General features: G+C 42.7%; 3 protein-coding genes across 7 annotated transcripts in view; 2 read left to right on the top strand and 1 right to left on the bottom strand.

The window, feature by feature from the left end:
• MNAT1 (MNAT1 component of CDK activating kinase) overlaps positions 1–3,933 on the top strand; it is a 214,394-nt gene extending 210,461 nt beyond the window's left edge. Inside the window, exon 8 of the mRNA XM_032789203.2 lies at positions 3,434–3,933. Coding sequence (XP_032645094.1) covers positions 3,434–3,554 — 121 coding nt within the window. The 3' untranslated portion in view covers positions 3,555–3,933. The remainder of the gene's footprint in view (positions 1–3,433) is intronic.
• Positions 3,934–15,526: 11,593 nt separating this feature from the next.
• Positions 15,527–29,893, bottom strand: TRMT5 (tRNA methyltransferase 5). Of its 2 annotated transcripts, XM_032789200.2 has the most exons (6): positions 29,820–29,893; positions 23,186–23,375; positions 22,301–22,956; positions 21,383–21,507; positions 16,401–17,055; positions 15,527–15,844 (listed from the first exon to the last, which is right to left on the bottom strand). In XM_032789200.2, exons 2-6 carry the CDS (start codon positions 23,194–23,196, stop codon positions 15,762–15,764), a joined length of 1,530 nt encoding a protein of 509 aa, XP_032645091.1. In that variant the 5' UTR covers positions 23,197–23,375; positions 29,820–29,893; the 3' UTR covers positions 15,527–15,761. The 2 variants fall into 2 exon arrangements, with proteins under 2 accessions (XP_032645091.1, XP_032645092.1); XM_032789201.2 differs by lacking the exon at positions 23,186–23,375.
• A 53-nt stretch (positions 29,894–29,946) lies between these two features.
• SLC38A6 (solute carrier family 38 member 6) lies at positions 29,947–97,362 on the top strand. Of its 4 annotated transcripts, XM_032789195.2 has the most exons (16): positions 29,947–30,175; positions 33,468–33,598; positions 34,444–34,517; positions 39,275–39,327; positions 43,934–43,973; positions 62,702–62,780; positions 67,949–68,031; positions 68,502–68,560; positions 71,868–71,933; positions 72,196–72,249; positions 73,144–73,223; positions 74,204–74,304; positions 94,297–94,421; positions 95,310–95,454; positions 95,612–95,706; positions 97,064–97,362. In XM_032789195.2, the coding sequence occupies exons 1-16, from the start codon at positions 30,056–30,058 to the stop codon at positions 97,142–97,144; spliced, it is 1,386 nt and encodes a 461-aa protein (XP_032645086.1). In that variant the 5' UTR covers positions 29,947–30,055; the 3' UTR covers positions 97,145–97,362. The 4 variants fall into 4 exon arrangements, with proteins under 4 accessions (XP_032645086.1, XP_032645087.1, XP_032645088.1 ...); XM_032789196.2 differs by lacking the exon at positions 34,444–34,517; XM_032789197.2 differs by lacking the exons at positions 95,612–95,706; positions 97,064–97,362 and having other exon boundaries at positions 94,297–94,333; positions 95,310–95,415.
• The last annotated feature ends 32,176 nt before the right edge of the window (positions 97,363–129,538 follow it).

Raw genomic sequence — 129,538 nt, 5'->3', positions numbered from 1 at the left:
GGAAAAACTTTTTCACTCAGAGAGTGGTGAAGCACTGGAATGGGTTACCTAGGGAGGTGGTGGAATCTCCTTCCTTAGAGATTTTTAAGGTCAAGCTGGACATAGCCCTGGCTGGGATGATTTAGTTGGGGATTGGTCCTGCTTTGAGCAGGGAGTTGGACTAGATACCTCCTGAGGTCCCTTCCAACCCTGATATTCCATGATTTACTATGATTTTTATTAAGACTGTGTAAAACTCACTGGTATTACGGGTGATGGGGGTGTTTTTAATTCAGGAGGAAAGCTCTCAGATATCCTCCAGTAAAATCAGGAAACATAAGACTTTGTTCCTAATGTTTTAAAGGATAAGCGCAAAAAAAAAAAATTGTCCTTTTACAAAACAAAACCAGGAACTCTCAGGCTTTCTTTCATACTTCATAAAGAAGTTAAAAATAGCACAAACTTCCAATGCCACCCTAGCGCGCCCGCCTCACCCCCATTTGTAGGTTACCACTGATGTTGAAGGGGAGGTTTTTTGTACTGTGTAATGTCCGTGTTGTTGAGAGCTTGTCTTCAGCACCATGAAGCCTTCTCTGCACTGGTCAGTATAAAGCACTGGAGCATACCTGAATTTGGCAATAAAGGACAAACTTAATGTTAACTTAGCATCTTACTAACAATAACTCAGTTAGAAATATCGCCCATGTGGGTGCATTACAGTTATTAGGTGTGAGAAATACAGTTTTCAAACTCTAATTAATCATTTTTGAATAAACTTCTTTACACATGGTATCAGTGGCTATGATCGTTTTGTGTTTTACCTATAAAAGCTGACCTGTTTTATGTACCCTTTATGGAAAAAGCACAGTCATAAATTAAAAGATGCAACTCTTCTGAATATTTTACTGGTGGTCCTGTATTTTCCTGCCAGAAGTGCAGCTGTTTTGGGTTTCTTGGGATAACATATGAACAGGTTGTGTGTGCATTGCAAGTTTATGCTTGAATTGCCAAGCCAGAGGTGGAATGACTCAACCTTCCTGGGAGCAACGTGTACCAAGATGTGATGAATCAAAACAGCTAGTTGAAGCTTAGTGGCTTTCATTACAACTGTGAAAACCAATTCTTATTTGTGGTACCGTATCTGGCTTTTAAAGGTTGAGGCAGCCACTCTGTTGGTGATGTTAAGCTGTAATCCTGGGGATTTTATGTGCTTAATTGGATTCTATGGACCAGCTCCTTAGCTGGTATAAATGGGTATAGCTGCACCAAAGTAATTTACTGGATGTAGGATCTGGCCCTACATCTTTATTATGCAGAAGGCAGGGATTATGAGTTTATGGCACTAAATGAAACATTCAAGGCCCATTCTTCTTCATCCAACGCTGCCACTTTACTGGTAGTTCTTAGTGGGCAAAATAACCTCAGTGTTGGGCTCCCAAAAAGGGCTGGGGACAGCAGAGAGCTTGAGGACACACGATGAGCATGGCCTCTTCCAGCTTCAGGTCATTGGTTCAGATTTGGTCTGGATATTTCCAGCTCTGTGTGACGTGAGTTGCTGGTTTCTATCCACTTGCTAATAAGGATTCTGGGGACACCTGTCTCTGATGCAATTTCCCTGTCTGTAAAATGGGGAATATACTTAATTCACAGAGGTGCCGTGACGATTCGTTCACTAATGGGTCTGGTTTCGCAATCACCTTGCACCAGTGTAACTGCTCTAGATGTACCTTCTGGGAGCAGAATGTGAAGTGTTGGTGTCACCAGCCCAGCCAGCACCACGCCATTCTGCTGGCAGTGTAGCACTAACTGGACATGGACCTACTCAAAGACCCCTTCAGAGCAATGTAGGGAAGCTTGTATTGCCACTGTCCTTCCATGCTTGTCCTGTGAGTTACTAGAGGACTTTAGACTCAGGTGGTTCCATAGACTTCTATAGAATCTGATATCTTTCATGTTCTTGACTAAGTGCTTGAATTTATTCACCACAAATAGCCACATTTTCAAGAGCGGTAATGAAAGCAACTGGGGGAAAAAATGCATAGATACCCACTGCACCCAGAAAACCTGAAATTTGTGAGCACGCCTCGGGATGCATTTGCACACATGCTGGCCTGTATTATACACCTGTTTCTACCAACCGGTGTGCCAGCAGGCCTGAACACGGGTGCTGATGGGTTTTTTTTTTTTTTTTTTTGAAAAACTACACAATAATCAAAAAACCTTCCCTTGTAGTGTCGGAGGTGGATTGCAGTTTGTACTTTTGCTGTCCAGGACCAGGCCCCCTTGCAAATATTATGCATGCATCACATTCCATTCCCCAAAGTGAGGTTAAGATAGCAAATTTGAGTCCTGTGGAGTGGGAGCAGAGGAGGAAAAAGGAAGGGGGACGGCTGCCTTCTGATTGGCTGTGTGCCTCACTACCCTGCCTCCTCCAGGGGCAGAGTAACCAATCAGACCTCAATCTCCCTCTTCTTCCCCACCCCCGCCTGCAGCCACCACCGGGGGGCGGTGGGGAAAAGAGCCTCCTGGAGCCACCCCTCCCTAGCCTGGAAGGGAGCAGGGACTCTGCTACAGCCCCCCAGGATTGGGAGGGGAGAACCACCCCAGGAGAAGCAGAGGTAAGATGGGGAGGTGGAACTGGGGGATGAGTGTGAGGTGAGGGAGTTGGGAGGGGTAGAACTGGTGTGGCTGCGGGGCAGAATTGGGGTGAGGTGGGGGCTGGATTGATGGAGGGTGAGGATGCAACTGATGGTGGCTATGTGGCAGAACTGATTCGGAGACTGGGGCACAGGATTGATTTGGAGGTTGGAGGACAGAATTCATTGCTGGGCTTGGGGTGGGCAGATGTAGGGGTGAGAAATTCTGCTGCAGGGGCCAAAATCCTCCTACGCAATACATTTGGGAGCCTTGTTTGGGATTGGCTCCTGAATATTCATGAGTTCATTTGGAGACAATGTGTTGTGTCTCAAAATAACGAAAGGTATATCAAGGTGTGCCGTGGCAGAGAAAAGGTTGGGAACCACTGTTCTATGCACATGGGCAGTTTCTTCAAGCACATCAGGTGCATGGCCTCTGAAATGTGTCGGAGGTCTCTGAACCCTTGTTTTCTGAACTTTACAAGCCATATTGCACATTATCTTGTATTATTTAATCAGTAAAACTTTCAGAAAGCTAGCTTTTATGAGACTGTACAAAATACAGGCATATATTTATATGTGGTCTGACTCTAATAATCTGTGCTTTAAGTATGTTAGAAATCATTCAGGATAGTTTGCTTATTGAACAATTATGGGAGAAGCTAAATATATTTGATCATTATAGTTTCTAGTTGGAAAAGTTTTCAGTGGTGGGAACTTAAAAAAAAAAAAAAAAAAAAAAAACAACTCCTTGGGGTTCCCACAGTATATATGATGATTTGGTTTTGGCCTAAAACAGTGTTTCTCTTTGTTTTTAGATATCTAAACCATGTCCGAGCTACCTCTCCACAGGATCTTGCGGGGGGCTACACTTCCTCCCTTGCTTGTCACCGAGCCCTGCAGGATGCTTTCAGTGGGCTTTTCTGGCATCCCAGCTAGCCTGCATACACCAGCCTGTGAGCAGTGGGCATTGGACTGGAGCAAGGAGCAACTCAAGCAAACCTCCAGTGAAACTGCTGCCATCTGCACTATCCTTAACCTGCTGTCACCTTTTTCATATATATGTAAAATACTTAGGCACAGCTGGCTTTACTAAAGTTGTTGTTTTTTTGTTTTTTTAAGTCTGCACAAGAGCTTTGTAAAGTGGTGGATACATTTTTGTGGAAAGGGAACTCTTTAGTCATGTGGCACTTTGCTGAGAGGGGCTGAAGGAATAAGCCACATCTAATGGAAGATGTGAATAATTCAGCTATGGATGTTTGAGGTTTAAAAAAGAGACTTGTAAATTTTTTAAAATAAAACCAGACTTTTTATTAAATTTTGTGGTTTTACTCTTATTGCAGGGTTTTATTTGCACAAGCATTTAAATGCCATTTTGATTATAACATTGAGTCAATATTCAAACTTATGTTTTTTTTCCCATAAAACTATTTTCTCCAGCCTAGACGAGTGGGTTTGTTTCCTAATGCCCGTGGCGGGAGACAAGAAAAGGTAGAGCTGTGCTGACATCACTCCTATATTAGGCATGTTTGATGTCACTCCTCATGTTACCTTTGTCCAGAAAGTGGCAGTAAAGTCCCTGACTAAGTATCAGAGGGGTAGCCGTGTTAGTCTGGATCTGTAAAAACAGAAAAGAGCCTGTGGCACCTTATAGACTAACAGATGTATTGGAGCATGAGCTTTCGTGGGTGAATACCCACTTCGTCGGATGCATGATTAAGAATCCTTCACCTCCGTTCCTGGAGAATAAGCTTAAGTGGAGCATCATTACTAGTTCAAGTGGTTCTAACTGGAGAAGGCTAAAGGAGGCCAAATGATATAGAAAAGAATACAACAAACCTTTTTGCTTCAACATTTTGTGTCTCCCCCCCAACACAGCTCCTTTATTAAGCACAAAAGTTTTCTGTGACGGTTTAGAACAGTGGTCCCCAAACTGTGGGGCGCACTGCACAGCGGAGCACAGAGGAACATCCGAGGAGCACAGCAGGGCCCAGGAAAGAGTGCCACCTAATCCTGCTGTGCCCCCAGCTCTGCCCTGGCCCTTGGGGGGAGAGGGTGAGGAAGGGTGCAGACACGTTCCATTACAGGTAAGAGGGAGGGGGGGGGCACGAGAGGAAAAGTTTGAGCACCACCAGCTTAGAAGTTTCTCAAGGCAGGCACATCCACCTCCAGTCTCCTACTGCTTTCTCTCATTCCCATAGGCCTGACTGTCTGGATACTACTTGCCCCACAGCTTGCTGCTTCCACAAATTTTAAGCTAAGGCTACACACCAGCTTAAATTGATGTAATTTATGTCGCTCAGGGGTATGAAATAGCTATCCTCCTGAGTAACACCACTTATGCTGACTTAGTGCTGTCCACACTGGCACTTCTGTCGGCGGTAGTACTTCTCCCCTTGCAGGTGCTGGAGCAGGGGTGGGCAATAATTTTTGCAGGGGGCCACTCCATGGATTTTGGTAAGTCATCACAGGCTGCACATTTCTATTGTATTAATGGAAAGGATGTGGGGTCTAGGAGGGAGGTCCGGGCTGGTGCAGTGTTGGGGTGCAGGAAAGAGGTGTGGGCTCTGGGAGGGAGTTTGGTGCAGGAGGGGGCTCCGGGCTGGGGCAGGGGATGGGGGGTGCAGGGTCTGGGAAGGAGTTTGGGTGCAGGAGAGGTTCTGACTTGGCGCTAGGGTGCAGGAGGGGGTGTGAGGTGCAGGCTCTGGCTGGGAAGCACTTACCATAGGTGGCTCCCGGCCAGTGGCACAGCAGGCGCTCAGGCAGGCTGCCTTCCTGCCATGGCCCCATGCTGCTCCTGGAAGCTGCGGGACTTCTAGCAGCCCGGATCGTGAGGGAGCAGCCACAGATCCTGGCGGGCCAGACAAAAATGTTAGATGTATTTTGCCCACCCCTGGGCTGGAGCCATTAAGCCCAGGAGAGAGCTCTCTCCCATCGGCTTAGAGCTGCTCCACTAGCTGCTGCAAGCTCACTAATGGAGCCATAGCCTTAGGCCTTGTCTACACTTGCAAGTTGCAGCGCTGGTGAGGGGGTTACAGCGCTGCAACTTAGCAGGTGTCTACACTTAAAAGCTCAGCCAGCGCTGCAACTCCCTGTTTGCAGCGCTGGCTGTACACCTGGGTCTGCTTCCGGTGTAGCGAGACCAGCGCTGGTGATGCAGCGCTGGTCATCAGGTGTGGACACTCACAGCGTTTTTATTGGCCTCCAGGGTTTAGGCCTTATCCAGCATTCCTCTTCAGCGTCTCCTGGTTCATCACTTCGCCGCTCCACTGGCCCTGGGCTCAGAGCCTGGAGAGGAGGGGAGGTTGTAGAGGAACGCCGAGAGGGAGGCATGAGGTGTTTGAGACTCCCCGAGGAGTCATGCAGCAGGACTATTTTCAGCTAGGAAGAGCTAAGCCAGTCGCAGAGTGCTGGGACTTGGTATTTGAGAACCAGCAGAGGACTTTCCTCGGGTAAGAATCTTTTTTATTAGAAGTATGCAAATGTTATTGGAACAGGGGGGCTATGCTGTCCTGAAGCATGCTAGATGTGGAATAACCATTGATTTTTCCCTGTAGCTGCTCTTGCTTTCACAAGCCACAGAAACCCCATGGCTTCCAGAGTGAAGCACCCCCACCCCACCCCTTCCCAGGTGAGCTGCGTGTGCAAATGGCTCTGAGCGTATTCTGTCGGCAGATGTGGACGTGTAGGGTTCGTGTTATTTCCTGTAGCTGCCTCCCTTTTTGGGGCTTTTTTCTCCCCAACAAGTCACAGAAACCCCATGGCTTCCAGAGTGAAGAGCCCCCACCTTCCCAGGTGAGCTGTGTGTGCAAGATGGCTTGAGAGTAGTTGCTGTGCAGATGTGGTGTGGGTTCAGACGTTATTACCTGTTGCTGCTCTTTGCTTTCCACAAGCCACAGAAACGCCATGGCTGTTCCAGAGTGAAGGAAACCCCCACCCCCTTCCACGGTTACCACGGAGCAGCCCCCCCTTCCACGTGAGCCGCGTTGTGGGGAAACTCCGCCATCTTGTCTGCAGCTGGGCCTCTCTGTGCTTGCTCAGAAGTGTGTAAATGATGCTACAAAAAACTCTTTTAAACAATGCAGGCTCTGTATTAACAGTTTATCTCTGTGTTTTTTTTTAAAGTGGACCTTGCAAACTGCTCCTCAGTGCGAGACTTCGTGAAAGATCAGCAAAGCTAACGAAAAAACCAGGAAGACTAAGAAGAGATGGTGAAGCCAGTTGGAATCTGATTCCACAGAAGAATAAAAGTTGCAAGACTGGAGGGATAAGGAACCATGAAAAAGAACAGGCTGCCAAGATAAGGAGAAGCTGCCAAGAGAAAGACAATTGACTACAGAGAAGCAAATCGGGGATGACTTAAAAAAAGTGTGGGAAAAGCCTTCATTTCTTTCATGTATTATTTTACTTTCCATAATATATGAATAATAAAATTCTATACATTATGCTCATATATGCTGTTTGATTCCTGGTTAATTAATATGCTGTTTACATGTGTGGGTCCCCGCCATCCACTGGGTGGTGTTGCATCATGTGTTGTTCCAGTGCTCCTTGCCAGGTATGCCCTGGAAACTTCAGGCAGCAGTGGAATGGGGCTGGCTGTAAGGCAGGGCGGGGGCTGGACTGGGTAGGGTCTGGCTGCAGCAGGCAATGTGATGTGGGGCTGGTTGGAGACAAGGGTGGGGTGCGGGCTAGGTTCAGGCTAGTGGGGTGGCGCAGGCGTTTTGACTGAACAGGCAGGGTTGGGTGGGCCAGAGTGATGCAAGCTCGTTGCGGGCAGCAGTGTGTGGGGCTGGTGCTTTAGGCAGTGTGCCTTGTGTCGCAGGGGTTGGTGGGAACAGGACAGTGGTGTTTGGCAGACGGTGGCTTGGGTCAGCGCGGTGCTGCAGAGCTGGCTGCAGGCAGAGGGGGCCTTGACTGGTGTGGGCAGTCATGGGGGTGCAGCAGGCAGGCAACTGGAACCCCAGCCCTTTAAGTAGCCCCCAAATCGCCTTCTAATCTCGTGACTCTTTTATATAGCCGCGGTGATGCCTGGGAATGCAAAGAGGAGGCGGGCTCCAGCGGTATTGAAGGACGGAGTGGCGGGCTGCTGGAGCCCCAGGATCGCTCTCTTACTGTGCTGGGCCTCTCTAGTCGCCTTGCTCTCTGGCTGTTCAAATTCAGCCTCCAGGCGTTGAACCTCGGAGGTCCATTCGTCAATGAAGGTTTCACCCTTCCCTTCACAATATTATGGAGGATACAGCACGCGGTTTTTAATCGCTGAGATGCTGCTTTCCCCCACATCTAGCTTTCCGTACAGACTTCTCCATCTCCCCTTTAAACAGCCAAAAGCACACTCCACGGTCATTCTGCACCGGCTCAGCCTGGTAGTTGAACCGGTCCTTGCTCATGTCAAGCTTCCCTGTGTACGGTTTTCATGAGCCAAGCATTAACGGGTAATCGGGGTCTCCAAGGATCACAATGGGCATTTCGACGTCCACACTGTGATCTTCTGATCTGGAAAAAAGTCCCTGCTTGCAGCTTCCTGAACAGGCCACTGTTCTGAAAGATGCGTGCATCATGCACCTTTCCTGGCCATCCTGTGTAAATGTCAGTGAAACGCCCACGGTGATCCACAAGCGCCTGGAGAACCATTGAGAAATACCCCCTTCCGATTAATGTACTCGGATGCCAGGTGGGTTGATGCCAGAATAGGAATATGCATTCCATCTATTGCCCCCTCCACAGTTAGGGAAACCCATTTGGGCAAAGCCATTCACAATGTCCTGCACATTCCCCAGACTCACGGTTCTTCTGAACAGGATGCGATTAATGGCCCTGCAAAATTGCATCAGCAGTATTCCAACGGGTCGACTTTCCCACTCCCAAACTGGTTTGCGACCGATCGGGGTAGCTGTCTGGAGTAGCCAGCTTCCAGACTGCAATAGCCACCCGCTTCTCCACTGACAGGGCAGCTCTCAGTCCTCGTGTCCTTGCGCTGCGCAGGCTGGGGCGAGCTCAGCACACAGTCCCCATGAAAGTGGCTTTTCTCATCCTAAAAGTTGTGCAGCCACTGCTCGTCATCCCAAGACTTGCAGGACGATGTGATCCCACCACTCAGTGCTTGTTTCCCGAAGACCCAAAAGCGGCGTTCCGGCGCTGCAGAGCACGTCTGTTACTGCCATCAAGCAATTTACTGTCATGGTGCGTCAAGCCGCATCTATTTCATCATCTGAGCTCTCACTGTCACTTTTGGAGCATAAGGGAATAGCTCCACTGCCAACGTGATGTTGCTGGCAACATTTCGCATCAGCAATGTCCTCAGCAGCTCGGGCTCCATTTCTCTCTGAAAATCACGCGACAGACTCACAATGCGCACCAAACGGCTGAAAAGGGAAGCGATGCTACGCACGGGTTGGTTTGAAACAGGAAAGTGGAAATGACCGCACCTTCCGTCCCCTTCCCAGCAACCCACAGCGACAAAACTGCGAATGAGGTGCTCTGTGGGATAGCTGCCCACAATGCTACCACTCAGTACAAGCGCTGCATTACTCAGTGCAATTGTGGACACACTGCCAGCGGCTCTGTCGCTGTCAGTGTGACACACTGCAGGAGCTTGGCCGTACAACAGCTGTGTACGAGCACAGCTGTAACGCCAGCTGCTGCAAAACAACTGTAAAGTGTTAGACAAAGCCTATTTTTGGAAGTGCCTTGTCTCTGAGACTATTCTGGACATGTCATTGTTAGCGCATTGGGATTGTTTTACCTAGTCCCACATAGCAATGAGGAGTGGGGAGGAACATGGCAGTGATTACACTGTTCAGAAGGGTAGGTGATTTTCTCATACTTGTTTAACGCTGAAGCCTCTGACATACTATCCTCCAATTCTTTTAAAAAACAGTCTGGCTAACTTTGAATAAGGAATGATTTGCTGTTGAGGCTTTGTCTAACACTTCACAGTTTTGCAGAAAGCTGGCATGTTACAGCTGTGGTCATCAGCTGTGTACGGCCAGCGCTGCAGTGTGTCCACACTGACAGCGACCAAGCGCTGCAGCTGTGTCCACACTTGCACCAGTTGCAGCGCTGTTGTGAGTGGTGCATTGTGGGCAGCTATCCACAGAGCACCTGGGCGTCCCATTTTGTCGCTGTTGGGTTGTGGGAAGGGGACGGAAAGGGTGTGGGTCATTCCGCTTCCGTTCCAACGACCCGTGCTGCCGGGGAATCGGACCCCACGCCTAAGAGGGCCCCGCACCTTAGGCACCTTTTAATTTTTTTTTTTTTTTTTTTTAAACTTACCCCATCCCCAGCTGTGTCTGCTCCGATGGTCCTGCTCCTTTGAGTGAAGCGCCGGCGGGAGCGCGGCATGGCCCCGCTCTCCCAGCTAGAGCGTCCAGCTGGGCTACGGGGCTTGCGGCGCTCCGGCCAGGGCTCCAGCCAGGAGAGCGGGGCGGCGGGGCTTTGTCTGCGCTCCGGCCAGGAGAGCGGGGCGGCGGGGCTTTGTTAACGCGCTCCCCGGCCAGGAGAGCGCAAGCCCGCTCTCCCGGCCAGAGCTCCGGGCCCTTTAAAATAGCCCCCTGAGCCCTGGGAGCAGTGAGGGGGGTATTAAAAAGTCCTGGAAGAGAGCGATCCTGGGCTCCAGCGCCGCCACCCGTCCTTCAATACCGCTGGAGCCCGCCTCCTCTTTGCATCCCAGGCTCACCGCGGCTATTAAAAGGTCCGAGATAGAAGGGAGTTTGGGGGCTACTTAAGGCTGGGGTTCCAGTTGCCTCCTGCTGCACCCCATGACCTGCCACACCAGTCCAGCCCCCTCTGCTGCAGCCAGCTCTGCACCCGCCTGCCCAAGCCCCTCTGCCAAACACCCTGTCCTGTCTCCAGCCAACCCCTGCACACACCACGCCTAAAGCCAGCCAGCCCCACACACTGCTGCCCGCAACAGCTCTGCACACTCTGGCCCAGCCGCACCCTGCCTGTTCCAGTCAACCCTGCTGCACCCCACTGCCTGAAGCCAGCCCGCCCCACACCCTTGTCTCCAACCAGCCCCACATCCTTGCCTGCTCGCAGCCAGACCCTACCTCAGTCAGCCCCCTGCCCTGCCTTACAGCCAGCCCCATGTCCACTGCTGCCCTGACAGTTTCCAGGCATTACCTGCAGGAGCACTGGAACCAACACATGTGCACACCACCCAGGATGGCGGGGACCACACATGTGAAACAGCATATTATTAACCAGAATCAACAGCATATATGAGCATAATGTATAGAATTTTATTATTCATATATTATGGAAAGTAAAATAATACATGAAAGAAATGAAGGCTTTTCCCACACTTTTTTTAAGTCATCCCCGATTTGCTTCTCTGTAGTCAATTGTCTTTCTCTTGGCAGCTTCTCCTTATCTTGGCAGCCTGTTCTTTTTCATGGTTCCTTATCCCTCCAGTCTTGCAACTTTTATTCTTCTGTGGAATCAGATTCCAACTGGCTTCACCATCTCTTCTTAGTCTTCCTGGTTTTTTCGTTAGCTTTGCTGATCTTTCACGAAGTCTCGCACTGAGGAGCAGTTTGCAAGGTCCACTTTAAAAAAAAACACAGAGATAAACTGTTAATACAGAGCCTGCATTGTTTAAAAGAGTTTTTTGTAGCATCATTTACACACTTCTGAGCAAGCACAGAGAGGCCCAGCTGCAGACAAGATGGCGGAGTTTCCCCACAACGCGGCTCACGTGGAAGGGGGGGCTGCTCCGTGGTAACCGTGGAAGGGGGTGGGGGTTTCCTTCACTCTGGAACAGCCATGGCGTTTCTGTGGCTTGTGGAAAGCAAAGAGCAGCAACAGGTAATAACGTCTGAACCCACACCACATCTGCACAGCAACTACTCTCAAGCCATCTTGCACACACAGCTCACCTGGGAAGGTGGGGGCTCTTCACTCTGGAAGCCATGGGGTTTCTGTGACTTGTTGGGGAGAAAAAAGCCCCAAAAAGGGAGGCAGCTACAGGAAATAACACGAACCCTACACGTCCACATCTGCCGACAGAATACGCTCAGAGCCATTTGCACACGCAGCTCACCTGGGAAGGGGTGGGGTGGGGGTGCTTCACTCTGGAAGCCATGGGGTTTCTGTGGCTTGTGAAAGCAAGAGCAGCTACAGGGAAAAATCAATGGTTATTCCACATCTAGCATGCTTCAGGACAGCATAGCCCCCCTGTTCCAATAACATTTGCATACTTCTAATAAAAAAGATTCTTACCCGAGGAAAGTCCTCTGCTGGTTCTCAAATACCAAGTCCCAGCACTCTGCGACTGGCTTAGCTCTTCCTAGCTGAAAATAGTCCTGCTGCATGACTCCTCGGGGAGTCTCAAACACCTCATGCCTCCCTCTCGGCGTTCCTCTACAACCTCCCCTCCTCTCCAGGCTCTGAGCCCAGGGCCAGTGGAGCGGCGAAGTGATGAACCAGGAGACGCTGAAGAGGAATGCTGGATAAGGCCTAAACCCTGGAGGCCAATAAAAACGCTGCCACACTGCAGCGCTGGTAGCTGTGAGTGTGGCCACACTGCAGCACTGTTCCTACACAGCTGTACGACCACAGCTGTAACTCCCAGCCCTGCACATTTCCAAGTGTAGCCAAGCCCTAAAAAAGGTAAGTGTCACAGTAGCATAAGTAGTTAACACACATTCGAAGGGACCATACAAGGTGAAGTTGCCCATTAAGACCCCTGAAGTCTGAACAAAAAAAAAAGTGTGTGTGGGGGGGGGGGAATTAGTGATTTACGTCACTCCAGTGTGTCGTTTCAATCTATGATTTTTAGTGTCTAGGCTCATCTTTTGAAAGCATTGTGTAGGTTTCCTTTGAGGATGAGGACTGAAAGGTGAGATGTAGTGAGCGCTTTGTGAGAAGTGTTCACCCACAGGCGATGGAGTTTCTTCTAAAGTTTTCCTGTGTGACTTCATTCAAGACTGTAGTGATAGTCTGATTTCATCAGCGTAGTTGTTGGGGCATTTAGTGCACTGGATGAGGGACACCACGTGTTGTGATAGGCATGTGTAGGATCCATGGATCTTGAAAGATGTGTGTGTGTGTGGGGCGGGGAGTGTTGATCGTTGTAGATGTCTCTGCAGGTTTTGCATCTTCTGTTCTGGCAGGGTCTGGTGCTGCTTTGAGTTGGTGTGTCCTGGTCTGTGGGGAGCTTGCTTCTTATGATGAGCTTTAAGAGGCTGGAGGAGGGTCTGAAGGCCAAAAGAGAGGATTCAGGAAAGGTTTCTTTCAGGATAGGTCCCTACTGAGTATGAGTTGTAGTTGTTTGTTGATATGGGGTGGTATGTGACAAATAGGGGTATGCAGTCAGCAGAGGTTTTACTTCTGTATTGAATTAGGTAAGTGTACTGACTACACAGAAAAGGAACTGGCCAAGGACAAGATGAGCTGTCTCTATTTTGCTATAGACGTGTTTAGGCAACTTTTTTTATTTAGGGGAGAGCTAGAGTTAAAACATAATGGTGTATCACTTTAATGAGTACTTTTGTATCATGACTAAACTTGTCTATTTGTAATAAATTGAGATAAATGAACTTCAGTTCCAAACTTTCCTCTATTAATGCAACCCTTATTTTGGCAGGGGGGACAGAGAAGGCTAATGCCCTTCAAAGCCCCAGTTCTTTATATGCATTATAGAGTTTAAAGTAACAGATTAAATTGGAGACTGGGGATGAGAACAAAGCCACAGAGTGAGGAATATCAGCCTCTGCCAATAGATGGCAGAAGCTAGTCAGCAAGCTTAACTAGCAGCAAAGGTTAGCTAGGTCTTGGGTAGTTTGAGACGGTTAGCCGGACTGCGGAGAAGTGACATGGACCAGCATTTGAAGGGGAGCGTAGGATGTGAAAGCAGTTTTGACTGGGGAATAGAACCAGAGTTCCTAGCATAGGTTACACATGAAGTACAGTTTTCAATTGTATCTTAAAAAGCTGTTAAAAACCAGCTGGTCTGCTTTTTCGAGAGGGAGAGGAAAGGAGGGTTTGTATCACAAGAAAGCGACAGCCTTGCTACAGGTAGTGTATAAGGGAGGCACATGAAGCAAGAGAGAACTGGTTGTAGGAGAACACAACATTAAACAGAAGTGGTAGAAAGGCAGCTGGGCAAGTTCCATACGTTTGCACTGTATTATAGATTGGTTGTACTGTGTACAAGCATAGTGATGTGAATGTATACTTGTTTGAATTCACACAGGATGACATTAGAGAAGCACTTGCTTTGGTTTCCCAGGTAATTCCTTCCGCTTGTTGAGTTGTATCATTTTAGCCGTCTAGTCATAAATGTGAATGCAGCCATGCTAAGAACGTGCAAATGATTAGATACTTAACTGGCTATTTTTATGTCCAGTTCCTAAATATGGGTGCAGAGACAGTAATTTCAGGTATAGTTTTGTACTCAGTATTCAGAAAATCTAGCCTTGGATGTACCTAAATTCAAGTACTTCATTTATATGTAAATATTTGTGAACAAAATGAGGCAACGACTGAAACATGAACTGGGAAGATAAGAGCAATACTCAAATAAGTGCTAAAGATTCTAAAGTGTGCTGGGTCACTTAACGTATACAATGTAAACAAGAGGGATTAAATGACTTGCCCAAGATCACCTAGAAAGTGAACTTAAGTCTCTGGGGTACAGGGTCTGGAATTTGAAGCCAGACAAATCCAAACTGGAAATAAGGCATACCTTTAACAGAGAGAATAATTAACTGCTGGAACAATTCACTAAGGGTTGGGGTGGATTCTCCATCACTGGCAATTTTTAAATCTTGATTGAGAAATTGATTTGTTTGTAAAGATATGCTCTAGTTTCAAAAGGAATTATTTTGGAGGTATTCTATGGCCTGTTATACAGGAGGTCAGACTAAATGATCACAATGGTCCCTTCTGGCCCTGGAATTTACGAATCCCAGTTCAGTGCCCTAGCCACAAGCTTGCACTGAAGCAAAACTAAATCACTTGTGTTGGGTACTAATGGCCACTTAGTAGGTAGCAGAGTCTTTCAAGCTTTAGTAAGTACAGAGTTCTCTAAAACATCGCTAAATCAGTTTGGTGGTGATACCATTTATCATTACAGTGGCATAGGTACATGTACCTTAGGTCAAATTTTCAAAGAGCTGTCTTACTTACACAAAAGCTGTTTGTGAGTTCATGCACGCAAATCCAGTACATGTAAGCATCAAAACTGTCTGCACGTTAAAGAGCCCAGTTCTGCTTGCACAAACTGCTGGCTAAGCAGCAGTTCTGCAGAAAAGGACCTGGGGATTACAGTGGATGAGAAGCTGGATATGAGTCAGCAGTGTGCCCTTGTTGCCAAGAAGGCCAATGACATATTGGACTGCATTAGCAGGAGCACTGCCAGCAGATCGAGGGAAGTGATTATTCCCCTCTATTTGGCATTGGTGAGGCCATACCTGGAGTACTGTGTCCAGTTTTGGTCCCCCCACTACAGAAGGGATGTGGACAAATTGGAGAGAGTCCAGTGGTAGGCAACAAAAATGATTAGGGGGCTGGGGCACATGATTTATGAGGAGAGGCTGAGGGAACCGGGGTTATTTGACAAATCCCTCGCTGGGATGATTAAGTAAGTTGATGTTGGTCCTGCTTTGAGCAGGTGATTAGACTAGATGATCTCCTGAGGTCTCTTCCAACCGTAATAGTCTATGATTATGATTCTAAATACAGATGGCCTTCCCTAACATAACTACAATTCTCCTTAGAAAAGTTCTACAAAAATAGAATGCGCCATGTTGTCCAATCTAACACATTTACAATAAAAATGTCTTGCCCTAAACTGCAAATGCCCAAATAAAGGTACACCTGGAAATATTCACAATCTTTGTGCTATCACACCCTCCCTGGCCATTCCTCCCTCCCAACAACATACGTATGATAGAGCTACCACAACATGAGAAAATAAAAAGTTTAATATTCTCTGGAATAAAAGAAATGATACAGTCTAGTTACTGATCCTGGAATTTAAAAAAAAAATGCACAGGAGCAAGGTGCTCACAAAACAAAAAAAACTTTCATGCATTATGACTATTTTCTTGGCATATGGGGGCACATCCATTCTGCTTTCAGTGACTTGAGGGCAGCTTTCCAACCTAGCTCTCTTGCACAAAATAACCAAAATTGTATTAACTAGTCTTTTAAACTAGTCGATTTTTCTTCAGGAGAGTCTTCATTTGGGCGCAGACGTTTAGAGGCTGGTTCCATAGGACTCTCTGAAACAAAGTTCATAAAGTAATACATTAACATTTAATACACTTCTACACAAGACAGAGTCTCTACACTATAACACACACACACACACAACTTGTGGCACTTCAGTGAACAGGGCAAAGAGTCCAGTGTCAAAGCTGTCAGAGGAGGAGGGCGTAAAACATAATCGGCAGGGAGGGTGGAAGGTAAGCAGGTGATGAGTCAACACCATTAACCTTACTGGGACTAAAACCTGACTCTACTGAAATCAATTGAAGTTCATAGAAACTCCTAGTTTTCCAATTAAAACTTATAGAACCTGATCCTGCCAGTTTAGAGGCTCTGATTCTACAACTGACTTCACAAGGATCTGCCTGTGTGTTCCTTAGTGCAGGAGGGGATCTAAATTAGGACTAATAAATTGGAATTACACCACTAAATGAGACTAGAATCAGCCCCATAGCTCAGAGAGAATTCTAGTTTTAAATCCATCAAATGGTCTTTTTTTCTCAAGTATAATTTGAGACAAAGTATACAGTTGAAAAACCTTAAAGTTTCCAGCATTGGACTTCAATTTACCTTCCTGAGTACACTGCTTCTTGAACAACACTTCAGCTGGGATCTGGAAACTGATGCACATCATTTCCTTATTTGGTGCAACATTTCTCACCAGATGAGTAGAGCAGCGTCCCTCTAAAGACGTTCCCAGAAAAGCTTCAGCCCGTTCTTGAACGTCTTTGGCCGGATTATCATGTTTTGAGAAGCTGTAACAGTGCACTGTGGGAAGGAGGTCAGTGCTGCACGGCTTTCCATCTAAGAAATGTTTGAAAACATCTAGAAATTCGATAGCCAAAGCTGGTAAATTCATGACTATGTGCAGAGTGTTTTTCCTTTCTTTCGTCAGAAGTGACAGTTCCTTGGTTAGCTCTTCTTTAACTGGCCCCCGAAGAAAATCCCGACCGTCCATATTGAAATTTTTTATCTTTTTGTCCACTTTATTTAATTTACAGTTGTGTAGAAGCCATTTGTAGGATTCAGGGTTGAGATCATTTGCAAATACGCTGCACTTTTTCTTTGCAGCTGGAATGGCAAAAGGCCCAACCCCGGCAAAGACATCAAATAGAACATCACCTGGCTTTAAAAATTCAATGATACGGCCATGTTCTGTGCTTAGACGGGAATTCCAATAGACTTTAGAAAAGTCAAATTCATAGGTGATGTAGTTTTCTCTAGTCTGAAAAAAATTCAAGACATTTGTTTAAACCTGTATTTAGATTCCAGACATACACGTATGTTTAAACAATCAATTTATTAAACATTTTACTAAAATGTAAGGGGAATATTGATATTCATGCCACTGATAAGACAAGTGAATCTTGATCTTATATAATAAGCACTCTTTTATTCTGAAAACATCTTCAAAGCCAATTGGCTTTCCCAGCCCAACTCTTTCTATAAAAGGGCCATTAAATGGTCCTCTGTGGCCAAATAAGGAATATTTCAGTCAGTCAATTCAGGTAGCTGGCATATGTAAAGCACCAGGCGGGGAAAAAAGCAACAGCTTAAAATGACCATTTAAAAAAATTAGTCCCTTCAAGGACTTTGTGACTGGCTGATAATTGCTTTATTAGTAGCTGGTTTCAGAAAGATTCCTCAAATCCTCCTCATTCTAGAATCCACAGTAAGTAACAGGATGAAAATGCAAATATGGCAGTGGTGGATCAAATTCAGCTACTGGTAGCCAGTTCTACAAACTCGGAAACTGTATTGCACTTGGCCTTCACAGGTAGCATAGTCCTGGTTACTGACTCCCATCAAACAAGAAGTTTAAGATGCCTGAAGTCCTTGGAGTGTACCAATGATTACTGAAGTGAGGTAGTGATATAAAACCTCCTTTACTTCTGTGACACAAGGACCCCTTGATGCCAACTGGCATAGGGCACAAAGGGTACACAGGGTTTTACAGGCATCCCCAAGGTTGGATATACGTGTAATAGTTTACCAACGGCTGAAATGGGAGATTTCTACCTTGAGCCAGTAACCCTGTGGTCACCATAATTATTGCTAAATGTCTGAATGGATAATATTTGAGTTATGTATCTCTACTGAAAATTATTTTCCTATGGTCCTGAAGTTAAGGCAGGCCCCAGGAAATGACAAACCTCAAAAATATTCATTTTAGGCAGGAGGTAACAGACACTTATCTCCCTCTCTGGCCATTTGGGTATTCTATGCCCCATGCAGTATGCCTATTTGCATACTAAGCCGATTGCAAAATCTACAAGAAAGGAAACTTACAAAATTAAACAAACAGCTGGGGTGAGGAGAAGAAGGGGAGGGAGTCATGTTTATGAATAAAAAGACGAAGGATTGGGCTGGTATACTGGAGGGGTAGGGGGACACAATGAATCCTTCATCTGGGAGGCAAACTGACAGCATACTTCTCTCATGAAAGAAGGGTCACAACCAGCCTGGCTGTGACAGTGCTGCAAGGATTTTGGGTGAGCAATATTCTACGAGGCCTGAGAGTATCTTGTTAATTAAGACTAGGCTCTGGGATACGTTATTTTATATGTAATCATTTGTTTCCAATACTACTTATTGCTATTACTATGCTTTGTTAAATAAACATATTTGATTGCACTATCAACATATCTAAGTGCTGTGTGCTAAACAGAGTGGTGATCTGAAATGGTAAGCTGGGGTGCACTGCTCCTTTGGAAGCAGTGAATCTGTCAATACTGCAAGTGTACAGTGGACCAGGCGCTGGAAAGTCCAGGGAGACAGTCTGAGGGCTAGAGGATTGGAGTGTGCCTATTGCTAACCTTCAGAGTAAAAGTGGGGCCTGCAAGGCCTAGAGGGGAGTGCTTATGTTGCAGGTGGAGTTGAGGAGCTGATCTCCAGGCAGGCACAGACAAGCATTCCTCACAATATGGGTAGGTGGTAGCAAGGTGCCTTACAACACTGGGTACCTCCAGGAAGCCTCACACCTTCCCCTCTCTGATCTGAAATCTTTTTTTTTGTGCTAGCTTGACAAGTAATTTATGATGATTAATCAAAGAATCACTACCATTTCTGTTGCCAGTAGACATAATACAAAACTATTTTACACTCTCATACCCACAGTGCAAGAACTCCTATAGCAGAGAAACATAGCTCAAATATGCTTAATTATGAGCTAATGTCACCTTGCAATCTTGAATGAAATCAGATTGTTGATCTGATTAAAATGCTTTCTATCTGTGTATTCTGCCAGCTCTACATGCCCAAACTATTCCATTATGTTTCTGAGGAAACCTATTTAAAGCTAACAAAATAAAAAAATATTAAAGAAAGGAATTGCCAAATTAGTAATTGTTGCCTTAACTCCTATCTAAGCCTCAACAACCCAATCAGATTAATAGTACTTTCTATGTATAGACAAATAGTGCTTTTCACTCAAGGGTCATAAAACATCTACCAAAGTGTTACAGAAGGGGAAAACTGAGGCACAGAATCTCTTTCCTAGGTCAGTCAGTCAGTGCTAGACACAAGAACAGCATCTAAGTCCCAGCCTTTGCTCCAGGCACTACACTACACAAAGTGAATCCAAAGCACTTACCTTATTTTCTTGCACCAAATGTATTTAACAACGTAAAAATACTTGGGGGTTTTTTGGAAGGGGAAGGGAATCTAAGTTCTAAATTAGTAACTTTTAGAGCTGTCAGGTGATTAAAAAAATTAATCACGATTAAGCAACTATACCATTTATTTAAAATATTTTTGGATCTTTCTACATTTTCAATTATATTGATTTCAATTACACCACAGAATAAGTGTACAGTGCTCACTTTATATTTTTTGATTAAATATTTTCACTGTAAAAAACAAGATAGTATTTTTCAATTCACCTCAAAGAGATTGAACTACAGTACTTGCATCATGAAAGCTGAACTTACAAATGTAGAATTATGTACATCAATAACTGCATTCAAAAATAAAACGTAAAACTTTAGATGCTACAAGTCCAGTCAGTCCTATTTCTTGGTCAGGCAATTGCTCAGACAAATAAGTTTGTTTACATTAGAAGGAGATAATGCTGCCTGCTTCTTGTTCACGTCACCAGAAAGTGAGAACAGACGTTCGCGTGGCACTGTTGCATCCGGCGTCATATGGTATTTATTTACATGCCAGATGCGCTAAAGATTTGTATGTCCTTCATGCTTCATCTACCATTCCAGAGGACATGCGTCCATGCTGATGACAGGTTCTGCTTGCTAACAATCCAAACCAGTGCGGACCAACGCATGTTCACTTTCATAATCTGAGTCAGATGCCACCAACAGAAGACTGATTTTCTTTTTTGGTGGTTCAGGTTATGTAGTTTCCACATCGGAGTCTTGCTCTTTTAAGACTTCTGAAAGCATATTCCACACCTCATCCCTCTGATTCTGGAAGGCACTTCTGATTCTTAAACCTTGGGTTGAGTGCAGTAGCTATCTTGAGAAATCTCACACTAGTACCTTCTTTGCATTTTGTCAAATTTGCAGCGAAAGTGTTCTTAAAATGAACATGTGCTGAGTCATCATCCGAGACTACAACATGAAACATATGGCAGAATGCGTGTAAAACAGAACTGGAGACATACAAGGCATTCAGTCACAAACTGAATTAACTTTTTTTTTTTTAAATAAACATTATTAGTATGGAAGCATGTCCTCTTGAATGGCTGCCGAAGCATGAAGGGACATACGGATGTTTAGCATATCTGGCACGTAAATACCTTGCAATGCCGGCTACAAAAGTGCCATGCGAATTCCTGTTCTCACTTTCAGGTGACAAACAAAAAGCGGGCAGCATTATCTCCTGTAAATGTAAATAAACTTGTTTGTCTTAGGGACTGGCTGAACAAGAAGTAGGACTGAATCAACTTGTCGGCTCTAAATTTTTGCATTGTTTTGTTTTTGAGTGCAGTTACGTAACAAAATCTGCATCTGTAAGTTGCATTTTCACAATAGAGATTGTACTACAGCACTTGTTTGAGATGAACTGAAAAATACTCGTTTATCATTTTTACAATGCAAATATTTGTAATAAAAATAAAGTGAGCAGTCTACACTTTGTATTTTGTGCTGTAATTTAAATCAATATTTGAAAATGCAGAAAAAAATTAATTGGTATTGTTTACAGCGTGATTAAAACTGTGATGAATCACTATTTGAGTTAATCATATGAGCTAACTGCGATTAATTGCCAACCCTAGTAACTTTATAAGACTCCATTACTTTACCTGACTTTGAATACAGTTTATCTGACTCTCAATGAAACCTAGGCTATACAAGTTCAAATAATGCTTAGGAATATCCTTATAAAGATCTTGTAAACATGGCTGTGATTTCATTCATGGTAGACTGGGGCACATAGAACACATACAGGACTGCTAAGTACTGAGATACTGGGCCAGAGGTGGGATTGGGACACAATTTAAGTTTTATGATATCTTTCCATCACATCTACTCTTCCACTTCAACTGCATTGTGTGTGTCTGACTACTGTGCCAGGAGAAAATAGGAAAAATGTACCTTTGTTATCATATTGGCCTCTCCTGCTAGCACTTCCATTTGAAAATTTCGATAAGTGTTGTCAATAATATTGATTTTGTTTACTGAACAGGTGATTCCTGGATTCTTGTCAATTATAACCTGACCTGCAAGAAAGGGATAAAAATATTCAGCTACTAAGTGTTGCTAAATCTTTAAATTCTGTAAGAGAGATAAGAGAGCAATTCTGAGTTGTATTTTAAAAAAGAAACTACTTATAGAATGACTTATGTGAAATCATTCAGTGTGCTATAAATTATTTCCACTAGTGCCACTGTGTCGCAGGGAACTCCTAGTGCAAATATTTTACACTGAAAAGAGGGTTAGATTCCCAGTGAAGGCTCTTGTGCTTCAGGGAGAGAGTACTGTCTACTGCAGAGATTCCCAATCTGTAATGTGCGGGCTTGATGTTCCACCCAGTCACTTCACCATTTATTATCTAGAGGGCCGATTCAACTCCCATATCAATGTGATTCTACTGGTACCCAGATCAGCTAGTAACATTAGTTCAAAGCTGGACTAGAGCAGTAAGCTATGGCTGCTGTATAAATAAAATGTTACAGTTTTGATCTTGGTCTCCCCTGCCATAAAGGAGTTGAGCTTAAATGGCCTAACCTGAAATTTGCTAGATGCAAAGGGCCTGACCCAATGTCCAGTGAGGTCAATAGACTACTATTAACTTCGAGTTCGCTATACATAAAAAAGCCTGATCCAGTGCCCTTTAACCTAAGCATTCACTTTTAATAAGTCTGTTTAAGGTAAGAAAAAATTAAAACATTGAGGGTTCCCAAAAGGTTCCCTGTGCAAAATAATCATCTCTAGCTCAAGCACTTGTTAAAATGACTTTTATCCAGTTATACGCTTCTCCCAAAGCTATTTGAGTGTGAATGTTGTACATACCAATCAGATGTTTGTAGGGTAGCTGATGATCTCTAAGATTCAAGTGAGCTATATGGCCAATCCTAGTAAATCCAGAGGTGACATCTTGACCTTCAGGAAGCACCGCTCGTAAGACTTCCTCAGTCTTGAAATTGTCATAAGTCAGTTCTAAGTTATACTTGGACACCTGAGGGTCAATACTAAACTGCTTTAATATTTCTTGTTCAGATTCTCCCAGTGAATATTCTGCTGATATTTTATGAGGATCCAACAAAACAAGTCTACTGTCTTCATCTTTTGGATCATCAATCACTCGCTTCAGACCTGGGCGCTGCAGTGTTGTATGTTTGAGGGATTTTAACAATTTGTTTATTACTTCTTTTTTCACTTTTAGAATTGGAACAACAATTGTCCTTTTGAAAGCTGCTCTGTCAAGTGTTGTCATTCCACGTACTTCAGGATGAGGTGAATACAGTTCAATATCAGCTTTATTTTCTAGAATTTCAGACATTGTAAAGAAACTGTTTCTCTGAACTACCCAAAAAAATCCAGGTACTCTTTCAAAATACTGTACCAGCAGTAACCAAACTTCTGGAAATGATATATTTGATGCAGCTGTTCTAAAAAGTTTAGTTTTCAGTAGTCTAGCAGAGTATCCATATAATCTCCATAAAATCCTAGAAGGGAAATTATTCTTTTTATAGACATTATGTAATCATTCCATTAAAAAAAATACTGCAAGTCACATGGATTTGCAATTCTCACAAAATAAAATTTGTTTGTATCAAGTAATGCACAACATGAACATTTATCGTTCATAAAGAGAGAATTAGACTACAAATTTATATCCTTGTACACGGCCAAAAAACATATCTCAACCAATTTTAAGTAATGGTGGATAATCACCTCATACCCATACACAAAGGTGAAGTGTACTTGTGATTGATGGGTCTGATGATGCTCCCATTAAGACAAATGTGTTTAGATCTGTTTGCTGTCTCTTATAAAGCTGATCAGCGAGCACTGGTAGCCAGACTGCAGTTGCTGGTGGGTGGAACCACACTGCAGGGACTTCATTCATTTATGAGAAGGTAACCTGAAATGGAACAGGAATCTTTTTTTTGTCTTTGAGTGTTTCCCCTAAGGGCTGCTGCTTTCTGTCTGCTCTACCTCCCCATTCAATATATACAAAAGGAGGCTATTACTGGTTTTACAAGAGGAAGAGGTAGAGCTATCCCCTGACACTAGTTCTATCTAGGTTTTCATAGTGCACTCATTACTGTAGTATAGTATCTGAGTGCTGAGTCTCATTGTGTAAGTCTTCCCATGATGGCAGTCAGTTGTTTGGATGCAAATCTTATTTGCATTGCTCCTAAGTCAAACAGCTGATTTTTTGGTGGTGATAAAAAGCCATCCACACCCTGTGCACCCTCATTTCCTGCTCTGCCCACATGCAGTTGCTACCACCTTTCGTGTTTCTATCCTCTTCCTGTGTATCTTTTGCCTTAATTTTTTGCCCCCCTTTTCATTCACTAACGACTCCCCAGTGTTCAGACTGGACAGGCATTGGTGAGTGTATGTGCTCTCACAGCTTAAGCTGAGTGTAAAAAAAAAAATTATATATATATAACCCTAGTCCAGTAGACTTTGGTGCCTTTGCCTCTGGGGCTAGATACATCAACTGCTAGGAAGGCCAGCTGTACAAAGGGTTACCATATGGTGGTGGAAGTAGAGGTCTTTCCAAGTATCACCCACATCCATAGAATCGGAAACAGATGTGGGATCATACCAGTTTCTTTGTTTCACTCCTCACTTTGCCCCATTCCACTAGACTGCCCCTTTGTAGGAAACCTGAGTTAAGTAATGCTCCTGGAAAGCCCACTGAAGGTGGCTTATGCTCTCTAGTTACTCAGTTAATGTGGCTACCGCTCCTCATTGGACGAGTTCAGAATTTCAGTGTCTGGATGCTGTTTCCATTTGGAACTCTATTTGGCAACATTATTCTGGAAAGACTATCTTTCCTCTCTATTGGAGTCCTGAATACAATCACTCATGCTTTCTTTAGCCCCCTTCACATGACAAGTAATTCACTCCCAAAAGGCTTGCCTTGAAATTAATCTGAAAGCTGCAAAAGTTGAATGTTTTGTGTTTGTCTTCCTTCTCTACCAAGGAACAATCAGTAATTCCTTAGCTCCATAATCTGCATTTGTTGCCACTATGAAAATGGATTCAGTTCAATGTTCTTCTGATGGCATACTAAGGCCTTTATTTTGCTAAATTCGAAGTAACTGAAGAATTTTCTGTTGCTAGTCTCCCTCCAAAACAATTGATGTCAGAAAGACTGTTCTATCTTGAGGTTGCACTTGAACTGGGTCAGAAGCAGGCTGGTCTTGCTTCAAAGACCCAATCTGCAGAATTAATTCCCTGATTATGTTGTAGGGCATGTTTATACAACAGCCACTGTAGTGCGGACGCTTCCTTCATCAATGTAAGATGGTTTTCTTTCAATATAGTTAATTCATCCCTCCAAGAGGCAGTAATCAGGACAACAGAACCATTTTTCCAGTGCCCTACCTCTGTCTGCACCAGCAGTTAGGTCAAACCTACCTATAGCCCTCGGGGCACATACATTTTCCATAGCCCTGAGCATCAGTAGCTAGTTCAATTTAATTTAAGTGGACTGTGCCTTACACTGAACCTTAAAGAGAGACTGTGACTACATTAGCCTCCTCTTTTTGAATTTGTTTGACAGGCAGGTTTTCTGGACCAGTGAGTCCAGTTTAATTTTAGAGGAGCAAGAGCAGATCAACTTGGGCCCAAAGGACTAACAAATGGATCCCTGAACTTGATTCAAATTGTGACAGTCAGCAGCACCCCCCAAACAGCTAATAGCTTTATAATAGCTGGCAACCATTAAGGAAAATTGGACACCTCACGGACACAGTAGCCTAAACTTTTAAACTGTCTTCCCTTATTGGTCTTAAGGCAGTTAAAGCTGGTCCTAAGCCTGTTTTTGCTAAGCAAATTGCAAAAGTGCAGGGTTTGCTAACTACCAATCAAATGCTAACACAACCAAAGCCTGTGTGTGAGTGTGTATAAAAGATTCTTGGTTTTTATATGGAGTAGAGTCTTTGTACCAAGATACAAAACTCTTTTCTTCTGCAGAATAAAGCAACCTTTCCTTATCCCTGTCTCGCTGTCATTGGCTCTCAGCTAGGCAAACCCGACATTTCGGTAACAGTTTCTGGCGACCCCAGATGGAACCCTCCTAGCTCGGACATCGGATGGCTGCGGCAAACTAGGAGCGGCACCACCGGGGTGCTTAGTCCCTCTTCCTTACTTCACCGCGGCCCTTGGGGTTTGTGCTCTGATAAAGTGAACCCTAATAGGATAAGGAAACACTTCCTGGGTTCTGGTTATATTCTGGTTACCTAGTTACTGTATTTCTGTCTTATACCTTTGGGTGTTAGCTGTGTGGGAGGAACTGAGCTTCTTGTTTGTAATTCCTCAGGGTGGAAGCCATAACGTGCAAGGAAGCCCTGAAGTCGTATTAAGATCCTTCTGTTCCGTCCCCTGTAGCAGTCAGGATAAACTGAGATTGCTTGCTTGGATTTTTTGGATTAGACCATTATTCCCTCCTTCTTTCTGTTTAATTCTCTATTTGAGTGCCAGAAAAGGAGATGGGTGGGTCTCAGTGGAAACCCTCTAAGGATAGCCCTTTGGATTACATGTTAAATACCCATATAGGCAACCATTTGATTGTTCTGTGTTGCAGGAGGCTACTGTGGAAATTTCTGGTGTCTCCGCCTCCCATGTCTTTTTGCTAGCTCTGGATTCCCCAGTTAACCTCTTGGGCAGAGACCTGTTGTGTAAATTGCATGCTCAGATCTTCTTTTCAGATGACAGGATTGTCCTCCAGTTACCTCAAAACCAACTTCCCCAGCTGTGTACTGTTCTGACCCAGGCTTCAGAGGACTCGATCCTGCCTGCGAACTGATCTTACCCGAGCGACTCAGACAGGAGGTAAAAGCCTCCCTACGGGGCACTTTAAAAACAGACTTGGGCACTCTCCGGACAGAACCAGTGCGTATAACCTTAAAGCCAGGCATTGTAATTCCTCGAATTCGTCAGTACCCCATCCCCCAAGAAGCTCTGTTAGGCCTCTGGAACCTTATCACCACATTCCTGCAGCCGGGAGTGCTAGTTTGCACCAAGTCTCCTTTCAACACCCCCATTCTGCCAGCCAGAAAACCGAACACGGATCCAGAGAGAAAATCGGTATACCGATTTGTCCAGGACTTGCATGCAGTGAATAAAGTCGTTCAGGCTAGACACAACGTGATACCTAACCCTCACACTATCCTAACTGCCATTCTAGCAGGTACTGCTTGCTACTTGGTAATAAGACTTGTGTAATGCCTTTTTCAGTATTCCCCTAAATCAAGACAGTTGGAATATCTTTGTATTTACATGGACGGATCCAGAGACCGGGAGGGCAGAACAGCTGACCTAAACTCGGCTACCACAAGGATATGTTGAATCGCCATTTTCTCCTCTACCCTGACACGCAATTTAGCTGATATTAAGCGACCTGGTGGGTCCACTTATTTCTTGTATGTGAATGACGTCCTGGTTTGTTCTCCTGATCAGGTATGCAGCCCAATTTCAGTCCTCACCCGCTGATGTATCTGCTCACCGGATCCAGCCAGGGGATTGGGTCTATTTAAAAGAGTGAAAAATCGAGCCCTTCCAACCCCAGTGCGCTGGCCCTTTTCAAGTCCTTCTTACCTCCCACACTCCCTCCTACAAGCGGTGCGGAAAGCTGAGTGGTGGTGAAAAGGAGAATACCATCCAATAAGTATGGGAAAACATCTGAGGTTTGGTATCATAGTTGGGAGGCCCAAGGGGTCCCCCTCTTCGATATCTTTGGGTTTGGGTATAAGCTGGCCCTATATTTTAAGGCTGTTGATGGGACCGGGACGGAACTGGGTTACAGCCGCTTAAAAGCCTGCAATCACACCCTTAGGTTTAGTGTTAGAAATGAAACCTTTTACCCCTTAAAAATTCATGTAGACACTCAGAGACCTCCCTGCCAGTTTCAAAAGGCCTATATTGTAAAATTAACAGGTGAACGTTATCAAGGGGAGTGGTTTCCTTCATTCCTTCCCTTGGGTCTCATAAATGAGACCCATGCATATTATATGGATGTCTTCCTCTGGCATTTTATAACCTCTCTTATCCCTTGTAAAAATTTCTAAATGCCAGGGGGCGCTAGTAAGTCTTACATCACACTTGTTTGCTGTTACATACTGTGGGGGTATCTTAAACAACACCCACACCATGGGACATTTAAATGCATCCCATTGGCAGTGCCAGGGCCGGGTATTTGGCAACTCCAAACATCAAGATGTTTTGGTAGATTGGCGCCACCAAGTAGCAAAAAGTTCCCTCACCCTTTATTTACAAAGCCCCAGTCTGTATTTTATTTGTGGCCATAATGCTTATAAAGCTCTCCCGCGGGGTTGACATGGCCAGTGTGGTGTGGCCGGAGTATTACCAGATGTTCAAGTAAACACCACGCTGGACTCACGCCAAATTCTCAACCTGGGAACTTATTTTCACAAGCTCTTCACACCCGTAAAAGGGGCTTGGGTTAAACGTGCTGAAAACCCCCTAGTAATCAGGCAAACGGAATTTCATTCCTTTATATGTGAACTTATTCCTGAACTGGGGGTAGTGGAGCTGAAAAGGGCAGTGGTAAACATTTTTGCAAAACTGAAAAAAGCAGTTAATGCCTCCTTAAATGCTTTCCAAAAGTTACGAGAAATCGATAACATAGGAAAAGTAACACTGCAAAATAGGCGTGTGCTAAATACCATAAATGCTAAAGGGGGGAGGGGCTGTGCTAGCATTGAAAAAAGATGCTGTTTTTATATTAATCGCCCTGGTTTAATTAAGAAGAATTTGCAGGCCATCAAGAATGCAGCTGTTGTTTTCCATACTGTATCTCTTGATCATACCCTTAATTTTGAAAACCTCCTCCCAGACCGTGGGTCATGCTTTACTGGGCTTTTCTGTAAAATTGTCAAATTATTTTCTCTTTTTTCTATGTGTCATTTAGGTAATGTTGCAATGTGCAAGATATTTGTGTAGTACTGTTACTAAGGGCTCTACTGTCCATAAAAAAACACAATCTCTCTCCCTCCAGCTTAATCGCAAATTGTGTATCGGGCCTGAAAATTTGGATGATCAGGCCCAATGGGAAAACTGTAACAGTCAGCAGCAACCCCCAAACAGCTAATAGCTTTATAATAGCTGGCAACCATTAGGAAAAATTGGACACCTCACAAACACAGTCGCCTAAATTTTTTAACTATCTTCCCTTATCAGTCTTAAGGCAGTTAAAGCTGGTCCTAAGCCGGTTTTTGCTAAGAGCAGATCAACTTGGGCCCAAAGGACTAAGAAATGGATCCCTGAACATGATTCAAATTGTGACAGTCAGCAGCAACCCCCAAATAGCCTTATAATAGCAACCTTTCCTTATCCCTGTCTCGCTGTCATTGGCTCTCAGCTAGGCAAACCCGACATTTCAGTAACAAAATGGAAACTTTTTGAGACCACTAAACCTTCCTGGCCACACTATAGCAGACCTTAAGGTGGCCATCCTGCAGCAAAAAAACTTCAGGACCAGACTGCAAAGAGAAACTGCTGAGCTTCAGTTCATCTGCAAATTTGACACCATCAGCTCTGGACTAAACAAAGACTGTGAATGGCTTGCCAATTACAGAACCAGTTTCTCCTCCTTGGTTTTCATACCTCTACTGCTAGAACAGGGCCTCACCTCCCTGACTGAACTAACGCTCTATCTCTAGCTGCTGCTAGCATATTATATACCTGCGCCCTGGAAATTTCCACTACCTGCGTCTGACGAAGTGGGTATTCACCCACGAAAGCTCACGCTCCAAAACCTCTGTTAGTCTATAAAGTGCCACAGGATTCTCTGCTGCTTTCACAGATCCAGACTAACACGGCTACCCCTCTGATACCTTCCCCTCTGAGTTTGCAGTAGGCGCTGCAGCCTTGTTCTTGTGCGTATGAACCTGCCCTGACCTGGGACTAAAACCACAAAGAGAAGAACCGCCCTAGTGCGCTTCCAGGGGCCGGGCGGGGCGGGGAGCGAACAACCCCCTTGCACAATGAAAAGCGAACGAGGGCTTCAGGGCGCTAACTCTCCAGGTGGCGAACAACAGCGGCGGGGCAGCTGAGCTATAAAGACCGTGAACTTCCACCTCGGCGTCTCTGTGCAACCCTGGCCGGGCACCGGCCAGAACGGGTAGCCCCCGGGTCGGGCTCTCCTCAGCCAGCGGGACAGGTGCGCCGATTTCACGGCACCGCAGCCTCCTGCTCCGAGTGGGGCGTGGCTGCCCCTTTCCCTCAGTCAAATACCCAGGGCCCGGCCCTCCCCCCACAGGGGCTCCGTAGCCTCCTCAGTAACCGACCCCCCAGCCAGGCTGCGAGCCTTCCCCGCCCCGCCCCTCACCTCATGCTGGGCTCCTGCAGCCCGCGTGCCTATGTCTCTGCTCTCTCCTCAGGCGCGTTGATACGTCATGGAGGGTGTGTGACGACATCAGGCGGCGCCGCCGCCGCCGCCGCCACCACCTCCCCCGGCCGGCGCAAGGGGGAGGCTCCAGTCCAGCCTGAGGCACCGCCCAACTCCCGCCCCTCGAGAGTGGGCTGGGGACGGAGCGGCTGGCTGGGGTCGGCGCACAGGGCACCATGCAGCAGCCGGGTCCCGCCGGGAGTATCAACCGCGAGCCGGGCTGGTACCTGTCTGCCCGCGAGCAGGAAGGGGAGCAGGAGTCCGCCCCGTTGCTGCCTCCAGCGCCGCTGGGCAATGTGTGTGAGGGGGCCGGGGGCTGGGCGTGGGGGGCTCCCGGGGGTGGGTGTCTGTGGCAGGAGCTGAGCTGGGTCGGAGCTGGAGCCGAGGAGGAGGGAGGTGTCAGGAGAGGAGGTGAAGGCTTTTTATCCCCCGGACAGGTCCCGTCTAGCCAGGCTTCCCCACTAGTGCTTTGAGGGGCGACTGGGGTGGGAGGTAGGGTGACCAGATGTCCTGTTTTTATAGGTTTCAGAGTAGCAGCCCTGTTAGTCTATATCCGCAAAAAGAAGAGGAGTACTTGTGGCACCTTAGAGACTAACACATTTATTTCAGCATGAGTTTTTGTGAGCTACAGCTCACTTCTTCAGATGCACAGAATGGAACACGCAGAGAGATATTTATACATACAGAGAACATGAAAAGGTGGAAGTATGCATACCAACAGGAAGAGTCTAATCAATTGAGATGAGCTTTCATCAGCAGGAGAAAAAACTTTTGAAGGTGAAATAAGAATGTCCCATCTGAGAAGGTGTGAGGAGAACTTAATTACAGAAATAGATTCAATATTGTAATGACCCAACCATCAGTTTTCTGTTTAGGCCTGAGTTAATTGTATCTAATTTGCATATTAATTCGAGTTTCAGACATCTTCTTTGGAAGTTCTGGTTTTAGCAGACTCCAAAGAGACTGCTGAACGTGGAATTAATATGCAAATAGATACAGTTAACTCAGCCTAAACAGAGAACTGGAATGGTTTGGTTATTAACACTAATTGAATCTAATTTCCATGTTAGTTCCAAACACCTTCTATGGGTCATCTTAATTATACTTCAAAGGTTTTTTTTTTTTCCTCCTGCTGATGATAGCTCATCTCAATTGATTGGACTCTAACAGTTGATATGGGTGCTTCCACCTTTTCATGTTCTCTGTATGTATAAATATCTTCTGTCTGTGTGTTCCACTCTATGCATCCGAAGAAGTGGGCTGTAGCCCACGAAAGCTTATGCTGAAATAAATTTGTTAGTCTCTAAAGTGCCACAAGTACTCCTGTTTTTATAGGGACAGTCCTGATTTTGGGGTCTTTTTCTTAAATAGGCTCCTATTACCCCCCACCCTGTCCCCATTTTTCATATTTGCTGTCTGGTCACCCTACTGGGAGGATAGATCATTGTCCATTGGCAATTCAAGCCTTGGCTTCTTTGCTTGACCCTGCCACCTGAGAGAGTAGATTAGGGCCATTGGTGATGGTGTGGGTTGTTCGTGAAGTGAAACAATAGTTCACTTGACTGAGATCACCAAACTCGTTTTGGACATCTATTAGATGGTAATGACTATTGGGGTTGGGTTTTACTGGTCTGGGCTGAATTTAAACCATCAGGGACATGGAGCCCTGATGAGAATGTGGGGAGGTTGGGTGGGAATTACTGTCTAGGCATTTTTTGGTGCTGCTTGTATTTTATTAGCATTGGTGTGCTTGGTGCCCTAGAAGTAAATGAGGACAGTCTCCACCCCAGGAAGCTGATAGGCTAGTTCAGACAAATAATATGTAATGTGGCCGTTGAGTAAGAATATTGGAGCATTTGTTTTTGAAAGACTTCATGAAGACTTCATCAGTGATTTAGATAATGGGATAGAGAGTACACTTATAAAGTTTGTGGACAATACCAAGCTGGGAAAGGTTGCAAGTGCTTTGGAGGATAGAATTAAAATTCAAAATGAACTGGACAAGCGGTCTAAAGTAAATAGGATGAGATTCAATAAGGACAAATGCAAAGTACTCCACTCAGGAAAGAACAATCAGTTGCACATATACAAAATGGGAAATGACTGCGGAAAGGAATCTGGGGGTCATAGTAGATCACAAGCTAAATATGAGTCAACAGTGTAACACCGTTGCAAAAAAAGCAATCATTCTGGGAGATACTAGCGAGAGTATTGTAAGCAAGACTCGAGAAATAATTCTTCCGCTATACTCCGTGCTAATTAGGCCTCAGCTGGAGTACTGTGTCCAGTTCTGGGTGACACATTTCAGGATAAATGTGGACAAATTGGAGATGATCTACAGAAGAGCAGCAAAAAAAATTAAAGGTCTAGAAAACATGACCTGTGAGGGAAGATCGAAAAAACTGGGTTTGTTTAGTTTGGAGAAGAAAACTGTTATGCCCCCTCTCAGTCTTCTCAAGTATACCTCTACCCTGATATAACGCTGTCCACAGGAGCCAAAAAATCTTACTGCGTTATAGGTGAAACCGTGTTATATCGAACTTGCTTTGCTCCACCGGAGTGCTCGGCATCCCCCCCCACCCCCGAGTGCTGCTTTACCGCATTATATCCAAATTCGTGTTATATCGGGTTATGTTATATTGGAGGAGAGGTGTATATAAAAGGTTGTTACAGGGAGGAGGGAGAAAAATTGTTCTTCTTAAGATCTGAGGATAGGACAAGAAGCAATGGGCTTAAATTGCAGCAAAGGCGGTTTAGGTTGGACATTAGAGAAAAACTTCCTAACTGTCAGAGTAGTTAAGAACTGGAATAAATTGCCTAGGGAGGTTGTGGAATCTCCATCATTAGGGATTTTTAAGAGCAGGTTGGACAAACACCTGTCAGGGATGGTCTAGATAATACTTAGTCCTGCCTTGAGTGCAGGGGACTGGACTAGATGACCTCTTGAGATCAACTTCCAGTTCTGTGATTCTATGAAGTGTATTTTGAGGAGATATTTTAAGGAGAGGAGAAGGTGTTTAGCACATGAAAAAAAGACTCTCTTATGCTCAAAGGACAGTGTGAACTAATAAAATAATACCTAGAAGGTGGCAGAAAGGTGACAAGGATACAAAGTGGGGCTGATAGCAGGGAGATTTGGCCCTACAGAGTGGAGCAAGAAGAAATGAGCATTGATGCAGGCACACAATGTAGTACAGGTCTTTAAAGTGAGAACTGTTTTTCTGAGATGTTTGATCATTTATTTAACTAAGGCTTGGAAGCATTCAACTCCCCCAAGTGCTGCCATTTCCTTATCTTTCTCCTTCTTCTCCCCCACTTCAATGGCTATCAAAGTCATCTTTAAAAACAAAGCTAACCACATTCTAATATAAACCACTCTAGTTTGCAGTAGAAAACTACTGTGTTTGGGGATCATTACTATGCTGTACCATTTATTTTTTGAGTCTGGGTTCTAGAGTTTTATAAGGGTCTACTGATGGAGAGAGGGAGAAGTTATGTGGCTGAAATTTCTTCAGTCTCTCCAAAACAAACAAACAAACAAAAACACAAAACGTTCATACTAATTGTATTTGTTTATCCTATTTACAGAGCGCTCTTAATCATGCATCTTCAGGTGTTTCCTTTGGTTTCTCAGTATTTAATTTAATGAATGCAATCATGGGAAGTGGAATACTTGGTTTATCTTACGCCATGGCCAACACAGGGGTCATTGGATTTAGGTAAGTTTTTAGTTTCACATACATATCCATTCTAAAATGACCTTTACATGTTCCTGAAATACTGTACATAACTTTTTTTTTTTTTTTTTTTTTTTTTTTTTTAAGTGGGGAGCAAGATCTGAGCTGAGATTTTTGTATGGAAAAATATTACATCCTACAAGGACTGGTTGGCTTGTATTTTTGGCATTTAAGGCTATGGACCCATTTCACTCCTAGGTTATTCATTCAAATCTGGCCTGTGGGGGTAATGACCTGAAGTCTCATTAAATTACCATTAAATTGGTGGCAATTTGGTAGTCAACCCAGTTCCTATGGATAGATGTTTATATCACAAAATCATTATCCTATTTAGTTTTAGAATTGGACTGTCCAGGATAGGGCTGATGCACTTCTGCTGAGCAGTGTGGGGAAGCTTGTATGTCTACTCTTTATGCAGTACCTATTCTGTGAATAAGCAGAGGACTAACTACCACTGTATTTAGTCTGACTCCTTCTGTAAGGACTAAGTTCACTTTAATATATATACAGACACACATGCAGTAGAGTTGCAGTTCCTGGTGGTTATGTTCCAGTTGTGGTTATGAAATGGTTCACGTGCAGTACTTTTGTCCTACATAAATCTGTGATGACTTATAGTCTAGCACATAAAAACGTGAAGTGTAGTGGAACATAGCAAACAGCAGATAAGTCAGTGACCATATGAACTTTGGTCAGCAGATGTGAGCCATAAAATGAGGAAGTCTTGTCTCATAACTTCTTCCTTGTGCAATCATAAACCAGTTTTGAAAAGAGAATATGTTCTTTACTTTAAGAAATGCCTTACTCTTCAGTATTTTATATTTTAGCATCTTGCTGCTGATTGTTGCCAGCCTTGCTTCTTACTCAGTATTTCTGCTGCTTAGTATGTGCATTCAGACTGGTAAGTGAAGAGAGAATATATAGAGCAATAGTCTATTGTTTGTCTCATCTACAAAGATGTGACCCTGTAAAATTATTTGAATTAATGATATATAAATATGATACTGTGTATCTCACTGTTGATGTAATATTTTGAAAATTAAGATTTGTCATTATTTTGTTAAAACTCATCCATAAGTGTGATTTTTGAAACATTGTCATACTTCTGAAACTTTTACTGAAATTTTTTTTTGCAGTAGGTATGATTTTTGAGCTCCCCGATATTCTGCAAAGATGCATGAAAAAGGCAAATATCTGAGATAGCTTAGTAAGGATGGTTTTAACACCTTCTGGATTCAATCTTTTTTTTAAACACACACACATACACACAGAGCTGCTGTCTTTGAACTCATAAGAGCAGCAGCAAGCCCTAAATTAGCATCATTGTGGACACATGTTCACTTCAATGGATACCTTATCAGGCTTAGTAATCTTATTTGACTGTTATCCATCCCCTTGCTCTTCGCATACCTCTTCTGTCTTAGAGATCATCTGACACTACTTGATTCTGGTGTGTCTTCTGATTCTAGACCCTTAGTATTAACTTATCATAGTGCATGAATATTTGCTTTGGAGTCTCAACTCTCTACAATAGCTATTCAGCTGCCACCTAATGATTTAACTTATGTTTTTTTTAAACTGTTATTGAAACCTTAAAATGCCAGTTCCTTAAATTCTACTACATGGAGATTTTCTAGTATAACCTGGTCTCTGTCTCCATCATCCATCTTGTCATTACCACCCTATCTGTTTTCCTCACTTCAAGGATGGTTTTCATGGTAGGAGAAAGCTTTCTTTCTTTCTTTATTGCTTTTGTTTTCCATAGCTAGCTTTGGTCACTCAGCTGACTATTTCCTGATTCTGCTCGGAGACTGCTGTTCCTGTCTTCATCAGTTGAGTGATCTCCTTTACGCACACTAAAAAAAAAAAAAAAGTTCAGTAGCGGTTAGGGATACTTTAGTGATAGATGGCCATAGCTGCTTGGTGCTTTTGGACTAGTTTGTGGCTACCTTTTTCTCTCCAGCCAGTTAGGATTCCAAGATTAGACAGGTATCATTACCTGATAGTGCAAAAGTTTGAAAACTCTTAATCTGTCTATTGTAGGTTCTTTTATGGCCCCCACTACCACAATCTTCTAATGTACAGTATTTATCATTTCTCATAGGAGGTATCCATGCAGTGGATAAGGCACTGGACTGGAAGTCAGGAGACATGGGTTCTAGTCCCAGTTACGTGACAGACATGCTTTCTGACTTTGGGCAAGATATTTAATCTGTTTTCCCATCTGTAAAATGAGGATAACAAACTTTTGAGTATTCAAAACTATGGATGAAAAGCACTGTATCATATACATCCTAAATGGTGGTGATATTATGTTGATTTTATTTATCATCTTCATTGACAACCTAGTGCAAAGGAAATTACAGGGGCAGGGAAAAGGGGAGAAATGGAAGAAAAACTGTTTTACAATAAAGGAACTTTCCACTTGATGAAATTTGAGGCTTTAAACCATCTTTATATTCTAGGTCCTTAAGTCATTATCCATAGGAAATATTGCTCTTCTGGGAAGCATTTTTTGTTGTTTGTATTAACAACAACAACAAGTATAAGGAGTCAATGTCAGTAAAGTGATTAGATGAATTATTTCACATGCTTTAGAAGAACACCTTTCCAGTTAATAATTGCTACCAATTAACTCATTGCCAGGCTAAGCTAGGACCAGAAATATGCCTCAGTACTTCATTGAATAAAAAATGTATTGAAATTCCTGAATTTAAACTTGCAGACTTTCATTGATTTTTATATGGTTGCAGTCAGGTTATATTTAATATAGTTTTGGTCAGTGATTCCTGTAAAAACAATCAGATAATTCCAGGTTACAGAACATAGCTGGTCTCTTAGTGGAAACCTGTAAGGGCTGAAAGGCCACAAGCTTGACCTACTATGTCTCTATCTCAGTGAAATGTACATTGTTCTTTATATGTGGGGTACTCTTCAAAACAGATCATTATCTATTCTTTAAAAAAAATGCATCAGACCAGCATTTGTGAACAAACCTGCAATTATGGGCTAATGTGAGACTGGGGTTGGGAAGGAAGGAATTGCGGTGGTTAATTCTAGAGAATGAGTTGGGGATATATTTTTATGGTATGAAAAGTACCTTGATAATGTTTATAAACTGTTCATTGTGGTGATACTAAGTCATCATGAAAAATGAGTGTAAAAAGAAATGGCATGCAGCTACCTGCAGAGGAAGCTTCTATATTAATTCCATTTTAAAGGGAGATAGATATATTAAGCACAAACATTTTAGGCATAATGTCTTTTGGAGAAGTGCTTCTAATTTTTTAATGACGCAAATACTCTGGATTTGTAACAGTGACCGAATCTAATTACTAGTAGCGATCAAATGGCTTAGCAGATAAACATTGCTGTTTACTCCCAGGTTGTGTGTTGAGGTTTGTTCAGTCTTCAGTTATAGCAAGATTGAACTAATAGCTGGAATTATTTTGCAGGGGTAGAGGGTTAATGTTATTGATGGGATTATTGTGAGCTGCCGCTGCTACATTTTTGCATGTGAAGTATGCAGCCATCAGTGTTGCTGGTATCGTAATTGTCAATTTCACCTCAGGGGATACAACTGGATTTCCCTTGTGTTGAAGTATGTTTCAGAAGTCATATTTTTGCTGAACTATCTTGTCTTTAAACTGGTGGAGTTTATTTTGCTTTTTAAAATCAAATTGTTGTACTTTTAAAAAATTGAGAATAAATGCCACTCTATTCACAGGACTGAATTTCTAGCATAAATGCAGTTACTCCAGGTTTACACCGGTGTAACAGAGCAGATTCTGGCCCATTTTGTTTTTGTACAACATACTGATGATGGTACTAGAGAGGAGTGTGAAACACTGAGCTTGCAAAAGGCCTACAAGATGATTAAGATCTCTGTTATTTATCGTGCTACAGTAATTTATTACTGTGTGTAACTTTACAGACAAATAACAGTTTCTCTGTCTTGAGTTTAGTCTGAGGCCCTGTGGCAGGGTGACCACTCACCAGCATGGCCCCGCCTGCTGTTGTCCTGGGAATTAGCTTTTTTGCAGCCTTGGAGTGCCTCTGCAGGCTGCTGTCTGGCTCGCCGGAGGCCCCCCATGTCCCTCCCAGACCCTGGTGCACCTTCTCTCTGGGATTTGCCCCTGCAGTCTCTCAGGGTCTCCCCTCCCCAGGGAACCCCCTATCTCCACCTCACCTCAGTCTTAGAATACTGCCAGTCACCATCTAGCCCCCACTCACTGGGACGGACTGCAGTGTAATTGCTATTCATTATCGGCCAGGAGGGTTTGGACCTGCTGCCTCTGCCTACCCTTGGGCTGTTCCGTTGCAGCCCCAGTACATTTTCAGCCTTTAACAAGGCCTGCAGCCTGGGGGTTTCCAGGCTGGAGCTCCCCAGTCCTCCTTCACTTAGACACCCTGTTCAGCTCCCAAGTAGTCAGGCCCGTCTCTCTCTACAGCTAGAGAGAGAGACTCTGTCCTTGTGCTGGCCCACAGCCCTCTTGCAAGGGCCAGCTGGGCCCTGATTAAGCTGGCCACAGCTGTGGCTGCTTTCTTAAACAGCCCAGCTTTTCCAGTTGCAGCCCTCTCCAAGGCTGCTTTTAATCCCTGTTTACTGGGGTGGGCAGCTGCCACACCACAGGCCCCAATCTTGCAACTTGATTGACGCAGGTTGATGCATTCTCCCATGTGATATTCCATTGACTTCCGCGGGACTTAGCTCGGGGGGGTTTCCTGGCAGGTCAGCTTGCAGGGCTGGGGCCAAAATAACTTGTGGCATGGGAAGAGATGGTAAAGCACATCGCAAGGGGGCTGAGAGGAAAGAGTATAAGAGTTATAAAAATAAAAACGTATTTAAGACTGGTTTGCCTTCTAAAATACTTACAGCAGTTTGAATCTCAGCCATGTCTTGCATTAATATAGACTAGAAGAAAGGGGGTAGCATTTTTGAGAATAATTTACATCTTTTTGATACTCCTTGATTTTCTAGAAACAAAATGTGGACTGACCAACATTTTGAGATTAATTCTTCCATTCAGAATGATCCCTTTTCAAATTACCAGCACATACATTGGAAATCTTGGATTACTTTAATATGGTTGCATAGATCAGGGGATTACTTTTGAAGGTGGGCCTCAGTGCAGCTTACACTGTATGTAAGGATCTGTAGTGATTGTGCTTAGGGGCTAACCCTGCAAAGTACAGTGCACCTTCAGCACTCCCTGAAATTAGTAGGAGTTGGGGGTGCTCAAAATCCTGCAGAACTGAGCGCTGAGGCTTACATTTCTTGAAAGATTTGTCCACTATAATATAAAGCTGCCCCTTTTATTCTTTATGAAAATGAAGTAAAATAATTTGTTTAAAAATATTGTTCAGAATGGTTTAACCCATGGTATAATCTACAAGAATTCTTGAAGAGAAGGTGATGTGGTATCCATATATTTGTAATCATGTTTAACGTAAAACTACTGTAATATAAATTTCTACTGCGCATACGGATCATTATGTATGTTGAAGAAAGTGTTTCTATTCTGAAGCTGTATTATAAATGAGAATCATAAAATACTGCTTTAGTTTTGTCAGTGTAAAAAAATTAATAAAACACAATCAACTATTCATAACTAAAGTGAATATGAAGTTGGAAATACTTCGTTTTTCTTTTAACAGCTGTCACTTCTTATGAAGATCTTGGTCTCTTTGCATTTGGATCACCTGGGAAGGTAACTTCTGTTTACAGTACCCATGTCTCTTTTATTCTGTACTTTAGTTCTGATAAATATTTTGTTGACTGTAGTTACATCGTTCCTGTTTAAGAAATAGCTATGTAGTATAATTAGCAAAACGCTAACATTTTTTGTAAATAAATTCCTATTACTCCCCCAAAACAATGAGGAGTCCTTGTGGCACCTTCAATTTCTAGACTATGCAGGCCAAAAGTTTAGTCAGCCCTGAAATAAGTAGCTTTAATTTATGGTGGCATATTCTGTTTACACACAAAGACATCTTGAAAATGTTGTTACTTTCCAATCCATATTCAAATTCTGCACAATATTACCACATAATCTGTTTACAGATGTCTCTGAATGAGTCGTCATGGTGCTTCAACTCTTAGAGAGCTTAGGGGATGTCTATACAGCAAACCCCTTTGCAGCTGTGAGTCTCGGAGCCCAGGTCAGCTGACTCAGGCTTGCAGGTCCTGCTATGCAGGGCTAAAAATAGTAGTGTAGATCTTCAGGCTTGGGCTAGAGCCCAGGTTCCAAGACCGTCTTTGGGTTTCAGAGCCTGAGCCCAAACATCTGTACTTAGGTCCCTACCAAATTCATGGTCCATTTTGATCAATTTCACGGCCAGAGGATTTTAAAATTGGTCAATGTCATGTTTTCATCTATTTGCATCTGAAATCTGATGTTGTAACCTTGGGGATCTGATTTTCCGCCTCTCCTCTCCCCGTCATGCAAAGGAAGGACAAATCTTGTTCCTCCCCGGCCCAGCAGGGACTTACAGCTAGGAGCCCCCTAGCTGGGGCGCTTCCAGCAGCAGGAGGATATCAGACCCAACCCCACAAGCCGCCTCCAGCTGCAGGAACCTCTGGGGCTGGAGCTTCCTGCAGCGGCGGAGGCATTTGGAGGTGGGTCTGGTCTCCCCCTGAGAGCGAGAGCAGCTGTGCAGGGGAAGGACAAGCCCACCCGGGACTTGCACCTAGGAGCCCCCAGTAGCAAGGGGAAGATCAGATTTTACAGGGAAGGGCTTATTTCATGTTCTGTGACACATTTTTCACAGCCATGAATTTGGTAGGGCCCTATCTATACTGCCATTTTTAGCTCCTCAGCATGAGCTCAAGTAAGTTGACCCAGGCTCTGAGCCTCTCTGTGGTGGGTGTTTGTTTGCTGTGAAGATGTATCTTAGATGCTACATGAAAGGTGAATACTGTAAGTAAATCAGACAAAGTTTAAGGAGTGTTATAAATTTATTGATCACTTCAGATGAACAATTCTTATTCTCAGACGTCCTTATAAAGGCTTCTGGGGGTTAAGAATAAATTGATGTGGCTTCCATGTTGATTAGCAGATGGTCTACTGCAAGCACTTTTCTTAAACAGATTTATCCAGTATTAGGTATAGCATGTGCAGGTGTAACGGGGTTCACTCACTGTTGGGACACCTCTTTATGGTGACAACTAGATATTAGCTCCTTTCAGGTCTGAGGCTCCCTGTCTGACAGTTGCTTCTACCACATCTCCCCCTCACTCTCCTGGTTTTGCAGTACTCCCTCTTTGTGACTTAGCCCTCCAGCCAGCTCACTGTAGTCCTCCTCTTCCAAGATATTAGCATTCCACTGGATCTACTGTCCACATGCTGTTCCAGGCAGTCTTTCAGTTCAAGGCCAGGTCTTGTGTAACTTTCCCAGCTGCTGACAGGGAAACTTGGGTCCACTAGGTTCCAGCCCAGGGACCATGTGTCTAGCAACTACAGTCTTCTTGCTCTCAGACCCTGTCGCTGTTTCCTTGGGCTCTTTCCTACATCCCCTTTTTAGTCCCTCGGTCCAAATACCCTCCTCCCAGGGAGTGACTGTAGACTTCTTCCTCCCTTTGACTTGTCAAGACTCTGTAGCCTTAAAGAAACCTCCCTTCCCTTAGGGAGGGACTGCCAACTACTTCCTCTGAAGCAGCCCCGTTCTGTTCTCAGCTTCATTCCTTTAGACAGGCCCAATCTGCTCATTTCCAGCTGAGCTACTTCTTCCATTAGGCTTTATTGAGCTCTGGCTCTCCTCTAGGTGCAGCACATAAGGTTAATTGACCTACTGTAACCCACTGTGCCTTGGGTGGGGTGAATACCCTGTCAAAACAGGAAAAACACTGGTAGTGGATCTCCTTTTTGAGAGAGAAGTATACTAAACATTACCCATTCTCCATTATTATTGTTATAATCTGTGTTTCAGAGTGGTAGCTGTGTTAGTCTGTCAGCAAAAAGAACAAGGAGTACTTGAGGAGTACTTCAGGTTGTGTGTGAACTGCCAAAACAAAGTTAATAAAAGGCTGCCTTTTTAAACAACTTCCTGAAGACAAAAAAAGCACAAGTCTTTTTTTCTGCTTCACTGGCCAGATTCTGATCTCAGATTTATTGACCAAAGCTAAGATTAGATCAAGTTATCTCAACTAGTAATAAATCTCAATATTTAACAAAATATTAAATCTGTTTTTATCATATCCATTCTAAATGTGTTAACCACAAGCAATCAGAACCAAAAATGTGTGGTTTCTACTGTTGAAAAGCTGGTAATTTTAGCTCTCTGGTAGTGTTAGACATTTCTTTCCAGCCTTGGCAAATGACAAGGTCTCATACTTCTTAAAAACATGTCATACTTATCTTGCTTTTTTTCTCAGCTTCAATTCTGGCATGATTTTAATAACTACTATTTTGTAACACATTACAACTAGAAATTAATTCTATAAACTACCTGAAAGATTGGAATCTGAACTTTGAAATGTACATAGAAGTTGATCCAGGTTTTCAGTCACCTTTTTCTTCTTTTTATTCCTCTTTCTTAGCTTTTTCCATTGCACCCAACACTGTGATATTCAAATGCTGATTATTTATTTACTATCTTTGTGCCCACAAAATAAGTACCTACTACTTTGGTCCATGGTTATATGCTGGAATTGAACTAGAAAGACAGCAAGATAGTAATCACAGAAACATAATTTGTTAACCTGATTTTATAGGGCTGATTTATTATAGGCTTGCCAGTGATCTGACCAGAAGATGCTTAGATTCTTATCCCAAAATCAGGCTACAGAATTAGAGAATGTACAGAGTTCAATACTTTGTCTGGACTCTTGAGGTGTGCAGCAAGGACATTCACACTGTGCACAAAGTCAAAATTTTAAGATCTTTATTAAAATAAACAAGAGTAATCAAAGCTACAAACCACAGAGCCACAAAAAAAAGGTACAGTTATGTAGTTCCTGGTGGTAACATCCCTTTTACAAAAGCTATATAAACCAGCATACTCACTCTTTGGTAGTGCTACACAGAGGACCACCCTCGTCTCTGGCATGTCCAGTGAGTTTGTTGGTCCAGGTTCCTCAATCCCAAAATGGTTGAGATTAGGTTCGAGAGTTGAGTAGCTAAGCTATATTGCAGAAGTTAAGCTGATAGTTATCTTTCTTTAAATTTTCTTTTGTTAAACTAAGAGAAGGATTCCTCAGCCTCGGGGGTTGCCCTCTTATAGGGTCCTGGCACTGTCCTGAATTTTCATATCAGTGCCCAACCTTCCATGCCCAAATCTTATTTTCTCATCCAGATAAATCTTAGAGTGCCCTTAATCTACAGACTAATATATTCTTACATATTAATAACATATTCATACATATTAATACTGATTCTCATTCTCAAAACCATTAACTTTGGCTTGAACTGTTACTTCCATGTTCTTGCGGTATACCTTGTGGTTACTGATGTGTTCCAGAACTTAGTTCTCCATTCAGTTCCCCAAAGTCGGAAGGATAACTGGTAGGTAATTTATCTATGCCAAAGGTTATGCTAACACTTATGCTAACTTATGCTTATGCTAACTTGCTCTAGCTGATCATACAGGATACAGTCCTGTAGGTTCCTTGCATTACCGCCAAATATAATAAAATAATATCTACTGCAATATAAATCAAAATATAATCAAACAGATTATATAACATAGCAAGCTGGCAGGCTAGCCCCATTGGCTACAAATTTTAAGGTCTTCTCTCATGACTATAAAGGCTAGATATACTTTGGATCAATTCAGTGCTTTCTGGATGGATAAACTTCTTTCCCAGCACTGGTCCTACAAACAATCAAATTTAAATTTAAAAAAATCCCTGATCTAAGAGTAAATTTTTAATATTCTAAAGAGAAAATGAGGTTTAAAAATATTCATAGTCTCTGATGAGGCTGACACACAGAAGAGATTTGCATGAACTATCTGATTGTCTCTTCAGAGCTGAATGACAGATGCAGTGAAGTTCTAAGAAAATTATTAGAATACATTCATATGCCCTCTGAATGATACAAAAATGAGCAGTCTATGGAGCAGACTTCATTTATAACTACTTTTGTTCTGTCATCTCAAAATGAAAATACAGTATTCTGGTGAAGATTTTTGCTGTTCTATTACATTTGTTTCCATATTTTATGAACTAGTCATTAAACAGAAGACACCCTTCCTTTCATTGCTAATTATTAGTTCTACATTTGGTTTAAGATCATCAGTATGCAATTTGACTGTTAAAGAGTGAAGTTTTGTTTTTAGTTTTCCTTACCCTTTCTAAAGAAATCAATTGTTTTACAGGTTATTGTGGGAAGTACGATAATTATTCAGAATATTGGAGGTAAGAAATTTCATAGTGGGATATGTGTGCTTTGGGATGTTTACAAACACAAGTCTATATTTAGGTAAAATTATACTTGTGAGAGAGGCTGACAGAGGAAATTTAAGGCAAAGTTTGAGATCTTGTTATGCCAAAGTGCTACAGTAGGTACACTTTGTCACATCACATGTTCTCTACCCTACAATTCCTACGCGTGACATGTTGAATGCAAGCATAAAAGATTGGCCTTTGAATGTAGTTGTTTTAGTGGCTTCTATTTACTGAATCACAGAATGTTGTATATGCTAGCTTAATGGTAGTTTTCCTCCGGTTTTGGTTAATTCGAGATTTTGTGCTGACTATACATTCTCCTTCATAATGTGGTCTGTTTTTCACACTAATCAGTTTTGTCATCTGCTGTGTAGTCTAGCTATATAGTTCTTTTTTGCCCTTCTTAGTACATTTCCTAATGAAATAACTGTCTTGAAATAAAAATAATCAGTTACATAATTATAAACATGTAAATCCCAATTAGCAACCAGCATATGAATAAAGTAGGAGTAGTCACAGAAATATTAAGAGTAGAGTCCAAAAGAAGGTAGGTTTAAAAGGTAGAGTTAGAAGAGACTGACTGACTATTGTGGAATGCTCAGGTTTAAACTGGATTCTTTCTCCTGGGTGAAAGCAGGAAATGGGCTGAAAACAAAATAAAAAGATTAGGAAAGAGGACGCAGACACTCATTTATAATGACTAAGACAAACAGTGTTCCAATGTTTGTCTATAAAGAACAAGCAATGATTAGCAGAGTACCTGGACTCATTGCAAAAGGGACCTAGAAGTAGAGCAAATGACTGATTTTATGATTGCCCTGCCTTTACTAAAATTGCTAGTAATGGAAACTACTTAATTTAAATGGCTGTAAAAATCCTGGAATTAATTCCAGACAGGAGCGAACACATTAATTCCAAGGTCTAAAGATTATTTATTCATGCAGGTTTTAGAGGATGTTATGTAGCTATGAACAGATTTTTAAATTTCCTTTCCCATTTGACTGGACCACTAAATAAATGCTATAAGACAAAGAGGGGATACATAGTGAAGGTTCAGGTGACTCTGGGATCTAGTACAAGGCTGTCTGGTCAAAGGAAATTTAAGTCTTATTTCATCCTCGTAACAGTTCATAACCTTCTCTGTCTGTCACTTTTAATAAAACTCAGTTTAGTCATGCTAGAGGCCCAAGCTGTTGTATGTTGGATATTATTAAACTACTTATTCCATCTTCTGCAATGGACTTCTGTGCCAGAGAGCTTGACCTGTTCTGCCAAGAATTTCATTTCTGTTTAATATGTTAATTCAAGGAACAGCTTTCACAACTGGAAAACATGCTTTCAGGTATTTAAAAATGCCTGTCACTTTCCAGATCTTCTGTCTTTTGGTTCTCAGGATTTAAGTGCAAAGGAGTATAGGAGAGTGGCACAAGTATTTTCTGCCCTCATATATTTAAGTTCTTTGCAAAGATTAACCAATTTCACAGTGAAAAATCAGCTATCCCTAACTGAATCAGTGTAGACCAAAAGCACCTCCCTTTGCATAAAGAGGCACTCTGCCTTGTCTAACTGGGGGTGGGGATGGGGAGTGCAGCTTCCATGGGGGATGAGAGGAATAGGGATTTGTCTGTTGTCCACGTCCCCCTGCTCAGCCTCCAGATGTACATGTTAAAACAGCTGTGAGCTTTGTTTTCACTGCCAGGGAATCCTCCCTCCACAGCAACTGCTATTTCTACTGTCTCTAAGGGACTCAGCCAATGGCAGCGTGGTACTTTGGAAGTGTGCTGCCAGGGGAAAGGTGGGAGCTAGTGAAGCTGTGCGGTGTCAAGAATCATCCTTGTAGTTGGCTCTCCTAGTATCTAACAGATTCCCAGGATTAGGAGGCCTCTCCCCATCAAAACTCCATCTTCTTGACCCTTGAGGAGTCAAAGAAGGTACAGGAAGTTTTCTTGCCTTTTTGGTCCCCTTCCATGGATTTCTCAGTGAGAGGGATCAGGCCTTTGAGTTCAGTTTGTCCTGAAGGGATGCCTCTAGATTTGTCAGTATGGACTTCTTTATGTTCAGCCCTTTCTTTGGTATGTCTCCCCACCCTTGTTTCTTTGCAGCCAGCAAAGCCATGACCCTTCAATAGTCTTTCAAGCTCTATCAATGCCTTAAATTTCAGAATACGACTAGAAATAAAATGGTCTCTGTTTACCTCTTCCATCATCAGAGCTGGGAATATTGCATCATATGGAATCTCTTTACAAAGAAGATTATTGGCACTTTCAGAATGTGGGTTAGGCATTATTTTTTAGTGTGGTATCATTATTTCTAAAAGTATCCAGAATATATGGAAGTGATTTACACTCAATTGGAGTGGAGATTTTATTTTATTATTATTATTATTATTTTTTACCATGTTTAAAAAGATGCCTTCAGTGTTCTGGGTTTGTTTTTTATTTATTTTTTCATAATCTTTAAAAAAAACTTTTTCTCATGGTTATATTTTGTTTAAAAAAACTCAAAACAAAAGACATCTTGCAGAGTTGAAAGCAAACTTCTCATTTTTAATAACTTTATTGCACACACCCGCTGGTTTGTTTGTTTATGTGGGGATGCTGACTTTACTACTGTGCAAAGATGCATTGACCAAAGAAAAACTTGCATGGTTTTACAAACGGCTATAAGAAAAGGAATAGTAACTGAAATTTGGATCAATCAGCCTTGAAAAAAAAAAAAATCTCTTCAATAGTCATTTTAAAAGTTAAAGTTGAGACATAAGCAATCAGAAGCCAGGGAATTCAAAGTTAGGGATAGAGCTTGGGATTTGTCATTCTAAAGTTTTTAAACACGATTATTCAATTCTTATACTGTTGTTGTGAAGATTAAATCAACATTCAACCTATTTTTTTTTTCCACATTTACAAGTCTTGATGGTGCCTGTTGTTTACTCAAGCAGAGCCAATTAAATAGTCCATTTAAGTACCAAAAACTAGCTGAGGACTTGTACAGACTAGCGATTAATATTTGTCAGCTATTTTTAGTTTTGCAAGCTTTAAAAAGCTTCTTAAACTATTAATATTTTTACTCTGCTCATTTTGAAATAGCCACATTTAAATTGCACTTTTTAAAAAGACAAAACAACAACAAAACTATGGCCTAAAGATTTTTATTTTCAAGCAAATTTTTACTTGAGTAATATAAACTTCAAAAATAGAGAACGATTAAAAAACAATGGAAATACTTACCAAGCTGTCTTTATAGCAACATGAATGTGTTGCGATGTTACAGATATTCATTAATGAGCTAACACTGGTAGGTTGAGTGGGAGGTTTCAGGCTAATCTAGTATCCTCGCTGATTCCCTTAGTCAGTATTTTGTGACTTTCAGTGGCCCAGTTCTGCAGGTCTTTACTCCATACTAGTAATAGTTACTCACTCAAATAGTCCCACTGACTTCAATGGGATTATTCACAAAAATACTACTTAGCATGAGAAGAGGGTGCAGAATTAGGCTGTAGATAGGAAGTGACACAATGCCAGATCATCATGTTATCCCAGCCACATCCTTTGTCTCACTTCCCAACCTCCTCCTGAGATCCATGCATGGAATGATCCTCTAGGTGTACATCCCAGGCCTGCCATGCTGAAAGTGGGAGGAGGACTGTGGCCTATTCCATCTACACGCATCCCAGCTGAAAGGCTTTCTATGCAGTTCTCAGACTGCAAGTGTAGAGGGGAGAGGGAAAAATCATTTTGTCCTAAGGAAGATACTCAGTTACCACAGCACCAGGTGATAATCACTTATTTACATAACAGAGTGGATTGATTTAAATCAATGATTTTTTTATTTAAATCAGCAAGTAGGAAATCTTGATTTACATAATTAATTTTAATCTTGTCCTGCATTTATACTCTTTAGTTATTTTGAAAAAGAATGGTTCATTCTCATTGGTTAGTATGTGTCACAGAGTGACACTGGCCTTTTAAGAGGAGCAGGTCCAGTACCTGTGCTGCCTCCGCTCACTTCAAGTGGACTTAACAGAGGTTATCTGAGCCCTAGAGAAGAAAGAGGGCCAGTGAGGGTTGCCTTAGAACACAGACGTGAGTCAGGAGGGAGACGGGCAGATGAGAGGTGCCAGAGCTAGGAGACTGACTGGTTCCTTGGAGAAGGCTGAAGGCAAGGAGAGCAGCAAGAGGGGTTTCTCTTCAAGCCAGAGAGCCAGGGCTGAAGGCAGCAGGTGCCTGCTGTTTCCAAGCTGGAGCCAAGACTGATGTCTCAGCACTGAAAGGCTGAACCTTAGGGAATAGTGAGAGGACCAGAGGGAGTTGAGGGATGCTCCTCTGGCAAGAATGATTTCCCAACATGTGGATGATTCCACTGGGAAGAGCAGGGTTGCACTCCAGTTGGAGGGATGGGGTGGCTATCCTGGCAGAGGGTCAGAAGAGGACTGGCAAAGAGGCCATGGCTGAAGGTGCCAGTGTGTCGTATATGTGGCATCGAGGGACAAAGATGTGTTGAGATTTAAATGTGTGTTTGCACTGAGGTGATAAATGGAATATGTGTTGGGATTTTATTATTTTGAACTATGTTCTGGTCATAAACCATGGTGATGAATTAGAGGATAAGACTGTATGGAGTCCTTCAGTTACCTAAGAGGGGACACTGGGGCAGGGTGTCACAGAGCTACTCCTGGCCATGAGGGGACAGTCAGGAGGTGACTAGCCCTGCTATAGTATGGTTTGGTGGTTCTTTGCTAACCAGGAGGGTATACCATACTAATACACATTATTGAAGCAATTATATAACACGTATTTATTCCAATTCTTCATTTTTACTTTTTTATTATGTTGAGATGCATTTCTTATTTTTTGGATTATTAATATTTTTTTTACTTAAGATTTGTGTCAAGCTACATTTGGATGGAAATTGAAATTCAGTTAAAATCTACAAAATCATTTTAAAGATGTTTGTTAGTTAAAATTACATGTGCTAGCCACATAAAGAAAAAAATTAATCAAAACATGTTTTACATATAAACATATAAATGAAATTAAATTAAAATTAAACAAAAAGTATTATCTGTAGTTAATGAAGTCAACTGATCGTTTCTAGTCACCATAACCTTCAAGATTTTAGAACTGTTAGATCTCCTCCTGTCACACCTCGTTTTTATTCTGAGATTGGAAGAGGAAAATAAACTTTTTCCTGCTCTTTCAACTCCCAACAGGTTTCTCAAACTGAATGAACTTGTTGTTGAACTGAACTAGTGGAATGTGGGACAAACTGAAACGAAGAAATTATCTCTGCACCTGCAGAAGAGGCTACTGCTGTCAAAAGCTGATTTAGCCATACAACAAACTCTGGTTCCAGTGCTTATTCAGTGATTTTTCAAAGAGAGTCAGTGGTATGACTTTCTTTGAAACTTCAGCAGCAAAGATGTACTGTTTGAATGTTTTTTATTTAATTTAAATGATTTTAATAGAGTATAGTAAGTTTGTAATTTTAATTTGAAATGGGTTTAATTTTTAAAAGAAAAATATATTTTAAATTTAAAAATCAGATTTGACCTTTTAAAACATCCATTTTGTAATTTAAAAAACCCCATCAATGTTTATCTGTTCTGTTACATAATCCTCTCCAGAAGTAACCAAATCTAGAGGGAGCCCCTGCTATTGAATCTCCAATGGAGTTGTGGCTGTGTAGCAGTGAGCGGGGTGCATTGGGCCAGACCCAGTGTTCTGCATCCTGTGGCTTCCCTAGATCCTGAAGGATCTGCCAGGTTTGTGGGCGGCTACTCCATGGAAGGGGGCAGGACAATGAGAAGGAATTCTTCCCCAAGGAAAAGCTCTCAAAGATTTCTCATTTAAAAAATACCCTCCGATTAATCGTCCTCAATAAAGTGTGTGTTTCAGTAGAGATATGACAGCATATATAATGAATGAAGTTGGAGAGTGAAGTATTTTAGCAAGATTTGTGGGAAATGGAGAGACACATAATAAAGTATTGCACAAGAGCATTTCACAATCTGTTGCCAACAGTAACAAATCTTCAGCATTGAGGTCTAAAGCTGGAATTGTGTGGGCGGAGTTTTACAGCATATTTCTCCAGACTAAAAACTGGCACTAGCTGAAGATCATTGCGGTAGGCAGGTATGACTGACCACATGGAACCTGGAAGTTTTGATAGAATAAAAACAAATTGGAAATTTTGAGAACATGAATTTAATAATACTATATGCAGTAGCAGCTGGAATTAAATACTGCAGTTGAACATAGATGATCTCCACAGGGATTTTTTGGAACAACAATAGTCTGAGGTCCACAGTGGAATTCTTTTGTTAAAGATCAGTTTGGGTTACCTGCCTGCTTTTGTTTGTTATATCCAAATGATCAATATTTGCAGCTCTGTGGAATTAAGTTCCCCAGATCAAACATATGTGAAAGCAACATTTCATTGTACAAAGATTTAGCAAATTCTAGTGCTGAAGAAAATTAGTTAGTTTATAATTGTTTCCAGTTGTGCCTTCTACAAGTTAAATTATTTACCTGCATTCAGCTGGCTCTCAAAAGGTGCAAAATTATTTCCTCTTTGAAAACATCAAAAACTGTTTCCAGTCAGATTCTAAACTAAAAGCAAAGACAAATTAATAAACACCAAAGAGTACCGGGAAAGGAAACTTGTTATGGTATTGGTTTTGCATCCTGCAAGCCTAGCTCTATCTTGATCTATGCTGTTTGCTTGCATGCTATACATTTTAAACAGACGTTCTACAGATATCGCAGACATTTAATTTTCTTGTGAGTTACATTTACGGTCTGTTAATATGATCAATAAAATGAATAACACATGAAGACATTCGACTAAACTGTAGCAAATTTCAATAAATTGTGTTGAATACATTACTAAATATTAAAATTTTGCTTCCTTATTTTTTGTTTAGGAATTTTTTACAGTTAAAATAGTCATTATTTGGCAGACTGTTTTCTTAAGTATAAAAAGAACTAAATCTAGGAAAGAGTCTGCATAAGAGACATTTGGGGGTTTTGTAGAGATGTAGATGTGGGTAATGTGCTTTTCCAGCAATGCTCTCTCAATGCCATCTGCTGGCCAGTCAGAGCACAGCACTAACATGAAGTTGTGGAGTTGGGTTTTTGTTTGTATTTAAGTGCTGCTAATTAGCAGTCTGAGGCTGGTTATGCTGAAGAGAGGACTTTTTTTTTAGATTTTACTTGAATTTACATTTATTACAGTTAAGACGTGGGAGAACTGGAGGAAGCCTAAATTAGAGAAGTAATTTATAACTTGTGTAAGGTTAGTTAAACATATTTATTGCTCCAGTGATGAATTTGTACATAGTGCAATTTACGTAACTTGTATATAAAACTACAGCATTATCTTGCTTGTACCAAAGATCAAGTGGCATATTTTACACTGTGGAATTAAAATACTCAAACTTCAGTTGTTTCCTGTGATCAAGATAGTCATATTTTTCTGCTTTGCAAGTTATCTTTTATTTTGCTCAGAGTTCCTTAGTCATTTAATTACAAAATGTATTGTAAATAGAATTTTGTCTTGTTTAAAAAGTGCTAATCCACAGGAATTTAAATCTGGCCGATATAGTGAGAAAATCATGGATTGCATCCTTGTCTCTCCCATCAGCGTACATATTCTACCAACCTATTTGGAATAAATTAACACCCCCATAGAGTGGAAGGGCAGACATAGCGCATCTCTTTGTTAAAGAATGGATTGAATTTCCCCCAAATACAGAAAATCTAATCCTATTTTTAAACAAACTGGAATGCACACTGCAGTTTGTGTTTGACCTGAAAGCTAATTAGTCTTATTGTTTTAAACTGAGGATTTCTAGTGTAGAGCTTCTTAAAATACGGGCACATTTGTCAACTGCCATACTAAATTAACACTTGAGGGCCAGTAAGAAGAATTATGCTATATTTTCATAATGCAGTGAATGTAATTAGGAGATTTTTGACACAGTAAAAAAATATTAAGACTTTTAAGAAAAAATAATTCTTAAATCTATCTGCAGACTGAATACATTTAGAGCTTGTCTAATGAGATATTTCTCCTCTTAAACTGGTCTAATGGTACTTAAACCACCATAGTTACACCAGTATAACTACGACATGTGGATACTCTTATTCCAGAATCAGCGTGGCTGTTTCCAGCTTTTTGGAAGTGATTTAAATAGTGACATAAGCTAAACCGGAAAAAGGCCCTCATGCCAGAATAAGAGAGTTCACACGGGAAGTTCTGTTGGTATATGTAATTATATATTCACAGTGCCTTCTACCAATATACCTTTCCCATACAGACAAGAGCTAAACCTATGGTTTTTAGTACTGTTTTAAACCAAATTCATGCATCTCCCGTGATTTTGTAGATTTTTGCTAAAGGAAATATATTTTTAATAAATATTGAGTGGGAGAGCCCTCAAGACTTTGTTTTGATTGTGTAATATTTTTATACATACTTAATGCATGAGATGGATGCCTTAGAGTGGTTCTAAAACTTCTGTATTGATGACCCCTTTCAGACAGCAAGCCCCTGAGTGTGACCCCCCCCCCATATAAATTAAAAACACAGTTTTTTACATTAAACACTATAATAAATGTTGGAGGCGAAGCAGGGTTTGGAATGGAGGCTGACAGCTCACAGCCCCCCATGTAATAACCTTGTGACCCCTGAGGGGTCATGGCCCCCAGTTTGAGAACCCCTGTCTTAGAAACTGACACAAACAGAAGAGTCATGTAGTATGAGGGGCAAAGTAGCATTTTTGGTAGCATTCACACTTGTTTTTCTGCTCCTCTTCTCTTCGCAGTTTGGTTGTAGTATTATTTTGTTTTTCAGATGGGTAGGTGGAGATACTCATGGGCGGCGGGTGAACTTCCAGCTGGGGGAGGCTAGCCTCCGGCCAGCCCTGCTTCCCTCCCCGAGCGCAGGGCAAGCGATGCGCCCCCGAGCGCAGAGCAGCCCCAGCCACCCCAAGTCCCAGCTGCCCAAGCCCCAGCAGCACTGAAGAGGAGCAGCCTACCACCTGGGCTGGGACCAAGGGGGAAGGGCAAGCAAGAGGTGGCTTTGGGGAGGGGAGGAGTGTAGGCAGGGTCACACAGGGCCGTTTGGGGAGGCACAGCTTTCCCCAGCTTATTGGATGTGCCATCCAGGGAGATACTGTAATGTTCCTCTCTCTCAGCCCCACTCCAAATCCCCATACAAACAGAATTAGCCTACTAAAAATTCAGCACTCCACTCTCCAGTTCCACTCACATTCACAATTCTCATCTCCTGACATCACAATATTTAGATGGACACTTTCTCTCCATTAGGTCAGAACAGACTATTGATAAGGTCATTTTGCCTATAGAGGGAAATGTAAAAGTTCAAATGATCTGTTGTCACATTAATTTCTATGAAAGATTCAGTTTCAACTGAGCAGTCCAGCTCAGTTTCTCAGTGACAGGTTATTTATTTATTTATTGGTAGTATAACTTTTGGTTCCCCCCGTTCTTATTTTAGTTTTTAACCTCTCTTCTCAGTGTTTTGAAATGAACAGGACTTTCTTGGTCAGATTCTCTCTAGCAAGGGAATACAATTGTTACTTTTCTTTCCATCTTCTGTGCTGCCTGGAATCTATGAGGAGACACCTTACTGATCTGGTATTCACCCAGTTCCACAAGACTGCTCTGCTGTCTTACTGTAATCTGTTCCCCATCTCCCACTTCACAGTTCTCTCATCTCTTCTGACCAAGATATCAGTGTCTCAACAGAGGGGTTTTTACAAAGTCTGTTTCTCTTCCTCGCCTCGCTCCCCTCCTGTGTATAAAGTTTGTAAAATGCTTTGGGATTTTTTGCATGAGGCGTTATAAAGATGCAAGGTATTAGTAAGAATGTAATGAACTGAACTAGTTGGTTGAGAACAAGTAGCCAGATGGAATAAGGTTCATTCTTTCCAGCCATGGGATTTTTTTAAGGGGTATTACCAACCCAAGTATAAGGAAGGAACAATCATGTGAACTGTCCAACAGTTCCCTTTGGATGTGAATATATATCCTTCCAAGTTAAGAGTAACAAGAAGAGTTTCTTCAGGTATGTTAGTAACAGGAAGAAGGTCAAGGAAAGTATTGGTCCCTTACTGAATGGGGGACGCAACCTAGTGACAGAAGATGTGGAAAAAGCTAATGCACTCAATGCTTTTCTTTGCCTCTGTCTTCACAAACAAGATCAGCTCCCAGCCTAGTGCACTGGGCAGCACAGTATGGGGAGAAAGTGACCAGCCCTCTGTGAAGAAAGAAGTGGTTCGGGACTATTTAGAAAAGCTGGACGTGCACAAGTCCATGGGGCTGGATGCACTGCATCTGAGGGGACTAAACAAGTTGGCGGATGTGATTGCAGAGCCATTGGCCATTTTCTTTGAAAACTCGTGGCAATTGGGGGAGGTCCTGGATGACTAGAAAAAGACTAATGTAGTGCCCATCTTTTAAAAAGGGAAGGAGAAGGATCCAGGGAACTACAAGCCAGTCAGCCTCAGCTAAGTCCCTGGAAAAATAATGGAGCAGGTCCTCAAGGAATCAATTCTGAAGCACTTAGAGGAGTGGAAAGTGATCAGGAACAGTCAGCGTGGATTCACCAAGGGCAAGTTTTGCCTGACTAACCTAATTGCCTCCTATGATGAGATAACTGGCTTTGTGGATGAAGGGAAAGCAGTGGACGTGTTATTCCAAGTATGGGCTGGATGAATGGACTATAAGGTGGATAGAAAGCTGGCTAGATCATTGAGTTCAATGGGTAGTGATCAATGGTTCCATGTCTAGTTGGCAGCCAGTTTCAAGCGGAGTGCCCCAAGGGTCAGTCTTAGGGCTGGTTTTGTTCAATATATTCATTAATGATCTGGAGGATGGAATGGATTGCACCCTCTGCAAATTTGCAGATGACAAAGTGGGAGGAGTGGTAGATACGCTGGAGGGTAGGGATAGGATACAGAGGGACCTAGACAAATTAAAGGATTGAGCCAAAAGAAATCTGATGAGGACAAGTGCAGTGTCTTGCACTTAGGATGGAAGAGTCTTATGCACTGCTACAGACTAGGGACCAAGGGGCTAGGCAGCAGTTCTGCGGAAAAGGACGTAAGGGTTACAGTGGACGAGAAGCTGGATACGAGTTAACAGTGTGTCCTTGTTGCCAAGAATGCTAATGGCATTTTGGGCAGTAGAAGTAGGAGCATTGCCAGCAGATCGAGGGACGTGATCATTCTCCTCTATTTGGCATTGGTGAGGCCTCATCTGGAGTGCTGTGTCCAGTTTTGGGCCCCACACTACAGGAAGGATGTGGAAAAACTGCAAAAGTCCAGCGGAGGGCAACAAAAATGCTTAGGATGCTGGAGCACATGATTTATGAGGAGAGGCTGAGGGGAGTGGGATTATTTAGTCTGCAGAAGAGAAGAATGAGGGAAGATTTGATAGCTGCTCTCAGCTACCTGAAAGGGGGTTCCAAAGAGGATGTATCTAACTGTTCTCAGTGGTACCAGATGACAGAACAAGGACGAATGGTCTCAAGTTGCAGTGGGGAAGGTTTAGGTTGGATATTAGGAAAAACTTTTTCACTAGGATGGTGGTGAAGCACTGGAATGGGTTACCTAGGAAGATGGTGAAATCTCCTTCCTTAGATTTTTAAGGTCCAGCTTGACAAAGCCCTGGCTGGGAAGATTTAGTTGGGGATTGGTCCTGCTTTGAGCAGGGGGTTGGACTAGATGACAACCTGAGGTTCTTTCCAACCCTGATATTCTATGATTCTTAGTCACTACTTTAGGCTTTGGCAGCAAATCCCTTGTTTATAGGTAGGATGACGAGGAGAAACTGAGGTTAGTATTATGGAACCCAATATCAAAGCCATTTAGGTGGCTTAAGATTGGGCTTCCTGAGAGGATTGGCAGTTCATTTATTGGACTTTTCTCAATTTTTCTCTCTCTGCCCCACATAATGGTTTTTTAAATCTGAGTTCATATGGTGAGTGCCAAACAGTATAAATGCACAGTACAGAAATGCTGACTAATGCATTTATTACATATGTGTTTCTAGTGAGTATTAACAAGTTATGATGTCCCCAGCTACATAATGAAGAACTTTTGGTGCAAAGTAGCCTGACGTTATACATTATAAATCCTATCCTGCAAATTAGCCAGCCAACATCAGCATTTTACAATGTGCTAATAAGTTCTGTATATTGATAAGTGTTGTCACTTGTTACTCTTAGGACAGTGGTGAATCTGTTGGCTGATAACTTACAGGTGGTGAGAATTATTATTTTTCTCCCTGATGGAATGTTGAATTACAAAATTTCCATAAGTCGCGGAGGAGTTATAAAGATCAGCCAGTTCCTAGTAGTAATTATGTACACAAAGTTAAATTATAGGATCATTAAGGTTGCTAAATCAAGCATTAGAAAATGCCCAAATTAAGGTTGTCTCTGCAAGTGTAGTTCAGCCTCTTTGTGCATCTGAATTATGTTACAGTCTCTAGTTACGTCATCACATACCATTTATTCTATAGGACCCCTGCATCATTCAGTGCACAAGATGGACAGCGAATGAAGCAGAGGGTAAGCAGGAAGAGAACAGACGTTGTTTTATGTTCAAGGCACTAGACTGAGACTGAGAATATTGAATTCTCTCCTTGGCTCTGCCACACACTTCCTACATGATATTGGCCAAGGCGGTCATAATACGTATATATATGTAGGAGGGCTGAACCAGATTGCACAGGCAGCCTTACTTCTAGTACTTACTAATTTTTTGAGTGCTTGGCTTTGCAACCTTAATGTTCTTTTAATGTTACTTTTTGTACGTAGTAGATAATTCTTTAGAGCCCTTAAGTGTCTGTTTTAATACTAAACCAAATGTTAATTCCTTACTATTGGGACAAATCAGAGATTATGATGTAATCCAGGCCTGCACATCTCATAAAGTGGCGAGGGCCACATTACTCCAAAGAAAAGAGCTGAGGGCCAAAACCTCCCAGCCCTGCAGAAACACCCTGCCCCAGGGCCACCCAGCTGTGCAGAAACAAACCCTCATTTCCCAGCACCGCCCCACCAAAAGAGCTGTGGGCCAAAAAGGCAGGTTGGGGGTGGGGAGGTGATACTTTATTTTAAATCAACTGGGGGCTCCCAGCTGAAGAGGTGGCTGGGAGCCCTCAGGGTCAAAATTAAAGGGCCCAGGGGTCCGGCTGCTGGGGGACCTGGCAGGGCCGGCTATAGTTTTTTGCTGCCCCAAGCAAAAAAAAATTGGCTGCCCCCCGTCCCAGCCCTGGGCTCCCCCCTGTACCCCCCTGCTACCTCAGTCTTGGGCTCTCACCCCACTGACCCACACCCCCTGCTGCCCCAGCGCTGGGCTTCCCCCTTTCCTCCCCACTAGTGCCCTCCCCCCACCCCGCTGCTACCCCAGCCCTGGAATCCCCCCTACCAGTGCCTCCCCCACTACACACCTTCTGCCTCCCCAGCCCTGGGTCACTGGTAACGCTCCCAGGGTGGGTCATTCAGCAGGAATTTTGGATGTGTACAAAACACAGACAGGATTGGTTCCCATAGGGTTACAGAGCTGCAGTAAAGTGGAACAATTTTCAGCTTGTGTGATTGGAAGATATCTGGATGCATATTATAAGATCGTTCTACATAAATGAGGAAAAGTTGAGGTGCGTTTATTATTCTTTTGTTCCACTCTTTCTTTCTATGGGGAATATGCCAATGCAATATCACTGTCTTCCTTTTAAACAAACAAAAATGCAATGGCTGTTGAAAATAGCAATTCCAGTTCTAATAAGCATTTCTTGCTCAATTTTATTCTACTTTTTCTACAGCAAGTTGCAGTGAATCAGTATATTTGATTTTGGAGAAATGAAGTAACAGCTGCCCAAACTAAGTTTGAGCACTCCTGAATTTTGAGGTGTTCAAATCTGGAAGGCAGGTGCTGGGGTGGTGGGGCCTGTGGGCTCCACGGGGGAGCATGTCAGCAACATATCTGGAGCTGCATGGAGCCAGACACGCTGGTCTGAGTGGCATGGTAAGGGGGCTGGGGGGTTGGAGAAGGGGTAGGGGATTCCAGGGGGCAGTCAAGGGACAGGGAGCAGGGGTGGATGGGGCAGAGGTTCAGGGGGGCAGTCAGGGGACAGGCAGCAGTTGGATAGGCATGGGAGTCCCAGGGGTTTATCAGGGGACAGGTAGGGGGTGGGGTCCTGGGGGAAAGTTGGGGGGGTCTCAGGAGGAAGGGAGGCTTAGATAGGGGCTGGGGTCCCAAGGGGCAGTTGGGGCAGGGGTCTTGGGAGGGGGCAGTCAGGGGACAAGGAGCAGCAGCATTTAGATAGGGGGTGGGGTTGTGGGGGGCAGTTAGGGGCAGGAGTCCTGGGAGAGGGGTATCAGGGGATAAGGACCAGTGGTGTTAGATAGGAGGTGAGGATCCTGGGGGGCAGTTGGGGCAAGGGTCTGGGGAGGGAGCAAATGGCGGCTGCTGGCCGGGACTCAAAGGGCTCTGGGCTGCCCACAGGCGCGGGCAGCCCACAGGCGCGGGCAGCCCAGAGCCCTCTGACTCCCAGCCGCGGCTGAGATTTAAAGGGTTCTGGGCTCCCCGCCGCTGCCGGCAGCCCAGAGCTCTTTGCTTCCGGCCGCGGCCGGGATTCAAAGGGCTCTGGGCTGCCCGCAGAGTGCTGTGTGCTGGGGATTTAGAATCCCCTCAGGGGCCGCACAGTGGGGCTCTGCGGGCCGCATGTTGTGCAGGCCTGATGTAGTCTTCTGTAATTGCTGTTGAACAGCTCAGCTTCATGGCCAGCTCATCTGTTCCCCTTATGAGAAATGACCTTATACACTAGGTCCTCTCCCGTGTATACTGTAAAACATTTAAGTTTTACAGTAAGTAGGATAAAAAAACATTTAAGTTTTACAGTATAACTAGAAGATTTTTATGGCTGCATCTGCCATTTTTTAAATCATATAAAAATCATTCCTTTGTAGCCAAAGATACCTGTTTTGATTCTCTCCTACTTTTATTAGTAGACACTGGACAAAACTAGTGGACATTGTAGTTATTTTTTCTTCTTACTGGAAAATAATTGGTTAGACTTTTTTTTTTAATTGCTACATCCCTTCTTAATGGAAAGCTTTCCCCCTTTAGTTTCAACAAACTAATTTCTTTAAGTAACTTTTTTGTAGTTTTTTTCAAAAGATCCATGATTAGCCTCTTCATTTTTTTCCATATTGTTTAATATATTAAAACAGGGTGTGTTTAAATCGAACTGATTTAAATCACTAATGTTAATCATGATTTAAATCAAGTTTTCCTTCTTGCTGACTTTAATCATCAGTTTTAATTGTTTTGCATTTGTACTTTTTATTTTCCTAAAGAGAGGTGATTCTGGCTAGTTGGTAACCGTTAAATATGTTGATTTGCAACTAAATAGAGCCTCTACACTGAATTCAGTGTGCATTTTTGCTGATCAGGATACGCTGTACATATTTATTTAAGCAATTATATAGCTTAATTTATATTTATTCAAATTCTTAATTTTTACATTTGTTATGGTAAATGATGCATTTCTTACTTACTAGATTAATTTTTTATTTGTGATTTGTGTCAAGCACTGTTTGAATTCAATTAAATGTACAACACCAGCATTTTATTTTTTATTATATATGACTCCCTTAAAAGTGTTGGACACACATTTTTCTTATAAAAAAGTTTATCAAAACATGTTTTGCATTTAAAACTGATTTAATGAAGTATCATCTGTAGTTAGTGAATCAAATTGATTGTTTCTGGTCACTTCAAGATTTTAGAACTAATAGATCTCAACCTCTTACACCTAATTATTATTCAAAGGTTGGGAGAGGAAAACAAGCTTTCCTGCTTTTTTCATTTCCCGGTTGTTTTCATAACTTTGAATGAACTAGTCATTGAACCTAACTAGTTGAATAAATTTAAGTGAAGAAGCCACTGCTGTCAAAAGCTGGTTTAGCACTTCAATAAACTCACGTTCCAGGTGCCTAGCCAGTGATTTCCAGCAGTTCAGTGGTTTGAATTTCTTTAAAGCTTGGCAGAATACATGTACTCTGTAATACTATTTTTGGTATTTAATTTACATGATTTTAATAGATTATAATAAATTTAGGCCTTAACTTAGGTTTTCAATTTACAATTTAAAGTGTGTTCATTAAAAAAAAAATCAGCTTATTTAATTTAAATAAAAATATTTGATTTATTCATTTAAATCTTTGGGGTTTTCTCAGCCTCACCAAAGTGCTGCTGTTCTTGTGAAATACGTAGCTGTATTTGTTGATATGAAAAAGAAGCTGGACTTACCCTCTTAAACAATGAACAGAGCATGGTATCCTGTGCAGTGCTGTTTATTCATGAGTTGTCAAAAGAGAGATTCATATCTTATGTAAGCTTCATGGTATAAATATACTTAGTACATTCAGCACTGATTTTCTTTATATCCTAGAGGAAAGAAAAAAGGCAAAGAGAACATAAATTGGACAAGAAAACTGAAGTAGCTTGTTTAGATTATGTATTAGTATATTAGATTCTGTATACATACAGAAAGTAAGAAAGATACATACAAATGTTTAGCACGTGCAAGTTTCTTGTTGCACAATTAGCTCCCTTCTTGGGAGTGGAATTCAATGAAATAGGACTCCAATTTGAAAAACAAACAGTAAGCACACAACAAAGGATAAGCAATTAAATGGTTAGCCAGAGGCTAATAGAAATGCATGGGAAGAGTGACATCACATATTAGCAGGAAAACTTTCTACAGCTGAAGTTGCAATAGAAATTATAATTTTAAAAAATCTTTCTGAAAGAGATAAGTGTCTGAAACTTCAGACCTGTGTACGTAGAATGAATTGTATAATACAAGTAAGAGAGAGACTGATGGACAGTTAGTGATAAATTATAAGTTACTGTTTCTTGACTTCAGGGTTTTTTTAAATCTGTCTTTTTGTATGAATGTATCTGTAGGTCAGTATCAGAAAATTCAGTTCTTTGTCTTCTTTCTATGGTAATACTGATATTTTAAAAATTATATTCAATTATACATATTCTTATATAGCACATACCATCCAATTTCCATAGTAAAAGAATCAAATAAAATTTCTCACCAGGGTTTGTGTCAACAGGGAAAAACAGTTCTAGATTGGAAAAATCTGAGCTTTTTAATACAAAGAAGTGAATATTTCCTTATTTAGTGACCTAGCAACTGTTTTTAATTTAACCTTGGTGTAGGTATATGTCACTTTGTATTAATACATTTCACTTTCTTTATAGAGACCACGTTCCTTCTCTGCAGAATTTACCATTAACTGTTTCAGTGCTGCAGCTTCTATGATTACTAACTTTTAAAGATTGGAATGTGTTATATTTGATTTCAACTTAAACCCCAAATAATTGAGGATTAATTTGGGGATTAAAAACCCCAAAATAATTGAGTATATTGGAGTAAAACTTTAATCTTATTAAATCCAAAAAATGTTTTTCAGATTTTAAAAATATTTAAAGCTTTTTCAGCAAATTTCTAAAATCATTCAGTGCTGAAGGGTAGAGGGGTACCTTCATGGTAGTTTTAGGTGTGTCTTATAAGCTACTGTAAAACAGAACAAATCACTGAATAATTTTTGGTTGGTCTTGGAACTATACGTAAACCTCTACAGACAGTGAAGACACAGTAACATGAGAAGTAGCCTCTTCTAGAGGCTAATGGGTTGTAGATGAGGTAATATATTAATGAGTAATAGCAAAGAAAGTTGTAAGAGTTGTTGTTTACCCGCAAGGCTTTTTACAGAGCGTAATGATTAACTGTATATATTTGTCTATATCATTGCCCTCATCTCAACAGAATCGTAAATGCTTAATTGTGTGTCATAGTTCCTATGCTGTTGACAATTCATAGAGATTCTTCTTTGACTCTAAACTGTTCTGTGCTTTTTAAGCAGAGGAACAGAATTCTGTCTCTGTTATTCCCATGACATTCCTAGTGGCCATGGTATGCAGGGCAGGGACAACCTTTGAAGTCCTAGTTGACTACTACATATTTGTTATAATTCCTTACCAGAAATATTAGTAATTTTGTATTGTAAAAATATTTCAATCCTGTAGTTGCCGAAATTGTTGCAATGTATATTAGATACTAGTGTACTGACTGATTTAAAAAAAAAATGAAAGTGCATCATTTTAAATATTTTCTAAATATAAATAATTGTCATGATTTGTTCTCATAATTTAGTACCCCACAGATATTTTTTTATTTATAAAAGAAGTGGGAAGAGACCATGCTGCAGCCAGGCTATCGGTTGTAGATCAAGTTTAAGGAAGAAAGTTTAGCAAGAAATTCCTTTTTTTTTCCAACTTGTATGGGTTTTTCTTCATTTTGTTTCATACTATCTTTCTTTAGTGTCCTATAAAATGTTCCTTATATCAGGATTCTCATGTGGTAGTAATCTCTTTGCTGCTTTAGTTAACTGGTGTAATGCATGTGGATTTGTAGATATTTCTAACGGAAGTATATGAAAAAAAGCATTAATTTTGTCTGTGGTGCCACTGAGTCTAATAACTAGCTGGGATGTTACGTTCCAACCACTCTGGGCAGGCCACGCTAATTGTAATTACTAGAGATGCTAGTATTCCAGTACTAAATCTGTTCCACTTCTATTCACAGCTATGTCATCTTACCTTTTAATTGTTAAATCTGAACTGCCTGGTGCAATTGCAGGATTCATAAGTGGAAATGACAGCGGGTAAGAGAAAAATGTTTCAAACACTATATAATGGAAGAAAGTAAGTCCTGTAGAAGGAGTTCAGCTCTGTTGCAAAGTATAGATACCAACATTTCCCTTTGATTTCACTTGCTAAAAAATTAGTGATTTACAGGAGTTCCTGGAACATAGAATGCTGTTGGCGTGTTTAAGAGTTCTTCATCACATACAAAAATAGAGCCTGATTCTGTTCCTTCATAAATTTCACATTGCTTTAACTCCACAGATTTTAGTGAAGTTACTCCCAAGTAGGAAATTAGCCCTGTAATTTCTGAGCTTGATTTTGCAGCCTTTGAAGTCAAAACTCCATCCAAAAAAAATCTCTTTTTCTACATCAGGAAACAAGAATCTTTTGAGAACTGAGCTTGAAAGGAGAAGGCAGAAAAAAACAAAACATTTAAACTGCTGTCATGTTATCACTTTGCATATTGTTAAACCGCAGTACAGAACCCAGCAGGCATTCAAATTTAAATATTTGTTGTCTTGCTTCAATAATTGGACTTGTCTTGAGAAACATGCCAAGTTTTCAGACATGGTTTATAATTCCCCAGCTTGGCTTCCATTAAAGAAATTATGCTTTGGAAGTACAGCTATATAGTTGTATACAGCAGGCAATGTACTTTAGATCTCAATCAAATCCATCACAAGAAAACTGGCTCTGCTAGCTAAGAAAAACGTTCCAGCTTCAGCTTTAGAATATCTTATTTTGGTTGTTACAGTGCTGTCACTATTCATGACAATATGTTTTAGGTTGTGTTTTATGGCTGTTTTGCACACTTATTTTCGGAGATTTTTTCACTCAGTTATAACATTTTTCTCTGGGCTGAAGCTCAGTATACAAACTCTGACAGAGACACTGTGTATGCGAGTGATACAAACACAGTACATAAATGCTGTAGTGCTTACTTTAAAAATGTTATTTTTGCTTAATTTAATTTTTTCAGTTTGATACTACTTTATGGCTATAATTAAAAACTGTTGTCACTTAGGGAGAGAGCACTCTGTGATAGTCTGAAATACTTTGTTTTTAAATAATAGGGGTCATTAATCTATTAAAGCTCTATATAAAATGGTAATGTTTTGTATTTGCTTTTAATTTGGAAAATATTGCCATAAGCTTGGAAAAAAGATGTAATTGTTGTCTTCAACATTGTAACTAATGTCATCTTCCACCTTCAACCTGATACTTTAAGCCCTCTTTGAGCACTGTGACATTAAGCATATTGAATTGATTGGGTAAGTGTTACAGGAAAAAATCTTTGTTTTTGCAGTCCAATATAGCCAGACATTATTACTGATTTTACTTTACTTTTAAATAATGGTTGTGTTCATTCAGAGTTGACTCTTTCCAACAAAAATTTGTAATAAGGATTGTAATAACTTTTAATCATCTTTTCATAATTATTGGCATTCATATGACAGTAGAGTCTAGAGGCCCCAATCAGGACTGTGGTCCCATTCTGCTAGGCACAGTACAAGCGTATATCATGACACAGTCTCTGTCTGGACACCTTTCAGTCTAGAAGAAAGAGTTGTATTTCTTAATGTACCAAAATTTCTGCCTGATACAGACTCCACCAAACTTTGCTGGTTGTCGTGTAAATAATTCATATGTTCAAAACGAGAACACTACCAGAATATGTATCTTACCTGAAACATACTGAGGGTTCCTTTGGTCTGATCCATTTCCATTTGAAGTCAATGGGAATCTTTCCACTATGGACATGATCGAACTCCCATAATCTGTTCCATATATAAAACATATTCTGAAAGTACTGATTAAGCCATAATCAAAGTGCATACAGTGAACTATGACTTTTTTCCTTGTTTTTTCTGCATGTCCAAAGCCTGTTCACTTCATGTATAACTTATATAGTTTCTTTTTCTCTAAAGCTTCACATAGCAGCCTGAATTGTCAGGATGGAGCAGAACCTTCAATATTTTTATTTCTTTTTGTCCATTTGTTGCAATCTTAATGTATACCTCTTTGGTAGTTAGTTTGTAAAATTGTAGGAAATAATTAAGCACCCAAAATACGTAATCAAATATCAAACCTAAAGGTAGCCTTAAATATGCAAGGGACATAATTATTGGGTGGTTGATTTAACTAATTATAGTAGGAAATTTGTTTCCAGATGTGGTTACATGACAGTTTTGTTTCTGTTAGGTCAATATGGCATCTGATATGCTTTCATTTTGGTGCATGGTTTATCTTAAACTTCAGTTAGTTTAGCAAATTCACACACTTGAAACATCACTATCTGTGAAAAATGAGTTTTATATGCACGTATAGGATCTAAATATGCATGTATGCAATGTATTTAGAGTATGTGTATGCATGTAAATTTTTCTGTAGATAAAATTTAAAAAAATCAGTGTTTCCAGGCTTAGGACAATAGTTTGCAATGTGCCTTAATGCCTATTTTGTATATTTTTAAAAAAAGTACAGTACACATAATTGTTAATTGGAAATGGAAATGTTTCAATCAGTCTGAATAACAAGAACTCCATATATTTTTTGACGATGACATGAATGTAGTTTAAAACACAGACTGCGTCAAAATGTTGTAATTTGTGAGCTCTCTGTTAACATTTAATGACCCTGTCAGGAGGATATGATTGATGCAATTAAGTTGTCTTGCCTCTGTGTTGTATAACTGATATGGACTGAGAGTAAGAGCCTAATTTAGAACATATGATGATCTTGTCCTGTTCTATTTGGGAATGGAATTAAATCAATTTATAAATGTCTGTTTTTAGTTAAAATATGGGAAAAAAAGAACATTTGCTTGCCAAAACATTTGCAGTACAGCTAAAAATTTATACTCCATATTTCATACTTGGAACATTTTTATCATAGAAGAGTAAAGTTACAGTTCAAACCAGTTTTATAGGAAATCTAAAAACTTTCATTTTGAGAGAAAATATTTTTATACTTTATGGAAAAACCTGGGGTCTGTTTGATCACTGATGTTTCATTCTTATATTTTTAATAAAACATAACTTCCATATGTCAAACTAAAACACTTCAAGAATCTTTTTCTAATACTTTTTTGTGATTTTGTATTTCATATGTTGTAGTTGTATTTTATATGGTGTTGTTTTGTTTTGTTTTTTTTGAAGAGTGCATTTTCCGAACATAATAGTATTGATTAGTACATGCTAACCAAAAAAGTTTTGCCCTCCTAACTCATCAATGGTTACTGGTACTGTAATCTGTTGATTGTTTAGCTATTGGTCTAGACAGTCATGTGGCTTAAAACAGAGATGCCTCAGTATACTGCAGCTGAGGTACTTCAGCTTACCGCTCACTTAGTGCAGCATTTATAGTCCTTATTCTTACTCCTTCTATTAATTTTAAAGCTCATCAGCCACCCTGTGGGAAACAAATTATGACAAACTGTGAATTAAAATGACAAGTAAATATATTGGGGGCACACTTTGAGGGAATGACCTCAGTAAAGTACTGAGTAAATACAACATTTAAAGCAAACATGAGAGACAAATTGTAAACAGTGAGAAACAGGCAATATATTTATCCAAGATGGCTGCCACTATTACTGCTGGAGCTCTGCTGTTGCCTGAGCTGGTGGTATTGACTGACAGTGCTCCTAAGGGCTGCAAATAGCAAAGTTTCGTTAGAAAGTAACTGAAGCTGTACCACATCAAGGCAACAATACATTTTTTTTTTTTAATAAAAAAAAAACCTGTAATATAATGTTTCTACAAAAGTTTTCAATACATAGCAGAATGGTCACTTGACTTGGAAGTATGACCTCCAGTTGGCAATAACACTGTCAGCTTGTGGAGTCTGGGCTTTTTATCTCACTATACATAATACTTTTTTTAAAAACAGGACTGGTAGTTGTCCAGTAGTTGACAGTCTATATTTTTCATAGATAGTACATTTTCTATAAAACTCAGGTCATCTGCTTCTTTTCTTAAATGATGTCTTGAGGGTGCCTCCTGTGTATGAAATGCAAACCATATCCTGGACTACACAAAACTCTAAGGCCAAAGGCCAAGGTGTTTATAGGTAATAAACCTGAAGGCTGATGTGCAAAGTATTTATCAGTCAAGGATATGGTGGTTATTACCAGGTTAGCCCAGAGCACCCTCTGTTACTGTTTTTAAGAACAATTTGTACCTTTATACTTCAGGTTTTGGAGAAGGGACTCTAACTTTTTGGATGAATTTTGACTTCTGTAAAGCATTGTGTACCTCTTTGATGCAATATATGTAAATGACAAAGAAGATGCTCTTTCACTCCCTTTTTCTCCTTTACTTTTCTTGTATCTGTGCCTCTAGGAAATGATTGGCCACTTCTCCCACAATAAATATTTAAAAAAAATAAATATCTCATTCTCCCTTCTTTCCTTACTCTGTCTCTCTTCTCCTCAGAAAACGTACATTTCTCATAAACTTTATTTGAAGACTGAATATGATGGATATAGATGTTTTCTCTCTGCTGCCTGCACCTAGCAGCATGTTTTTCACTGAAACTTGGGCAGAATGGAGAAACAGGGTCTTTAAAAAATCATAATTAATTTTAAAAAAATTAAGTATGCTTGTGTGTAGCTTAGCTGTCTGTGTTTGGCATCTTGGAGGAGATGAGCCAAGGTCATGTGGGAGAAACAGGATAGGGAAAAGAGTGGGAAGCTGAGATGGTCACTTTTGTTTGGTCATATGGATGTGTGGTTCTGAGAGCACCAGTCAATCAGATTGCAGCTGGCATACTGTACAGGCGTTGAGATTTAACCATGGTCCTGGAAATCCCAGTGCTGTGATCAACTACTTTTGTCTGAGCTCAGGGTTTTGCATCCTGCATAGTTATTAAGAAGTAATTACAGCTATGTAAATCAGGCCTCTTCCACCAATCTCAATGCAAATATTTGCCTGCCAGAAAACTGTCTAGAGTGTTGGTCATTGCTGTATTCTGATCATTGGAGAACTCCATTTCAATACAACCATATATATAAACTTAAAAATACAAATCCTTATAGTGAGCATGATGATCTAGCGATGCTGAATTTAAAAAGCATATTTTTCTCCTAAGGATTATTTGTCCAAGGTAAGTGTTGTGTAAAGTAGTATATGTATATTTTAGGGCCTTTGAATTTTGTGCAATTTATAATTAACTTTTCCAATAGGTCATGGTATCTTGATGGCAGAGTGCTGTTACTGATTACTTCAGTCTGCATTGTTTTTCCTCTTGCACTTCTTCCGAAAATTGGTAAGTAATTTAAGGAAAGAAGATAGTATTATTCTATTTTAGTATCAATTACAACTGAGGACTTAAAAACCTTAATGGGTTATTTATTTATTTTAGCTGGCTGGGGGTTGGTGATGGTAGGGACTATTTAAGTTATTGTAGCATGTTCTGCTTTCCAGGCCTGCCTAGTTAACCTGTTACTTTGGTTGCAATAGTATTTTGTCTGCCATACTAAAATAAAATCTTTACAGCAGAACATTAAAGAGCTGCATTTACTTACAGCATGCCATTAGCGGTAAGCCAGTTCTAATTCTGCCCTACAAAACTACATAAATGATCTGTGACAGGCAGTTGGAATGTTGTTATTCTGAGTCTTAAGCCCCAGATACCAAGCCCCGTAATAGAAAACATACCTAAAATGTAAAGCTTTAGCTGTACATTAGGATCAATTTTCTTATAAATTGCCTTTTATTTTTACTGTTATTTTACAGGCTTTCTTGGCTATACAAGTAGTTTATCATTTTTCTTTATGATGTACTTTGCTCTTGTGGTAAGTTAAAAATCAGTGCACAGCTTATCTAGCTAACATTTTCTTATTGTTTAAATGCTTTTATGATTTTCCTTTTTTTTCCTTTTTTTAAAGTTCTCTGTAAAATTAAGAGTTTTCTCTGTGTCCTGGCATACACTTTTTTGGACAGGATAAGTTTGTTTTGCTGAAGAGGTATGAAAATATCTATGAACTTTAAAGCATGTGAAAAGATTTAAAATAATTATATTTTGGTCTGGTAAATGTAACAATATTTTTGTTTTGCTGACATGGCAGTGAAAACTGGCGCGTACACTTCATTTTCCTACTTGTGGAATGGAAATCTGTTTTCTTAGCTTCTAACTATTACTCTAACTAGCACAGGAAGAAAATGTCATATTACAAGTAAATTAAATTTACATGTAAAATGGAGTGAAACAGTTCAAAGTGAAACTGCTCAAAAAGAATCCAGGAGAACTAGAACTTAGGCAATTTACATGAATACATCAAACACCTTCTTTGCAACTGAAAGGAAAACTACTTTCCTCTGAGCCATTTGAGAGATTTTTGACCCTGATATTCCCCTATTGTGGGCTCTGTAAAGGAAACAGAACCAAATACTGGAGCTGAGCTCTGTTATGCAGCCCTTGGAAGAGAATTGTGCCTTAGAATTACATTACTTTTTACTGGAGAGAATATACAGTTGCTAATGCACAAATATAGGATCAAGAAGGTATGTAAAGAAGAGTCCTATTTAGAAGCATGGCAAAATGCCCCCCGCTTTACTCTGGCTTGCATTGACTTGCACGGCAGACTTATTGTATAAAAGGATAAACATTGTGGAAAATGAATCCAAAGAACATGCCATCCAGAAGAGCAAGGCAGCCCATTAGGAACTGAACCATGTGATAAAACCAAACTTCAAAGCTGTCCAAAACAGCTCCTTAGGGGATCTGTCAAGAACTGAAATGCTCTTACAGGGAGGTTGGGAGGTAATCTTCTGCAGCTTGGTATTATGGAGCAACAATAGCCTCTCCGTAGTTAACAAGGCTGAAAATGAGTTTCCACTATTAGCTCAGTGTTTGACCTCCCCTCTAAAATACATTTTAAAAAAGCTACCAGTCTCAAGAATTATTGGTTAGATCTTGGGCTGAGGTAGGTACAGTGAGTTTTAAAATGCCCTTTGTAGTCCTTTTACATTTAAAAGGAAATGTGTGCAGTTTTCAAAAATAAGTCATTTTGATGAATGAAAAGATCTGAAAAAAAAATTTTGGTTTAAAAAGAAATGTATGCACAAAACCATAAGAGATGAACCTAAACTATAAGAAGGATTCACACATGGATACTGCAGAGGTAGAAAGCATTTTGGTTCCAGGCCCAGAACTTGTGTGTGGAGCTAGAAAACTCTATGTATTTCATGGATGCAGCCTTGTTAACTACATTTCTTATGAAACTGTAAAAATTGCATGTTTCTGCCTTAGTTTTTACAGGACAAATTAGGAACTACAAAGAAATGTAAGTGAGGCCATATGCCATGATGTATGTTTAAAGAAAAATAATACTGTTGGGCAAAAATTTAAGTTTTTTTAAACTGCTACTCTGAAAATCTGGAAGCTGTATGAAATGCAATTTAGTTTTCATAGTTAACTACTTTGAAGCAGGTGATATGTACTATTGAAATACATGTTGTAGTTTGCACAGTATTAATTTCTGTCATGATAGATGTACTTCAATTTGTTGCAGAAGAAATCTGCACCAGTCATTGGAAGTAATACCCTTATTTTACATATACAATAATTCTATACAATTGGCTTCATGTACATACTGTCTCCTTCAGCTTTTGCTTGTGAGCAAAAATTTAATATTCCCTGCTGCAGGGATAGGCACCATATATCGCTCATGTCTTATTTAAGCAGCGTGGTCTAGTGCAGTGGGTCCCAAACTGTGCGGCACTCCCCCCTAGGAGGCCATGGAGGAACGTTCAGGGGAGCGCACGGCGGGACCCAGGCCAGCACCCACAGTGGGGAGGGGGACAAGGAGGGATCGGCACCCAGTTCTGCCACCATCCCTGCCTTCAGCCCCACCTCTGCCCCATCCCCTCCTTCAGTCTCAAGTCTTCTGCTGAGAACAACTGTGCTGTCATGGGGAGGGGGCCTGGAGACATTTCATTACTGGTAGGGTGGGGGCACAACAGGAAAAGTTGTGGGACCATTGGTCTAGTGTATAGGGCATTAAACTGGGTTCTATTCCTAGATCTCTGTCCTGCTGTGTGACCTCAAGCAAGTCTTACCACCTCTCTACACTTCAGTGCCCTCATTTGCAGTGGAAATAATGAAACTTACCTGCATTTGCAAAGTGCTTTCAGTTCAGCTGATGAAAAGTATTTTAAAAGCTTCTAAGCTGCATAATTTAAGACCTGTGTTATTGCTGCAGAGAGTTTTCTTGAGCCTGTGTTGCAAGGTTGCATGAATAGCATGCCATTTACCCACTATTCCCTCTGGCCACACTTTTGCTGCTCCATGAGAGTGGGAAGCTTCTAGTCATTGCTTTCTTGAGAATGCCACAGGTTTGTATATGTACCTCAAGAAGAGTTTGTGTGAGCTTGAAAGCTTCTCTCTCAGCAACAGAAGTTGGTCCAATAAAAGATATTATTTCATCAATCTTGTCTCTCTAACAAGCTTGTACAGATAGTTGGTAGATTTTCAGAGATAAAAGGACAGATCTCTTCTATTTTATCCGTTATGAATCTGACCCCTTATTATTTCAATTTTAAAGCCTCAAGCAAGTGATACAAAGAATTTCTAGCCTCTAAATATAGATAACTAGAATGAGAAATGTGGACAGAGCTATAAATACAGTGACAGGAAGAGTGCAACTATAATTATAAATCAACTCATGAGAGGAAAGTCATATTTTTTCCTTAATTTCCTTCTAATTTTCATTCTCATGACATCGAACTGTCAAAACCCTTAGTGTAGGTAAAACTCCCTATAGCTTTCTGGGAAATATTAGGGTTTTGGTTTGAGGGGTTTTGTTTTCCCACTTTTGCCTTCTAATTGCAACCACGTTTCTGCCATTGCAATGTTAGACCTAGACTCCAGCCATGCCTCCTTTAAGGCAGCCTTTAATATCTAATTAACTGGCTGGAAATGATGTTGACAGCATTTTCTATCAAATCCTGTCTATCTTTCTTGCCCAGCTCTCCAGGTCGTTTGCGATGGATGCAGTGCCCTGTATTACTGTGTTTATCATTATCCTCATATTATAGTTATTTATACAATACCCCAGCTTTTAGACAGTCTTGAAAATATTAAATACAGTCTCTTTACAGGTTGTAATAAAAAAATGGTCCATCCCTTGTCCACTGACATTAAACAGCCCTATAGAGATCTTACAGGTAACATACATGCTATTTTGAAGTTTTTCTGTGTTTTTAGTAATATAAATAAATCTTTCTCTACTTCAAACCCTCAGGTTAGTAATATTTTATAATTTAAAAAATAGTTGATAAATCCTTACTTCCTTTTCATTCATATAATATTGATACTCTTTAATTAGCATGATTTTATTAGCTTGAAACAATGTGATCTAATGTCTGTGGTTTGTAGTCAGTCATTTAATATGTCATTTCCCTTATTTTGTGTATGTATCTTGCACAGATTTCAAATTCTACTGAGGATTGTAAAGCAAAGCTCTTCCATTTTTCCAAGGAGGTAGTGTGCTATGTATCTTATTAACAGTGGGGGTGTGCAGAGGTTTTGGGTTTTTGATAGATATGAACTCTCCTGGCTTAGAGCATAAACCAGTGTTTTCTAAAGGAATAGCTGTAGGTTGGGAGTACCCAAATATGCCTCTCAGTTGTTCTCCAGTGTCTCAGCTTTCATTTAAAAAAAGTTTCTAGCTGTTAGTTGTGCAGAAGAAAAATCACCCCCCTGGCAGTTTTACTGATAAAACCTTGAGTATAGACAGCCTTCAGACTTCATTTGCAAAAGATTTTTTTTAGGTCTTTCAGGTTTCTGAATGCTGGAACCAATTTTTAAGAGACATGAATACTGATTTTTTTTTTTTTTTAACTAAAAGTTCAAGGCAGGTTAAAGGAGTCAATTTAACACACTAATGTTGCATGTTATAGACAGCTGTACTTGTAATTTAGTAAGTTTCATACTAAATAAATGACCAATTGTAGTATTTTTACTGGCCCTATGGCCAAATCCTACTCATTTTACTTATGGGAGTAGGCTCAGGAACTAAAGTGGAAGTACCTACATGAGTAAGGTGAGTAGGATTTGGCACTTTAGGGCCTTTAATATCCAAAAAGAGTCTTGCAGGCCATACCCTCCACTGTCAATGGAAGATTAATCTTAAATATGACCATTGGCTGATATACTGGTGTTCTTAGCTGAAATGGCACAGTTGCATGAAAAAATTGGGAAACCCCTATTTGGTAGCATGGAGATTATCCAGAAGCATTAATCCAAAAACACTCCCATTGATTTCAGGCATTGGATTATGGCCATGAAGTAGAATCTTAGGTACACTCAAATTAATTTACAGCTGTTTATAGTGAGAAATTACGTTTTCTTTGTTTTCTCCCCTGCTCCTTTTAGAGTGCTTATGCCATCCCAACCATGGCGTTCTCATTTCTCTGCCATACCTCAGTATTGCCCATTTACTGTGAGCTCCAAAGGTAACAAATAGAAAGCAAGTAATGTTAAAATATAACGATAGTTTTTCATATTCAATCAACGTTGTCAGTAAATCTGTTCCGTATTTAACTTAGTGCTGTTGAACAACGACAAGGATTTATCCTTTATATATTAGGTAGGCAAAATTTTCATCTGAGGCAGCACTGGGATTTGCTTCTTAGGCTATGTCTGCACTACAAGCCGGGGGTGTGATTCCCCTGCTCATAAGCACATAATCATATTTGCTTATGAAGAGCTAGCGAGTGTGAATTATAATGTAGCCATGATGGTATGGGAACCATCAGCAGAGGCACAGCTGAGCTATGCCATGCCAAATATGTACCCACTGTTTTCAGGCAGGTTTGTACTCAGCACAGCTCACCCCTGCCTCTGCTGTCCATGCTTCCATGGCTAAACTATTATTCATACTCGTGCTAGCTCTCCATCAAGCTACTGAGAATAGGTGTCCACAAGCAGGGGAATCACATGCCTAGCTTGTAGTGTAGACATAGCCTCTGACTATATTTGTAGCAGAGAAACTAGCAAATACATTTTGATTGTCTACTGGCAGAAAACAAAATCCACAGACATTTACTAGCTGATTTTTATAGCAGCCAAAGAGCCTGCATTTAACCAAATCACCCTGTGTGGCTCAGGTGATAGGATACTCAACTACGTTTTATTCCTGGCTCTGACATTGGCTTGATGTGTCATCTTGGGCAAGTCAGAACTGTGGGGTGGGGGAGTTGACCTCTGTGTGCCTCAGTTTCCATGTCTGTAAAATGGGGATAATGATACTTGTCTTCATGTGTAAAGTGATTTGAAATCTGCAAATATAGGGACCAGCAGAGTATTGGGTAATGATAAACCACAGGGGTTCGTCCCTGTAAAATGTAAATTACGAGATCATTCTAAAGATAAACTGTGTTCAACACCTCAACCCATAATAATTATGGGGGGGGGGGGCTATTTTGCATTTTAGTCCATCGAAAAGCAGAATGCAGAATGTAACCAACACAGGAATTGGTCTGAGTTTCCTACTCTATTTTGTGTCTGCCTTGTTTGGGTATCTTACTTTTTATGGTAAGTATGTTCTTAACAGTTCTTTAAAGGTCAAGATAATAGTGAAGAATGTTCTGACTTATCATATATTGCATAGTGCATGTACTGATTCTGCCTGCTCCCAAGGATTTTTTCATTTGATTTGTGTGTTAAATAATTCATTCTGTTTGAACATACATAAAGCGTACTATAGAATGCATCCGGAGGAATAAAATATTTGGACTATTTAAAATAAGGCTGGTGTTGCACATATGAAATAGTTATGCCGTTTAAGGACCAATCCTGCAAAGGCTTACAGATGTGCCTAGCTTTCTAAAAATTAGCTTCAGTATGGTTACTCAGTGTGTAAATTAAGTGTGTATGTAATTCTTTGCAGGATTGGGGCCTTAAACATTATACAAGTAAACAGTTCACTTACTTAATTGGGATTAGTGAAATATCTTCTAAGATCATGCCTACATTCGAGAAGCTTGACATGCTAATTACCATTTGGTCAATCCAGTGCACCTGTAGCACAACATGCAGCATTGAGCCTGCTCTGCCTTACACCAAGGACTGGATCGGTAGCAGGATGACTCTAGGAGCGTGGAGGTGTAAAGGTGGGTTACGGTGACCTTTGCAACCCTCCAAAGCACTGCCAAGAGCAGTATGGACACATCACAGAGCCCATGATAAGCTGTAGATTTCTTGTATGGATTTATATGAATAGAAATCTGTGTGATTAATGAAACAAGAACAAAAGTTTAAACAAACCCTCCAAGAAAACTTTACTAAACAGCCTCACTAATTATTTCTGTCCTACATTCCTCCACACAAACTGACATTTTAAAGACACTGCTGCTATCCACAACAGAAAGGCAAACCAGAGTAAGCACAAACACAAAATGATACATAGAGTATGAATCACCCTGGACATGGGGACCAAGGTGTGCATTCTGTTGAAGGTCTTTTTAAAGGACCCTTCCATTTTGTTAAGGGTGGGGATGGGGAGGGTTGGTAGTCATATTTTGTTGATGAATTTTTGTAATTAAACAGAAAATGAGGATTTCCAATTATAAACTTGTACGTATAAAAATCATCCGACCTGTTCAGCAGACTCCCTGAGTTCTGCTTTTCTGTAGATTTTGCATGGCAGTATGCTGCAGCAGCAGTGTAATAACTATGCAATTGATAATGCAGTTCTTGAAGACTTTCAAGTGCCATATTTTTATAGCTGGGGCTTAAATATAGGTGACTTAATAGTCTTTCTGATAGGCTTGCTTCTTCCAAATACTTAGATTTTAGAACTCTTAACTACACAATGGCTTTCTTTTTTTAAAGGTCTGTCATAACATTGTCAGAAGTAGGTGAGTGTCCATTTAATATAGCAGTTCAGTCTTCCTGTAAAATATAGATAGATGCTAGTCTGCATCAGTGTGATATGTCAACTGTGTGACAGTGTTTGCAATACCGTCATATAATGTTGCAGTGTTACATCTTTCCAAGAGAAAGTGGTTCAGCTCTACATGTATCCAGCTTTATTTTCACATGATTATATATTTTGTTCATAGATCATGCATGCCAAAGTTGTATTCTTTCAAGTTTCCATCCAGCAATCTGGATCAACTGCCCTCTGAAATATGGTAGCATTATACAAACATGGTCACTGAAATGCATTACTGACCTGCATGAGGATTCTTCTTTCAAATTGCTTCTCAAAATTCACTCTTCTCTTGAAGTTAACATGTGTTAGTCTCTGTCAGTCAAAGTAAATAAAACTCTCAGCCAAACAGTAGGGGGGGAATTGCTCTTAAGAGAACCCTTGTCTCTCAGTATTTTGTGTTGTGTGTTTAGAATGTCTGTGGGCTTGGGACAATCTGGCACAGCACCAGTCCTATTGACCCTTACCAAATAATTACTAATCTGCAGGGGAAATTGCTTTGAGTTCTTGCAAAAAAGCATGCTGCCTCTTCAGAGCATTAATGTATTTCTATTGTAGGCACAACAAATTCCTATTCTCAGTTACATGGTGGAAACTAGCAGTCCCTACCTCAGTGCCTTTGCTATTGGTGTAGGACTGCTCCTGCCAACTTTCCAACCTGACTTTTACTGCCTTCCTGGAAATTAGGGTATTTTACCCCCTTCGTTCCCGTTTGTCTATTCCCTTTGCTTGCTTTCTTGCTTTCTAGTCAGCTGGATCTGACAATGACAGAGCAAATAAATTATATGGGCTTCCCCACAAATGATAAAAAATATCAAGGATAGCCGTGTTAGTCTGTATCCACAAAAACAACAAGGTGTCTGGTGGCACCTTAAAGACTGACAGATTTATTTGGGCATAAGCTTTAGTGGGTAAAAAACCTCACTTCTTCAGATGCATGGAGTGAAAGTTACAGATGCAGGCATTATATAATGTGTCGTGTCATTATGTAATGCCTGCATCTGTAACTTCTTCGAGTGCTTGCTCATATCCATTCCAGTTAGGTGCGAGCACGCCGCGTGCATGTTCATTGGAAGATTTTTATCCTAGCAACACTCGGTGGGTCGGCTGGGCGCTCCCTGAAGTAGCACCGCCATGGCACCGGATATATACCCTGATGACCCAACCGCCCCTCAGTTCCTTCTTACCGCCCATGTCAGTCATTGGTACAGTGGAGTGCGGTTTCACTGGCCTCCAGCTCCCTAGCTACTCATAGTTCTCTAGTTATTTTGTTGGGTATATAGTTCAAAGTTATATAGTTATAGTTAATTTTTATTATTCATAGTTAGTGTATAGTTAAGAGAGGTTCGGGGATTAGCCCCTTCCCCACACCTGGTGCCAGGGCCCATGCCCGGTTCACCGGGTTTCAAACCGTCCTCGGCCTGTCACAAGCCGATGCCGACAGGAGATCCACACGACTCCTGCCTTAAGCGCCTCTGGGAATCTCACCTGGCAGATAAGTGTCACATTTGCAAGGCTTTTAAGCTGAGAACAAAAAAGGAGCGGGACTTTCGGCTAAAGCAGCTCCTCATGGAGGTAGCTCTTACCCCTCCACCTTCTGCACCAAGCACTGGTCAATCGGCAGGCAGAAGCACCTCCTCGGCACCGGACCGTGCCGGTACTGCCAAGGCCTCTTGGCACCGGCCGTCGCCAGCACCAAAGTCGACTCGGCACCGCTCGCTCTCCCTGAGGTCGAGAAAGCCTAAGACTCCTGCTGCTTCCATGCCACCTGCACCGCAGCCAGAGAGCTCGTCTAAGTCGGATTCCCCGGCACTGACGACGTCGGCGCCGTCGAGTCTCGTGCCTGACAGCTCCCTGGCACGTGCCATGGTTGAGCTTACTATTCTCTCTACACCAGAGACATTCTCGACGGTGAGGGATCTGATTGCCATGACAGTCGATGCTGCCTCAACCCCTGGCACCGCTGGTGTGGGTAATACAGTCTGTCGGCAAGCCTGCCTTGATAAGGCCATCCTCTGTCGGCTCAGCAGAGCGGCACCGTTCACAATCATGGTCCCGCAGATGCTCCAGGTCCTGTCGGCGCTTCTGCTCCCGACGCCGCTCACAGTCCCGGTACCGTTCTCCTCCTCGGTACCAGTCGCACTCACGGCACTGGTCAGTATCCCGTTCACCAGCCCGCTACTCTCGGCACCGTTCCAGCTCCCAGCACCGCTCCAGGCACTGTGACTCCCGTAGCCGCTCCCGATGTTGAGCCTTGAGATCTCGGTCCACCTCCCGACACTGCTCCGGTTGCAGGTCCCAATCTCATTCCCCAGTGTCAAGTAGGGCAAGGTCCTCTAGAAACAGAGACTTTGCCCAGGGCTTTTCAGCACCTCCATGGCCATCCAGATGCACATCGGTGTCATCCCACGCAGACAGCTCTTATGCTCAGGACTGCGATTCTGATGTGCCCACCAGAGTCTTCCAAGAGACCCACGCCCAGGACCAAGGACCCCATCAGTGGTCTTTCTGGACACCTTGGGCTTACCACCAGGCGCAAGGCGTACCAGTAGTTCCGTCCTGCTCTGTCTCATCAGAGCACCAAGCGCCAGAGGCAACGGTTAGCCATCCCCCTCCGACTGCTGCAGAGGAAGCCCCAGTCCACCCACCAGACTCCCGGGTTCCTCTGGAGCAGAAGATCGCCCAAGAGCATCAGGCCACCCAGGACCCGCTCGTCGCCAGCATCTCCTCTTCCTCTTCTCCAGATGAGGCAGTGGCAGGAACATCCTCCTTGGGCCCTCCTCCAATCGACCTGAGAGCCCATCAGGACCTCCTAAGGAGGGCAGCACTCAATATGAACCTCCAGGTGGAGGAGGTCCCGGAGGTAGAGGACCTGGTAGTGGACATTCTATTGGCGGATGCCCCCACTGGAGTGGCCCTCCCGTTTATTTGGACCATCCAGGCGAATGCTGATACTATATGGCAGTGCCTAGCCTCTATCCCTCCTGCGGCCAGGGGAGTCGAGTGTAAATATATGGTGCCCTCTAAAGGATACAAACACTTGTATGTCCATCCTTCTCCCTGCTCACTAGTCGTCCAGTCCGTTAATGAGAGGGAATGCCATGGCCAGCAGGCGCCAGCCCCGAAATCGAAGGGGGCTAGGCGAATGGACCTACTCGGCTGCAAGGTGTACTTGGCAGAGGCCCTACAGGTCCGGGTGACAAATCAACAAGCCTTGCTTAGCCGCTATAATTATAACACCTGGGTGGCGGTGGGTAAGTTTACGGAGCTTCTCCCTCAAGACTCCCGCCAAGAGTTCGCTGCCCTCTTGGAGGAAGGGAAAAAGGTGGCCAGAACTTCCCTCCAGGCCTCGTTGGATGCAGCAGACTCAGCAGCCAGGACTCTGGCCTCAGGTGTTGCCATGAGGTGCATCTCATGGCTTCAGGTTTCAAACCTCCCACCGGGGCTGCAGTATACCATTCAGGACTTACCATTTGATGGTAAAGGCCTCTTCTAGGAAAAGACTGACCCCAGGCTGCAAAGCCTGAAGGACAACAGGGTCATAATGCGCGCTCTAGGCATGCATACGCCGGTGACCCAATGCAGGCCTCTCCGTCCCCAGCTTCGCCGCCCATACTCTGTGCCTAGACAAAGACAGGACTTTAGCAGACGGCACGGCCGAGGTGGCCGCAGACAGCCGTCTCTCCTACTTCCTCCCGGCATGGTCCCAGTTAACTTCAGATCGCTGGGTCCTACGCACGGTCGAGTATGGGTACCACCTCCAATTTATTTCAACCCCGCCCTCCCACCCTCCAACCCTGTCCCTCTTCAGGGACCCCTCTCACGAGCAATTCCTCTTACAAGAGCTCCAGACGCTCCTCACCATAGGAGCTATAAAGGAGATACCGATGGATGAAAGGGGCAAGGGGTTTTACTCCCGTTTATTTCCTAATCCCCAAGTCAAAGGGAGGTCTCAGACCTATCCTAGACCTGCGAGGACTCAACTAGTTTATGCTAAAGTTGAAGTTCCATATGGTATCCCTGGGGACCATTATCCCATCCTTGGATCCTGGAGACTGGTATGCCGCCCTCGATATGAAGGACGCGTACTTTCACAAAGCCATCTTTCCTCCGCACAGGAGATACCTCCGCTTTGTAGCCAACCGTCAGCACTTCCAGTTTATGGTCCTGCCATTTGGCCTTTCTACAGCCCCAAGGGTGTTTACAAAGTGTATGGCCGTAGTCGCTGCCTACCTCCACCAACCTTGGATACACCTTTTTCTGTATCTGGACGATTGGCTCATCCGAGGGGCCTCCAAGACACAAGTCACTCAACATGTGGGAATCATCAAGGACCTATTCACACGTCTAGGCCTGATAATCAATATAGAAAAATCCACTCTGGTTTCCACGCAGAGGTTAGACTTCATAGGAGCTATCCTGGACTCCAATCTAGCCAGAGTCTGCTTACCACAGCCGCGGTTTCAGGCGATGGCAACAATCATCCGAGGTCTACAGAATTTCCCGATAGCCTCGGCTCGCACTTGTCTCGGTCTCCTGGGTCCCATGGCTGCCTGCAAGTTTGTAACCAAACACGCCAGGCTCCGCCTCCATCCTCTCCAAGTTTGGCTCAACTCGGTATACTGCCCGGGCAGGGACCCAATAGACACGATAGTCACCATTCCCCCGAGCACCCTAGACTCCCTAGAATGGTGGCTAACTCCCTCCCTGGTGTGTGCAGGGATGCCATTCCATCCGCCCCAACCCTCAATGTCCCTGACGACGGATGCGTCATCTCTCAGCTGGGGTGCTCACCTCAGTCACCTTCGTACTCAAGACCTTTGGTCTTCTCAGGAGCTGGCATTACACATAAATGTCTGAGAACTGAGAGCAGTCCGCCTGGCGTGCCAGGCGTTCCAACAACAGTTGCGAGGCCGTTGTATCTCAGTGTTTACAGACAACACAACAGCCATGTACTACATAAACAAACAGGGAGGGACACGATCCCCCCCTTTGTCAGGAGGCCATCCAATTCTGGGACTTTTGCATAGCCCACTCGATAGATCTGGTAGCATCCTTTCTCCCAGGCGTTCGGAACACCCTGGAGGATCGACTCAGCAGGTCTCTCCTGTCTCACGAGTGGTCGATCCGCCCAGACATTATGCATTCTGTTTTCCAGAAGTGGGGATTTCCCCACATAGACCTGTTTGCTTCCCGCGAGAACAGGAAATGCCAGATGTTCTGCTCCTTCCAAGGTCTCTCCCCGGGATCAATCTCGGACGCTTTCCTGATGCTGTGGAAGAGCCAGCTCCTTTATACCTTTCCACCGTTCCCGCTGGTTCACACGGTCCTGCTGAAACTCCGCAGAGACAAAGCGCGCATCATCATGATTGCTCCAGCGTGGCCCAGGCAGCACTGGTACACCACGTTGCTCGACCTGTTGATAGCCAACCCAATTACCCTGCCACTCCACCCAGACCTCATAACTCAGGACCACGGCAGGCTTCGCCACCCGGACCTGCAGACTCTTCACCTCATGGCATGGCTGCTGCGTGGCTAAACCAGTCAGAGTTACATTGCTCTGAATCAGTATGACAAGTTCTCCTGGGTAGCAGGAAGCCTTCCACCCGGTCAACATACTTGGCCAAGTGGAAGCGTTTCTCCTGCTGGCGCGAAACTGTTAATCTTACTCCCAGTGAGGTCTCGATCCCCTCTATTTTGGACTACCTCTGGTCTCTCAAACAGCCGGGCCTAGAAGTATCATCACTGAGGGCACACTTGGCAGCCATCTCTACCTTCCACCCAGGCGAAGGTTGTCGTTCCGTGTTCTCACACCCTATGGTTTCGAGGTTCCTCAAGGGCTTGGAGTGCTTATATCCTCAAGTGTGCCGCCCAGCCCCGATCTGGGACCTCAACCTGGTTTTAACCAGACTTATGTCTCCCCCATTCGAGCCGTTAGCAGCCTGCTCGCTACTATACCTGTCTTGAAAGACAGCTTTCCTCATAGCCATTACATCAGCCAGACGAGTCTTCCGAGCTTAGGGCTCTTACGGTGGATCTGCCGTACACTGTGTTTCCACAAAGCAAGGTGCAGTTGCGACCACACCTGGCTTTCCTCTCTAAGGTGGTTTCGGCCTTTCATGTTAACCAGGACATCTTTCTCCCAGTCTTCTTCCCGAAGCCACACTCAACGCGACGGGAACAACAATTGCACTCCCTGGACATCCGTAGAGCGCTCGCATTTTATATTGAGCGGACAAAACCGTTTCGTAAAATGCCCAAACTCTTTGTCACGGTAGCAGACCAAATGAAAGGCCTACCTGTTTTCCTCTCAGAGGATTTAATCTTGGGTGACAGCGTGCATCCGCACTTGTTATGATTTAGCTCATATTTTTCCCAAGCCACATCACCACGCATTTTACCAGGGCTCAGGCTTCATGTGCGCCTTCCTGGTCTCGTGTACCTATCCAGGAGATACGTTGCGCAGCTACCTGGTCCGCGGTCCACACCTTTGCTTCGCATTATGCTCTGGTTCAACAGTCAAGAGATGATGCAGCCTTTGCCTCAGCAGTTCTTCTTCGAGTGATTGCTCATATCCATTCCAGTTAGGTGTGCGCGCACTGCGTGCACGTTCATCGGAAGACTTTTTACCCTAGCAACACTCGGCGGGTCAGCTGGCACCCTTGGTGTGGCACCGCCATGACACCGGATATATATCCCAGCCGACCCAGCCACCTCTCAGTTCTTCTTAGCGCCCGTGTTGGTCGTTGGAACAGTGGAGCGCGGCTTAGCTGACCTCCACTTCCCTAAGCTACTCGTAGTTTCTCGTTATTGTGTATATAGTTATAATCTTACACACACACACACACACACACACACACACACACACACACACACACACACACACACACACACACACACACACACACACACACACACACACACACACACACACACACACACACACACACACACACATGGAGGCTGCCAATGTGAAGACCCGGAAGCTCCTGACAATGCACGGAGGTTTCCACCCCAAGTCCAACACCCAGAGACTGTATACCCAGCCGGAAAGAAGGCGGGCGGGGCTTGGTGAGCATCAAAGCCACTGTCCTGGATGAAACCCGGAACATCCAGGAGTACATCAGTAAGATGGCTCCCAAAGATGAGCTGCTGAGAGAATGCCTGAGGCAGCAGCAGACATGGGAGGAAGACCAAGCAGAAGAAGTGCCATGGCAAGACAAGACCCTGCATGGGATGTACCATCGAGAGATAGCTGAGGTGGCTGACATTGGGAAATCCTACCAGTGGCTGGAAAGGGCTGGACTAAAAGACAGCACTGAGGAACTGATCATAGCAGCAGAGGAACAGGCACTGAGCACCAGATCCATTGAAGCAGGGGTCTACCACACTAGAGAGGACCCAAGGTGCAGACTGTGCAGAGAGGCCTCAGAGACAGTCCAACACATAGTGGCAGGATGTAAGATGCAGGCAGGAACACCATACACTGAACGGCACAACCAAGTGGCTGGCATTGTGTACAGGAGCATCTGCACAGCATATGGGCTAGACCCTCCCAAGACCAGATGGGAGATTCCACAGAGGGTTGTGGAGAATAGCAGGGCTAAGATTCTGTGGGACTTCCAGCTCCAGACGGACAGGCAGGTACTGGCCAATCAACCAGACATCATGGTAATAGACAAGGACCAGAAGACAGCGGTGGTGATAGATATAGCAGTGCCAAGTGACAGCAACATCAGGAAGAAGAATATGAGAAGCTGCAGAAGTACCAGGGCCTGAAAGAGGAACTAGAGAGGATGTGGAAAGTGAAGGCCAAAGTGGTCCAGTGGTGGTAGGAGCACTCGGGGGCTGTGACTCCTAAGCTGGGTGAGTGGCTCCAACAGATCCCAGGAACAACATCAGAGCTCTCTGTCCAGAAGAGTGCAGTGCTAGGAACAGCTAAGATACTGCGCAGAACCCTCAAACTCCCAGGCCTCTGGTGGAGGACCCGAGGTTGAGGAAGACACATACCACCCATAGGGGTGAGAGGGGAATTTTTTTTTTTATATAGTCATACTTACATTACTTCTTTATAGCATAGTTAGTTTAGTAATCGTTCAGAGGGTTTCAGAGATTAGCCCCTTCCCCACAGCCGGTGCCGGGGCCCATGCCCGGCTCACTGGGTTTCAAACCGTGCTCGGCCTGCTGCAAGCCGATGCCAACAGGAGATCCGCACAACTCCTGTTTGAAGTGCCTGGGGGAATCGCACCTGACAGCTAAGTGCCCCATTTGCAAGGCTTTCAAGCCACAAACAAAAAAGGAGTGGGACATCAGACTTAAACAGCTCCTCATGGAGGCGGCTCTCACCCCTCTGCCCTCGGCACCGAGTGCTGGTCAGTTGGTGAGCAGAAGTGCCTCCTTGGCACCGGACCGCACTGGTACGGCCAAAACCTCTCTGCACCGGATGTCACCAGCACCGAAGTTGGCTCCACGCTGCTCCCTCTCCCCAAGGTTGAGAGAGGCCAAGACTCCTGCTGCTATGGTGGTGCCTGCACCGCAGCCAGAGAGTGCACCTAAGTTAGATTGCCCAGCGCCGACACACGCCACGGCACCGACTAAGTTGGCCCCATCGATTCCAGTCCCACAAGGGCCGTCGAGTCCGGTGCCTGTTAGCTCCCCAGCACGTGGCGCGGTAGAGCTCACCATACCGTCCACGCCGGAGACGTTTTCAGTGGCGAGGGACCTGATCGCCTTGACAGACTCGGCACTGCCTCTACCCCCGGCACCTCCGGTGCAGGTAATACAATCCATAGGCAAACTGACCTTGATAAGACCACCCTCTGTCGGCACAGCAGACTGGCACCGCCCACAATCGCGGTCCAGCAGACGCTCCAGGTCCAGACGGCGCTCCCACTCCTGACGCCGCTCGCAGTCCGGGCACCACTCCTCTCCACGGTACCGGTCAGACTTGCGGCACCGGTTGGTATCCTGTTCACCGGCTCACTACTCATGGCACCACTCCAGGCACTGTGCCTCCCAAAGCCATTCACGACACCAAGCTTCGAGATCTCGGTCAACGTCCCAGCACCGATCTGGTCTCAGGTCCCGATCTCGCTCCTGGTACCGATATGCTTCCCGGCACCGATCTCCGATACGTAGTGGAGCGAGGTCCGCTGGAACATCTGCCTAAGGCTTCTCCGCTCCTCCATGGCCATCCAGACACACTTCAGTGTCGTCCCATGTGGACAGCTACTATGCCCAAGACCGCGATTCGGATGTGCCCGCCGGAGTTTTCCAAGAAGCCCAGTCTCAGGACCCAGGCCCTCACCAGTGGTCCTTTTGGACACCTTGAGCATACCACCAGGCCCAAGGTGCTCCATTAGTTCTGGCCCGCTCTGCTCCATCAGGGCATCGAGCACCAGAGGCCACAGTTAGCCGTCCTCCTCCACCTGGGATGGAAGAAGCACTAGTCCACCCATCGGTCTCCCTGGTACCGCTGGAGCAGGAAGTGGCGCAAGAGCAAGAGGCCATATAGGACCCGCTCATCCCCGGCATTTCCTCTTCTTCCTCTCCAGATGAGGCGATGGCAGGAAACTTCCTCCACGGGGCCGCCTGCAATAGACCTAAGAGCCCATCAGGACCTCCTCAGGAGGATAGCGCTCAACATGAACCTCCAGGTGGAGGAGGTCCCGAAGGTGGAGGACTCTGTAGTGAGCATCCTGTCGGCGGATACCCCCATTAGAGTGGCTTTGCCCTTCATCAGGACCATCCAGGCCGATCCCGACACCTTATGGCAGTCCCCAGCCTCCATCCCCCCTACGGCAAAGGGGGTCGAGTGTAAATACATGGTACCCTGTAAGGGGTACGAGTATCTATATGTCCACCCTCCTCTCTGCTCACTAGTTGTCCAATCAGTCAACGAGAGGGAGCACCAGGGCCAACAGGCGCCGGCCTCAAAGTCAAGGGAGGCTAGGCGAATGGACCTACTCGGCCGCAAAGTGTATTCGGCAGGCTCCCTACAGCTCCGGGTGGCAAATCAGCAGGCAAATCAGCTGATATAACTACAACACCTGGGCGAAGGTGGGTGGATTAACAGAACTACTCCCCTAGACTCTCGCCAGGAATTCGCTGCTTTCTTAGAGGAAGGGAGAACTTCTCTCCAGGCTTCGCTAGATGCGCCTGACTCAGCAGCCAGAACTCTGGCCTGCAGTATCACCATGAGACGCATCTCATGACTACAGGTCTCCAACCTCCCGCTGGAGCTACAATTCACCATCCAGGACTTACCTTTTGATGGTAAGGGTCTGTTCTCGGATAAGACTGACCCCAGGCTACAAAGCTTGAAAGACAGTAGAGTCATCATTCTTTCTTTGGGCATGCATACACCCGTGACCCAACGCAGACCCTTCCTTCCCCAGACTCACCGCCCGTACTTTGTGCCCAGACACAGGCAAGACTTTTTGGCAGACAGCGTGGGTGGGGTGGGCGTAGACACCAGTCAGGACTCCAAGGGGGCCAAAACCACGGTCCCTCGAAACCACCAGCAGGACCAAAGTCTGCCTTTTGAAGGTACACCCAAGGACGGCGTACCAGTTTCAGGCCAGGATCCCTTTCCTCCCTTCTCCAACTGCCTCTCCTACTTCCTCCCAGCGTGTTCCCAATTGACCTCAGACCTCTGGGTCCAATGCACGGTGAAACAAAGATACCACCTCCAGTTTGTTTCAACCCCGCCTTCCCACCCTCCAACACAGTCGCTCTTCAGGGACCCCTTTCACGAGCAGTTCCTCCTACAAGAGGTGCAGACGCTCCTCGCCATAGGAGCGATAGAGGAGGTACCAAAAGACAAAAAGGGCAAGGGGTTTTACTCTCATTACTTTCTGATCCCCAAGTCGAAAGGAGGCCTCAGGCCCATCCTAGACCTGCGAGGCCTCAACAAGTTCATGGTAAAGTTGAAGTTCCGCATGGTCTCCCTGGGGATCGTTATGCGGTCCTTGGATCCTGGAGACCGGTATGCTGCGCTCGATATGAAGGACGCATACTTTCACATCGCCATTTTTCCTCCACACAGGAGGTATCTTCGCTTTGTAGCCAACAGTCAGCATTTTCAGTTTACGGTCCTTCCCTTTGGCCTCTCCACGGCCCCAAGGGTGTTAACAAAGTGTATGGACGTAGTCACCGCACACTTCCGCTGACGTTGGATACACGTATTCCCGTATCTGGACGACTAGCTCATCAGAGGGACCTCCAAGACACAAGTCATACAACATGTAGGCATTGTCACAGACCTATTCACACGCTTAGACCTGATGATCAATACGGAGAAATCCACACTGGTCCCCACACAAAGGCTAGACTTCATAGGAGCTACCCTGGACTCCAATCTAGCCAAGGCCTACTTACCTCAGCCACGGTTCCAGGCAATGGCAACAATCATCCGAGGTCTAGAGAACTTCCCGATGACCTTGGCTCGCACCTATCTCGGTCTCCTAGGTCACATGACTGCCTGCACATATGTGACCAAATATGCCAGGTTTCACCTTCGCCCTCTCCAAACGTGGCTCAATTCAGTATACTGTTCGGGCAGGGACCCAATAGACACAATAGTCACCATTCCCCCGAGCATCCTACACTCCCTAGACTGGTGGCTAACCCTCTCCCTGGTATGTGCAGGGCTACCGTTCCATCTGCCCCAACCCTCACTGTCCCTGATGACAGACACGTCATCTCTCGGCTGGGGGGCTCACCTTAGACGCCCTCGTACTCAAGGTCTCTGGTTATCGCAGGAACTGGCGCTTCACATAAATGTCCGAGAGCATGAGAGCGGTCTGTCTGGCGTGCCAGACGTTCCAGCAGCATCTACACAGCCGTTGTGTCTCAGTGTTTACAGAAACACAACGGCCATGTATTATATAAACAAACAGGGAGGGACTCGATCTTCCTCCCTCTGTCAGAAGATCATCCAACTCTGGGACTTCTGCATAGCCCACTTGATAGACCTGGTAGCGTCCTTTCTCCCAGGGGTTCGGAACACTCTGGCAGATCAACTGAGCAGATTCTTCCTGTGTCACGAATGGTCAGTAAGGCCAGACGTTATTCATTCGGTCTTCCAGAAGTGGGGCTTTCCCCACATAGACCTATTCGCCTCCCGCACGAACAGGAAATGCCAAACGTTCTGCTCCTTCCAGGGTCTTTCACCAGGATCGATCTCGGACTCATTCCTAATGTCGTGGAACCACCGACTGCTCTATGCCTTCCCACCGTTCCCGCTGGTCCACAAGGTCCTGATAAAGCTCCTCAGGGACAGAGCGCATCTAATCCTGATTGCGCCAGCGTGGCCCAGACAGCACTGGTACACCACCCTGCTCAACCTGTCCATAGCCAGCCCAATTACCCTGCCACTCCACCCAGACCTCATAACGCAGGACCACGGCAGTCTGCCACCCAGACCTGCAGCCCCCTCACCTCACGGCATGGCTACTGCATGGCTAAACAGGTCGGAGTTACGCTGCTCCACTCCGGTACAACATATACTCCTGAGTAGTAGAAAGCCTTCCACTCGGTCAGCATATCTGGCCAAGTGGAAACATTTCTCCTGCTGGTGCGAAACTCAGAATGCTACTCCCTCTGAGGTCTCGATCCCCACCATCTTGGACTACCTCTGGTCATTTAAGCAGCAGGGCCTGGCGGTATCTTCTTCGACGGTGCACTTGGCGGCCATCTCCACATTCCACCCAGGAGTGAGTGGCCACTCCATGTTTTCTCACCCTATAGTTACTAGGTTTCTCAAGGGCCTGGAGCACCTCTACCCCCAAGTACGCCACCCTGCCCTTACCTGGGACCTCAACCTAGTCCTAAGCAGACTTATGCTTCCACCATTCAAGCCGTTGGCAACTTGCTCGCTGCTATACCTGTCCTGGAAGACAGGTTTCCTAGTAGCCATTACATCGGCCAGACGAGTCTTCAAGCGCTTACGGTGGACCCACTGTGTACTGTCTTTCACAAGGATAAGGTACAGTTGCGACCACATCCGGCGTTTCTCCCTGAAGTGATATCGGCCTTCCATACCAATCAGGACATCTTCCTTCCAGTCGTCTTCCCGAAGCCTCATTCGTCCCGACAGGAACAGCAGTTACACTCCTTAGATGTCTGTAGGGCGCTCGCTTTCTATATCGATCGGACGAAGCACTTCCGTAAATCGCCCCAACTCTTCGTTGCAGTGGCTGACCGGATGAAGGGCCTACCTGTCTCCTCCCAGAGGATCTCCTCTTGGGTGACGGCATGCATCTGCACGTGCTATGACTTGGCTCATGTTCCCTCAGGCCATCTCACCGCACATTCTACCAGAGCTCAGGCTTCATCAGCCGCCTTCCTGGCCCATGTACCAATCCAGGAAATATGTTGCGCAGCTACCTAGTCCTCAGTCCACACCTTTGCTTCGCACTGTGCTCTGGTCCAACAATCTAGAGATGATGCAGCCTTTGGCTCAGCAGTTCTGCACTCTGCCACATCTCACTCTGACCCCACCGCCTAGGTAAGGCTTGGGAATCACCTAACTGGAATGAATATGAGCAATCACTCGAAGAAGAAAAGATGGTAGTAAGCTTGGGAATCACCTAACTGGAATGAATATGAGCAATCACTCGAAGAAGAAAAGATGGTTACTCACCTTTGTAACTGTTGTTCTTCGAGATGTTTGCTCATATCCATTCCCAAACCCTCCTCCTTCCCCACTGTCGGAGTAGCCGGCAAGAAGGAACTGAGAGGTGGCTGGGTCGGCAGGGGTATACATCCGGTGCCACTTAGCATGGCGGCACCACTCCAGGGGGCGCCCAGCTGACCCACCGAGTGTTACTAGGGTAAAAATCTTCTGACGAACATGCACGCGGCACGCGCACACCTAACTGGAATGGATATGAGCAACGCATCTCGAAGAACAACAGTTGCAAAGATGAGTAACCATCTCTTTCACTCCATGCATCTGAAGAAATGAGGTTTTTTACCCACGAAAGCTTATGCCTAAGTAAATCTGTTAGTCTTTAAGGTGCCACCATACTCAAATGAAAAAGTGCAGCCTCATTCACCTTGCTGCCCAACACCCTGTCAGAAGATCAGTGCAACCTGAGCTAGTTCCATCACATGCTAGCTCTTTCCACATGTTTCCAGATAAGTCCCCAGCAAAAGGGGAAAGGAAGAAAGAGCACTGAAGTCATGTCTGGAGACCATGTTCCTGGTCCTTTATGCAGTAGACATAGTTGGAGCTTTGCTCTGCCTTGACTACAGCCCTTAACCTTTTACTTTGAATGAAATGATTGTGTCTCTTTTCTTTTCCTTTCAGGCCTGATGGTATAATGTACATTAATTAAATAAAAGAACGAGTACTTGTGGCACCTTAGAGACTAACAAATTTATTTCAGCATAAGCTTTTGTGGGCTACAGCTCACTTCTTCAGATGCATAGTATGGAACACGCAGACAGGAGATATTTATACATACAGAGAACATGAAAAGGTGAAAGTATGCATACCAACTGGAAGAGTCCAATCAATTGAGATGAGAGCTGACGTGTTAGTCTGGATCTGTAAAAACAGCAAAGAGTCCTGTGGCACCTTATAGACTAACAGACGTATTGGAGCATGCGCTTTTGTGGGTGAAAACCCACTTTGTCGACATGCATCTGACGAAGTGGGTATTCACCCATGAAAGCTCATGCTCCAATACGTCGGTTAGTCTATAAGGTGCCACAGGACTCTTTGCAGTTATTGGTTTGTTTTCTAAGTAATCATTATTTCCCACTTTTAGTACAAAAAATAGGAGCTGTGCTTGTGCTATAAGAGATTTGAACATCACAGTTGCCATCTCAGATGTGACTTTTGCAAAACTAATCTCACTTTCCAAATAGCTTTAAAATGGTGGTGGTGATTAGAGAAGAACCTTCATTACTGCTGAGAGAATTAAAATTCTCACAGAATGTTCTCTCACCTGGTCTTTTATGTTGCTTCCACCCTGTTTTCTATTGAATTCTTGTACTTCCCATGGTTTAACTTGGCAGCTCTCAAGCACCAGGCTTTTGCCACAACATCCAATCACTTACACATCAAACAAACCAATCTCAGTCTCAAGTGTCATTAATAAAAGTGTAACTTTAGCCAATCATCCCTTCCCCATAATAACTAGTCTGCAAAAATACTGAAATAAGGCAACTAATTAGACAACAGTAGCATATATACAGTAGGAGGAATAACTAAGAATTCCTCTTTGAAATTAGAGGCACTGCAGCTGCTTTCCCAAATGGTGAAATTTTACCTTCCAAATCACTTTATACCACATGTGTATGGAAAGCTGAACATGTAAAGTCAATTGGTCCAGCAGAAAGAGTTTACTGCTGAGGAAAAAAAGTGTCTCCTAGTTTTCTGTTCCAGATACAAAGAACCAGCTATATGGCACAGTGCCTTGGTTTATTGAATTCCACTCTTTTTTTTCATCTGTTCAGACAAATGATCAGGAAGACTGAAAACCTAGCAAAAATTGTTCTGATTAGTTGTAACTACTGAGGGTACGTCTGCACTATGGGATTATTCCGATTTTACATAAACCGGTTTTATAAAACAGATCGTATAAAGTCGAGTGCACACGGCCACACTAAGCACATTAATTCGCAGTGTGTGTCCATGGTCCGGGCAGCATCGATATCCAGAGCGTTTGGCAACTGGTGGCGTAGCTATCCCAAGCTATCCCATAGTTCCCGCCAGTCTCCCCTGCCCCTTAAAATTCTCGGTTGAGAGCCCAGGGCTGATGGGCAATCATGTTCGCGGCGGTGGATCTGGGAGTAAAATGCTCACGTCAGATTCTTCCTCCCGGGAGAACCCGGCGGCAATCATTTTGTCGCCCCTTCCCTGGATTGCCCTGGCAGAGCTGCATGGCAACCATGGAGCGTTCAGCTTTTTTTTTTAGACGAGAATGTACTGGATGCCGCGGACAGAGGCACTCCGCTACACAGCTGCATTCATTTGCTTTTGCATATCGAGACAGTTACCAGTCGTTCTGTTGTTCTGCGGGGTAAATTGGCAATGAGATGAGGTTAATCGTCCCTCTGTACTGTCTGCTGCTATCATGGGCTGCCCTGGTCAATCGCCCGGGGGCGCAAAGCAAACTGGGATGACTCCCTAGTGCCAACCTCCCCGCATGTTTCTAAAAATACGCAGTCATCCTGGCCGTAGATATGGGCAATGTACTAGAGGAACAGGTTATCAGAGAAGCACCAGCTGCTCCATGTCAGATCCTTGCAGAAATATTGCTACATGCCATCACGGGCGCGGCCCCTGCAACAAACCCACATCCGTTGCTTCCCTTCTTCCCCCAAACTTCCTGGCTACGTTGCCTCAGTGTCCCCTATGTTGTCATTGAAAGTTATAAAGATGCATAGAATAAGAAACAAGTACTTGTAGTGAGATAACAATGAGGAGGAGGCAGCTCCGGATTCATGACTCCAGGCATGGGACATTCAAAGCGGTTCGTGGGGGAGAGGAGCCAGCATCGCACTGCTATGGATAGCTCCAGCAGTCAGAATCTTTTCTTTACAATAAAGGAGGGGCTGATGAAGCTCAGCCCCCAGTTGCTATGATTGAAGAGGTTACCGCCATTCTGTCATTACTGGGATACAGAATCATTCCTATTTTTACCCAGGCCGCCCCCCCCGGCCGGCCTTCACCTCAGGCCAGCCAGGGATATTCAGCATCTATCAAGCATTGGAGCACTCACGGTTGATAACAAGAACGGTTAACCAGTTCCTACTGCACCATCTGCCACCGGGGAGGGAGAGGAGCGCATACTGCGGCTTCAGCTTGTTAGCATCGCAATCTACCAGCCACATTCAGTAGACATAGTACACTGAAAGACAGTCAAGAAACCGATTTTCTTTTCCTTTTCTGTTCACGTGGGGTGGGGGGAGTAAATTAGGAGCTTTCCACTGAACCACAGGACAATTGTCTTGAGACCCTACAGGACGGGAGCTCAGCAAACGAAATGCAAAATTATTTCCGTGAGACTGCTGTGGACGGCGGGATAAGCGGGAGTCCTGCCAGTACCCCCTCCCCTCATGGGAGCGGTCCCCATTAGAGTCTCTTGGCTTCCCGTTACTCTGGTCACGCAGCACTTGTGTAGCTTCGGGAGATTTTTTCAATGCTGGCATTTCGTCTTCTGTAATCTGGAGCTTTGATAGAACAGATTTGATTTCCCATACTAGCGATCAGATCCAGTATCTCCCATACCTGTACATGCTGGAGCCTTTTTAGACTTCTGGGACTGCAATTGCCACACCGTGGCTGAATCAGAGCTCCACGCTGGGCAACACAGAAAAGAAAATCTAAATTCGCGGGGCGTTTTGCCTGTTTTACCGGGCCAGCGCATCTGAGTTCAAGATTGCTGTCAGAGTGGTCACAGGGTGCAACTGTGGATACTGCCCCGGAGGCCAATAGCTGTCTATTTGCGGCTACCGCTAACCTAATCCGGATACGATAATACGATTTTAGCGCTACTCATTCGGTTGAGGAGGAGACAGAAACCGATTTAAAGAGCCCTTTATATCGATATAAAGGGCCTCGTAGTGTGGACGGGTACAGCGTTAAATCGATTTAACGCTGCTAAAATTGGTTTAAACGGGTAGTGTAGACCAGGCCTGAGACCCTCATTCTTCAGACTGGAGGTGTCAGTTAGCAAGCCTATTCTCTAGGACATGCCATAGCAGAACCAAATCTTTCAAATGCATTATACCAGGCTTCAGCTTGCTGCTTGGAGCCTGAGAGGGTAAATCCTCATGTATTCCCCATGGATTATTACTATTCTGGCATAAACCAGAAAAGATTCTGATAAAGCTTTATTTGGTCTGAATATTTTTTCTTTGGTCTTAATCTAACAAAGTGGACCCTCTTCAAGCCCAACTCATCACTATTTTGGATATCTTATTTGAGGGCTACCAAAGATACCTTGGTTGCAGCTCATCAAGTTCAGTTATCTACACAATGGGCCTTGAGTTGTGCTGTTTTACAGGATAATTTATCATCTGTCTCCTCATCATCTTTTCTTTAAGCCACTCAGGGTATGTCTACAGTGTAAGTGCAGGGCTAGTAAAACTTAAGTAGCGGATCTTGGATTTGTTAATGAAACACTGGAGCATCTATACTCCTTGTAATCCTGCCTTGGGCTCCAGTGTCTATACTGCATTTTGCAGGCCTGAGTCCAACCACCCATATCCCTGACACTAGCACAATGTTGCCTTGCCTATGAATTGGCTAGCTAATAGTCTACATCTGCAAAACCCGAGTATCCCTCTCTTGTAGCCCTTTCTTCTCTGTGTTTGTTTTCTCACTTGTACATAGCTTGGTTTCATGACTCTGACAATGGAAGTTTCTCTAGATTGTGTATCAAACATCTATATGTTTATTTTTGGCTTCATTAGGGGCAGGAAGAAATTTGTACACACAGCCTTCATTCTGCCATGGGCACAAAACAGCCTGGTAGTTGCTCCAAATGAAAACTTTGAGAATTAATATGTAGGTGATATATAGTTCTGTTTCTGAATTTCCTTTGATTTATGACATTCAATTTCTTGGTTTTCAGACAAAGTGGACTCAGAATTACTGCAAGGTTACAGCAGGTACCTGCCGCATGATATTGTCATCATGACTGTAAAACTAGGCATGCTATTTGCTGTGATTTTGACAGTCCCTCTAATCCATTTTCCTGTAAGTACTCCTAAAAGTTTTGATGCTGGCACAGCAATTCCATAGTATGGTAATGCTAATTGTTTGCAGACTGCAATATTAGTCACATCTAGCTTTGTGTATCTTACTAATTTGTCAAGTCATTGATCAAAGACCTCATACTTGCATATGTTCCATGAAAACTCCAAAATAACTAACCACTAAGCTAATTTATGCTTTTTGAGACTGAGCTTAGATTTAAACTAACCCACAGCATTGTTTTTAATTTAGAAAATAAAGTACCAGTATTTCTAAAGTTTATTTGGTTTGATTTTTCTTAAATTCTGTTTTCCAAAGACTGTATGGAGAGGAAAATTGAAGTCAGCAAATAATACTCTGCTGCTAGTGATTTAACAAAAGTTTAATGTAGCTTTGTCTTCACGTAGTGTAGCATTTACTCAAGTTTTAGAGCAGTATTTATCATGTGGTTCTAAAATTTAGGGGACAATCTGTCAGTTTGTAGGGGATTTATATTCAGAACTTCATTTAGGTTTCAGGATAATGATACGTCTCTCTGGATGAACCATTAGCAAATATTCACATCAAAGTATATCCAACTACTACAATCGATATGCTCTTCATAAGGAGCTAGTTACATATATTAATGATTTGTGTGTGTGCACAATTTTGCAATAATTAAATATGTTTTGTTCTTTAAAGGCTGTGAAGTGTATGTCATATCTTCTATGACGTTTATATGTGAACACCTTTTTTTGGCTTTTGTTGAACTACGTCAATAAATGTTTTCCTCTAAAACGGTCTTTTCCGAGTAAAACCTGAGGTGTACTTTATCAAAATGGAAATTACAATAAGGCTTTTAGAATAAAGTTTTGTGCCTGCTTGATGATTTCCCCCCTTTTCGTTACATAGGCAAGGAAGGCTGTAATGATGATATTTTTGTCTCATCTTCCTACTTCATGGATTTGCCATATCCTTGTCACTTTAGCACTCAATGCAATCATTGTTTTGCTTGCATTGTATGTGCCCGACATTAGAAATGTATTTGGATTAGTTGGTAAGTTTTATTTTTTTGTTCTTGTTTGGGTTTTTTGTTTTTGTTTTGTTCTTTTGGGGATTATGGGGTTCTATTCTTAAAAGATCACACAATATATCTGCTTATATCCCTGTACCAGTCTTACTACAACTAAAATTTTTCTTACTATCTTGTAAAGGTTCTACCACATCTACATGTTTGCTCTTTGTGTATCCTGGACTGTTTTATCTTAAACTTAGCAGGGAGGACTTTATATCACGACAGAAGCTTGGGGTATGCTATTTTTCCATGTGTTTTTATTGTATGCAAGGATTCTCATGTTAGATACATTTTATTACGCTGCAGAATATGTTTTGCCTTTTGCACTGCACCCATTTTTAGCAGCCTGAAGTCTGCAATAGTAGTGGAGTTTGTCTTCTGCTAAGTTCTGTTTCCGTTCTCTGAGCTTATTGAAACTAATGTAGTCCACTTCTTTCATGAGCCTAAGCAGTGTAATATTGATCTGAATCCAAATTTCCCCAAAGTCCGGATCTGGAGCTTTAGATCAGATCCATCTGTTTTTAAACATGGTTCTGATATATTTTGGCCTTGTCCATGTTGTCCAGCCAACCCATGTTTGTGTGGAACACTGTTTATATGCAGTTCCCTAATAAACCTTCCTTGGCACAAGTCCCTTTTCCCCCTAGCATTTCCCATGGTTGATGCAACAGCTACAGCACTACCAGTGGTAACCATTGAGGGAGTTCTAATGCAAACAACATGCTACTGCCTGTTACCGTGGTCACTGTCATTTTAACCACCATATCAACTGAGAAAAGTTAGGACACAGTGGTTAAAATGCCAGCAGACCATCTACACTGATGTTTCCACCATTTTTATCTCCCCTCCCCCTCTCCTCCATAGAGTTGCACTAGGACTAGCAATTATGGGAAATCTAAAGTGAACAGGCTAGTATTGACACCCACGTACAGTTTAAAGTCTTGAGTATCTGGGCCATGTGAGTAGCTTGCGTAGATACAGCATGATAACATCAGCAGAGCTGGCTACAAATCGGTAATCTACTTACTGTTATAACAATTTTAATGCTGTCGAAAATAGAACACTGTTTCTAAACATGGTTTCCAGAGGGTCTGTCTCTGTCCACCCTGGCTGCTCTAGCAGTGTTTGGATGTGTTTAACTAGAACTGTCTTTTAAGTAGAGTTTAAATTCTGTTTCTTAACTTGCTTTGAGCCCCTGTGTGCATCGGATCAAATGGAATTAATTCCTTTCCAGGAATTTTGTTAAATATGCAAAGTTCATCTACACAGTTCCCAGGTGGATAGTGTGGACACACTAAACCAGTTTTGAAAGAGAATTCTTTGTGAAATCATTCCCAAAGCAGGCTTAGCTTAGTGTTCATATAGATGAATATCTTTCTGAATATATTTAATTTGGGTTGGAAAGAGCAGCTGTGTTTAAATACTTGGTTATTTTAAACATAACAGATGATTTAAAAATATGCTGTTGCGGCCTGTCAGTGCCTTAGAGGTAGAGTTTCTTTTTCATAGTCAAGGTCTTAACAGCAATTCTCAGAAGTATAAATTGAATTCTGCTGTTCAACATTCACTGCTTGTTTTTCTGTCTTCACAGGCCTGTGCATTGTTTATTTTTGGCATACTTGTTGGTCTCTTAAGTTTAGCCTTAATCATTTTCAATTGGATTAACCAATAAAATCCCTTCCATTGCTTCTTGAGCTGGACTTGAGAAAGACAATGCGAGCAAAGACTTCCATCAACATGTTACAAATTCTCAACTGAATGCTGGACGTCTTCAAGAAGAAGCCCTTCAAGAGTTGTGTATGAAACAAGTAACATTTTGTTTGTTTACTCTCATGTCTGTTTCTTTGACTGGTTTACTTCTTGCACAATTAAACTCTTCCATTCTACAAATATATTAGTCTTAAAATGACTTAACATTACCCAGATGAAGAGGTCACTTTATGAGAGGATATTATGTAGTGTGCTTACAATGCAAAAATATTTTGTTTAAGGCTTTCAGATTTTAAAGAGTCAGAGTCTGCATCTGCATCTGAACCGGCCCTAGCACCCAGAGCTGAAAGGGGCTATTTCCTGTGTTCTGGACTGGATTCAGCTGATTTCCCATGAGATGGGCAGATTTTACAAAAACTTGTGCCATTCATAATACTGGAAGTCTCACAACAGCAGTTATAAAAGGATTTGCATCACTTTCATTAAAATAGCTTACAAAATTTTATCACCCTCGTATTGAAATCTTGAAACTGATTGGTCTCCACACTGTTACGCTACCCAATAGAAAGATTTCCCCTTCCACCAGCATGTTCCTCTATTTGAAATTGCACTTTAAATTATGTATAGTTTATACATCAGTGTATTTAGACCTTCTTGGAGTGAGTCTGTCAGATAAACTCTGTGCCCTTCTAGGATATTTGATGTGTATTTTGAAAGTGCTAGCAATATTTTTTTTTTTTTTTGCACTTAAGATCTTCCAGCATTTCCATTACAAATGTATTCAAAGCATTTAGAGGCCTGATTTTTTTTTAAGCCCCCTAACTCTCACAGGTGTAACTCGGTTAGCTTCCACTAGAGAGACACTCATAAGTATTACAGCAAGAAGGAACTGTTATGATCATCTAGCCTGATTTGCATAAGACAGGCCATAAAACTTCATTCAGTGATTCTGGCTTCTAGCTCAATAATTTATGGTTGAAGTAGATTGTGTCTAAATTTTACCCTGGTGTAAATTAGAGAAGAATCAGACTCCAAGAGTGAAATCCTGGCGCTATTGAAGTTAATGGGACTTTTGTCTTATAGGACCAGAGTTTCATCCCACTAAACTCTTGCGTATCCCCTTATGCACTCTTTATGCTTAAAATGAAATCTGAATGCCATTTTCAGCACCAGTTGGACTTCCTCTGAGGTCTAATCCACACAATGCTGAAAATGGTATTGGCAGCCCAGAGCCAACATTGCTTATGCCAGAGGAGCTGAAACAGTGATAGGAATGATGGTCAATTTTTAAAAATGTCTTCGTTGTAGGGAATATCTTTTAAAATGAAAGCGCTCTAATCTATAGATTTTTATCTTCTAAGGAAGTTAAGAGTCCACAGAAATGAGACCTACATAAAGTTAAGTAATTAGACCTCAGACTGGAGCAGCAAGATTTAGAGGCTTGGAAACTTCATTATTTCCAGATGTGATATTTCTTTGAATCTGATTTACTACTTACTTTTACATCTGAAATGTAGAATAAGATACAGAATTGAAATGCTCTAAAGTAACATTTATGCAATTCAGCTGTATTTTGCAACTTTAATTCAAAGTAAACTCAGCTGACACAATTTTCAGTTGTGCAGTTGAGGGAAGTCAGATTTAAAGAGAGCTCTGATCACCAGCTCTAGTCTTGGGCCAACAGAAGGCCAAACAGGACTGCTTCAACTTCCAGCCACAAGAATGGGTACAGACCATTCTGCCAGCCCAGGATTCCTCCACGCCAAAGAGAATTCCCAGCTACCCTTTGAGTCTACTATAGAGACAGATCGATGTGCTGCTTTGATGGAGCAAAGTGACCCAATCAAGCCCCAGGATCTGACCTTGGGAGTTTTTGTAGCATATTTCTCTTGTCTTCGTGAATGAACATAATATATCTCAAGTATCAGAGGGGTAGTCTGGATCTGTAAAAGCAGCAAAGAATCCTGTGGCACTTTATAGACTAACAGACATTTTGGAGCATGAGCTTTCGTGGGTGAATACACGAAAGCATCCGACGAAGTGGGTATTCACCCACGAAAGCTCATGCTCCAAAACGTCTTTTGGTCTATAAGGTGCCAAAGGATTCTTTGCTGCTTATATATACCTCATGACAGTTTACAGTGTAGCCTTGAGCTGAACAAAACTGTTGGGGAAAGTTTGGGTACCTCTGAACATAAGAAGTTTCCTGCCTCCTTTGATCAAGGGATTGGCAATGTGGATTACTCTGGAAGCCTAGAACAAACAAACATAACGGAGGCTGTCTATCCTGCCTTTGATCCGTCTTGCAATTATTCCCATATTTTACTCCTGATAAATATCACTATTTTTTCTTCCCATAATATGTCTTAATTTCCCCCTTCTCCTAAATGTTCAGCTGCTCAGATATTTCGATGAGCAATGTAAAATCCTAAATCTTGGGTAACCTAAACCTAAATCTTGGATAGCTGTTACCCAGCCATCTTGGGTAAATGTGACAGTGGGGAGAGCTGTGAATCAACTACTTTTTTCATATGTGGCCTGATCCAAAGACCATTTGAAGTCAATGAGCATCTTTCTATTCATTTGAATGAGTGTTGAATCAGTCTCAATGTTTACTTGTAGCTTTTTTGCAAGGACACTAATAATCTACAAGAATATTAATCAAAATCAGGGTAATTTCTGTGAGGATTCTTTATTTCACATATTACTTTGCCCTGCTCTCATATCTTAATATCTGGTAATATCTGCAAGACATAATTATGGTAATCTAAAAAAGTATTTTAAACTGCACAGTAAGTTAACATTAAAAACTTAATTGGGTGAACTGGAAAGCTTATAAAAACCTGGCAAGATCTGCAGTTTTCTTATAACTCCCTGAAAAAAAAATGAAAGTTCTGCCCAGTATTAAATCTAATACCCTGCTCTTCTGAAAGAACTGGATTTACAATGGGGTTTGTGTGCATAATTTTGAAGAATGCACCCAAGGAAATATCTGAAAGCATATGAACATGCCAATGCTATATTTGTAATGGTTTCCCATTTAAAATACAAACTTTACACTGTAATATAGGTAAACATAACACTTTTAACATTGCTGGGTATTGCCAAATAACTAAGCTTTTAAATGGCTAATACTAGTTTATGAAGTTAATACTCTGTCATAAACAGATAGCTACGGGTTAATGTTTCTTTCACCTGTAAAGGGTTAACAAAGGGAACCAAACACCTGACCCAGAGGACCAATCAGGAAACAAGATTTTTAAAAGCTCACGGAGGGAATGTTTGGGTGTGTGTCCCTTTGTCTGTGTCTCCTGTCTGTCTCTCGGCTATGAGAGGGATCTTTCTATCTTCAAGCTTCTAATCTTCAGTTTCCAAGTTGTGAGTACAAAGGTAGAAAAACAATAGGCTTTTATTGTTTTTTTTTATTTACATGTGTGTAGTTGCTGGGATGTTTAAATTGTATTTCTTTTTGAATAAGGCTGTTTATTCATATTTTTCTTTTAAGCAATTGACCCTGTATATTGTTATCTTGATACTGAGAGCATTTTTATGTCTTTTCTTTCTTTTTATATAAAGCTTTTCTTTTTAAAACCTGTTGGATTTTCTTTTCTAAGTGAGGCTCTAGGGGATAGAAATCCCTGTGCCAGGATTACGGTCTTTCTCAGGGAAAGACTGGGAGGGGGAAAAAGAAGGAGGGGGGAAGGTAAATTGCCCTCTCTGTTTTGTAATTCAAGGAGTTTAAGTACAGTAATCTTCCAGGATAACCCACGGAGGGGAAGCCTGGGGAGGAAGTAAAGAGAAGACAAGGGGAGGGGGGTTATTTCCCTTTGTGGTGAGACTCAGGGCATCTGAGTCTTGGGGTCCCCCAGGGAAGGTTTTGGGGAGACCAGAGTGAGCCAAACACTGGAAATTTTTGGCTGGTGGCAGTGCTATCAGATCCAAGCTGGTAATTAAGCTTGGAGGTTTCATGCAGGCACCCACATTTTGGACTCTAAGGTTCAGAATTAGGAATTATGCTTATGATATACTCCATTAAGGGGAACGGAAGCAATTCACACCTCTGTTGGAGCTGTATTATTTCAGCCTAGGTGCAGAGTAGTGCAGACAGCAGTGCATTGATTTATAGTATTAGGGTTATCTTCACAAGGAGAAGAGTTTCAAATGTTTTTTTAAAAGAAATATATCTATGGGAAATAAAGTTTGGCAGAACCTAAAATCTGGAGAAATAACCTGAGTTTCCAGAATACCTACACTTCTATTGTCCTTGCTCATATGCTTGCCTATATTGTGGGAGAGTCACTGGATAAAAGCTACCATTTCTCTCCCCTCATTAATTATATTGATACTTTATACCATTTTTTGTCCTCATGTCAACATTATCTTTAAAACTTATGACTACCTTATAAATAAGTTAAATGGAAATAGAGGGAAAAGTGGACCATGTGTTTACTGAGTCGTTAGCACTAATGTAGCTACAGTAACATAGTGATACCAAAAAGAACAGGAGTACTTGTGGCACCTTAGAGACTATCAAATTTATTTCAGTATAAGCTTTCGTGAGCTCCAGCTCACTTCTTCGGATGCATAGAGTGGATACCAGTACAAATTCTCAGTGTAGCTGCATTGCATCAGTGAAAAATAGGGCTTGCACCAATGCGACTTACAAGAGAACTGGATGAAAACTGTTCATTTAATTTTTTTATGAAAACAAATTTTTAAACACATTTTTTTTGTATGATCATTTCTGTTTTTCATTGATATTTTTCAAGTTTGTGTTAAAAAATCAAAAACCCAAGGAAGAAAAATGCACTGTTCAAAAAGTAGGGAAAATTTTTCTTTGAACATTTTTAAAATAAAGTAGCTCTTTCAACTAGTTTCACTTAGCCAAGCGAGCTCCATTTAGTGCTAGCTAATTCAATATGTCTGTTAGGTGTTTGCATGATAATGTTACACCTGTGCAACCCCAGACGGTTTGAACCAGTGTTCCCTCCCGATCCCCATGCTCATAATCTTATGTATTTTTTTCTGTAGTTGGGTGTGGGTGTATGTATCCTAAATGAAAATGCTGATCATTGTAAGAGATGCAGATGAATTGGGAGAGACATAAATGATTTGGGAACATTTTTAAGCTAAATAAATCATTCTCTCTCCCATTGTCCTTGCCCACATATTTTGAATGCTGATCAAATTACAGAGCTATCTGTGTTTAGCTCAGTGAATATGATATTTCTTTTCTAGTCCCTCATTACTGTAAATGTTGGAAACAAAGTTAAGGAAAATGAAGTTATGAAAAAAGGAGCTTGCTTGTACTCATTGTAACATGTTTTTAGTTTTTGCGAAATGCTGACATGTTTCTATATTTTAATCAGTGCTATCTGGTAAGCAGTTTGCCTCTTAATATTTACATAGTGCTTCATTGTCACAGCACTAGAAATGTAATCTAATTAAGATTTTCTGCTGTATATATCCCTGTATGTTTAACACAGTTGAGTCTCTTATGCCTTTCATTTCACTACGTGGTAGGTCTGAGGCCTTGTCTACACTACTGCGGTAAGTCGACCTAAGTTACGCTACTCTAGCTATGTGAATAATGTAGCTGGAGTCGATAGCTTAAATCGACTTATTGTGGTTTCTGCGCTGCGTCAACAGCAGTACCTTAATCATCTTGTTCCGGTAGAGTACTGGAGTCAACTGGAGAGTGCTATGCGGTCGATTTAGCAAGTGAAAGACCCACTAAATCAACCCCCGCTGCATCAATTACAGCAGTGCCAATCCCCAGTAAGTGTAGACATGGCCTAAGATGAACTGAATAGTCATGTTCTGATGTATATTTTTGTATAACATTCCCATTGTTTTCAGTTGGACTGTCACTGTGCAGAAAACGTTTTTAGTTTAACAGCCCAACTATTTAAATATGCATTGTACAGAGGATATGGGATGGAATGTATAGTGTTTGTTTCTGATAAGTGTGGTGGGAATTGTCCCTCTTTTTGGACAATTCCTTCCATGCAGCACTTGGAGGCATGCCTGGCCAGAATTCTGAAGTAATTTAATAAATGTCTCATCAATTTGAATGCATCGTATTTCACACTCAAGAACAGTAGAAATTACATCCTACTAATTATAACAAAATCATTACGTACTGGTGCAATGCTATCGTTGTCATTTTTGTCACTGTTCTGATAACACCCACTTTGAGATACATGCTTAAACAGCTGATGTTTACCATGTTTTCATGAGAAAGATAACGAGCTTGCATCCTATTCATACAATTCTCGTGCTCTGTGAAAATGTAATTTTATGTGGGTAAAAATAGTGTATAAATTTAGTTCACAAAACTCATTTTTTAAAACATTGTGAAGCACCTATTTTACTGGAGACACTAACACTCAGTATAAACCTGGTTCAGACTCAGGGCCCTCGTTATGAAGACAGTTTTGCCAAACATGAATTCAGATACTTTTTTCTTTCTCAGAGGTATGAATTTCTGTGTATGTGCAAATAAACTATGCAACAATGTATGATTGTGGAAATAATTGTATTTAATTTATTTTATTGACTATTAAGGAATGCTGTTAACAGCCCTAGAATCTGCGATGTATAAAAAGAGAAGATGATCTTTGATTTTTTCACTAATGTAACTGAGTTACTAGTTCAGTTTAATTCAGTAAAATATCAGATTAAACTAAACTGCTGTAAACACTGTTGAAAAGGGTTTCAGTGTACTAAACTATCTAGAGTGGCTCATAAACATGGATGCTGACCTCAGGGCAGACTGTTACAAACCAGGACATAAACCCCAAATTGATTGTTGTTCTATAATTAGATTTTCCCAGCTATCGAGTGTGAACTCCTCGAGCACTCTAAGAGACTGTTCACTTAGGCACTCTGGTCTATCTTGCCACCCAGGTAAGCCTGCCTTTGTGATAGATGGTCTCTTACACGCAAAATCACAATAATAGGTTACTCCTAGTCCCAAAGGATCAGTCATTACCCCAGGTCAGTTGCACCTCAGATCGCACTCTTGTAGCCAATCCCGTAATAAACTAACTAGAGATTTATTAACTAAGAAAAGGAAATGAATTATTTACAAGGTTAAAGCAAGTAAATATATGCACACAAATGAGTTGGACTTAGGTTCCAAAAATGAATAGCAGCTGCTGTAACATGCAAGCTCTATATGTCCTGTAGAGCTAACCCAAGCTAAGCAGCTTGCAGGGGGAACCCTGGCTTATGCTTAGAAATATTGTCCTCTCCAAATTCCCAGCAACATAGTGATATAGTTCCTTCTGGTCAGGGATTTTTATTACCTTCCCCCAGAGTTCAAACTTTAATGGGACGAGAGTTTGTGCGCATCCCATCTTCATGGTTGTGGGGAAAGCAATCAACAAAGTATTTTGGTCACTGATGTTCCACAACTATTTGTCTGATGTCCATAGTTCTTCTTTTGTTGGGCAGGAGATGGCACCTTGTGTTAAACTAGTATTTCACACTTGGTAATATTTCTCTTCTGACTAGGGATGTTTACAGTTTCATAGCAAACACTTTTATAGTTATAAAGCAAATACTTAAATATCACCTTTTAACATGGTATACAGATATAAGTGGGATTAAAGCATGCAGCAACTCACAAGTATTTCATAAATTCCAAACACAAAACACATGTTTATAAACTGAACATCCTTTTTTTTTAACAGTGCTAAAATGCAAGTGAGCCAGACTAGTTTCCAGCTATGCATTTGTCAGTGTTCAGTGAAGCTTAGGGGCCTTGGCATGAGCTGGCATCTGATCTACCAGCATCACACAGTGATTCTAAATGAGGGGTTTGTGCCAGTATAATTAAATCAATGTCGTTACTGTTTCAAGCTGTGTCATAAGTATAAAGTAAGAATGCTGCATATGAGTAGTATACTTTATATAAAAAGGTGCTCAGATACTATAATGATGGGAGTCATATCTGTACCTAGCTAAACTAAACCAGAACCGTTTCATTTCAAATAACCCTGCTCCACCCCTTCCTGCCATCCCCATAACAAACAAGAGGAAGGGGGAGTGAGGTTTAGTTGAACCCAAATTTGAACCACTCAGACTCCTGGCTCTTTTTCTGACACTCCCTCCTTATCTTCCCCATCATCTTGCTTTCTCTGCCCCCTTCACTTTAAGAAAAGAGAGAGGGATGAAATCCTAGTCCCATTGAAGTCAGCATGGCCAGGATTTTCCCATTAGGCTGCAGCCACAAAATTTTGGTCCAATTTTGGGTCCAGAGATTGAAAACCTTCTCTCAGAAATCCAGGTGTATTGAGAGTGTGTCCCAGGATATCTTTCTTTGGGTCATGCAAGTGTTTATATTGCTATTAAATATACATATCTATATCAATATGACCCTTTTAAAAGAAAAAAGGGTTGCTTGCCAAATTGCCACAGATTAAATTTATTTTAATTCTTTTACATTTCTAGGAGAAATACTTATGTAATATCTAATTAAAGATTCAAAATCAGATCAGCAAGTGAACTGGACAGTGTGTTAAACTATTCTGAGTAAAACAGATCATGTACATTTTTTTTTTGAATTAGGCTTTGATTTTAATTCAAAATTTAAACTGAAATTATAGTTCTACAGTTCAATTTAAAGTTAAAGGAGCTTTAACTGTAGCTCCTTTTTTTCCTCCATTTTTTTTCCTGACTGAAAGGCTTAATAAGGGTGTATTTTCTTCATTTATTTTCTGTTTTTATTCATGCAACACCATCAATGGCTGAAAATTTAAAATATTAGGTTATCTAATCTCCAGATCAGTATTTTCCCCAGGAATTGAAATGAAGGGAGGTGTTCGAATTTACAGGGGGGGTGAGGGCCAGTGGATAAGAGTGTGAAGGCAAAGGTGGGCTGTATGGCACCATAGTAAAAACTGAAAAATGTTTAATGACCATTTTATTAGATTTAAAAGAGTCTCACAAATTAAAGTTGGCTACTCAAGCCTTCTATGAAGTACTACAGTGACTCCTCACTTAAAGTCGTCCCAGTTAATGTTTCATTGTTACGTTGCTGATCAGTTAGGGAACATGCTCATTTAAAGTTGTGCAATGCTCCTTTCTAAGGTCTTTGGCAGCCACCTGCTTTGTCCACTGCTTGCAGGAAGAGCAGCCTGTTGCAGCTGGCTGGTGGGGGCTTGTAACCAGGGTGGACCGGCAGCCCCCTCCTCGGCTCCCCCATCAGCTCTCTTAAGTTCCCTGTGCTGCAGCCGCCCAGCAGGCTATCAAGGCAGTTCAGCTGTCCCTCCCTCCACTCCAATGTGCTGCTCTTGCCCTCTGCCATGGAGCTGTTCCCAGAGACTCCTGCTTGTTGTGCAGGGGGGGAAGGGAGGAGCTAATGTCAGGGTGTCCCCCTCCCCCCTGCTCCTGCACCCCACTTACCTTTCTCCATATAGAGCAGAGGGGGGATACGGACGGAGAGAGACAGAGAGAGCTTGGAGCAGCAGCTGCTGTCTCAACTTCCTGATCCACTTAAAAAGACATTGCACTTAAGAGTGAGTCAGCTTACTTAAAGGGGCAGTGTGCATCTCTCTCTCCCACACACAAGGTGTGTGTCTGTCTCTGTCTGCTATTCTGTCACCCCTCCCTCGTGTTTGTGCTACCTTGTGTGATTGTGTGGTATCTAATGCAAAGTTTCTCATGTCGGGTGTCTTCAGAAGGCTCATGACGTACTGAGCATTGTTATGGTAATGTTATAAGTTGCAATTTCATGTATATAGTTATGAGGTTGAAAATGTGTCCTCATGGCTTAAAGCAAGCCTAGGCAAAAACTCTCCAGAAGCAGCGGGAAGTTCACACCTCATCAGGGCATGTAAGGGACAAACCCAGCCCAGCCTCACAGGAACAAAGGATGCTGGCCTAGGCAACAACAAAGGATCTGTTGGACTCTCGAGTGAGTCACCCCCCTTCCTTTGGTCATTTTGGGACTGTGATGAGGTAATGCTCACCTGACCCTGGATAAGGGGGGGGGGCCGGCAAAGCCAAAAGGAAGAAAGGACCATGATTAAAAGGGAAGAACATTTGCATGTGTCTCTCTCTTCCACCTACATCTACAGACACACACCAATGTGACTGAAGCGAATGATCAAAGGGAAGAAGCCTGGCTGTAGAGCAAGCAGCCAGCCTAGTTGGTGAGAAGTATCTATTGTTTTGTAAGGGCATTGAAAGTGTTAAGATCAGCTTAGAATGCATTTTGCTTTTAGTTTATGTTTGACCATATCCAAACTTTGCTATTGATTATAATTACTTAAAAGAATCTATTCTTTCAAGTTAATAAAATTTGTTTATTCTACCTGAAACAGTGCGTTTTGTTTAAAGCAGGTCAGAGGACTCGCCTTGGGATTAACAAGCCTGGTAACATCAATGCTTTGCTTAAATTGATAAGCTTATATAAGTTTCAGCGTCTAGTGGCCGATTACTGGACACTGCAAGAGGAGGTTCCGAGGTTGTTCTGGGACCAGAGATATGGCTAGTTTAGGTCATTCGGTGCACAATCCAAAGCAGCAGCTTACATACAGAGGCTTGTGCATGAATAGCCCGGGAGTGGGGCGTTTCTCACAGCCAGAGCAGGTAGGCTGCTCCCAGAGCAGACTGCAGATAACTGATCCAGATAACACCAGAAGAAACGTCACAGCTGGCCGCAGCAGCGATCACGGTGTATGTGCAGCTTGTTACTCCAAGTGGAGTTCTCACTTTAAGCACTAAGAGTCCTGTGGCACCTTATAGACTAACAATGTACATGGAGCATAAGCTTTCTTGGGTATACCCACTTGTCAACACATGTAATGGAAATTTCCAGAGGCAGTATAATTGCAGGCAAGAATCGGCTAGAGATAATGAGTTAGTTCGTCAGGGAGGTTGAGGCCCTCTTCTAGGCAGTTGAGGTGTGAACACCAAGGGAGGAGAAACTGCTTGTAGGTGGCTATCACTCTCAGTCTCTTGTTTAATCCTTGATTGATATGTCAAAATTTGCAAATGAACTGAAGCTTAGCAGTTTCTCTATAAGTCTGGTCCTGAAGTTTTTTTGCTGCTAGGTGGCTACCTTTGATCTGCTGGTGTTGTTTGTGTCCAGGTGAGTGTAAGTCGTGATCATGTGTTTAATTTGCCATTCCTCAATATCTTGACTTGTCCATTTATCCTTTTACATGAGGACTGTCCAGTTTGCCAATTACATAGCAGAGGGCAGGGGTACAGTAGACTCATAGACTTTAAGTCAGAAGGACCATGATCATTCTTAGTGCTATCCACTGGCACAATGCATGGCCAGCAGATCTCACGCCAGCCCGACGCCTGTAACACAGCCGCCAGATCTATGTCTGAGTATGAAGTCCTCAAATTGTGGTGAAGACTTCGAAGCTTGCAGAGATCCTCCAGCAAGGACCATGCCCCATGCTGCAGAGAAGGCCAAAAAACCTCAGGGCCTTCTGCCCAATCTGCCCTGGAGGAAACTTCCTTCCCGACGCCCAAATTGTGATCAGTTACAGGCCCGTGCTAGCATGTGGTCAATATCGATGCCACACATTCTCCCATTAAAACCGATATCTCATATCAGCGACGCCGCAGTCAACTGCGCATGACAGGATGCCAGCTGGGTGCAGAGCGTATTCTCTGTATTAATCAAGATCAATTGCCAAATTAAGTTGCCCAAAAGGTAGCTATCCCACATCTTACCATCCCCTCCATAACTTATCAAGCTTAGTCTTGAAGCCAGATATGTCTTTTACCCCCACTACTCCCCTTAGAAGGGCTGTTCCAGAACTTCACTCCTTCTAATTGTTTAGAAACCTTCGTCTAATTTGAAGCCTAACTCCTAGTGTCCAGTTATATCATTTGTTCTTGTCTCACATTGGTACAAGCTAATATTCCTCTCCCTCCCTTATTTTCCCTTGATGATATTAATAAAGAGCAATCATATCCCCACTCAGCCTTCTTTTGGTTAGGCTAAACAAAAGCAAGCTCTTTCAGTCTCCTTTCATAAGATAAGTTTTCCATCCTCAGATCATCCTAGTAACCCTTCTCTGCTACCTGTCCAGTTTTAATTCATCCTTAAACATGAGAGCCAAAAACTGCCCACAGTATTCCAGATGAGCGGTTCACCAGTTGCCTTGTGTATAATGGCCACTAAACACCTCCTTATCGTTTGCTGGAAATACCTCGCCTGATGGCATCCTAAAACAGCATTAGCTTTTTTAACAGTCATATCACATTGGTGCTCATACGTCATCCGGTGATCAACCCAATACCTGAGGTCCTTTTCCTCCTCTATTACTCCAGCTGATGTGTCCCCAATGTTATAACTAAAATTCTTGTTGTTAATCCCAAATGCGTGACCTTGCAGCTTTTCAGATTACATTTCATCTATTACTATTACTCCAGTTTACAGGCCATCCAAGATCTTCCTTTATGGAGATCCGGTCCTTCTCTGGGTAAACAATACCTCCCAAGCTTTGTGTCATCCGGCCAAACTTTATTTAGCACATTCCCACTTTTTTGCCAAGGTAAACAGGAATAAAAAGATTAAATAAGATTGGTCCCAAAAACTGATCCCTGAGGACGTCCCAACTAGTAGTCTCCTCCCAAGCCGACAGTTTTCACCGTTTCAGTATGACCCAGTTGTGTCCCCCTTATAACTAAGTTCCTTTCCACCTTTCAATTTTCATCATTGACCCATCTTCTCCAATTTAGACTAAATAATCCCATGTGGAACCGTATCAAAGCTTACTGAAATCAAGGTAAATTAGTATCTCTGCGCTTTTCCTCTGTCTAAACTGTTACTTTTCCCTTCAAAAAGCAAAAGATCAGGTGGTTGGCATGACTACCTTATTTTAAACACATGTTGTATTTTGTCCCAATTAACCATTGACCCTCAATGTCCTTAACACTGTTCTCTCCTCAAATTTTTCCCAGACCTTACAATACTACAGAGTCAAAACTACCAGAACCCATAGTACTCGGCATCACTCTTTTTCCCTTTCTTAAAAAATAGAACAATGTAGCAAATCTCAGTCGCGCGGTACAACTCCCTAGTTTACTGATTCATTAAAATTCTTGCTATGGGCTTGCAATTTCATGTGCCAGTTCCTTTAATATACTTGGATGAAGTTTATCTGGGCCCTCCGATTTTGTCCCATTAAGCTGTTCAAGTTTGGCCTCTACCTTGGATGTGATAATATCTACCTCCATATCCTCATTCCCATTTGTCATCCTACCATTATTCCTAAGATCCTCATTAGCCTCATTAAAGACTGAGGCAAAGTATTTGTTTAGATATTGGCCCATGCCTAGATTATCCTTAGCCTCCATTCCATCCTCAGTGTTTAGCAGTCCCACCACTTCTTTAGCAGTCCCACATGATGGCGTATATAACATTAGTGAACGTGCAGGTGAATGAACTGGTAATGTTGTAACTGGTCTGGTTAGGTCCTGTGATGGTGTCGCTGGTGTAGATATGTGGGCAGAGTTGCCATTCAGGTTTGTTGCATGGATTGGTTCCTGAGTTAGAGTTACTATGGTGCAGTGTGTGGTTGCTGGTGAGAATATGCTTAAGGTTGACGGGTTGTCTGTGGGCAAGGACTGGCCTATAATTCTTTACCCCTCAAGGTCTGTGAAAGCGAGGGATCATTGTCTAGGATAGGTTGTAGATCACTGATGATGCATTGGAGAGGTTTAAGCTGACCTAGAACAATGCTTCCTCAGCTCTCGTCCACTCACGCCCCTTCTCTACCTATGCTACATTGATGACATCTTCATCATCTGGACCTATGGGAAGGAGACTCTGGAAGAATTCCACCACAATTTCAACAGCTTCCGCTCCATCATCAACCTCAGCCTGGACCAATCTACACGGGAGGTCCACTTCCTAGACACCACTGTACAAATAAGTGATGGTCACGTTAACACTACCCTATACTGAAAACCCCCCAATCACTATGCCTACGTTCATGTCTCCAGCTTCCATCCCAGATGCACCACGCAATCCATCGTCTACAGCCAAGCGCTGAGGTACAACCGCATTTGCTCCAACCCCTCAGACAGAGACCAACACCTACAAGATCTTCACCAAGCATTCTTAAAGCTACGATACCCACACGAGGAAATAAGGAAACAGATCAGTAGAGCCAGACGTGTACCCAGAAGCCTCCTGCTGCAAGACAAGCCAAAGAAAGAAACCAACAGAACTCCACTGGCTATCACCTACAGTCCTCAGCTTAAACCTCTCCAACACATCATCAGTGATCTACAACCTATCCTGGACAATGATCCCTCGCTTTCCCAGACCTTGAGGGGTAAAGAAGTGGTAAGATCTGAAGGAAGGTTGGATCTTGTTCAAGAGCATTTCCAAAGCATATGTAAAGCTGATGTAAGACAAAGATGTAAAGACTGTAGATGAGATGGGTTTTTTAGCTGATACCTTCGAACAAATTCAGGCGTCTATTGAGGGTAGGCCACAGAAAGAGGGGTTTAAAACTGGTGGGAAGGGAAGATCCCATTTTACCCCTGGGAAGAGAGAAGAGGGTTGGGAACCTAAACATTCTCTTAGCCAAAAACATTCCTCTAACTCTCATCCTAAATCTCCTGTGAAAGCAGAAGGGACCAAAAGGTGCTATCAGTGTAATTCCATTGATCACCTGAGGAATAAATGCCCTGTGCTAAGAGGAAGCAAGTAACCAATAGCTCATGTCCTCAACACAGAAACCCCCCAAGCTGTCTGGTGTCCTCAACACAGAAACGCCCCCAAGCAATTGAAACCTATCATATTGGTTTTGTGAGGTTAGCCCCTGCAGAACCAGATATGGAGCATGTTAAGGCTGTTCAAATTAATGGCACGGAGTAGTTGGGGCAGAGGGATACAGGGGCCTGGATCTCTCTGGTTAGCAGCGTGTGGTCCCAAAGACCAGTATGCTGGCCAAATGGCAGAGACTGTGGGGGTGGGCAAAAGCAGATTCCTTGTACCACTAGATAAAATTCATGTGATTTGGGAAGGTTTGGAAAGTGTTTTGACTATGGGGGCAATGGAACACCTCCTAGTCGACCTGCTCTTTGGTAATGATTTTTTCTGTGTAGCTCAGGTTATAGTATTTGCCTGCAGCAGGAGGGAGTTTTATGCTGGGACCCCCGAGGGAAAGGCTAAAGTCTCAGGAACTGCTGATCGGCAAATGCTCACTATCTTTCTGCAAGAAACAAAACTGACTGGTTAGAAGCATGTAGTATAATGGTTAAACACTCAGCCATTGAAAAAGTGAAGAACATTCCAAAAATTCAAAAAACCATTCACCCCATTCAAAAAATGTGCATATATGACTCATGAATGCACCAGTGTAAATGGGCATCAAGTAGTCTTGCTTATGTTGTCTTGATGTCAATGATAGGCCAATAGATGCAATTCTAGATGTTCAGGTTATAGAAAACACATTGGCTGCATTTTTGACAACTCATATCTTAGAAGAGTTAAATGCTTGTAAATTATACCCGAACAGATGGCTGCTTGTGCACTTGATGGAGCTGAAAATTTCTCTGGAACACATGATGAAGTATAAGCTGTGACCTGGGGTGGGGGCCTGGGTCAGCCCTCACTTAAAATGCCAAAATCAGGGCAGGCTGCAAAAGGGAGAGAAGACATTCTCTAAACCAATGGTTACCACTGATGTTAACCTCACTAACCATTCGCAAACTGTGCTGCTGATTCCCCACATTGGGTATCAAGAAGCTGAAGAAAAGAAATCACAACACCCCTTTATTGCATTCCAGTCTCTGGCTCTCAGTCAGCACATAGGTCCAGTACAGTGAGAAGTTATTTAAAAACTCTACTCACTACACAAAATGTTCTTTTGACCCGAAAGGGTCAGCCATGTTACCAGGTCAATCAGGGAGCTCGTGGGCCGGCTTAAAATGTCTCACAGGCCAGATCTGGCCTGCGGGCCATAGTTTGCCCACCCCTGGTCTAGAGGCTTGGCGTTTTGCATCCCTTTCACGTAGTTTGTCAGAATTGGCTTTTCTGACTGGTCTGGCAAACCACGCTCCTCCAGTTTTACCAACTGTAGCAGTTGGAAACTTTCCTTCTTTGTAAGCTTTTTTTACAAGAAGTGCACCAGTAGCCATCTTTTGTAACTTCAATAAATGGGAAAAGTTTGACTGCTAAACATCAGGAATTGCCTTTCGGTTATGAAGACATTTTCTTCAATAGGTAGCTGTACTTGTGATTTGGGCTGTTCAGATGTAGATACCCCACTCGAACCTTCAGATGACATGTTGGTATGGTCTTGGTCTCTTCTTCATCTTGGTTGGTTTGATCACAGAGGGGTGTAAGGGAATCCCATCTCTAAATTGTGTGTGTGGGTATATATATATATCTTTCTATTTTAATAGTGATCAGTCTATCATGGGAATATTTATACTTAATGTGAAATTAAGAGGCATTTAAAAATTACCCTATCTTTGTATAATGTCAAACTTATGTGTTTTATACAACATATTTCCTGATTTTGATTCCTCATCATCTCAAACTTCCTGTGCAACAGTCATGGGCTTGTTCCAAAGAAACAGACAATAAAGAATAATATTTGCCTAACTTATTTGACTGTCTATTCTCTTTCAGAATGATTTGTGCATAATTTGCCTGTTTTATTAAACTAAGCTTTGTATTATCTCAGTTAACTTCCTAACCTACCACTGTTGCCAATAGTGTCAATTCAGCCTGTTAGTATTATAAAACTATTAGATTACTCTGCCATGCTTTTTAAGTATGATAGTGGTGTGACTTAAATGCATTTTAAAGTGTCTTCTCTCTCCCAGTTCCCGTATAATGGCAAGTCTAGATAACATCCTCCACATCCTTGCTCCATCCAATCTCTAAAAATTAAAGTTTTCCTCCACCCCATAAACACTCTCTTTGTAGTTGGTTCTGGTGCTTTGGCAGGTGAACAAGAAGTCTACTTAAATGGTCTAATCTGCCACTCATGAATAAAATGTGGTTGAAAATGAGCATGAAACTGTTCAATGGGCTATTAACTGGTCCTGGAGGATCTGTTTGCCTCCAGGACAATAGAGAAGAGGAAAACATTTTGGTTTTCTCCTTGAATTATGCTCTCTGACATTTTCAAGTTGCATAAAGTTGCCCAGTGTGAATTGCAACTGACTGCCTCAAAGGCAGTGGTTTAATCCATCGGAAACCTGCTACTTGTGCTGTGCACAGATTGTCCACTAGGAGGAGCAAAACAGAACCAATACCAGCAGGATGAAATTGAGGAATTGTGGCTAAGTAGCATGCTTACACCAGAATTGCTTCTGCAGGACATCAGAAGATATGGTTGGCCAGAAGTGGTCAGTGGCAGAAATGAGGGTAAGTGCTCCATATGGTGCACTCTCTCTGAATGGGGTTTAAAGTCTGCAGCAAGCTATAGTGGTGGGGTGAAAACTGAGAGTAACCCAACTGACTGACTGACTTTAAAAAGGGATGTGAGTGGGAGTTTGAGACACTACGTAGAATGCAAGCTGCTTTGGACAGGTACACCGCTACCTCGATATAACACCACCCAATGTAACACAAATTTGGATATAACGCAGTAAAGCAGTGCTTCAGGGGGATCAAAGCAACTTCAATATAACACGGTTTCACCTATAACACAGTCAGATTTTTTGGCTCCCAAGGACAGCGTTATATCGAGGTAGAGGTATATCATGTCTTTTTATTAGTCTGTAGAACACCATGCTTATCCAGGGTGCCATATAAATAATAATTCAGCCGGATAACTTTTGCGCCAAGTTTTAACCTGATACAGTTTGAAAAGTCCAAGCTACAGAATCTTGGACATCAGGATTTATGACTGGAAAATCCTCACTGTCTTGTTTCTAGAATAATTATAGTATCCGTGTAAATAAAAACCTGCTCACGTGCATGAGTGTTAATATCCGTGATCTGCTATGCATATGTTGTTAAACTTCCCTTTGCTCCAGCCAGAGTTGGTTTTGGGCAGTGTTAGATCAAGCTCTGTACCTTTGCTGAGCAGGGCATGGCAGATTTTATGTCTCCACCTCAGCAGCTGCTCATACCTGTTTTTGTTAGTAAGTGGGCCCTGTCCATGCTTGGCATTCTTCTTGCCTCCATTTTACTATTTCAGCATAGCTCCTCGCATGTTAGTGGTTTGCATAGCAGTCGTGAGACGCCAGGCAGCTTTCTGCACCTGGTTTAAATTTAAAGTTCCTTTGCACATGATGTCACGCTGATTGTCAGTACGGCAAAGGTCAGGACGGTCCGTTTTGGGAAGGTTTGCATTGCTGAGCCTTTACAGCGATGTCATTAACCATCTGACTTGTGTTTCAGTTTTCTCGAATGATGTAATCCAAGGCACTAGATTTATCAAATGAACAAGAATCTTGAGTGACGGCTAATCAAGCTGGTTTGTAGAACTACTTTTCTGGAGACCAGGGTGGAAATTATAGCACCACATGTCATGTAGCAAATCACAGCCCTAGTCAGAAGAGTTATCAAGTTGGGGAAGCCAGGTAGTTGCTAAAGATTGCTGGCTTTGTAGGAATGCAGTGAGAGGAAGCATGGTATTAGCTCCATCAACTTGAATAGAGAGTAATGTTCTTAGGGACTGGTTCTCTATACTACCATATAGCTCCTGTTGATGTTAATGGCATTTTCACGCAAGTATGGAGAAGAGATTTGTGACACTGGTTATTAAGACATTAAACCACCAAAGGGCTGAAATAACAGAGCATGAAAAACTCAAGGCCCTATTCTCATCTCTTAACGTTGCATTCTTTATTTTGCAAGTGAGTCTTTGGGTGGATGTTTAATGTACTATTTTTCCAGCTGGGTTTGTGGAACATGTGGCTGTGGATCCGTCTCTAGGCAGGATTTAGGTAGCTTGTGTTTTATGGCTGCTTCCAATTATGGCCCTGGGGAGAGGGTTATGTGGTTTTTGTCTTGTAGCTGGGGATATAGATGTACAACCTCCATCCCTTAAAAGGGGAAAGTGGCTGAATTCATGCCTGTTATTCTCTAAAATACATCCTTTTGTTTTCCACATTCATAAAAGCTCACCCAGTCCTACTGACCAACATTTTTAAAAGCCTCACCTCCCTTTCACTGGTGCAAATTATGACTACGGTGTTCACCAGCATCTCTTTTCAACTCCCACAGAATTCACAGCTGCATCTTTTATTTGTACCTGTATTTGTAACTGCAAGCTTAAATATTAGTGTGGTATAGATCAGAACATTTGCCATCCAAATACTAATAATTGTATCCTCGAATGTACAAAACATGGGCACAAAAGGCAAAAGAGGCTGAGGCCCTGCTGAAAATGAGGCATTTAATATTAGCATGCATTTTCTGAATGTGCTTAGGCTAATTCCCGGAAACTGCACACACACACCGTCTTTCCTCTTATGTGTAAATGCTTAATTGTCAATCATAGTGTGGTAACAGGATCCAAAGGCAAGTCGTTCCATGGTGAGCCATGGAGCTTCTCTTATAACTCTGGTCTGAGTGTTTGGTGTTTGGCTTTGTGACAGGAATGCACAGAACTCTCATTAATGCTAATAGGAAGAATGTAGCAAGGAGAGGATTCTTCCCAGCTCACAGCCCTGCCACTAGTGAATCTGATCCTACTTCATTGAAATCAGTGGGAGTGTTGACATGGATTTTATAAGAGCAGAATCAGACCTTGGCAAAAATGGCCAGAAATAGTTCTCTCTAGAGCACATTGATTAAACACCCAGATAGATGGCTGATCAATTATCTAATTAGTCCCCCCAGAGCTTTGTGAGGCAGACAAGTATCCCTATTTTACAGATGGAGAAACTGAAACCAACATTTTCATATGTTTGGGGTGATTCAGTTTTCGAGATCCTGATCTGAGTCAATTAGGGCCTGCATTTCAGAGGCACTGGGAATCATGGGTATGCTACAGCTTTAGAAACCAGACTCAGTATTGCTGACCTGACTATTCTTGAAAATTTGGTTGTAAGTGATTTGTTCAGGCAATGGAATCTGCCAAAGCAAGCATTAAAACTCAGGAGTTCCTGACTCTCAGCTCCCTCCATTCAGACCTCTGCCCAAACTTCAAAGTGCCCTTAGCACATATCCCATTTTCTTGATACTGTTTAGTGCTTTACTGGTTGGGAATCATTGTGTAAGTCTTTTCTGGAGACCTAGATACAAATAATAACAAAGGGTAGAGTGTACAGCTAAGCACTGCTACATTGAATAAATAATTGTATGTCCATAAATTGTGTGGCACAGAAGTGGTTAACCTGATGTTGGCAATCACTGAGAAGAGAGTAACTGAACTGAGTAATTATCATGGAACTTAAAGCTGCAGAATATTATTGTGGCAAATCACATAGGGAGTGCCAAAGGGTTTGTGATGGATCTGAATGAGAATGTTATGTATTTGCTGTTATGCTAGCTATGATAAGGTTGCAAGGACAGTCATACCTCTTGGCCACTGTCAGAGGCTACATATGTGACTGGTCTCCTGTGATATGGTAATGTTGATGCTGTTCATAACAATACTGTGCTGTTTCACTCTGAGACAGTCATTAAAATGGCACTATTTTCTCTTGCACTTCCTGACATATTTTTCACTGTTGTGTACAAGTTATTTCTTTTTAAACCATCTGCACCCCCAGCACATTCATCTGGTCCTCTTTAAGGAGGTTACTGTAGCAGACAGAGTTCCTATACTTGGATGTCCACTGTTGGTAGAAGACACTTGTGTCATATCTCTGAGCTAACCACTCCTTTTGATGGATAGCTATCAAACAAGAATGAGATGTCCCGCAGAAATACATGTCCCAAAGGCTGGATTTTTACAACCTTGACTATTCTGGAAATCAATATTTAGTTTTCAGTCAAATAAATCCCCTCACTAAAGATAGGGATTTTGCCAATCTTCATCTAAATGGATCCTTTTCTTTTGAATGTAAATTATGTCAGACATTTCCCAGTGTGGTGTTATGGGGGGAAGTTTTAGTTTTGACCCTTTTTTCTCCTTTAGCAGAAATGTTTGAAATGGAGCCTGCCTAATGGTGAGAAATAAAGTTCTTAAATTGTTGTCTTTAGCATAAAGTCTGCTGCTTTGTTATCAATAAAGGAGTTCAGTATATATCAATATTTTGACCCTGACTAACTGCAAAGCTCATAAGCACATGCTTAAATGCATTCCTATTCAGGATGGCACTTAAGCATGTGTTTAAGTGATCTGCTGAATGGGGCCTTTGAGAAGGTTTCATTTTCCATGCTGAAGAATGCATTTGAGCCCTGCTTCAACTCCTGTCAAAGCCCCTGGTTGTCTCTCTCTTGATTTCAGGGGGAGCTGGATCAAGCCTTTGAAAAGGTTTGTTTAGGGATCTTTAATGCAGGGCAGGGCATGAGAGCCAATTTTGAAATGGGCTAGAAAGTATTTAACTTTGTCTTCCATGCAAATTCCTTGCCCCTCCTACAGTCCCTTCAGCATGCTATTAAAAGAGCTCTTGGGCTTTTAAAATCCTTTTCTATTTCATAGTGGGGATATGCTAATTTTGCACAACTAGGAATGTATAAAATTCAGAATCAAACCTATTAATTTTAACAAAATGGCAGACCTAGTTAATTTATTGAATTAAAAGTTTTCCCTTTTCTTGATCCTTGCACTTGGAGTGGCCCAATCCTACCAGGTGCTGAGTGCCCTCAGCTGTCATTGCAGACATCTGGGATTGAGTATGTGCAACATTTTATGGGACGTATGGAACTTGTGCAGTTACTGCAGCTGCATGATTTGTACAAATGGTTTAGATATGAGTATTGGCTAGAACAAAATTTGACTTGAATTTGCAGGGTTCCAAATGATTGGTTAAATGACTATGCTGTCAAAATAAACCAGAGATTAGCAGTGTCATAAACAGATAGTTAACGGTTAATGTCTCTTTTACCTGTAAAGGGTTAAGAAGCTCAGTAAACCTGGCTGACACCTGACCAGAGGACCAATAGGGGGACAAGATACTTTCAAATCTTGGTGGAGGGAAGTCTTTGTGGTTTTTTTTTTTGTTCGTTGTTCGCTCTTGGGACTAAGAGGGACCAGATGTATATCCAGGCTATCCAAATCTTTCTGAATCAGTCTTTCATGTTTCAAAATTGTAAGTAATAGCCAGGTAAGGTGGATTAGTCTTATGTTTGCTTTCTCAACTTGTGAATGTTTCTTTTTGCTGGAAGGATTTTTACCTCTGTTTGCTGTAACTTTGAATCTAAGGCTGGAGGTCCCTCTGGTCTATCTGAATCTATATGAATGATTTTACAGAGATAATTTTTACCTTTTCTTTCTTTAATTAAAAGCTTTCTTTTTAAGAATCTGATTGATTTTCCTTGTTTTAAGATCCAAGGGGATTGGTGGGGGGAAAGGAGGGGGGATGGTTAATTCCTCCTTGTTTTAAGATCCAAGGAGTTTAAATCTGAGTTCACCAGGGAATTGGTGAAGCCTCCCACGGCAATCCAGGGAGGGGAAAGTCTGGGGGCGGGACAGGGAGTGCGCCAGACACTGAATTTCTGGCTGGTGGCAGCGTTACCAGAGCTAAGCTAGTAATTAAGCTTAGAAGTATTCATGCAGCTCCCCACATTTGTACTCTAAAGTTCAAAGTGGGGAAAGAAACCTTGACAAGCAGTAATGGCAACAACGGAGCATGAAAAAAGTCCGGCTAAAAAAGCTTGTAGGTAAAATTTTCAAAAGTGCCCCAAATTGTTGGTTTCCTAAATCCTGTTTTCAAAAGTGACTTAAACTCACCTCCTCAAAAGGTGTTTAAGCATCTAGCTTCCATTGATTTCAGTGCGAGTTAGGTACCTAAATACCTTTTAAGATCTGGGCTTTAGGCACTTGGAAGTTTGTCTCACTGTTAATAAGTGGGACATAAGCACCTAAAATCACATAGCTGTGTATTGCAAATGTTTAAATCTTTGTAACTAAGCCTTTGTCCTTTTGCCACCACCTGCTAGCCTCTATTACACGGGGTACTCTGTATCACAAGATAGCACTGAAAGTATTAAGATCATTTTTCAAGCTCCCAAACTTTTAGCACTTAACAACTTCAGCTTGTGGGATACAATTAGTAGGATTTTCGCAGGTTTATTTTAAAGTTGGGCAATTGTCACTTGTTTAGAAATCAGGGGCGGCTCCAGACCCCAGCAAGCCAAGCGCATGCTTGGGGTGGCAAGCTGCAGGGGGCGCTTTGCTGGTTGCTGGGAGGGCGGCAGGCAGGGTGCCTTCGGCAGCATGCCTGCGGAGGGTCCGCTGGTCCTGTGGCTCCAGCAGACCCTCTGCAGGCACACCTGCTGGAGGTCCACTGGAGCCACGGGACCGGCGAGTGGCACAGCGCCCCCCGCCGCATGACGCTGTGCTTGGGGCAGCGAAATGTCTAGAGCTGCCAGTGTTAGAAATACTAGTCAAGGCCCAGATCCTGAACTGCAGCCAAGTTGTGCTCAGCTACAGCTTAGGATGAGAGGAGTTTGAAGATGGCTTCACGCCTATGGCCTTCTATATGTCAGGCTGGTCCCTGGCATAAACGAGAACAATCTCAGGCAGCTGGTATAAAATAGAGCAGCCCTGTGGCTCCAGGCAGCCATTCCTGCAGCTTAAAATTGCCAGAACATAGGAATGCCCCAATCATGCCCTGCACTAGGGATCTGGGGAATAGTGTGGTGTAAGAGCTGCTACGTTGCCTCTGTGCAAACCAAGGATTTCCCCAGGCAGGGGGCCTGTAATGTTGGTTTTACAGCTGCTTTAAAAATCACCATATTGGGTCAGATGAATGGTCCATCTAGCCCACTATCCTATCTTCTGACCGTGGCTAATGCCAGATACTTCAGAGGCAGTGAACAGAACAGGGCAATTTCAAATGATCCATCCTGTCGTCCAGTTCCAGCTTTTGGAGGTTTAGGGACATGGGGTTGCATCTCTGACCATCATGGCTAATAACTATTGATGGACCTGCCCTCCATGAACTTTTCTGATTTTTTTTTTTTAAACACAATTACACTTTTTGCCAAAATGGAGCAGCCCAGGCACACTGAAGAATCTGGCCCTAGATTTTTTTCTGGGGTATTCATAGATTCATAGACTCTAGGACTGGAAGAGACCTCGAGAGGTCATCAAGTCCAGTCCCCTGCCCTCATGGCATGACCAAATACTGTCTAGACCATCCCTGGTAGACATTTATCTAACCTACTCTTAAATATCTCCAGAGATGGAGATTCCACAACCTCCCTAGGCAATTTATTCCCGTGTTTAACCACCCTGACAGTTAGGACTTTTTCCTAATGTCCAACCTAAACTCCCTTGCTGCAGTTTAAGCCCATTGCTTCTTGTTCTATTAGAGGCTAAGGTAAACAAGTTTCTCCCTCTCCTGATGACACCCTTTAGATACCTGAAAACTGCTATCATGTCCCCTCTCAGTCTTCTCTTTTCCAAACTAAACAACACCATAATTCTTTCAGCCTTCCTTCATAAGTCATGTTTCTCAAGACCTTTAATCATTCTTGTTGCTCTTCTGGACCCTCCAATTCTCACATTTCAATTTTCTTGAAATGCGGTGCCCAGAACTGGACACATACTCCACTTGAAGCCAACCAGCGCAGAACAGAGGGAAGAATGCGTTCTCGTGTCTTGTCCAACCACCTGTTAATGCATCCCAGAATCACGTTTGCTTTTTTTGCAACAGCATTACACTGTTGACTCATATTTAGCTTGTAGTCCACTATGACCCCTAGATCTCTTTCTGCCGTACTCCTTCCTAAACAGTCTCTTCCCATTCTGTAAGTGTGAAACTGATTGTTCCTTCCTAAGTGGAGCACTTTGCATTTGTCTTTATTAAACTTCAGACCATTTCTCCAATTTGTCTAGATCATTTTGAACTATGACTCTGTCTTCCAAAGCAGTTGCAATCCCTCCCAGTTTGGTATCATCTGCAAACTTTTTTGATTTGTACTGATTGGAAATTCCAAATTTTGACCATTCTATGGGGAATTCTGACATTTTGAAATTTCCTTTCCTTGTGAATCAAAAAAAAGTCAAAATTCACATGAAACAAAAATTCTAAAAATAATTGTTTCAGAAATATAGAAACAACCTCATGGAAGTGATTCATTTTGACTTATATTTGATTAATTTATAATATAAACTCGGAGTCCAAATGATAAAGTCAAAACAAGTGCTTGGATAATTTTTGATCAAAAATGGTAATGAAATTGATGTTCCCACAAAATATTTTGATTTTAATCAAATCAGCATTTTCCAATTGAAAACGGTTCCATCAGAAATTTTTAAGCAACTCTTCCACTGATATTTGCATTCTGATGATCTCCTTTCCAATCAGGAGAAATGGCTGTAATTCTAACAGCCTCATACCACTTTCAGTGAATCAATGGAGGCCATGAGATGTAGAAAGCCCACCTAATGTCCACTGACATCAGTGGGATTTGGATCAGAACATAAAACAGGGCTGTCTCCAGTGGTGGCTCTTACAAAAAAATTGCCAGTTTAATCTAAGCTAGATGCAGTTACCTCAGTTGCAGTAGTATTCCCTTATGTTTCCTCATAAGAAATGCCTTGTATATCACAAATTGTCAGGTCATTTAACTGCAACCACTTACTTAGTTGTCTAAGGCAACTGGAAAACGTTTTAATGGCTAATACTTTATGAACAGCATGTAAGAGTCACTGTTTTTGTTGTCCTACCTCAGTAGTTCCCAACCTTTTCCAGTTCATTAGACCAAAACCTCAGCTGCTCCAACTGTGTATTCTTTAACCTGAGGAAAAAGCCATTGCTTGGGCATGGTTCTGGAAAAACATCTAGTCTGTGACAAGGACACGAGAAGAAAATGATCTGAGCTGGACTTGGGAAGATCCACTGAGAGTAAGAGCATGTGCAATTCAACAGGAAGCAGGGAGATCCAGGGTAGTAGGCACAACGAAGTAGCAGTTTTAGGTCACTAAATGGGTTGAGACTCACTACGCGCAGCACCTCCTGCTGGTGATTTCGGGAATAGCTCAATTCCAGTGGGGCGCCCCCTCCTGGTGGTCTCCTGTCCATTGTTCTGCCCTCTGCTGCTGTCGCTGGACCCGCATTGCTCCCTGCTCGGCTGCGTCCTCTTCGAGGCCACTGCCCTCCAGCAGTGTCCGTTAGTCTATCTGGACCCCTTTCCGGATATCAGTAATCAGCAGTCTGACATTCCAGCCACACACCCCAATGTCTAATCCCTCTTGTCAGGGATCGGGCATAGTCTATAATGGCCACTCCCTACAGCCAATGGCTGGATGTACTGCAAGGAAGAAGGGGGGGACCCAGGCCTGCCCTCTACTCTGGGTCCCGGCCCAGGGATCCTCGGGCGTCAGCCTCGCTGTCCTCTTTCTTTCCCCTCCTCTGTCTGTTTCCCTGGGCCACTTCCCCTACAGCCCCTTGCACCTGCTAGGCCCTTCCCTTCAGGGCCTGCAGCCTGGCAGCTACGGGCTAGAGCCTTCTAGCCTCCCTGAGCCTGCCCAGCACTGCGCTGTCTGCAGTGCTAGTCTCCTCCTTGGAGACTGACCTTCCCCTATCAAAGGCCTGGGACAGACTGACCACTCCTGCTCTGGGCAGACTTTATATATGGGTGAGCCTGGCCCTGATTGGTTCCCTCCAATCTGGGCCCTGATTGGCTCCCCCTAAGCCCTTTTCTGACTGGCTCCTGGGCTGCGCAGGCTCCCTGGCCTGCCACAGCCCATCCTCCCAGGGAGTGGGGCAGTCTGCCCCACTACAGTCACATATTAGAAGATAATTTTTCAGTCTGTATGCTGGCAGTAGGTTAGGCCTTTTATAAACTAAATCCTAGCCTGCTTTTAAAGTTTCTTTAGCACTTGGTTCCATATTAAATGCTATGAAAGGAAGAGAACAAACTGTTTTCATTCAGGCAAGTAGTTTTTTGTTCCAGCTAAATGTTTTGAGACTCCCTACATCAGCTGCAAAAGCTCCATGATGTGTGTGTGTGTTTAATCAGAATGCAGTAAATCTGGGTTATTGGAAAAACGTAAAGCAAATCTGGAGTGCCGTGTCTGTATCTGGAACTGCTGAGTAAATACTTCTGAAAGCTTAATATAAACTAAAACAGCTCCCCTCTGCTCCTATCCCCTGTGAAAAAGGTTGAATAAAGATTATGGAGTTCTGTTTGCTGAACTTGCATTTCTTTTTTTACGTTCCTGCTCTTTAAGATTCCTAGAATACATTTTTAGAGCACAGCAGGGTAGGAAAAAAACGGTGCTGATGGCATCTCTGTTATCCCCATTGTGATGCAAAGGAAGAGATCAACTGACTTGCTGACTTGTCACTTACATGAAAATCATATTCCAGGTAAGAGGACATTTGTTCATTACAATCTGTTGGAGTTTGTTCAACAGCATGTGAACTCTGGTTTATTTGTAGACGCTTCCTGTCCTGCCAAGTCATTTAAAATTCTTGCAAGATGAATGAAAGTGCTGTGTGCATAGGGGACCGGTAGTGGAGTGGAGTAGGGGGGGAAGTACTGAAAAACAGGGCTATAATCTGTTTCTTTCTTTTGGGGGTGTCTGTTGGGATCTCCCATTCTCATTTCCCTTGCAGGAGCGCATAGACTCCAACAAGAAGAATGCATGTGGCACAGTGTCTGTAGCCTCTTAGCATAGCTCCTCTGGTCAGCCAAAGGGGGTTACAAGAGAGCTGGTTGGGGGGCTGGAGGGATTAACTGATGAGGAAAGCTTAAAAGAAATATAGCTTGGCTCTGTGATGGCAACAGGGCTGTGATAACGATCCATGAGGATGTGAACGGCATGAATGTTCAGGGGAGCGATTATTCCCAGTGGTTCAATAAGTAGTGGCATGTTAATAAGAGAAGGAAAATTGAGGACTGAGCTCTGGAAAAGAGTTTTAACAATAATGCCTACGAGGCTGTGAAATAACCTCCCCCAGGGAAATAATTGGAAGCCCGTCATGATTCATTTCAAACTGAGCAGGAGAGAACACTTGGGAGTATGCTGCAGGCAAAGTTCCTCTAGGGGCAAGGCTTAGAGAAGATGATCTAATAGGTCTTTTCCAGTTGTGATTTGTATGGGCACTCCCTCTAGAGAACACCACCACTGCAGAGCTCCCCCCAACCTGCTGATCTCAGATTTCACAGATTCATAGACTCTAGGTCTGGAAGGGACCTTGAGAGGTCATCGAGTCCAGTCCCCTGCCCTCATGGCAGGATCAAATACTGTCTAGACCATTCCTGATAGACATTTTGCTCCCATCTCCTTCCAGGCAGCATATTGCTGTGCCACTTGGCTTTGAGATGATATTTACGCACTTAAAAGCTGCCCTCTGATTTATATACACTCTCTACTAGGACTACATAGTGCTATGCTTACTTGGGACTGTGGATCTTGCTGGTAGTAGAGGTGGCAAAACAAAAAGGATATTTTGGGTACAGAATTGGGTCAGGGATTTCCCCCTCCACTCCCCCCTCCCCTCCAAAATATTTGCAAGATTTTTGTCCTTCAGTATGACTGCCATATGACTTGTCCCATAAATTACCATGGCAAAAATGGCACCCCTACTAAAGGACACTTCAGCCCAATTGAAAGCTGATACTATACAGTGTGACTGGCAGTCTGGTCCTGAGAGAGAAGATGGATTGAGTTATCTTGCAGAGGCCTATGAGGAAGTTTAGATAGGTCCTACCCAAATCTGAGCCAGAGCTATCAGTGTGTCCTGGGGTGAAGGGGGTAATTCACCCACCAAAGCAAATGCCAGATATTGCAATTAGATTTGACACTTTCATTTCATTATGTGAGTTCTGTTCTCGGGCCCTTAAGGCTAATCAAAGCAAAGAACTTACACCCTGAAATTACAAATGTTGTGTAATAAACTGTGATCGTATAATAGAATTTTGACACTGTATGAAATTTCCATTGAAATGTGCATAACTTCATTCTCAGTACGTATGTGTACTTTAAACACAAAGGATTCACTATGGGGAATTTTCCAAAAACATAGTCTCTACCAGATAGTTCTCTCCTGACCATTCTGTTTCTCCTTGCCTACAGCATTCATTAGATAAATGATGGGAAGATAACCCCCATCCCCCCAGAAAGCCAAAAGTTTGTGTGTGTTGCTTTTATCGATTCATAGACTCTAGGACTGGAAAGGACCTCGAGAGGTCTTCAAGTCCAGTTCCCTGCCCTCATGGCACGACCAAATACTGTCTAGACCATCCCTGATAGACATTTATCTAACCTTACTCTTAAATATCTCCAGAGATGGAGATTCCACAACCTCCCTAGGCAATTTATTCCAGCGTTTAACTACCCTGACAGTTAGGAACTTTTTCCTAATGTCCAACCTAAATCACCCTTGCTGCAGTTTAAGCCCATTGCTTCTTGTTCTATCATTAGAGGCTAAGGTGAACAAGTTTTCTCCCTCCTCCTGATGACACCCTTTTAGATACCTGAAAACTGCTATCATGTCCCCTCTCAGTCTTCTCTTTTCCAAACTAAATAAACCCAATTCTTTCAGCCTTCCTTCATAGGTCATGTTCTCAAGACCTTTAATCATTCTTGTTGCTCTTCTCTGGACCCTCTCCAATTTCTCCACATCTTTCTTGAAATGCGGTGCCCAGAACTGGACACAATACTCCAGTTGAGGCCTAACCAGCGCAGAGTAGAGCGGAGGAATGACTTCTCGTGTCTTGTTTACAACACACCTGTTAATGCATCCCAGAATCACGTTTGCTTTTTTTGCAACAGTATCACACTGTTGACTCATATTTAGCTTGTGGTCCACTATGACCCCTAGATCTCTTTCTGCCATACTCCTTCCTAGACAGTCTCTTCCCATTCTGTATGTGTGAAACTGATTGTTCCTTCCTAAGTGGAGCACTTTGCATTTGTCTGTATTGAACTTCATCCGGTTTACCTCAGACCATTTCTCCAATTTGTCCAGATCATTTTGAATTTTGACCCTGTCCTCCAAAGCAGTTGCAATCCCTCCCAGTTTGGTATCGTCCGCAAACTTAATAAGCGTACTTTCTATGCCAACATCTAAGTCGTTGATGAAGATATTGAACAGAGCCGGTCCCAAAACAGACCCCTGCGGAACCCCACTTGTTATACCTTTCCAGCAGGATTGGGAGCCATTAATAACTACTCTCTGAGTACGGTTATCCAGCCAGTTATGCACCCACCTTATAGTAGCCCCATCTAAATTGTATTTGCCTAGTTTTTCGATAAGAATATCATGCAAGACCATATCAAATGCCTTACTAAAGTCTAGGTATACCACATCCACCGCTTTTCCAAAAATCATTCTTTTATCAGAAAGCAAAGCCACTCAAATAACATGGCTGACCACTCACTCTCAGTGCCTGGCCAACATATTGACAATTCTCTGAGTTATTTTGGAAAAAGTGGAATGTGGCTCCCATCCCCAATCCCAGCACCCAAGCATGGGTTTGCTCTTCTTATAGTCCAAAGAGGGTACCATTATCTCTTATCACCTGTAACAATGTTCTCTTTTTTTGACTGCAATTGGCAGTGCTTGTCCTTGAACTAGTGAAGGCAGATGGGTACTTCCTGAAGCCACTCTTCTGCTCTCAGGGGCTCCTAGATGGCTCAGGGGATTAGTTAAGGGGTACAAAGATTTTTACCTGTCATTTAGTAGTTCAAATTCAGCACGGGTTGATAGCGGCCAAAAACAACTGATGAGAGCTGCTCAACACCCTACATGAAATGAGTTTGATTTCAGATCAGTTTGTAGTGTCCAAATCACTTATGCCAAAACTGTAACTGTCTTCCTGGTTAGCATCCTCAGGACAGAGACCAAAGTCTGAATGAGTGCGGAAACTAAACTACACTTTCATCCTTAGGGGTGGTTCATCCAGACTGCAGTTAAGACACCTGGATGGACAGCACTGGGGAGCTCACATGGCCACCACAGGTGCTGTGCCTCTTCCATGGGTAGCATTCTCTCTAGTGCAGTAAATCAGACACTGTTCACAAGCATGAAATTCACATGCATTCAAACCCACCAACAAGAGGCACTATTACATTGGATTGCTATTTCCCAACTGCCCACCTGATCCTCACCTGCAGCCTGAGTAATATAACGTAATTGAACTGGCTGGATTTGAAGTAGGGGATGTATTTTCATTCAATCCTACCTGTAAAATTTGCAGGCCAATTTACATTGAATTCCCACATACGTAATATTTCAGGATGCCATCAGGAGAGGATTGCTTTTGCTGTGCTTTCCTTCCTAAAAGGAAGGTAAAAAAGCTCCTAAAAGTGTGACTTCCCATGTTTCTGACAGTAATGGCTGATTTTTTGTGAGGGGAAGGGGGACCCACACCCAGCCTTTGGGGTCTGTGAAAGGGGCACAATGGTAGGAAGGGAGGGGGGACATTAAGGACACACACAGTTCCTGATATGAGGGAAGGGGAGCTTATGGGGAAGAAGAGAGGAAAGCAAGGAGCCCCTTGTGGTTGTAATGCACTCAGCCTGCAAGTCCCAGTTTCTAGCAGTAGGGGTGTCCCTAAACCTCTCACAGCTAGAAGCTGGAATGGGATGGTTCACCCAGTAAACTCCCTCTGATGCATCTGGCATCTCTTGATGCCCAAACAAACAGAGGCCCAGTTGTGACATGGTATTTGGGTTTCTTAGTCTCCTCTTAGGTACTCTCAATAATATGTGCTGAGAAAACGCGTTTCCAAAGAATCTCATTTGTTAATGGATGAATGGGGTAGGGAGAGGAGTTCAACTCCTTGCCTAAGATTCTAGTGCAAAAAGATGCCCCCAGGGAATAGGAGGGGAACTTTTCAGAGTCCAGTTTTGACTTGGACTAATCAGCATCTCCACTTTACAATGCCCCATGGAGATAAAACTGTGTGCAAGCTTTGTAATTGTATCGTAAATTATCCCCTCTGCCCTTTCCTGGTGAATGTATTGGGCTTATGTAATCCTAAACTAATTAGTTACCTGTGCATTTGTCCTACGGTGTTCTCATGAGATCAAAAAACTGAGTTAACATGCTCATTCATCTGTTTGTTTTGCCTTCTAATAGCTATAGGCCTAATTACTGTAACTATTCTGAATGTTTGTGTTAACTTCCTTGAAATTACATTATTATATGTATCGGGGGTAGCCGTGTTAGTCTGAATCCACAAAAACAACAAGGGGTCCGGTGGCACCTTAAAGACTAACAGATTTATTTGGGCATAAGCTTTTGTGGGTAAAATACCTCACTTCTTCAGATGCATGAATCCGTGCAGGTTTTTTACTCACGAAAGCTTATGCCCAAATAAATCTGT

Source organism: Chelonoidis abingdonii, chromosome 4 (genome assembly GCF_003597395.2).
Source record: "Chelonoidis abingdonii isolate Lonesome George chromosome 4, CheloAbing_2.0, whole genome shotgun sequence".
NCBI classification, from domain to species: domain Eukaryota; kingdom Metazoa; phylum Chordata; order Testudines; family Testudinidae; genus Chelonoidis; species Chelonoidis abingdonii.
This window is presented reverse-complemented; position numbering and strand designations above follow the sequence as displayed.

Excerpts from the sequence above, each read along its gene's own strand:
- SLC38A6 (XM_032789195.2), top strand. The coding sequence starts at position 30,056 with ATGCAGCAGCCGGGTCCCGCCGGGAGTATCAACCGCGAGCCGGGCTGG. Across the intron at positions 33,599-34,443 it reads ACAGGGGTCATTGGATTTAG|CATCTTGCTGCTGATTGTTG; the intron begins GTAAGTTTTTAG and ends TTTATATTTTAG. Across the intron at positions 94,422-95,309 it reads TCCCTCTAATCCATTTTCCT|GCAAGGAAGGCTGTAATGAT; the intron begins GTAAGTACTCCT and ends TTCGTTACATAG.
- TRMT5 (XM_032789200.2), bottom strand. Across the intron at positions 21,508-22,300 it reads ACCCTACAAACATCTGATTG|GTCAGGTTATAATTGACAAG; the intron begins GTATGTACAACA and ends CCTTTCTTGCAG. Across the intron at positions 17,056-21,382 it reads AGGCCAATATGATAACAAAG|ACTAGAGAAAACTACATCAC; the intron begins GTACATTTTTCC and ends AATTTTTTTCAG.